We start from the raw sequence: 140,785 nt of genomic DNA, 5'->3' as shown, positions 1-140,785 counted from the left end.
TACTACCCCAAATCCCACCGTGTGTCCTTTGTAAGTCTCTGGTGGATACAGCTGGGGTCTCCTGGTATTGTGGAGGCCCCCCCGGGTTGAACATGCTTGGGATTCTGGGGAAGGGAGAGAAGGGCAGCTCAGGGTGGGTGTGGCTGCACCCTCCCTCATCTAGACCTAGCCTGGTCACGAGAACCGGGATCCTGGGCCAAGAGCTGGGGTGGCCCTTCCAAGGAAAGATTACTTCAGACTTGTCCTGCTTGGACTGTTTGGCCTTAGAGTCTCTGTCCGGCAGTGCCATCATCTGATGACGATGACTGGTTTTGGCACCCCCAGCATCTCCTCTCCCCTGACCCATCTCTACAACTGCAGCTCCAGCTCCAGGACCTGCTTGGGGTCTGAGAGGGGTTGCAGAAGGCCTCATTCTCCTTCTGGATGGTGGGGTTGGGAGGAGGAAGACTAAGTAGAGATTCCAGGCCCTAGATGAGGGTGAACGCTAAATGTGAGTTTGGGGAGAGTCAGAAATGGACCCCTGAACTATGGGCCAAGGGTGAGGATAGGGAAATTCTCAGCCCTCTGCCCAATGAGAAGTGTTGGTGGGCCAACCAGAGAGAGAGCTGATGGCTTCTGGTAGCCTTAAGTCTCAGTGGGCAACCAAGGGGTGGAGCTTCCACTGGGTGGGGTAGGGGAGGTGATGTGGATACCGATCTGAGGTAGAACAGAGGTAACCTTGCCCTCTTGCCTCTGCTCCCGGCATCCCTTCCCTTTCTCTCCCCCATGCCACACTTCCTTGGTATTCCCAGCCCCATAAGAATGAACCTGATGGGTGGATTGACTATACATTGACCTTAACATCAACTCTGAGAAAAAGGCAGGCTCAGGCTTCCTTTCTCTGACCTCCCAGGAAGAAAATAGCATCCTCTCCAGTAAGTCATGTCCAGGTCCAGAAAATCCAATATCGGTGGAGGCAGTCATTCTTCTGCTTGTCCCTAAATCACCTGATCCTCCTCCAGGCCTCTTTTGGTGTGGAGGGGTTGCCCCCTCCAGAAATTCCTAAGATATGCCCAACTTCCACCTTTTTAATTGTTTTCCCCAGCAGCATGGTGGGACTTGGAGCTGAGGGATACAGGTCCTGGTTTGGTAGGGATATTCCCAATAAATTCTTCTTCTCACCTACTCCTTCATTCTACCAAGGTTCCTGAACATGTTTAGGGCTTGTGTTCAGGGTGGGATAACGGAACCTTGGGCATCATCAAAGTGAGATGGAAGGAAAAGTGTCTGCAGCGTGTTTCTTGGAGAGGGCCAGTGTGGTGCCATCCTTCAGGTGGCTAGAGCAGCTGCTTTGCAACCTGATTGACTCAGGTTCTGAGCAGGAGCTAAACTAATAGGTGGAATCATGGGCCTGAGCACCCTGTCCAGAAGGAGTGATAGAGCCTGGGGCAGTGCCAGGGCTTCAAACCTTATGCTGCTTTTCTATAGAGGAGAGGCTCTCCAGTGATATGGCAGGGTGGGCTTTCCTTGAGCTCGGGCAAGGCAGCCACCTGCCCTTGCTCTCCCTCCCTGTTCTCTGGCCTCCTTGTCCATCAGGCTGCTGGAAATGGAAATGGAGGAGTTACTGAGCAGATCAGAAAATGAGCTGGATGGAGAGAAAGGCCCCTTTTGGCTGCTAAGATTATGGACGGATCCCAAATTCCTAAGGTTGGTAGAGTTGTGCACTGTAGGCCATCAGAATCCTTCAGGGAACTCTTGATGGGCAAGGTATGTGAGAGATTCAGCCCCAGCTGCTCCTGTATACAGTTCAACCCTATCATGGTTGGCCATGTCATAAAGCAGCAGCTGGGAGGCAGAGCTGCGTCCATTCAGGGCACCTTGGGAAGTGCTGCAGGGAGGTGACATAGGAGAGAAATTTGTGCATACAGTGATGAAAGGCTGTTGTCTTGGTGTATCCCTTGCCTCATAGTCAATATATTTTTTTTGTTGGAGAGTCACCAGTGACCCAAGCCCTCCACACCAGCCTCCTGTATCTTATCAGGTCCCTTCTCAGTACTGTATTGGCTCAGTGCATCAGGATTGGGTGTGTGGGTGTGTGTGGATGTGAGTGTGGGTGTGTACGTACCAATAAACAACCTGGTTTTAAGACAATGTACAAATGGCCTCTGGTCTTGTTTTGTTTTGTTTTTTTAAACTTTGAGCTCGCCTGACATTTCCAGCTTTTTTCAGTCCTAAAGGCTGCTGCCTTCTGGGAAGGAATTAGCCCAGTTTTGAGAACTTATAGTCAGTAACTGTCTGTTTACTTATATGACTGCAAGAATGATAGAGAGGTTAACATTCAGGTTACTTTCGCCAAGGGAGTAGAGAAAAAGGTGGAGGGAGGAGCCTGTGGGGCTAGATTGATGTCTGTGTCCATCTGTTCATCTCTGTTCACCTGGCCAGGCTCATGCCCTTTCATACTGCTCTGAGTTCCTTCTCCTAAAGGCCCTCTGGTCACATTACTCCACTGTTCACACTAGAGCAGCTCCCTGGTATCTCTACATCAGAGATTCAACTCCTCCGAGTGACCTAGGAAGCCATTTATGACTTGACTTCTTCACTCTGTCCTCCTCCCACCAGCCTACCTAACTCAGAAACATAATGCCCATCTAGCCCCATCACCAGAAGGCAGCACGACTACTTCTTTCCTTACCTTTGCAGCTTTGAATCCTCAAGACCCACTGCAAGCGTCACCTGGGAGGCATTACCTGCTCCTCCCCAGCAGCATTAGATAGCCAGTGTGCCCTATATGCTGTGCAGCGATCATCTCCTTGTCTGTCTCTCACACTTGGCTGCAGAAAGCTCCCTTAGATCGGTCTTGATTTCTGCATCCCTAGACACATACTTGAATGAATAAATGGACCAACCTTCTCTCAGAGTGTTGTTATCAAAATTAATATTTATAACATAGCTAAAAATTATTGAGTACTACTGCATGCCAGACACTGTTGTAAGCATTGTAAATGTATTAACTCATTTAGTCTTCACCACCCTGTGATGTATTCTTTCCATTTTATACAACAGGAAATTTTAAGGCTAAGACTACACAGCTGGTAAGAGACAGATGTAGGTCTCAAACCTAGGTCTTCCTGATTCCAGCACCTTGTCCTTAAATACAATATGTGTTAAAACTTCTGACCCTGTGCCAAGAGCTTGCTGCTCTTTTAAGTGAACTCAGGCCTCTGCCCCTCAGCAAGCCTTCCCCAGCTACCCAGCTCCCTTTCCCCAACACCTTTGTCTGCACCACTCATATGTCATTGGGTCCTGTGAGTCTTCATGGGGCCATATTTCTACTCGCCTACGTGGGACACAATGCATCATGCATCCTTGTGTCCCCTCCAAGCCTGGCAGTACCCCAGACATTGATGGGAAGGATGACAGAGTCCACGGGCACAGATGGCAGGAGGGGGGCAATACAAAGCAACCTGGATATAGCCCAGGGAGGGCAAACAGGCAAGGGGAGGTGCTGGCCTAGAACCTTTCAGTCTCTGGGATTTCCTCCTACCCTCTTCTACTGGCCATGAGAATGAGCTTTTCCCCAAAGCGGTCCAGAAAACTATGACTTCACTGTGTTACCATCCACTGGGATGGGGAGTAGAGAAGGAGCAGGCTTATGTGGAAATGTGGGTTTGATTTTGAGCTTGAGGTGAGACCCCAATATCATGTGTCCATCAGCATTTGTAGGAAAGAAGAATTTAGGTTCCTTTCCTAGAACCCTTTCCTTTGTCCCCTCTAGGAATGCTCCAAGCAGTGAGAAGCAGGGAGTCTGGGTCTAACTGGGGGCCTGTGACTGAGGGAGATGGGGTGAGGCCCAGTTAGAATCTCAGAGGAGTCTTGATTGGAGTTCCTATCCAGGTCTGGCTGTGCTTCCTCAGGCAAGACCCCAGCTCAATCTGGAGTTTTCAGGCTTCTCTGCCCCTGCCTGGAGCCCAGAAACCAGGAGTTTATAGAAATCCAAGAGACCTGATATGTTGGGTGATTTTTTTTAATCTGTGAAACAGATACCAGAGCTGAGGGGACTCCTTTCCTCTTACCCTCCCCTGTCCCTCCTCCGCCTCCCTCTCCATTTGATCCAGCCACCTACTATACCTGCAGCACTTGAAAAGATTTTCCAGTTTGCCAAATAAATTACTTTGAGAGGTTAGATACCTAAGAATGTTTATTGAAGTGCCACAAATAGTACTTTAGGCATTCTTTAATTCCCACTAATGATCTAAACATTCTAAGAAGTTCCTGCTTACACACTAACAATTGTTATGTCAGTTTCAAGTAATATCTTTTCATTCTAGTGGATTCCCTAAAGTCCATTATTAGGCAATGCTAGATTAACCCAGTTGGATTTATTGTAGGTACTTCCACTAAAGTACAAATTTAGGCTAATTTCCCTAAAGAACTCTAATTCATTATTCATTAATTGGAATCTTATCTGTAATTCTATTGTGAAGATTAAACATTTGCTAATTTAAGGAAGTCCCTTTGCTTTGATGACAATTGTTTATTTTTTGAAAATAATGAGTGAGGCTAGGCTTTGCCTGGCAGAGTTTGCTACTCATGCCTGTGGAATTCCAGCAAACTGCTTGTCCCTTAAAGACTGCACAAAAGCAAGTAGACAGTGACCCCACCTGAGAATGGTAGGGCTTTGTTGACTTTGGTAACCATTGCTGAAGACTGTTCAATCTTACCAGGATATGAATATGAACCTCAGTTTCCAACTGACAGGATAACTGAAGAGAAATATACTTAAAAGAATACAACCAGCAACCCCAGAGCCTTTATCAGCTCCTTAGTAGAATCGAGTGCCCTCCTTAGCCAGCCCTGGCCTCCAGCAAGAAGGAGGGTAAGGGGACAGGCAGGTCACACTGAAGGCAGCGGGGTTGTGTCTGCCCTGGGTGCTTGGGAAGTACCGGGGGTAGAAAATGAACCTGAGGGAAGAAGATCTCCTCTTGAATGTGTAGTTGGCATTTTCGGCAGGTACTAAGGGAGTGAATGTAGATTCTAGGACCAAGGCGTTGCAGCCAGCCCTGTTGCCCTCCTCATTCCCAAGGGCAGTGTCAGGGCTAAGAGTCATGGAAATGACCTTAGGTTTTCCTCTTCAGCCCCTCCAAGGGGGAGGGACTATAAGTTCAGTGATACAAACTCCAGAAAAATAAGATTCCACAAATGGGAGCAGATGTGGCCAATTTATGATTTCTAATAAGCCCAGCCCTGACTAGTTGCTGGGGACAAGCAGGCCCTGGTGAGACCCTTCCTTCTGCATCCTTACCCAAGTTCTGTGAGCCTCTTCTGAGGCTTCCTTCCTATTCTGTTCCTTAGGCAGAAACTCCAGAGGCAGAGTGTTAACCCCCTCTACAGGAGTAAGGTCAGGGAGGAGGTGTGGGGGGATGGCCCAGCTGAGCCCAGAGTCAGTGTGGGTGGTCACCAGTGCTTCATTAGCAATATTGGGTTAAGTTCGTTGTCAAGGACCCCAAAGAATTGAAGGTGGAGGGGGCGGAATGTACCATGCTCTGAATCCCCAGACTTCTGTAATGATTCTGAAACTTATAACTTTCAATAAATCAGACAAATCTAGCCCAAAGGAGTTGGAATTAATAACGTTTTTGGTAGATGTTCATGGTCCATTTGAATTCTAGCTCCTGTTCACTCCCCTGTTAATCCTTATATAATCTCAATTCCAAACCTCTGTTCTCAATTTCCCACCCACCTTCTCCCCCTCAGGAAGCCAGTCTTTGAAAAACAGCATCCCAAATGAAGAGAATCCCAGTTTCTCTTCCTTCAGTTGTTGTGAAGCCTTCCACCCTCCCCCACCAGAATCCTCTTCATGCTCTGGACTGTAGGCAGGACCAGAATCCCTTTCCACCTGGAGGGAATAGAAGAGCGTGGCGAGGGGGTATGCTGTCTGGCTTGCAAGGATGCAGCAGTGTCTGACCCCACTCTCTCCCTCATCTCCTACTTCTCTACAGGCTCCTGGGACTGTGGCACCAGGAAAGAGGTAGGGATTGGGGAGGAGAAACCCACAAATTCCAGATGTGCACCTCTGGCCATGGGCTAAGCACTGGGCATAAGAGCATGCTCATTTAACTGAGGCCAGTGGACTTACTGGAATTTGAGATGGGGCGCAGCCACCTGCAAGCCATATCTATGAATTAGAGTGCAACGGAGGAGCGCTCAGGTGGTTGTCCTCGATATCCCACCAGCATGTTTGTGGAATGTGGTCTTCACCCAGCCTCTGGTATAGACCCACCTGACTTCTGTCTTCAGGGGAAAAAAAGCCAGGTCCCCAGTGCTTAGTGACCCCTTCCCAAGATGAGGCCTGCAGTACTGTGGAGTCCCTCCCACTCCAACCGTGGAAGCCCTGCCCCTAGGGCATGTCTGGTCTGCTGAGTGGGAAGGTCAAGGGCTTGCAGTCATTTCCCTCCCTCTATATTACCACTGACACTCTTCTAGCAACCAGTCTTTATTCATTTTTTAAAAAAGGAAATCCAAATAAGTTAGCAAAAAAATACAAAACAATGGCAAAACCACACGATGCTTAGTTAACAAAATAAATCACCCCAAGAGCCCGTCCCACTTCCCTGCCTGTCTCTGGCAACTTTAGCACAGGAGACCTTGGTCAGATGGCAGCTTTACAAATGACACACAAAACAAAACAAAACATAAAACCACTGGAAGGTTCCCAATATTCACTGCAAAAGCTTGGCCCCCCAGGGACTTGGGAACAGAGGATTGTTCCTCTCACTTTCTTCTCTCGCAGTTCAGGGCAGGCCCAGCCCAGCCACTGACATCAGAAAGAGACCAGAACTGGAGACATGCACAGCTTGTCCAGGTCAGGACACTGTCTTTGTCTCTTGAACTGTTGCATTTGGGGGTGGAATTAGAGACTGCGTTGTAATAAAAAGGAAGCTCCTGAGTTGCCCCCTGAGCCGGGGGCATACATGAGGGAACATTCTGGTCCCCTGCTTTATCTCCTTAGAAGGGGGATGCCCTCTGCTCTAAGGAGTCAGCTAAATGAGGGCATCCATTCCCTTACGGGGTGGCGGGTTAACCTTATATGAACGAGGAAGGGGACAGTCTGGTCTGCGGCAGCCCAGGACCAGCTTCCTGGCATCAGGACAGCCTGGCTTAGGAGGCCCCTGCTTCAGAAGCAGTGACATCTGTGGCCAGCTTGGGGGCCTCACACGGATGCCCAGCCTGGCAGACAATCTCAGTTGGGCATGGCTTCATCTGGGAAGGCCACAGATACATCCTCCACTGTGATGCTGTCCACGATGGAGGTGAGGGAGTGCAGGTTGTGGGCATCTGTAGGATCGGCCGCAAGCAGATGATCTGTAGGGAGAGGGTGGGAGGTGTTACCTGGGAGATGAAGGAGGTCTTGAAGTCCAGTGGGAGAATGGGACCACTGGGGTGACAGGTTTTCCAGGACAGATGGGTAAACAAAAATCAGGAGTCCTACTCCCTGGCCCCTGCCTTTCCTGTTGCTCTCTGTGTGTGTTTGTGTGTTTGTGTTTGTGTGTGTGTGCTTGTGTTTGTGTGTGTGTGTGTGTGTGTGTGTGTGTGTGTGTGTGTGTTTGTCTGAATTTCTCTAATGGGGTTAGGATACGGAAGCAGTCACTGCAAGGCAGTGTATTCTTGGAGCCTGGGACTGCCCTTTGCTGGGCCCAGTTTTGCAGCACTGACTCAGCAGTTCCCAGGGACCCCTGGGGCAGAGACATTCTCCTCTCAGTGGAGAAGGTCAGCCACCAGGCACTGGCTGGGGAGCTGCAGGAGGCCACCGTCACTTCTTAGCTGGTCAAGGTTGTGAGGAGGCATAGGGCTGCCTGACCCACCATTTGGGGACTGGGAATCAGCAGGTCCCTGGAGAGGCCAAAGCAAGAGGACTGGAGCAAGGAATAAGGTAAGAGGGGAGAACCTGGCCTAGAGAGGGGACTGAGGGATTTGAGCCAAGGTCAGGCCTCACTTACCTCCCGGGTTGGGGCCGAACTCCAGTGCGCTGCCCCACTCTGGACTGCAGGAGGCACTGTGGGAGCTGCATTCGCTGGGCACCTGCAAGATAGGGCGAAAGCCCAAGGTCAGGGCACAGCCTTTCTTTGATATGTCCGTCTGCCTAGTCCCAGTGGGCAGAAGCACCTGTGGTGGGGTTGGAATGTGGGCCACAGGTTGCAGCTCTCCAGCCCTGGCCATCCCTAACCTTCACAACCAGCTCTTTCACGCCACAGAGGCCCTGCTTCCAGGGCTTTCATGGCTTCCATCCTGGGTGGTGCTTCTGCCCTCACAGGACACCAGCTTCAAGGGGTCTCTAGTTTTCCTGACCCTGGGGATAAGGGTGAGGGAGGCAGAATGTCAGGCCCACTGAAGATCACTCTGGGTAGGCCTGCTGGATTTCCATGAGACTGAGTGGGCTTTCTCTCTGCTTCGCCACACCCAAGACTGGTATAGGGTAGGGGGCAAAGCAGTCTTCTCTGGCGTACTTGGGCTGGCCTTTTAGGCTCTGACTCAGGCATGGTGATTCATCCTCACCCTCACCCAGGCTGACTGTGGACCTGATCCTGGTTCCCTTGTTCAGCCCCATGCCACCCAGCTACCCACCCCCCTACCTTCTGCACTTCCTCCCCACTGTCTTTATCCTGTCTGGGAAGAACACGGGACACAGGAGACCAGTCAGACAGTCCAGCTCTGACAAAGGAAGGGCTCCTGTAGCCCCCCCAGATCCTGACCGAGGCCTCTTCGGGTCTTGAGGCTGTCCAGGTGCCTCGCTCTGGCCCTCCTACCCCTGGGGCAGGTGGATGGCATGGCCACTTACCCCTGGTTGGGGCCCGCCCCCGCCCCTGTAGCGGAGGTCGCGCTCCTCCTGGTTGAGGGAGCTGAGCAGTGCCTGCAGGCGCTCTATGTACTGGATGGCACTGCGCAGTATCTCCACCTTGGGCAGTCGCTGGTTGGGGTTGAGCAGGGTGCTCCTCTTCAGGGCCTCAAAGGCCTCGTTCACCTTCTTGAGCCTGCGCTTCTCCCTCAGCGTGGCCGCCCGCCGCCGGTCCACAGACACCGACTTCCTCTTACACACCTTACATGCCCATGGCAGACACTGGCCCGGACAGTGCTCGGGAGTCCCCAGACCCTTGTCCTCGAGGGGACCTCGGGCCTCAGGGCTCAAGCTGAGCTCAGTCCGCTCATAGCCTGGTGGCTCGAAGCCCTGGAGGTGGACGGGTAGGTAGTTTTCCCCGTCATAGAAGCGGGGTTCCTGGTAGAAGTAGGGGGATGTCTCATACAGCTCCATGGGGTCGGAAGAGACTTGTTCCTGCCACCAGCCCCCAAGCTCCTGCAGCCCCTCACGCCAACTGCTGGGTGCCATTTAAACCCTCCCCGCTGGCATGGAACCAGAGATAAATATAGCCAACGCCACAGAAACCTGAGCCCCCCTCTAAGCTGTTGCTGCACATCAAGACGTTTACAGTGGATTAGATGTGATTCCCCTTCCCTCTCCCCCATGGCCCCCACCCCACCCAGCCAGCCTGCCCCTGGCCCAGGCTGGCTTCTGTGCACAGGTCGGGAGGCCGTCGGGTGTAATTTGATTAGTTTTCATTTCTCGGCAGCCCCTGTGGGGTAGGGGAGGTGGGGGAGGACACATTCTCCTCTCATCTGCTCCTTTCAATAACTCCTAGCTGGGCAGCCTGCCTGCTACCTCCTGGCTAGTCCCAAAGAAGCTGGGGGGTGTAGAGGGAGGAAGAAATGAGGAAGGGGTAAGCTTAGGCTGGAAGGGGCCTTAAGAGTCCACTTACCCATCTCCCTGCTTCCTGACAGCACCTTGACCACACTATGTCAGGCAGAGGAGACTCTCTCAAAGACCTCCCTCCCTTCAAATTCTGGGCATTCATGGGTACTCCATGTCCAGGGATAAGGAGGATTGAGATTCAGAGGGGCAAATGGATTCAGCTTCCGGGCTTTCAAAACTGTGTTGATGTCATATATTCTCTAAGGTCTCATGTGACTGGGGATAAACTAAGGCAAGGGAAACTTTTTAGTTTTTTAGCAGAGGTCAGGAGAAAGTTTTATGTAATATAGCAGTCATGATCAGAGCAGGGATTAGAACTTCCAGCTTATATGTGGCCACCTTCCCCATAGTGACAAGGTCAAGATCTACTAAGCTCTCTGTCTCCCTCTCTTACTCTGTTCTTCAATGTTGCCTCCTCAACTCTGTTTCTAACACCAGAATTTTCCTGACTCCTTCCTGTGGATGAGGGTGGGAAAGGAGAGAAGACAGAATCCTTCAAACTCTGTTTGTTTGTTTTGAGTCAGGGTCTTACTCTGTTGCCCAGGCTGGAGTGCAGTGGCATGATCACAGTTTACCGCAGCCTCAATCTCCTGGGCTCAGGTGGTCCTTCTGTCTCAGCCTACTGAGTAGCTGGGACCACAGGGTTGTACCACTGCACCCAGCTAACTTTTTTGATTTTTTTTGTAGAGACAGGGTCTCACTATGTTGCTCAGGCTGGGTGATCAAGTGATCCTTCCACCTTGGTCTCCCAAAGTGCTGGGATTTACAGATGTGAGCCACTGCACCCGGCTGCAAACCCAGCTTAGATATCTTCTTTCCTGGACCACCTGGCTTGGTTGTTTTGCTTCTTCCTGTCTGAGTCATCACTTTTACATGTATCACGCAGGGCTCAAATGTCAGGTGGAGCAGGGACTATTTAATCTTTGAACCTCTCAGCTCACGGTCACCTCTCAGTAGAGGCCTGGGGGCCTTAGAGGACCACTTCCTTTCAGGGCAGTGGGTAGGCCTCCACCACCAGCAGTGAACAAGGCTTAGTGTTAGGGCTGGGATTATAGGGACACCCGATGCAGGGACCCTACTTTTGACCTTACCATCTAGTAGACCACGATGATCACCTCATTCTACCCAACTCCTGATGCCCGAATCTCCTTCCCAGGTGACCATTGTTCAGCTTTTGCTGACATCACAAGACAGTCTGTTCCATGGATACATGACTTCTGGAGTCCTTCTGGGCTCTGAGCTGCCAGCTGCTTCCTATATCTTTTTTCCCTAGGACCCTGTGGACTAAGTCTGATCTGTCCTGCTATCCCTCCTCCTATGACAGATCAAACTGATAGTCTAACCAGTGGCAAGAACAATAAGAGGAAGGGGAGCCATGCTGGGGACTCAGGGATGACTTCACAAGTGTGGGGACGGGGGGGAGGTGAGGGAGTGAGATCTGCACAACCTTTGAAGGACCAGCTTTCCTTCCTCCTATGATCCATGCCAAGGGGCCAGGAAATGTATGGTGTCCTTTGGGATAAAAAAACAGAGGTGAGGTGGGGACATAGCTGGAGAGTGAGAATCTCAAGCATGTTGAGGGAGAGCAGTAAGGTCTTAATTCAGTTCTTGACCTTCCCAGCATAATGGAAAGTGACAGCAAGAATACTGTGAGTTCTAGACTTTGCTTTGACCATGTCAAGGGTGGGCTGAGGAAGAATCTCCATTTCCAACATGTCCTTTGTCAAACAGGAAAAAAAAATAAATAAAACATGCCTCAGTTTACAGGTCAATCCTATGAGCCCTGAGAAAAGCAATGATGTTGACTTTTCAAAAACCCAGATACTGCCTCTTTCGTCCTTCAGGATTCAATCTTTCTCCCAATGTGTCTTCTTTCTCTAAAATGGAAGCAGAACTAGCTCTTTCTGTGATGGTTTCTAGACCTTACTACTGAGTTGGCTAGTGTGGATTGACACGTGAAGATGAAATCACAAGGCAAGAGAGAGTTAACTCCTCAGTAAACATGGGAGCTTTGATCAAATGCAAATGAGTGGGTTCCTCAAAAGAGGGTTTCAGGAATTTATGGGAAGGCAAAACCACCACAGGCTGGGAGTCCTGTGGAAGGCTTGGGGAAGAGGTGCATGCTGGACTGGATCTTGGGGTAGGATTTGGATGAGGAGAGGGAGGAGGGAAAGGGAGCACTGGGTAGACAGGCTTGTATGGAGTTCCAGGCTCAGGTAAGGGGATGCTTGGAGTCAAGCCTGCCTACATAGGAGGAAGCCACATAGTAGAGCATGACAGTCATCCAAGAGTGAGATGATAAAGGTCCTAATCATCCAGCCAAAGGCAGGAGGATGGATTTGGCTGGGAGAGGATGCATGATTCAGGCTGGCAAAGGATGATGTGTGCGCAGGTGACAGGGGAGTGATTGTATTAAATGAAAGGGCACTTACATGGGAATGTCCAATAAATGTTTATCCCTTTTCTTGCTTTGTTCTCTTGTCTGCTTCTGCCCCTGCTAAGCCCCATAGTCCTCCCCGTAGGTTGTCCTCATTGTCTCCAGGGGACCACAACAGCAGGAGTGAAGGGGGGAAACCTGACTCTACCCCAGAGGTTTCCGGGTGCTGGGGTCACAAACATGAATAAGACATAACCTCTCTGCCTTGAGTGTACTGACCGTTGAGTAAGGAACATGAGCACACAGAGTCATTTACCAAGGTAGGTAATAAAAGAGTAGGCTAGAGAAAGTGCCAGTATAATCTAGAGAAGGAATTTATCCATTCACTCCATCTGCTCAACACATATTTACTGAGAATGTACTTTGTCCTAGTCCCCTGGCTGGGACCAGACCTGGAGCAAGAACAGTGAATAGACTTGGCTGTTGTCTGCAGGCAGCTCTGTTGGGTGTGTTTGGTCTTGTGTCGTATGATGCTTGCCTCTGACCAAGCATGCAGTTAGGGTGACCTTGTGTGTCTGAGTTTCTGTGAATCCTGTCTGTACGTGTGTTTGTGTATGTCTGAGTAAGTGGTACAGGGACCATGTCAGGGCCCAGCTCTGGGGTACAGACCCTCTCAGCACTGAGCAGATAGAGCAACCCAGGTGTCTTTGACCTCTCAAAACCCTGGTGGGGGTGGGGAATTGGCCCTTGACCACCTTGTTCTTCTCTCAGAGCTGAGCTGTGGAGAGGCCTTCTCTAGAGGCTTGGTCTTCCTCCCCCTGCACGTTCCTCCACCCCCGCAACTGCCCTCTGATGGATGGGAACACATTGGTGCCAAGCACAGAACAGCCTTTGTGCTCCGCCACCAGCGGCGATCCATCAGTCCTAACCTGACAGCAGGGCGTCCGGCCCTAATCCCTACCCCTGCTGGTTTGGGCACACAGGGGCCCCCTGCCCCGACTGTAGCCTCCTTGTCCAGCAGTCCTGCTCCCTCCAGAAGAGTCCATTATCCCCCACTGGGGCTTCAGGGCCACACTCTTGGCTTTCCCACTCTGACTGTCTCAACTTGATTCTATTTGCCTGCTGGTCTGATATCATTTGCATGGCAGCGGCAGAATTTCAGGATACTCAGAAATTCCCTTCTCCAAACAGGTCCCACCATTTGTTTTCCCAGGCTGGGTCTCTGAGTATTATTAATGAAGACTAGATGGGGGTTGGGTGGCAAATTCATGTGCATTTCAACAGGACATAAATGCATAAACATGACATGCAAATCAGCATTCATTATTTGTAGGGCAGTAGCTTTGCAGCAGGGTGAGAACAGATCACAGAATCATAGAATATCAGAGCTGCAAGGCAATCTAGAATACACTCTTCTACTTTCTTTCTCTACACATGGGGAAACGGAGGACCAGAGGCGGGAGGTGACTTGCCCAAGAGTACACAGAGGATGCACGTCAGAAGTGTGAAGGCTGTCTGCTTTTGGTCATCTGAACTTAGGCCTTGGGGCTAAATCTGGGTGCCTCCTCTCCCTCCCTGAGGAAGGGTGAAGTAAGTGAGTGTGTGTTTTCCAGTTGGGCCTGGGGCCACAGGCAGGCAGACAGTGAGGGGGCTGGAGAGTGCAAATGGAAAGACATCAGAAGGAGTGATGGAGAGGTGAAAAGAAGATGCAGGAGAGGTGTGAGAGACAGTGGGTTAGTAACGCCAGGCGGAGGCCCATAGGATTGAGACAGGAGAGCTGTGGGGGCAGATGGCTGAGAGGTGAAGAGTAGGGGAAGGCCCCGGGGCTCCGGAGCCACCCATTGTTTCCACCACTGGGAAATCCTGCCCCTGCCTGGAATCTGAATCTCAGAGCCAGGATCTTTCTTCAAGAATCTCTGGCTTTGGGGTGTGGGAAGGTGCAGACCAGGAGGTGGAAGAGGTTGGGTCCAAGGAGAGGGTGGGTCTCAAGGGGAGGTGATTGGTGGGGACAAAGCAGAGAGTTGGTTTTAAAAATAACCAGGGCCAGACTCGGTGGCTCAGCCTGTAATCCCAGCACTTTGGGAGGCTGAGGCGAGGGGATTGCCTGAGCCCACAGGTTTGAGACCAGCCCAGGCAACTTGGCGAGACCTCATCTCTACGATTAAAAAAAAAAAATTCACCGGCGTGGTAGCGGGTGCCTATAGTTCGGCTACTTGGAAGACTGGGGCTGAAGGATCGCCAGAACCCAGCAGGTCGACACGGAGGTTTCCGTGAGCCTGCCACTGCACTCCAGCCTGGGCAACAGAGTGAGAATCCAACTCAAAAAATAAAAATAAAAATAACCAAAATGGGGCGCAGCAGGGGGTGGCAACGTGAACCTGGGGGCCTGGCGCTGGAGGGGCCTTTAGAAGTATGAGTGGGGATTTCTTATAAGTATCCCATGTTCCGATGAGAACATGGCCTTTAGCTCCTGGTTGGGCCAAATACTGTCAGAAAATAAAGAGAAAGTTGAAGGAACCCTAGGTGAGGAGTCAGGACTTGTTCTCAATTTACCCAGCTGTAAACCAAAATGCTGGACTGAATAATCTAAAGGACCCCTTTTTTTTTCTGGCTCGGCATCTGGTTCTGGAGGAAGTACTCACAGGGTCAAGGTAGGAGGACTGTTTTGAGTGTTGTCTGAACCTGGTCTAGCCCTAAAGAGTCGACTAATAGGATCAGAGAGAGCAGGTTTCCTCGAGATATTTTGTTCCTTTCCCATCTCCACTCCTGATCAACCTCACTGGAAGGTAACCCAATGGTTCTATGAACCCATTTCAGTTTACCTAGAACTGCCTGGCATGTATTTGTCATACTCACCTCTGGACTTAGCCTGCTAGCCTGTCACCTTCCCTACTACCTTCCCCCCACCACTCTGCCCTCTCTGTGGGTTCAGAAGCTCCAGCATGCCCCCCTCCCCTTCCACTCCCTGGACTGCTTCTATTTCTGCCTCTTTGACAAGTTGTAACATATTTGCCAGCAGCTGCTGCCTGGGTGGAGATGCCTTTGCTTTCTTCCCATCTCTGTCCTCTCTTTCCCAATCCCTCTCCCCACAGCCACTCCTTCCCAGAATGTGCCCTAAGACCCTTCCTGCATTCCCCTCTCTGGGATTCAGACATCCAGCTTTCCCTAGGTTTCTACAGGAGTGGCCAAAGCTCTAGACTGATACAGAAGGATTCTTCTGGGATAGAAAGTCAGGTGGCCAAGGGTTAGGGGTGGGATCTCATCTGCCAAGTCCCAAGCTGTGTTGGTTGAGGCAAGTTTCTTCCCCCGTGGGCTTCATTTTTCTGCCTTTAAAATGGTGATAAGGGATAATGTCTTTCCCACTAACTATAAGTAACTTTGCCACCTGTTAACTGTAGCTACTCTGGGAACTCTCCCAGTGCTATTGATCCCATAATTTCCATTACATTGATCCGTTACTTATCTCCTCTGAGGACTTTATTCTCTTGTCTCTATCCACTGGCCTTTCCTATGAGTCAACAAACATAACGAAGTCTCTCTCATAAAGTAAATAAATAAAAATCCATCCTTTTTCCATGTAACCCCATCAGCATTGGCTCTATCACTAACCTTCCCTTTTTCATCAAGTTTCTAGAAAGAGGAGTCTTTCTAGAAACTTTCTCTGCTTTCTCACTTGTCTGCTTGTTGGTGTTCACCCTCTCTGGTCATTAAAACTGCTCTTCCCAAGGTCACCAAAGACCCTCACCAGGTGCCAACTCCAGGAGATATTTCTCAGTTTTAATCTCACTTGATCGGCCTGTGTCATTTGACAATGCTGACCATGCCCCCTTGAAACTCTCTGATCTCTTAGCTTCCATGACCCCTCCTTCTCCTGGTTCTTTTCTGATTTTTCTTACTGTTTCTCCTCCTGTCTCTCCTCTCCTTTCTGTTCATGAGTTCAACCTCTGCCCACCCTTTAAGAGGGATTTTTAAATGTTTAGTCCTCTTTTTTATACTCTCCCTTTCTAACCTTTTTCTTTCACCTAATTTCAACTACCATGTGCATAAAGGCTTGGTAAATGTTAGCTGCTCTTAACTTTTATGTAGTGATTACTCCCAAGTCTATACTCCAACCACTATCTCTTCTCCAAGCTGCAGATCACATATCCAAGGTTCTAGTCAACATTTCCACTTACATGTCTTGTAGGCTCCTAAAATTAAATATATCTGATATAGAATCTATTCATTCTCTCCCCTATTCCAATGTTCCCCTTATTGGTGACTGGTGCTACCATCCACCCAGTCAATTGCTCTTCATTTCGTATCCTTCCACATCCAGTCATTCAACAAGCCCCGCAATCCCTACTCTCTCCCACATCTCAAAAATTCCTAGGCTCACATAAGGCAAGGAATTTTTTCAGTTCCACTGACCAGAGTGAGAGGATTCATTGAAGACTTGGGGCATTTAACTGAGATTACAAAACGGTCACACTTTAGTAATAAAGTAAAGGCTACTGTAGATCTGCCTTCAAAATGTTTAAAAACAAACTTCAAAGCATCAAATTAATGTAACTGCCTGCCAAAATAAGTCCAATGCTTTTTAAAGATTAGAATAAAATCTAACAGTTCTGTTAAAATCACAGTGACTGCCAGGCATGGTGGCTCATGCCTGTAATCCCAGCACTCTGGGAGACTGAATTGGGTGGATTGCTTTGGGAGCTCAAGACCAGTCTAGGCAACATAGTGAGACCTCATCTCTACAAAATATCAAAAAATTAGCTGGGCATGTCGGTGCATGCCTGTAGTCCTAGCTACTTGAGAGGCTGAGGTGAGAGGATCACTTGAGTTCAGGAGTTTGAGGCTGTAGTGAATCTTGATTATGCCACTAAACTCTAACCTGGGTGACAGAATGAGACCCTGATTCAAAAAAAAAAATCACCATGTCAGTTAATCCAATAAAAAATTAGTAGACAGCAAAGAAGCGGGGAAAAATATAACCCATAATCAGAAGAAAAATCAAGTCATTGAAATAGACCCAGAAATAATAGAACGTGTGAAATCATCAAATTGGGCCATTAAAATGCCTATTATAAATATGCTCACTATGCTCAAAGATTTAAAGAAAAACATAAGCACAACTTAGAAAGAATTGGAAGATATAAAAAGTAATCCAAATTTTGCTGAATAGTATTATGTATTAGTCTGCTTGGGCTGCCATAACACAATGCCAAAGACTGGGTGGCTTAAACAATAGACATTTATTTCCTTATAGATCTGGAGGCTGGAAGTCTGAGATCAGGGTACCAACATGGTTGGATATGGGTGAGGGCTCTCTTCCTGATGCAGGTGGCCCTTGGTGTGTGGATGTGGGAGAAAATGAGAATGTGTGTGTGTGTGTGTGTGTGTGTGTGTGTGTGTGTGTGTGTGTGTGTGAGAGAGAGAGAGAGAGAGACAGAGAGACAGAGAGACAGAGAGAGAGAGAGAGAGAGAGAGGGAGAGAGGTGAAGGCCTATGATATCTCTTCTTATAAGGGCACTAATCTCATCAGACCAGAACCCCCTCCTCATGATCTAATTACCTTCCAAGGGCTCCATCTCCAAATACCATCATCTTGGGGGTTAGGGCTTTAAATTCATATGAATTTGGGGGGGTGATATAAACACTCAGTCAATCATAGGTTAATAGCAGATTAGACGTTGCCGAAAAGAAAGCATATTGTTATGATTACAAAGCAATAGAAACTGTCCAAAATGAAACATAGATTAAAACAATACCAAAAATACAAGACAAAGATCTTCAGTGACCTGTGAGATAATATCATATCAAGTGGACTAACATACATATAACTGAAGTCCCAGAAAGAGGCAGAAAATATTAGAAGAAATAACAGCCACAAATTTTCCAAATTTGATAATAACTGAAAACTCACAGATCTAAATCTTTTAATAAACCCCCAAAAGGATAAACACAAAGAAAACCACACCAAGGAACATCATAATCACATTGCTTAAAACCAGTGGTAAAGAGAAAAATTCAAAAACAGCCAGAGAAAAAGAGGCATATTATGTATAGAGGAACAAAGATAAGAAAACTGCCAATTTCTCAGCAGATACTATGAAGGCCAGAAGACAATAAAACAGCATCTTTAAAGTGCTGAAAGGAAAGAAAACCTATCAATCAAGAATTCTATAGCCAATTAAAATATATTTCAAGAATGAAGGTGAAATTAAGATTTTCCAGACAAAGAGATACGGGTATAATTCATCACTATCAGATCTTCACTACTAGACATGTTAAAGGAAGTTTTTTTTAGGCAGAAGGAAATGACATAAGATGAGAATTTATCTGTACATAAAGGAATGAAGAGCGCCAAAAGTGGTAAATATGTGGGTGAATATAAAAAGACTGTTCCCCCTTATTTAAAATTTCTTTCAAAGATAATTGCCTACGTAAAGCAAAAATAATAATGTGTTGTGGGGTTTATAACATAGAAATAAAATGTATGATAATAATAGCATGAAGAAAAAGGGGGGGTGGGAGGGAGGGAGGGAAAGAAAAAAACAATAGCATGAAGAATAGAAGTTGGGGAATAGAAATATACTGTTGTAAGTTTCTCACATTCTATGTGAAGTGGTATAATATTTGAGGGTAAACCATGATAAGTTAAAGATACATATTGTTGACACTAGAGCAACTACTATTAAAGTAAAGAGGTATAGCTAATAAGTCAATACTGGCGATAAATCGGTATATTTTAAAATAATTAATCTAGAAGACAAAAAAATGAAGCAAAAAGGAGCAAAGAAAAGATGGGACAAATTGAAAACAATTAGCAAGAGGGTAGATTTCAACCTAACCATGTTTATTACTGTACTAAATACAAATAGCCTGGATTTAAAAAGCAAGATTCAGCTATAGTCAGTCTACAGGAAACTAATATGACATAAGCAGACACAGATAGTCAAGAGTAAAAAGATGGAAAAATATATACCATGCAAATATTAATCATAAAAAAATCTTGAGTGGCTATATTAATATCAGAAAAAGTAGATTTCAGAATAAGAGATATTGCCAGGGTTAAAGAGGCACACTACATAATGAAAAAGGGGTCAACTTATTGATAAAGCATATCAATCCTTCATTTATATGCACCTAACAATAGACCTTCAAAATTCATGAAGCAAAAACTGAAATGAGAAATAGACAAATTCAAAAGTTTAGAGATTTTAATACTCCTCTCCCAGTAATTCGTAGTACAAGTAGATGAAGTCAATGTCAAAATATAAAAACAACTCTATCAATCGATTTTCCACAATGACCTTTGTAAAATATGCATATGTCATGCAACAATAACAGAATACTAATTTTTTTCAAGTACACATAAAACATTCAGTGTGGTCATATGCTGATCTATAAAACAAGTCTTGGTATATTTTTAAATATTGATAATAAAGAGCATGTACTCTGATCACAGTGGAATTAAATTGCACATCAATAACATAGCTCTGTAGAAAATTTCCAAATATTTGGAAATTAGAATTCTATGTAACCCCTGAATCATTACTTACTGAGCAAAGTAAAAAGAAGGTCCTGTGCTAAGTGCTACATAAACTGTCTCAATTAGTCCTCACAATAATGCCATAAAATAATTACAATGATCACTGTTTTGCAGATGAGTCCCCAGAGGTCATAGAGACAGCTGGTAGCCTGTAAAGCTAGGAGCAGAAACTCAGATCTGTCTCATGCCAAAGTCCAGCTCACGATCTGTATGTTATTCTACAGTCAACCAGTGAGAGCATTCAAGACAAGCAGCCCACAGAGAGCTGTGTTGAGTGCCCTGCTGGGTGTGAGGGCTAAGGGGAGTGTGCTATTGACATGCTGCTTGCCTCCTCTCCAATTCCCCATCCATGATATCATGCCCAGGTTGGTGCCTAAGAGCCTCCCCAACAGAAACTCTCCCATCAGATGTTCCCTGTGTTCTTTTGCACCCACATTCCTCTGTGGAGGTTCCTCTCTTCCCAGTGAGCTCTCTTCTTGGCAGGCTCATTGGCTTTTCCTAGAGACTCAATCTAAACTCCTCATAAGCCCTCCTGCCCTTCTTCCTTGGAGTCTCCTCCTCACTGCCCCTCACTTCTGGCTTCCCCATCCTGATCTCAGCAAGCCTGATTCCTGATCCAGGGCTTTCTGGACCCTTATCCCTGTACCCTGAGCCTTAAGAAAGACCTGCAACACTGTTTTCCTCAGGCAGCCTTCTTAGACCAAACCAACTGTTGGCTGTCACCTGACATCCACCAGCAGCCAGAGTATCCCCAGAGTTTCCGGCACTGCCCAGAGCTTGGCTTGCTTTATCTTTCTTTTCTACCTGAGAGATCCTTGAGCCAGTCTGCTTGGATTTGAAATCCTGAATTTATCACTTTCTAACTATGTAACCTTATATGAGGGACTCTACTTTTTGATGCCCCTGTCCTAGTCCATTTTGTGCTGCTATAACAGAATACCATAGACTGAGTAGTTTATAATGAACAGAAATATATTTGGCTCATGGTTCTGGAGACTGGGAAGTCCAAGAGCATGGCACCTTTGTGCAGCATCACCCTACGGCAGAAGGTGGAAGGGCAAGAACAAGCGTGAGCAAGAGCAAGAGGAGACCAAACTCACTTTTGTAACAACCTGCTCTTGTGATAACTGACCCACTCCTGCAATAACAGCATTAATTTATTCATAAGACCAGAGACACCCCCCCAACACTGCTGCACTGGAGATTAAGTTTCCAACACATAAACTTTGGTGGATACATTTAAACCATGGCAACTTCAATTGCTTCATCTGTTTAATAAGAATAATAAATAGAACTTATCTCACAGAGTTGTTGTGTAGATTAAATGAGTTCATATTTATAAAGTACCTGGCATTCAATAAGCATTTACTTCATTGTTGTTATTATTATTTTTATTTTTTTGAGTTGAATTCTCACTCTGTTGTCCAGGCTGGAGTGCAGTAGCACGCTCATGGCCACCCCAACGTCACCCTGCTGGGCTCCGGCGATCTTTCCACCTCAGCCTTCCAAGTAGCAGGAACTATAGGCGCACGTTACTGTGCCCAGCTAATTTTTTTGATTTATTGTGGAGACGAGGTCTCTCCAAATTGCCCGTGCTGGTCTCAAACTCACGGGCTTAGGCAATCCACTCTATTTGGCCTCCCAAAGTGCTGGGATTACAGGCTGAGCCACCGAGCCCACTCTCATTGTTGTTATTGAATCTACATTCTTCTGTCCGTATCTCCCCCATCAGACTGGGAACTTTCTGAGAAGTAGAATGGGGACTCACTGAGGACAGGCAATGTGTCTCCATCATTAGACAGGGACAGTGTCTGCCCTCAGGTTCTGAATTTCCCTGTTTGCCTGCCTCTCAGTGCCCAGAGCAGGACTGTGAATGTGGGAGGACTAGTGGAGCTCTGGGCAGTGAGAATGTTGTGGGGAGAGGCCCTGGAGGCTTTGCTCTGTGGCAAGCTCTGGCCCTGGTGAGGGAGCCATGGTCTCCCAGAGAGAAATTCCTTCCTAGGCAGGGTGACCCCAGAGAGAGCTGGCAGTTCCAGGAATAGGGTCCCAAAGCAGCCTCCAGGGATATCTCTACCGCTAGAACAGAGCAAGCTGGGGAGTTCTCCTAAGACCCTTCTGTCCCTGTACAACACTCTTCTGAAGAAGTTCAGCCTCTGCAGTCTTACTCCTTTCTCTGTCAGAAGACAGGAGATACAATAGGGCACTGAGCAAAAGGCAGAGTGAAATGGCATTGAATTCTGGCTCTGTCACTGCTAGCTGCATGGAACCTTCACTTAATATCTTGGAACCTTCATTTCCTCATAGGCAAAATAATAATAAGCACAGCCAGGTGTGGTGGCTCACGCCTATAATCCCAGCACTTGGAGACTGGGGCTGGAGACTCACTTGAGTTTGAGACAAGCCTGGGCAACATAATGAAACCCAATTCTACAAAAGTTTTAAAAATTAGCCAGGTGTGGTGATGTGTACCTGTAGTCTCAGCTACTGCGGAGGCTGAAGTGGGAGGATCACTTGAGGTCAGGCGTTTGAGACCACCCTGGGCAACATAGCGAGGCTCTGTCTCTACCAAAAACAAGAAGAAAAAAAAAAATAAACAAACCTATTTCTCTAGGCATAATATCTGCTAAATAAATGTTGAGTGAAAGAATGTATATTTATTTTTTCTCTTCTGGGGAGTTTGGGGAGTGGCATGACCAACCCCGCCTCTGGTAAATTGAATTCTAGTATCTGTGGGCTGAACAGGTCATCGAGATGACATTTAGTTCATTCCCAGCCTTTAATCCATCCCAGGCACACACTTAAATAAGCTCCCAAAATGGAACCCTCGGTAATGCATTCCCGTGCTTTGGTCATGAGAAAATCCCTTGTAACATCACATCAGCCCCTCCCTAATCCACCCCCAATTGCACATCACAGGCATGTCTTTTCCTTGACTCTTTTTGTCACGGGAATGAGGAATGTGGTATAACTCATTGGGTCAAGAGTTGGGACATCTGGATTCTAGTTCTAGTTCTGCTGTTAACCCCTGTGTGACCTTGAGAATTTGAAGCTAATATTTATTGAGCCTCTGCTATGTGCAGTCACTGTGCTAAGTGTCTCACTTAGTCTGTAGAGTAGATGACAGGGTTCCCATTTTACAAAGCAGAAACCAGAGAAGTGAAGAAACTTGCACCAAATCACAGCTATGAAGTGGAGTGCACATCTCCCTGACTTCTCGTCTTTTTCCACTGGATGGTGCTCACTTCTCTAGAGGCCTTGGTATCTTGATCTGTAAAATAAAGAACCGGATTCGGTGTTCTAGAAAGTTCCTTCCAGCATTTTGTCATCACCTGCTCAGGGCCGATGGGTAGATCTTAGACATTTTCTGCTCAGCTTCCTGGTTTGGCTTCCTTGCCCTTCCCGAATTTTTCTTTGGTTGTCTATCCCCAGGCCCTTCTTTTACCCTCCTCTCCACTGAGTTGGTGTGAGATAAGGAACCAACTGTTTCCCTGGAGTCGGGGCAGTTCCATCTGCTGCGTTCCCTGCATAGCAGGCTGTGGGAACACTGTGTTCCGCCCTCCAGACCCTAGTGTCTGAAGTGTTTTCCCTGAACCACATTGCCTGTCTGCATTTCCCTTTCTGTGGGGGCTTTAGGCCATGAGACAGGACCCATTTGCTTTCTCGCCTCTGAAAGCAGAGGCCTCCCCGTAATGGAGGCAGAGTTGGGTGGATGTGCTTCACAGGCCCAGTGATTTTTCCTCAGCAGGCTGTTTCCATTTCTAAAGTGCCAAGTCTCGTATTGCTAGACCACTGGAGGAGTTCACGCAGCCAGACGTTCAGTGATTCACATCCTCCACATCCTTACCCCAGCTTGGCTCCCCCACAGTGGGGACAGAACCCTGACTTCAGATTTCTAGCTGTGGCTCATCTCACTTATGATTTGCTCTTCTGGGCTTATAATAGATGGGGAAGTTGAGGCATTGAGAGGTGGATCAGGGAACTGACTTGGGATAGGAACTTAGGATCCTGTCCATCCCTGACTCCAGGTCCTCCCACCCTGGTCTTTTATAGGACTGCTGCCACAACACTGTGTCTGGCTTTCTGAGTCCTAGTTCCTCATCTTTCTTGGCTGTAACCAGATTTCCAAAAGCCACTGTTTGTTTTTTGGCTAGTGAGTTTTCACATTTCCTGGTCCAAGGGCAAAATTGTTTGTTTTCCACCCAGAGCCAGCTGTACTCTCCATGTAGTGTCATCTAGCAGAGGTTGGATGGTCAGGGAAGTACCCTGGGCACAGAGTAGGATCACCTCAGCAGGACAATGTAACCATCATCACCATGTCATCAACAGCTGCATCATCATTTAGGATCTTCCTGTTTACTGAGAACTGTGATAAATGCTTTAGACACATTAACTATTTAGTTCCTACAATGATTCTATGAGCTAGGTATTATCGCTAATTTTCAGACTGGGAGTCATGGTTAAGTAATCTGGTAATGGCGCTAATGGATTAAGAAATCTGCTAATGGTACTAATAGAGGCAGGATTAGAACCCAGCCCAGCTCACTCCAAAGTCAATGGACAGTCTTCCTTATTAAGGTCTGTAGCCATTAAGGTTGACCTTGGACAACCTTGGTGACCAATTCCTCTTCAGAGTGTGTGTACAATAGATACTCAGAAGGTGCACATTGTGGATATTCACTACATATTTATTGATTAGCTGAGCCAAACAATGGAGCTCATATCATCAAAGAAGTGCTATCTATGGCACAGAGTGAGTGTTCAGGGCTGCTTCTTGTCTGGGTAGACTTGAACATCATAACCTTGTGCTCTGTGACCTGAGGCGAATTACTGGCCCTTTGGACCTTGGTGGCATCCAGTGGGAAAAAATGAGGATATTATTCAGTGGGGTATAGAATTGTAGACTGTATCAGGTGACTGGATGCCTTGACTTCCAAAAGGGTTGTTGCAGCCTGAGGAGTAGGTGAGCTACATCAAGTTGTCTGGGGCTTTGTTTATTCCAAGACAGACAGCCTCACTCCTGGAGTCGTGAATTTCTGAGCATTCTATCCACCCGTTGGTGGGGATGGCTGGCACCAGTGCCAGTAGCCCCAGGAGTGGGTGTTGGCATGATCCGTTATGCTCGTGGCGCCTCACTCCCTGCACATGCTGCTCCTTGGCTCAAGCTGGGGAGCAGATGGAGCCTCCCAACTCAGTTCTTTGCTTTGCTCTTGCTGGCTGTCCTTGGCAGGGCTTAGCTTGTGGCCTTGGAGGATGGTAGCCAACCTCTGACCTTTGACATCTCCAACCATCCCCCACCCTCATAGTTACTAACCACAGTGAAATCATAGATGCATATATCACCAGAGCCGGGAAGTATCTTAGACAAACTGTTTCATTTTAAAGAGGAGAAAGTAGGAACTAGGAGGAGGAAGTGCTTGCCTGAGGTGACAGATGGTCAAATGGAGTAAGCCATATTGGACTTCAGCAGCCTGTCTCCTTTGTCCTCAAGAGCCAGGAAATATTCATTTAATAAGCATTTAATGTCTTCTACATATGATCACATCACCTTTACCTGGATGATCACCTAGGTATACATACAGCACACACACACATTGTCCAGAACCTCTTTATACCAAGCCCTAGACACTGTCCCCTTCCCTTTCTCCAGTTTTCTACCCCTAGTGATCTTGCCTCTGTTGGGTGGCAAAGGACTAATGAGACATAGTGGGAGAGGTCTAGACCTTTGGCCTCTCTTCCCTCCCACACAGAGCAGACAGAGTCTTACCACTTATAGATATGAGACCTTAGGTTTTCTCCTTATTCTCACTAAGCCCCAGTTTTATTATTTTGCAAGTGGGAATAATAATGCACTTAGTTGTGCCTGGCACCCAGCTAATGAAATGTTAGCTATTATTTATTATTATTAATGGGGCTATGATCATTTTTGAAAAAGGTGGTTCTCTGGAGGACTTCTCATCTATCCTAGAGGATAGGGCCTGGGCTCCATAACTTCCCATGATGCCTCTGCCCCCAGCCCCACAACAAAATCCTGCATTCTAGGAGTCCTTGTGGAGGTCTCAGTCTGTACCCTGGCCCCAACCATTGTCAGCCAAGCCTCTTGCATTTCACGGATCTCAACTCTGCCTGTTGCGAGTTATAAATAACCGCAGCCATCTGTTCTATGAAACCCCAATACTGAGACCAAAGCAGAAACTTCTTAGATCCCTGCCTCCGTCCTTCCCCATCTTCCACTGCTTCTGGCAGGACTTTTGTTTTCTCTGCTTTAGAATTTAAAGCTCTTTCCTTTTGTGCTGCCTCCCCCCATCCCCAAGCTTGTGTGTGGACTCTCCATCATCGCAGATGTCGAGGAAATCTCTAGGGAACAGTTCTCGTGGAAGGAAGTGCCCATTTAAAGAAATTGCACAGAAGCTCCTTCCTCAGCCCTTGACTGGGCAGGGCCAGCAGCTGCCAGGCGGATGGAATGTGCATGGAAAACATGAGGGGACTGGGAGGCAGACACCATTCATGGCAAAGGGGTTCAGAAACTAACTTTCCAAGTCCAAAAACCAAGCAAATTCTCAACTGTGTTGAGGGATGAGGTGAGAATCCTTGAGTTCTTTCTTCACTGTCATTCCCACCCATTAAGAAAACACATTCTTCAAAAGTCTCGTATGTTTCAGCTCCTCTCAACCTGCCAAAATGATAATGAGCTAATCTGGGTGACTACATGTTAAGGATGGGAATGCTTGTGTCCCCCCAAATTTCTGTGTTGAAGCCTAACCCCCAATGTGATGGTATTTGGAGACGTGGCCTTTGGAAAGTAATTAGGCTTACATGAGGTCTTAAGTATGGGGCCTTCATGATGGGGATTAGCGACCTTGCAAGAACAGACACCAGAGGGCTTGTGTCCCCTCCACCCCATGCATGTACATACTGAGGAAGGCCAAGTAAATGCACAAGGAGAAGGCAGCCATCTGCAAGCCAGGAAGAGAGCTCTCACCACAACTGGACCATGCTGGCACATTGAACTCAGATTCCAGGCTCCAGAATGGCGAGAAATTAAATTTTTGTTGTTTAAGCCATCAAGTCTATGGTATTTTGTTATGGCAATTCAAACTGACTAATAAAACCATGTAAGCAGAATGGCTAGGACATTTTCTCTTCTCAGGAGGAGGCTTCCATCAGAGGCTTCCTGGAGACAGTGCAACAGATTTGTGATCTCCCCATTAGTGAATCCTACTGTTGAGGTAGCCATGTTTTTTCCATCTTCAGCCAGATGAGCAGACATCCTTATGTATGTGAAACACATGAAGTTTTAATTGTTGTAGCAACTTTTACTAAATGGAAAGAAACTGCTGTAAATTATGTTTTATGTCTGGAAATAACAATTCAACAACTCATATCCTTGCTATCCAGTTTAAGAAAGAGAACAAGGCATTGCCTTTGAATGTTTTTAATCCCATTCCTTCCTTGAGCTGGGCTAAATCTCATCATTAATTTTAAAGAAGTTGCACAGGAGCTCCCTCTTCAACTCTTTTGTGTTTTTGATTTCCTTGCTTTTCTTTATAAATTTATCACATTTATATCCCTAAATGTCATGTTGCTTGACTTTATATATTTTTTAAAATTTTATTAATGAGGTTAAAGTGCATATCTTCTTTTGTGATTAACTTGTGTTGTGTGTGTTACAATTCATTTTCTTTTAATTATAGTGCAGAATTATATTGTGTGAATATACCACAATTATTCCTCAATTCTATTGCTGCTGAAAAGTTCCCCCCCCCCGCCCCAGTTTTAGAGTACTGGTTACTATCTGCAATGAGTATTCTACTTCATGTCTCTTGATTTCCTATATGAAAGAGCTGCTCCTGGAGACATATAAGGGGGAGGGGATCCCAGAAAGAACCAAAATTAACTTTTGGAGGGCAGACCCCTTGTAACACAGGCTTTCTCTGTTAGGTAAGCATTACTAGAACCCATCAGCATCAGTGTACCAGCTAGCGTAGTTGTGAGAGGCTGTATTTGGCTTCAGTGAATTTGTTTTTGGAGATTCTTTCAGGGTGTTTGCCCATTTCATGATGGATAGTTTACAAGTGCCTGCCCACACTGTGCTGAATGTTCAGCAGTTTTTGACCCCAAACGGCATGGCTCCCATGGCCTACTCTCCCTATATACCTGATCTCTCCCTCAGCAACTTTTTTTGTTTGTTTCCCTGGATGAAAAATGTCCTCAGATGGAAACGTTTTGCTGATGTGGAAGTGGTGAAACAAAAAACAGCAGAAGTACTAAAGTCATTAAAATTGACCAATGAGAAAACTGTTTTGAGCAATGGAAAAAGTGTTTCAATAGGTGTGTTGCATCAGACAGAGAGTACTTTAAAGGTGACTGAAGTTTAAACATGTAAGAATGAATATACACTTTTTTCTAAATAAATTCTGGGTTTTTTTGGGTCCCCCCTGGTACATAGAAGTGAAATTGCTGAGTCACAGAGTAGATGCATTTTAAACATTGCTAGGTAATATAAAAATTGTTTTCTGAGGTGACTGCTCTGATTTACACCCCCACGAATAGTGATATTGTCAGACTTAAACTTTTTTATTTTTAGGGAATAAAATGGTATCTAATGTTAAAATTTGAATATTCCTGATGATGAATAAAGTTAATTTTTTAAAATTAACTTTATTGGTCATTCAGATTTTTTCACTTGTGAAATTCCTGTTCAAGTTTTTGCTTATTTTTCATTGGAATGTTTGCCATTTTCCTATTGATTGTAGGAGTTCCTTGGATATTCTTAATAGTAGTCTTTTGGCATATATCTGTGTGTGTGTTCATGTATACACACGTACACATTTATCTACACATATGTATAGTTACAACTGCCCTCTCCCACTCTAGTTTGCCTTTCCACTCTCTTGGGGATGTCTTTTGGTGAACAGAAATTTTTTATTTTAATGAAATCTAGTTTGTCAATATTTTCACTTAGGATTAATATTTGTTGCTCCTGTTTAAGAAATCTTTGCTTATTCCAAGGTCACAAAGATGCTTTTTTTCTGTTTTCTTCCAGAAGTCTTATGTTTTATCTCTCACATATAGGTCTCTGTATGTCTGGAACTGTGTTTTGTATGTGGTGTGAGGTTGAGAGTGAAGGTTTATTTTTTCCCTCCACATGGATATCCAATTAATACTATGTAATTCATTGAAAATACTGTTGCTTTTCCACTGCAGTGCAGTGCTATTTTTGTTGTAAAGTGGTACTTCTGTTATAAATCAGATTACTATATGCATATGCATTTCTAGACTATACTACTATACTGTCTTCTATCTATACATGCATCAACTGTTTTGTTCTTCTTCAACATTGTCTCCTCCATTTAGAATCAGCTTGTTAATTTCCACCAAAAAACCAACCAACCAAACGAAAAATCTTCCTAGAATTTCGGGAACAGCTAACATTTCCACAAGATTGAGTCTTTGTTGTTGGAGCCTCACTCTGTTGCCCAGGTTGGAGTGCAGTGGCATGCTCACAGCCACCGCAGCATTGAACTGCTAGGCTCCAGCGATCCTTCTGCCTCAGCCTTCCAAGTAGCCAGAACTACAGGCATATGCTACCATGCCCAGCTAATTTTGGATTTATTGTAGAGACGAGGTCTTGCCAAGTTGCCCGGGCTGGTCTCTAGCCCACGGGCTCAATCAATCCACTCGCCTTGGCCTCCCAAAGTGCTGGGATTACAGTCTGAGCCACTGAGCCCAGCCAATTTTTTTTTTTTGAAACAGAGTTTCGCTCTGTCACCCAGGCCAGAGTATAGTGGCCCAGTTCACTGCAACTTTGACCTTCTGGGCTCAAGCAATCCTCCAACCTCACCTCTCAAGTACTGGGACTGTAGGTGTGCACCACCACACTGATTTTTTTTTTTCTTTTGTAGAGATGAGGTCTCACTATGTTACCCAAGCTGACAATTACTTTTTTTGTGTGTGTTGGAATCTCACTCTGTTACCCAGGCTGGAGTGCAGTGGCATGCTCACGGCTACCGCAGCCTCGACCTGCTGGGTTTAGGCAATCCTTCTGCCTCAGCCTTCCAAGTAGCTAGAACTACAAATGCACGACGCCACACTGGGCTAGACAATGACTTTTTAATATTAATCTTATATCTATTGACCTTGGTTAATACACTTATACGTTTTAATAGTTTATATGTAAGTCCTTTTAAAAATTTTGTGTTCACAATCTTGCTATTGACTAATAATGACAGGGTTTTCTCTTTACATTTCTTGTTCCTTATTCTTTTTAATTGTATTTAATTTGTTTTGCCTTATTGCACCGGCTATGACTCTAGCATAATGTTGAAATGAAATCATAATAGCAGACATCCTTATCTTATTCCTGATTTCAAAGGGGGAAATCTTTGTATATATTACCACAAAGCATGATATTTTAGGTTTTTAAAAAAATTTCAGTAGCTTTAAGGGATACAGATAATTTTTGGTTACATGGTTGCATTGTCTAGTGGCGAAGAAGTCTGGGTCTTTAGTGTCCCCACCTCTCCCACCTGTGCACATTGTACCTGATAGGTGATTCTTCATCCCTCGCTCCCCCTTCCGAATCTCCAGTGTCCATTATATCATTCTCTATGCCTTTGCAGATCCTTCATTTAGCTCCCACTTATAAGTGAGAACATACAGTGTTTCGCTTTCTGTTCCTGTGTGAATTCACTTAGGAGGATGTTCTCCAATTCAGCACACACTTTTAAAAGTCAGGTTAATGGATTTCCTTTCCATTCTTAGTTTTTGAAGTGATTTTACTAAAAAAAAAATGAGTATTGACTATTGTCAAATGTCTTTTCTGCACCGATTGAGATCATGTGTTCTTTTCCTTTTGTTTTTTCTTTGTTCTGTAAATATGGATTACATTGATTTATTTGTAAATGCTATGTCTTTATATATATGATTTTTATATACCATTGCATTTGATTAGCTAATATTATGTTTAGATTTCCAACTAAGTTTATGAAGGAGATTGACATAATTTTCCTTTCTTACAAAGTTTCGTCAGGTTTTGGTACCATAATTGTTTTACCCTCATAAAACAAATTAAGAAGTGGTTTTTTTCTCTATTATCTTGAAGAGTTTGCATAAGATTTATGCTCAATTCTTCATTAAATACATAGAAGAGTTCACTTGGGAATCCATGTTGTCCTAGAATTTGCTTTATGGGAAATTTTAAAATTGCAGATTTAATTTATTCATTAAAAATAGGAAAACCATAATTTCTATTTATCTTAGTGTTAATTTTAGTAACTTGTATATTTAAAGAAGGTTTTCATTTAGTAAAAAAAAATTCAAATGTATTCACAGGTGTTCATGATGTCCTCTTATATTTTTAACATATGTAGGTTCTGATTTGTAGTGATGTCCCTTTTTTATTCCTGATGTTGGAATATATGTTTTCTCTGTTTTGTCTTTTTTTTTTTAGTTGGAGTGTCAGCCTCAACCTGCTGGGCTCAGGTGATCCTTTCACCTCAGCCTTCCAAGTAGCTGGAACTACAGGCACGTGTCACCATCCCCGGCTAATTTTTTGATTTATTGTACAGATGAGGTCTCACCAAGTTGCTCAGGCTTGTCTCAAACCCATGGGCTCAGGCAGTTCTCTCACCTTGGCCTTCCAAAGTGCTGGGATTATAGACATGAGCCACTGAGCCTGGTCTGTTTTGTCTTTGATCAGTTTTGCAATGTGTTTATTTGATTAGTCTTTACAAAGAGTTAACTTTTGACTTTGTTGATTTTCTCTGTTCTATTGTTTATTCCTCACCAATTTCACTGATTTATGCTCTTGTCTTTATTCCACTCTCTCTTGCATTTTCTTTGGTTTAACTTGCTCTTCTTTAATATATTCTTGAGATGGATGCTTGGATCGTTGATTTTTCAGGTTTTATTTATCTCTAATGTATGTACTAAGGCTTTATTTCTAACATATGAATACAAATTTCCTTCTAAGTGCTGCTCTAGTTGTGTCTCACATGTCTCATCTTTGGTTTTTTTAACCATTTAGCTCACAATATTTTCTATTTCCATTGTGAATTCTTCTGTCATCAATGTGTGATTTAGAAGTATGTTGTTTAATTTCCAAACATTTGGTGATGTTCTAGTTATCTTCTTGTTACTGCTATTTTGCTTAATTTCTCTGTGGTCAAAAGTCATACTGTATGATTTCAGTTCTTTGAGAAACTTGTCTGTCTCATTTATCACTGCATCCCAGATTCCAACAGTGACTGGAACATACTACATGCTTAATAAAAGAGCAGTTCTGTTCTTGGCTTCAACGTGAGTCATGGCGGTGATTTGATTTTTTCTCTGTGCTGTACATGAACCTCAAAATCTGGAAGGGTGCTGTGCCTGAACCTATACACTTCCTAGGATTTTATTGGAACTGCATTAAAATTACAGATTAATTTTGGGAGAATTGACAGTGTATAATTTAATGTATTCCAAACCATAAATAGAATGTCTCTTTCCATTTATTAAACTCATTAGGAGAGGCGACATAATACAAGGTTAAGAGCATGGATTTTGTAGCCAAACTACCTGGGGTTAAAGTTCCAGCTCTGTCACTCAGTAAATTTGTAACTATGAGATAACCTTGTTTCCTCATCTATAAATGGGATTATTATAGTAATAGTGGCTTTCTCATAGCAGTGGTTAAGAGGATTTAATCAGTTACTAATTACAAAGCATTAGAGCTGCTTAACATGTAGTGGGTTCTGCACAAGTGTTTGTTACATGAAATAATAATTCGCTTTTAATACTTTTAAATAGTTCTACACATTTCTCCATAAAAATCTTGAACATCTTTTGTTAGATCTATTTTGGCTACTTTGCATTATGATGTTATTTTGAATAATTAGAGTTTTAAAAGTTACATTTCTATCTGTTTTTGGGAGTTTATGGAAGTGAAATTAATGTAGTGAAATTGATGGGTGTATACTGATTTTATGTCCAAAAGTTTGGACAAATGTTTTTATTTACTTTATTCATTTATTTGTGAATGATTTAAGATTTGCCACATAGATAGTCTCATGAAAAATAACAATTTTGGTTTCTTCTTATCAATTTTTATGACTTTCCTCCCTTCCTCCCTCTCTTTTCTCCCTTTCCTTCTTGCTTACAACATCCAGGGCAATGTAGTGATCATGAACATTCTCTTCTTATTCCTGATCTTATAGGGAAGATTTTCGAGGAGTCATCATTAAGTACAATGTTTGCTGTGAGTTTTTAAAAGCTATCCTTTATCAAGATACTTTTGTTTCTAGTTTTCTAAGAGTTTTTGTCATGAATGGATTTTAATCAAATACTTTTTTCAGCAGCAAGTGGGATGATTTTTCTCCTTCAATCCATTAATGTGATGAATTACATTAATTGATTTTTTTAAAGAAATGATAAAGCCACTTTCATTCCCAGAAAAAAACCCATCTTTTTCAGGATGAAGTAAAATTTTATATGTTGCTATATCTGGTTTGCTAATATTTTGCATCTATATTCATGAGTAGCATGACCTATCAAATTCTTACATTTCTTTCTTTTTTTTTTGAATTGGAGTCTCATTCTGTCACCCAGGTTAGAGTGCAGTGGCACATTTATGGCTGCCGCAGCCTCGACCTGCTGAGCTCAGGTGATTCTTCTATCTCAGCCTTCCAAGTAGCTGGAATTATAAGCGCATGCCACCATGGCTGGCTAATTTTTTTCTTTTTTTTAAATTGTAGGGATGAGGTCTTGCAAAATTTCCCAGGCTGGTCTCAAACCCCTGGGCTCAGGCAATCATCTCTCCTCCACCTCCCAAAGTATTGGGATTACAGGTGTGAACCACTGTGCCCAGCCTGTTCTCATATATTTCTTGATCTGGTTTTGGTATTAAATTTATGCCAGGTTCATAATATGAGTTGACTTTAAATTTTTTATATTTCTGGAGGAGTTTTTGTAAGATTGGAATTGTTTGCTTCTTGAATTTTTGGCAGAGCTACTGATTTAATTTATTGTTTGTGAGACTATGCAGGGTTTTTCTTCATGAGTTAATTTTGGTAGGTTGCATGTTTCTAGGGATTTTTCCATTTAAATTTTCAATTTTTTTGGTCCAAAGTATTTCTTAATATCATCTTTTTATCTTATCTTTTTAAAAATCCTTGTATAATTTTATCCTTTCTTCTCATTCTTTTTTTTTTTTTTTGAGTTGAAGTCTCACTCTGTCACCCAGACTGGAGTGCAGTGGCACACTCACAGCCACTCCAGCATTGACTTGCTGGGCTCCATCATCCTTCTGTCTCAGCCCTCCAGGTAGCTGGAACTATAGGTGTGTGCCACCACGCCCAGCTAATTTTTTTTTTTTTTAAGTGTAGAGACGAGGTCTCACCAAGTTGCCCAGGCTGATCTTGAACCCACAGTCTCAGTCACTCCATTTGCCTCGGCTTCCCAAAGTGCTGGGATTATAGGCTGAACCACTGAACCCAGCTTCTCCCCATTCTTAATATTTTGAAGTTGTGTCTTCTGTTTTTTAGATCACTGTCACCAGAGTTTTATCAGACTTTTCAAAAAACTAACTTTCGGCAGTCTTGAGCCTCACTATTGTTTCTGTCTTTTAATCTGGTTATTATTTTCTTTTATTTTAATCTGTTGTTTTTCTTGAACTTCTTGTTTTTTGTTTTTTTGAGTTGGAGTCTCACTCTGTCGCCCAGACTGGAGTGCAGTGGCCGCTCCCAGCCACCGCAGCCTTGACTTGCTGGGCTCCGGCGATCCTTGCGCCTCAGCCTTCCAAGTAGCCGGAACTACAGGCAGGCGCTACTTCGCCTGGCTCATTTTTTGATTTTATTGTAGAGATGAGGTCTCGCCTGCCCAGGCGGGTCTCGAGCCTGCGGGCTCAGGCAATCCACTCACCTCAGCCTCCCAAAGGCGCGGGATTGCAGGCTGAGCCACCGAGCCGGCTTCCCTTGAATTTCTTAAATTGAATGTTTAAATATGTTAATCTCCAGTCTGTTTTATCTTCTAAACATTTAAGACTATGATGTTCCTCTAAAGTATGACTTTAACTGTATTTCACATATTTGACATATAACATTTTTGTTTATAAGCTTTTCTAAATATTTTACATTTCCATTATAATTTGCTCTTAATTCATGAGTTATTGAATATTTTTATATCTCCTGATTTCCTGATATTCTCACTAGATATAACAATTCTGGGATGAGAATTTGTCTGTCTTTAGCTCAATAATGATATTATTCTACTGACCCCTGGCTTTCACAATTTGTTGAAAAAAGTTATCAGTCTCATTGTCATTTACATGAAGTTTTTCTATCTTTTTTCTCGGACTGCTTTTAATAATTTTTTTAAAAATTAAAAAAAAATTGTAGACAGTTTCACTGTGACATGTTCTGGGAATAGATTACTTTTTATTTATCCTGCTTGTGATTAGCTGGGCTTCCCAATTGAGTGGACTGCTATCAGTTATTTATTCTTCAGTTTTCAGCCATTAATTCTTCAAATATTGTCTCTGTCCCTTCTCTCTCTTCTGTCTCCTAGAATTCCAATGTAATATTTATTTCATACTTTCCATCTTTTTTTCTCTCTGAACTGCATTCTGGATAATTTCTTTAGATTTGTCTTCCAGTACAATAATTCTTACTGCAGTTTTGTCTAATCTGCTATTAAATATGTCACTTCATTTTTAAAACTTTTGTAAAATTTGGAAAATGTAACACAATTCAGAAAAGTGCAAAAATATAAATGTACAACTCAATAATTAATTATAAAAACAAATGCTCAAGTAACTACCTTAGAAATAGAACGTTTCCGTTAGCCAAGAAACCCTGTGTGTCCTTCCCTGATTCCTAACCCCTTCCTTCACCAGAGGTAATCAACACCCTGACGTTGACGCAATCGTCTTTGCTTTTCTTTATAGTTTTACCAGCTATGTCCAGTTTGGTGTGCTTGTTTTCTTTTAACTTAAACCTGTATGCATATTTTGGACCTGCTTCTTTAATTCAACATTATGTTTGAAGGTTAACGCATGTTTGCACTTGTGGTTCATTTATTTTCACTGCTGTGAGGTATTCTTTTATCATATTATAATTTTGTATTCTATTTTTGATGGATATTTGGATTAGTTCTTTCCCTTTTTTGAAGGGGCACTATTTTCAACAATGTTGCCATGAACATCATTGTATATGCATATTGAAACACACGTGCAAGAATTTCTTAGATTATATACTAGGAATGGAATTGTTGGATTACACATTATGTTTATCTTCAGTTTCACTAGATAATACCAAACTATTTCCCACAATGACTATTCCACTGAATTTTTAATTTCAGTTGCTTTCCTTAATCTATTTTTAGAAATTTTATTTGGCTCTTCAAATCCATTTGGTAATATATTCCTCTTTATTTCATATTTTGAATTTCTTCAAGTTTATACTTAACCGTTTTTACTGATAGTTCCAATACAGAAACTTTGCAGGCATAATTATTCTGTCTTGGGGTTTCTCAGTCTTGACACTGTTGGTATCATGGACAAGATAAATCTCTGTTATGGGTGGAGGGGAGGTGTCCTGTGCATTGTAGGATGCTAACAGCATCCCTGGCTTCTACCCACTAGATGCCAGTAGCACCACTCTCTTCTTCTCCCTTAGTTGTGACAACAAAAATGTCCCCTGGAGGGCAAAATTGCCCTATTTAGTGAAACACAGTACTTTCTGGTTTTTCCATTGTGGGCTCTCACTCACAATGTCTTATATCTTTGTGTTTTGTGATTTTTTTTTTTTTTTTTTTAGTTGGGATCTCAGTCACCTAGGCTGGAGTGCAGTGGCATGATCACGACTCACTACAGGCTTTACTTCTTGGGCTCCAACAATCCTCAGCCTCTCAAGTAGCTGGGACTACAAGAACTCGTCTTGGTCTGATCTTGTTCTGTTGCCCAGGCTTGTCTCAAACTCCTGTACATAAGACGTCCTCTCACCTCAGCCTCCCAAAGTGCTGGGATTACAGAATAAGCCCCTATGCCCAGTCTGTTTTGTAATTTTTAAACAAACTGTAATCTCATGTTTTCCAGAACTTTATCCGTGGGAATTCTCTGATGTCTGGGTGAAGATATTCTCCTTTCCTCCAGGAATGTGTTGTTTGCTTCTGGAAGGCACCTCAGGGCACTATTAGCCCAGGATCACAAGAAAGTAGATTCTTGGCTTCAGGTTTTCTGAATCACCAAGATAGTATGAATTTGGGCACCAAACATACACAAGGGATAGCTGGTAGTTATTCATTCTCAAGGGAGATGTAGGTAGGGCACTGATTTATTTTGCACTCACCCGTGTACTGAATTGTAGCCTTTGGGATCCTGGTGTATGGGTTTGTGCTGGGGGTGTGGTTTCCCATTAGACCCCCCCCACCATTGACAAGCCCTCTGTGCTTTTTGAGGGTTCTAAAACCTGAAGTTCAACGTAAATGCTGACATTGTTGTAGAACCCCAAAATTTAGGTGCATGTACCCGATACGCAGTAAACCACACACTGACACATCAGTGCTTAGGAGCAGAGAAAAGTTTATTCTAACTGGTCAAAGTGCAAAAGCCGGAGAAATAAACTCTCAAATCTGATCTGCCTTTGAACACTGGAAGCTTTTATGAGTAAAGTGGGTGTGTGAGAGGGTGCGATTCTCTAGTGATCAAAGCTGTTTGTATCCTTCTGCCAGATCAACCTTCAGGATGCCATCAAGGAGGTATGTAAGATCTAAGGATCATCGTTCTTTAAGAGAAAAACAAGTTCATTAATCTTTTAGGCAGCCCCCGGGGGTTAGGATGTGAAGTTAATCAATTACCAGTGACTACCCTCTACGGAAATGACAAGCGGTCATGTGTGGAGGAAGAAAAAGGAAAATAGGTAAAATAAACATCTTATGATTTTTATAGTATAGGCTCGGTTATAGCATGAGTACATGGCTTACCTCTCTGGGTGCCTGCTTTCTCATGATTTTAGGCACCTGGATTTATCTTTCAATCTTCTCCAGTTGATCGATAAATTTACAAAAAGGTTTTAAATATTTTGTCCAGTATTTGCTGTTGTCTTTACTGAGAGGATTAATCCGTAAACTACTCTGCTACATCCTAGGACTGAAGTCTATAATGTTTAAAAATTAATAACAATAGTGAAGCTAGCTAGACAAATTTATGTTTTGTGAATAGCAGTACAAAAGCAGTTGAATTAGCACACTTTATGCAAAAGTGTACTTTTATCAGCCTGTGCTAGATGTGGGTCGATTTTGAGAACATCAGTGAAGTCCACAAGGACAAATATGTAACAAATGGAGCCGTGGAGTATGCTTAGCCAGGGCACATCTCACTACAGGTTCCAGATTTACAGCCCTGTGATGGTTCTCAGGTTGGTCTCAAGTCATTTCATGAAAAGAAGAAAGTGGACCCAAGCATTTCCCTCTGTTAGACCCACAAGAAGACATTTCAGGCTCTGGGACTTCTCCAGTGCTTTCTAAACTTCTAGGAAAATTGAGTCTTCTTGGTGAGCATAATTCACTTTCAGCATAATAAGTTCCCTGGAAATGAAGCCCCACTGACAGGGCTGATACCTGATAATTTAGATACATTCTCAAGTTTGTACACAAAGTGGTTAAGAACACTGAAGCCAGACTGCCGGGCTTGGAGTACAGGCTCCTCCACTGAAGAGTGAAGAGTTTGTCTGTTAACTTCACTGGGTCTCAGTATTATTATTTGTGAAATGGGAATAATACTAGAAACTACCCTGCAGGTTTGTTGTGATGCTTGAACAAACTAGTACATGTGAAACCCCAGTAATATGCCCAGAACATAGACGCACTCATATAAGAGCACTTCAGAAAGGCAAAAGATACAGAAATGTAAAGCAAGAGTCTTGTTTACATTTAATTGCTTAATTTAAGTTGCTTGATTTAAGTTTAATCCTTAAAACCTGAGAATTTTTCCTAAAATATGACTTGATGTCTATCAAATAGCACTGCATTTCTTTTTTTGTTTCGTTTTGTTTTTAGAGACAGTGTTTTGCTCTGTCACCCAGGCTGGAGTGCAGTGGCACAATCATGGCTCACTGTAGCATCCAACTCCTGGGCTCAAGGGATCCTCCTGCCTCAGCTTCCTAAGTAGCTGGGACTACAGGCATGCACCTCTGTACTCAACTAATTTTTTTAATGTTTTGTAGAGATGAGGTCTCACTGAGGTCTCGAACTCCTGGCCTTAAGCAATCCCCCACCTCGTACTCCCAAAGCACTGGGATTATAGACGTGAGCCACCACGCCTGGCCTGCATTTCTCTACTCTTGGTGATTTCACTGTGGTTGAGATAGTCAAATGACAAGAAACGAAAGCAGGTTTCAGTGGTCAGTCACCTAGTCTACGTGTCCAGCTTAAGTTCAACATGGGCATCAGCAGTGTTTCAAACAAGATTAGAATGTTTACAAGTCTTGTCACATCAGTAAGACCTGAGGTCTGATGAGTTGGGTCTATTAAAGCCTTTTAATTCCCCATGGCCCTTCATCTGGGGAAGCAATTCAGTAAATCTTTCCAAGTTTCCATGACTTCACCACACAGCAGCATCAATATAAACAATGTCTCCACACTCTACTTCATCTTCTCCCCAAATCTGAGTAAACTCACAATAGTTAAAGCATGAGAACAAAAAAACTTCACAATTTTGGTGACTTCTCCCATGGTGTCATGCAACAAATGTGATTTGCAAAGTGACAAATAATGCAACACAAACTCCTTTTGCTAGGTCTCCTCTGCCCTCTTCTTCTCACCTTCATTGCAAGAGCCTCTGCCAGCTGTGAGCTGTTTCTGTATCTTTATAGCCATATTCTCTTTTTAACAACCAAGCTTCTTGGGAGGTTGAGTTCTAATTTTGTCAAGTCTCCAGTGGGTGTTATATCAGGGCATGTGGGGTATAGTTGCTCTGTGGGTTCTTGACCTCAACACAAGAAAGAATTCAGGAGCAGGTCACAGAAAGTATAATTTATTGTAGAGTGGAAAACACGTTCAAGGGAGATATGGGTGTAGAGAAAGACACACGCTTGCCTTTAACAAGAAGCTTTATATAAGTCCACAACAATGATTAAGTGAACTATTCCACTGACTGCCTTTCAGGCCAGGAGGCCACACGTTCCTCCCTGATCTCATGGAAGGAAGGAGAGAGGTACTCTGATTAGTATGAATCTTGTTTTACATTTCTGCACTTTTCACTGTTTTCTTTAACTTAACATTTATTGGGCACTCACTCTTCTAGGTGTTTTTCTTGTCATTCATTTGATTGGGAAGGTAACAGACCCCTTAAGCTACATTTGGCTTTTTGGAAGGGGTCAGGGGCAAAGGAAGAGTGAGAGGCCCAAATGAAAATTATCATCTGCCTCCAGTCATGCCCCAGACATGCCCTTACCATGTGCTCCATGCCTCAGTTGATGGCTCCACTCTCCACTCCTGATGTGAGGCAGAAACCTAGAAGTCATGCTAGACCCCTCTTTCTCCCTTTCCACAGTCCATCAATTCCTGGTCTCTCATGGCCTCTCCCTCACTGGCTTATCCCTTATCATAGCATCTTTCACACGGATCTATAATATGTCTTCCTGCCCATTTTCCCCTCTTAGGATGCAGACTGTCTTTGATCTCCGAATACCCAATGTCATAGCAGGCCCTTGAAAGACATTTGTGGAATGAGTGAAGTTCTATCATTTCTACATAAATATTTCTTGAATTAATCTTTCTATTCCCACCTCATTGCCTACCCAAGCTTAGGGTCTTACTCTTTTTCACCAGAACTCTTACAATAACCTCTTGGTATCCCTGGCTCCTTGGAAGGCTTCAAAGAATACTGGAGGAAAGAGGGAGGGAGGTTCCGAAGGTCTGGAAGCAGAGCCTATGTGGGCATCATGGCTGACACAACTGCTGAAGATGGCTCAAGCCGCAAACACAGGCTGGTCTCCAATCTCCCTTTTCTCATTTTCCTCCCCTTCCTCCTCCCTTCTCATTGTGCCCTTCTTTTCCTTTCTCTTTCATTCACTTTCCTTTCCTTCTTTCTTCCCATTGCCGTTTCACATTAACATTAATCATATATTGCACAAATAATATTACAGCAATACTCACGGAAGTAAGCAACAATAATAGTGCACCCACAATTCTGCTACTCCAACAAATCAGATTGGTTTCATTTGTCTATATTTCCTTCCCATCTCTGTACGCTCACATCATTCTGCATAGTTGTAATCATAATGCAGTTTTAATTTTGTAGTCTACTTTTTAACTTAATATTAGAAACATTTTCCATGCTCTTACATAGTCTTCATAATTACCATTTTAATGGCTGCATAATATTCCATAGAATAGATATGCGAAGTTGTACTTAAATATTTTCTTTCTGCTGGACAGCTCCAGTGTTTCCCTGTTGCAGAGAGGGCTGTAATAAACTAGCATGCTCTTTTACTTCTTTCTTTTTCTGTTCACTTTCTTCTCCCCTCACTTAAAAAAAAAGTCTCCTTCTGCTTCCTTGGCTGCAGCTCTTTTTCCTAGAGCAGTAATTTTTCCTAAGTGGATACAGAAATCATATTAGTGAGATCCAGGGTTTTGAAAAACTATTACTAAAATTTTGTAATAAAATGCTCCTAAGGACACTTTTGCTATTTTTGTATCCTAAAAACAATTAAATGATAACTCCTTTTGTTCACAAGAAGTAGGAACACAAAACTAGGTAGGACTAGGCTGCAGAAGGGACGATGTTACAGGGACACACTGTTTGCAATGAGAAAAAATGAGTAATAAATGTCTATCCCTAGGGAAATGGCTAAACAAACCATAATGTATCCATGCTAGTAGTATAATGTAGTATTTACAGAGATTGTAGAGTTATATGTACTCACTAGACAGTTAAGATTTTTTTTAGTGAGTTTAGTTGCAGAATATTTGTAGTTTACAGTTCATGTAAAAAAAATTAACAAAACCCAAAGCTATGGTAGCACTATATTTTTTTCTATGGATATATATAGTTGCTTAATATAAATGTATATATTTACACAACCTTTATATATATAATGCACACACACATTTCTATTATGTACATAAAAGTATATATACACACACATTTATATTGTACAAATATATAGAAAGATGTCTACAAATATACATATCAGACTGGTAACAATGGTCACCTCTGTGTTTAGTGGAAACGGTCTAGACTGAAGAGCTGGTCAAAGGGAATTTGAGCCTGAACTGCAGTCATTTACTTTTCTATTAAGGAAAGTGTATTCACACACTACTTGTATAATAAAGAATTAATTCAAAACTTTTGCCACAGTTGTGTCCTGTTTACCATCATACACTGATAACACTGACTTAGCGGACGGCCATGTGTAAATGAAATGTAATAAGATAGTGCTACTAGATATGCAAATATCCTTTTGGGAAGAGTGGATTTTGGCTTTTTTCCCACACTGTGATGTTTTTGCTTTCTTCACACTGTCATTGTGACAGTGCTGGTGGACCTGGGACATGGGAGAACAAGGCCTCTCTTCCAGGAGATGAGGAGCCCCCCAAATCAGACATGCCTCTCAGCCAGTCCTCCCCATGCCACCCTCAAAGGAGGAAGTTGGGGTTTTGAAGTGTGGTCTCCTACACTGAGTCCTGGATGGAGGACAACAGATGGGCCACACAGCCCTGCCGCTCAGACCGAGAGGAACAGGTGGAGGTTCTGGGGTCAGAGTGTGAATGCTGGCGATTCATGAGTGGTGCAGGCAGGCGGAGTGCCCAGCTCAGGGGCAGTGACAGCTGGGCAGCACGTGGGTGGAGAGGGAGCAGGGATGGGGGGGTGGGAAACTGAGTGGGTCCAGTCATGAAGGGAGGGGGCACTAGAGGGTAGAGGATGAGGGAAGAAAAGAGGGGGAGCCCCCTCCCCCATCAATGGGGAGGAGTGAGGTCAGAGGTCCCGGCTGCCCCGAAAGTCATAGGAAGCTGCAGGGTGAGTGGACATACTGAAAGAGAAGGTGCCCCCGTTCTGCCCCTTCACCCTTCCCTTCCATCCCCAGCTGTCCCCTACCTAGTCCTAAACCTGAGGCATTTGGGCCATTCCAGCAGCTGTGCCAATCCTTGGCTGGGTCAGGGCATGGGCAGGGGAAGGAAGCAGCTGCAACACTCCCCTTGCATACAGGAGGGAGGAGCACGAGGAGGTGACCAGATTGGAGGAGTCTCAAGCACGTGACAGGGCCACACCACATTTTTCTGACCAGAACTGCTACCTGCCTAGGTCCCTGCCACCCCAAATTCTCTTTAGGTAAGTGTTATGGTAGGAAAGGTAAAACAACTATGACAAGAGTAATAATATTAATATTTACCAGACACTCACTGTATGCGGAGCACAGTGCCACTGCTTTTATAATATTATATCACTGAATTCTCCCAACAGCCCATTAGGAGACTATTATAATCTCCATTTTACAGATGGGAAAACTGAAGCTTCTTAGTTAACTAATGTGCACAAGGCCATGCACTAAAAAGGACAGAATTGAAATTTGGGGCCAGATTTGGCACTAGGAACCAAACACATAACCTTTGAGGACAATTGAATGAACAGAGGGTCCTATGCCCAGCAGAAAGCCAGCAGTCTCCCAACAAGAGATTACTTCTGGAAATGGTGGATGGGTCTAAGTTAGCCTTCCACACAGTTAGAATTGAGAGTAGCTAGATGGGTAGGGAGGAAAGTAAAGGAAATTGGAGCATCCTTTCTCCGGCTGTTTCTCTAGGACGGATCCCTTCTTTTTGGGCTGGTTTAGGAGAGTGCCTGGAAAGAGAAGAAAAGGCAATGCTGTGGGAACAAAGCACTTTGGGCTGGGCATCAGAAGACCATGTCTGTCCCTTCCCTCCAGGTGGACGGGTCTGCTGGGCATTCCTAGGCACTGGCCCCCTTGGCCTTCCAGCTCTGCAAGCAAGTACAGGAGAGACTCGGAGGGTGGGGGAGCCCAGGCCTGTGTCTTCCTCTGCTCCAGTCGTTACGCCAGGTGAAGCGTCTCACCTAAAGCCTTGCGCGGCTCAGTCAATCGCTCTGACTCTGAGCCCAGAGCTGCCCCCTCCTCCCCGCCGCGAGAACCCATCACTGAGCAGGGCGGAGCAGGGAGCTCGACTGTAGGAGTGGGGTCTGGCCCTCCCCAGCTCCTTGCCCACGCCCAGGCTTCCGTCCGGCCAGCAGGGGGACCCCGAGACCCAGGCAAGGGCCCTGAGCTGGGTGATTTCTTATGACTCTCTACATCCTGTTGTCCAGTAGATCCATCCTCGCCCCCAGCCTCTGTTTCCTCCTCTGTGGAATGGAAAGATACTTTTACTTCACCAGCAATGCCATGAAAGTGAAATGAGTTCTAAATAATAAAGCATCGTCGGACTTTCTTGTTGTACTCTTGAAGTATATACATTGAAAATTCAATAAATGTTTCTTGAGCTCTCTGCACCAGAAGCTATTTTAAGCCCTGGGTGAAGTCTGTCCAACTTTCAGGCCAGGACAAGTGGTTGAAATAGAAAAGCCTAGTAACTAAAGGGCTCTGCTGTATCTCCCACCCCACCTGACCAGCCAGATTGAGTGGGTTTTAAGTATCAGGTGGACACCTTATCAAGCTGCTGTTTGCTTTTCTAGCCTGGGATTTAGGACTTGGGGTGGGCTCACAAAGGGGGCAGGGAACCCAGGCTACCAAGTACCTCTCCACCTCAGGAAAATAGACTTTGTGCACTTCCTTTCCCATGCCCCATGCTCTGGTGACAGGGCCGGGGGTTCAGGGCAGAGGAAGCAAGGGAGAGCTGAAGGCGAAGACTCTAGCATTCAGAGTTCTGCTTAAGATCAGGGAGTTAGGGCCAGAATCCGACAGGAGCTGTGGGAATGGGCTGAAGCCAGAATCTGTGGCCAAGCCTGTGTGATCAGCTTAGATTCCTCAGTGTCATAGGTGAATGCCTAGCATGCCACACCTGGCTTCCGCCCTGCTGGGAGGGGCTTCAGTCAGAGAAATCACTACAAAAATGTGCATGGTGGGCTCTGCAACAGACTCATGGGGGTCCCCGGGGTACTGGCGGAGGAGAAGGGCCATCCCACCCTAGTTAGCTTTCTACCAGAGGAGTGAAAACTCATTTCTTCTAAGAAGCCTCTGGCATCCATCTGAGCCCTCTTATCCCAGACACGGTCCACAAAGCACCCAATAAGGGCTTCAGAGGGACAAGGCGACTGCTCACATTAATTGTGCTGCTCTTTGACTCCTTCTGTTCCAGTCTCTCGGGTGGACTGCAAACTCTCTGAGAGGGGCACATCGTAATGCGCTGGAAGGAACCCCAGGCTGGGCACTGGGCAGCCTGAGCTCACATTTCAGTTCTAGCACTCAGTGGCTCCAGGTTTCCCTGAACCTCAGTGTTTTTTGGGGTTTTTTTGAGTTGGAGTCTCACTCGGTCACCCAGACAGGAGTGCAGTGGCATGCCCACGGCCACCTCAGTGTCGACCAGCTGGGCTCAGGCAATCCTTCCACCTCAGCCTTCCAAGTAGTCTGACCTACAGGTGTGTGCTACTACGCCCGGCTAATTTTTTAGTTTATTGTAGAGATGAGGTCTCACCAAGTTGTTCAGGCTGTTCTCGCACCTGTGGGCTCAGGCAATTCCTTTACCTCGGTCTCCCAAAGTGCTGGGATTACAGATTTGAGCCACCACTCCTGGCCGAACCTCAGTGTTTTAAGCAGTTGAAGGAGCTCATAACAGCTTCTGCACCAGGCAGGGTGAGGATCCGGGAGAAGAATATGAGAAAGCCGCAGGCATGTTCTCCACCTTTCTTCTGTCTGCATCTGCCCAAGAAAAATGACAATATAGATGAATATTTGTAGCAGCATTATTCACAATAGTCTAAAAGTGGAAGCAATCCAAATGTCCATCAACTAAGAAATGGATCAACAAAATATGGTATGTCCATACGAAGGAATATTATTCAGCCATAAAAGGGAATGAAGTACTGATACAAACAACAGCTTGGATAAACCTTGAAAACATTATGCTAAGTAAAAGAAGCCAGTTGCAGAGGGCCATATATTGTGTAATTCCATGCATATGAAATGTCCTGAATAGGCAAATCCATGGAGACAGAAAGTAGATTAGTGGTTGCCTAGGGATGGGTGAGGGGAGGGTTGGGAAGTGACTGCTAATTGGCGCAAAGTCTTTTTGGGGGGAGAGGTGATGAAAATGTTCTAAAATTAAATTATGGTGATAGTTGCATTATTCTGAAAAGAACCCCAAACCACTGGACCCTTTAAATGGGTGAACTTTATAATATGTAAATTATATCTCAATAAAGCTGTTAAAAATTTTTAACTGGGTATCCTGAATTTAATGTGGCAACTCTTCTGTTCTTCCTTCTTCCCCCAGCCTTGATGGTCTTCTTTCCCCTCTTGGACGTGCAGAAGGTAGAGTGGTGTTTCTCTTTCTTGAGGGCAAGAACACCTCATAATGGCTGGGGAGGAGTAAGGGAGGCATTAGGAAGCCAGATGCCAGCTTCCCTCACCTCCAGTAGATATCACATAATGTCCCCTGCCTCAGTTTCCCCTTCTGCACAGTGAGGGGAGGGGAAGTAGAGGATCACTTGGCCTTGCACCTTTGGAAGTGGTGTCTGAGGAGTCCAGGAGTATGGTCTGCATGTGCTGACTGGGATGGAGTGAGCTTCACAGGGTGGCGTGAGAGCTTATGCCTCTGTCACATGGTGGGTCTTCCAAATGGTGGTGAGGTAGAAGATGGATTGTCCAGAGACACCTCTTTGGATGCAGAGAGTGCTGAGAAACCAAGAAATCTATGACTGGTGCCCCGTAGGCTAGGGTGAAGGGTGGGGGCCAGGCTACGGCCACCACATGAAGAGGAGTTGGTGTCGGGAGAAGGCTGAGTCTTTAACTGACGTGCAGCATGGCTGGCAAACTGCCGCTGGGGTATCAGGTGGGGGAGTGGAGGCTTCAGGGGAGAGATGGGGTTGGGGACAAGGCCTGGAGGCCTCCCTTCAGGACTCAGTGGGCATAGGGAAGGGACCTGGGGATGGCAGAGAGCCAGATAATTCCAGGTCTGTGGGCATCCAGAGCCCTGTGCCTGTCAGCTGTCATTGACTTTTTAGGCCCCTGTCAGGTGGGGTCTGTTCTCAGCCTCGTTCTCCTCTGATTCATCTCTGGGTTGCCACTGCTTCCCTCCCTCGGGCTGTGAGCATGCTCACGTCTCCTCATCTGAAACCAACCTCTTTTTGACCCCCTCCTGCAGCTAACTATCCATCTTTTGCTCTCTTCCCTGCCAAGCTTTCAAACGAGACTCGTCTGCACCCACAGCCTCCACCCTTCCTGCCTGCTCCTGCACTAACCCTGGGAGGCGCTCCTACCCCCGCCCCTCCCGAGGGTTCTTTGACGTCTCCGTGCGCCTGTCATCACCAAATTCAACCACATCCCCCTCAGTTGCCCTTCAGTCCTGAGCCACTCAGCCCCACTCCTTCCTGAAACGCTGGGAAGGCTGCTCCTCCCCTCTGGCTGGGCTCCTTCTCGTTCAGAGCCCTGCTTCTCCCCAGCTTCTCCTCCACATCCTCTCCCTGAGTGATCACATCTCTCCCAGGTCTGGACTGCCGCCTCCATTGCGCTGACCCAGCTCCAGTTCCAGTCGCCCCCTTGGCCATTTCCAGAAGTCTGCTGGGCCCCTCCCATGGCCACATACCACCCTACAGTCCAGGAGTGGACGTCATATCCCACCCTGTCCCTCAACTTGCTTCTCCTTCATCTTATCTCCCTTACACCATCAGCATTTCCTCAGGAGCCCAGCTTGAAGTCCTAGAGTCATCTTTGCTCTCTTGGCTCCTGTCTGCTGTGCTTGGCTAGCCACGAAGCCCAGAGTCCTCCCACGTGGCATCTCTCTTGTTCATCTTCTTCTCTGTTCCCCCTGCTTCCTCTCAGCTTTAGCTTTTCAGCATTTTGACCAAGACCGTGGCTGCCTCCGTCAGGTCTCCCTGCTTTCACTCTTTCCTCCTCTGATCTACCCTGCACAGTGTCACAGAAGAGCTTCCTACAGCGGCTTTCAGATCCTTCAGAAAATCTTCAGAAATCCTCGAAGGCTTCTCTTTACCAATAGAATAGACTCTGATATTTGTTTAGCGATTTACAACCTAGAAAGCACTTTCAAATAAGTAAAAGAGGTAACATTATCGTTGCTTTTATAGATAAGAGAACTAAAGTCCAGGGAGCTGTGGTGAGTGGCCAGGCTTCACCCAGTGCTAAGGGGAGCCAGGCTGGGGGCTGAGGTTTTCTGTCCTTCACTGGGCACACCACTCACTACAGTCTTCTAAATATACCCTGGGGGACCTCCAGCCATATGGCCCCTAGCTGTCACACTGCTGCCAAGCCTGCAGCCAGTGCCCCAGCTGAGCCCCTGGTCTTGCCCAGACATGCCGAGCAGTTTCCCACGTCCCTTGCTCAGGCCACTTGTTCTTTTGTCTGCCACAAAGTCCTCCTCCATGCCACCAACCTATCTCCACAAGAACAGAGCATCTTACATCTCCTCTAGGGCCCAGGCTGAGTGTTACTTTCTTCAGAATCCTTCCCAGTCTGCGCCAGCCAGCGTGCTCTCCCTCTTGCTAGGGTCACCTCAGCTGATTCTGAGCAGGGCTTGACCCTAGCCCTCTAACCCCCACGCTTGGAACTCTTGGAGGACATCTCACAAAAGTGCCATCTTCATAGTAGGTCCTCAATAAACACCAGATAAGTAAACACATGAACGGATGGGGCTGCTGGAGGTTTTCCTCCTCCAGGAAGCCCTTTCAGACCAACTGGCCCAGTAATTCCAACCACCTCCTGAGCCTCACACACCTTCACAAGCACAATACATTGCACTGGAGTCAGGCCCACAAGACCAAGGTTCCAGTCTCAGTTCTGCCACATGGCCTCCCTTGAACCTGTCTCATCCTTGGCTTCCTCATCTGTGATTGGGACTAACGACACCTGCTTTGCTACCTCCCAGGTGTGATGAGCATTCGGTGGGATGCTGTGTGTGGGAATTTCTTTATAAAAACTAAATGGCTGTGCACCTGGGAGAATCCTTTATGCTTCTATACATGTATGTCCCCTGAGCTTGGCTCCCTCCCACGGGAGATGGGGAGGGTGGGAAAGTCAAGAACCCCCACTTCATCAAGATCTGATTTTATTTATATTTTTTTGGTGTGGGCATAGATTTTTATTCAAGTAGTGAAATAATTAATGAAAGGGTAAAAGCGAGGGAGACATATAATAAAATTTTGTTTACATTCAAACAAGGACAGAATCATAAGTGAAGAATAAAGGGTGACCCCAGAACAAAGACTTTCCTTCCCATCTGGAGGTTTCCCCTGGGAGGGCAACAGGACTCTAGGGGGAAGGAGCTTCGGCTAAGAATGAGGAGCAAAATCTGTCATATGTGTGACCTTCGATTCTTTTGCAGATTTCTTGCCGAATACAGCATTTTAGACAAGGAGCATCTGGTTTTGAATACCTGACAAACATATTGTGTAGCATAGTGGCCTTACAAGTTGAGGGGCAAAAATCACATTAAGAATTTAGCAGAAAACTACTGATTCCTCTCCCATACATATATCCCCGTGCACATAAAATGCACCATCCGGGGTGTTCAGATACCGCTCTGATGCTCTACTAAGACATCTGAACCCATGAGCCCTAATTTAATAATCCCCAATGTAGAAAAGTTCTGATTTCAAAGGACCGGTACTTGAGGGATTCCTGGGACAAGTAGGACCGGAGCCCAGAGTGTGGCTCACCTCTGGTATCCTCCCTGGGCACCAGACTTTGCCCCCAAATCCCGGGTTGGTTTGGACAAGTTTATTCTTTCTCGGTGTCTCTGTTTCTTCATCTGAAAGGGTTTGGTTGAAGCTCAGATTTTTTAAAGGTACACAGCTAATAAAATCTTCAAAGAAAGCCTTATACCAGGAACCCGTTTATGAAATAAGCAGGGTTGCATTGGCTAAAGCAAGGAGGTTCCCAGAGCCCCCAAGACCTGGCCCTCCTTTCCAGTCTTGGCGGCCCTGAGGCTCCTCTGCAGAGCCCGTAGGGGTCCTGTATCAAGAGCCCCAGGGTAAGGGCTGCCAGCTGTCCTTCCGGCGCTGACATTAGCTCTTCCCATCCCTGCTGACGTTCACTTAGAAGAACACATGATGGTAGAAGCAGGAACAACTGAGGTTAGACAACAGAGGCATGTCCTGATGCTCACAGGAGGGACTGTGTATGTTCTTACCTGATGGCAAACTCTTTCTGGAGACTGCAGGAGGAGGTATGGCTTTCCCATGTCTATCTCCCTAGTGTTCAACCCACTGTCTGATACACAGAAGGGCCTCAGTAAATGCTTGCTGAATAGAATAAATGAACGAGTCATTGAAGGAAGGACGATAAGGTTAAGAAAGTAACGAAAGCGACAGCCTTGCTTCAGAATTTAGGCACAGTTCTGTGCTGTCTGGAGGAACGTGAACTACATGGCCCAGAGTTATCTCAGGCCTTCCCTCCCGCTCACAAACACATAGGGGAATGTGCAGCAGCCTGTGTTCTTCCCATAGGAGGCCTGACCTAAGAAAAGAGCCAGAAGGAAGGAAGGAGGGAGGGAGGGAGGGAGAGAGGGAGGGTGGGAGAGAGAAGGTGGCAGAGAGACCTAGACAGCAAATCCGAGGAGGAGGAGGGTGGTGGAAAAGGGGAGGGAGGAAACTTCTAGGAAGTCACAGCAGGGGCAGACTGGGCATGGTGATGGGCCCCTTGGGGGAAGGGCCAGGGTCTTCCCTGCCATCCAGAAATTCTTTTGTCCCAACTACCTGTTCTTACTCAACAATCCTCCTTGCACACACACGGCCCAGAACAACCCCGAAAAAACAAGACAGGGACCAAAATATCCTCCTGCCTGCTGGAAAGAGATAGAGGAAAATTCTAAAACCTCATCTACTTCCCCAAGCCTTGACACCACCTACCCCTTGCTGGGCTCCTGAGGGATGGGCAGGGATGACTTCAGCCTCTTTGGGTGGCCCTTCCTGGCCTGGGGACGGGGGTGGCAACTAGTCCCATTTGGAGAGTGCAGGGGAGAAAGTGCAGGGCTGTTCAGCAGGGTGTCCCCAGGGGTGCTTCCATTTCAGCTCTCCCTCTTCCCCACTCACCCTGCCCACAGTGGGGAGGCTGCACCCCTTTCTTTGTCTTCTGAGATCCCAGTGGGGGCCAGTGGAGAAACCCACAACAGGGGCTTTGGAAGGACAGAAGTAGGACCAAGAGATAGAGGGGCAGTGGAGGTGAGGACCAGGACCTGGGGGTCTTTCTACTTGCTGTGACATTATCTTGCCCCCAGAGTGACATGTAAAATAGAAGCTTTGCCCTGGGCACCCTTGAGGGTGCCTAAACCTGGCACCTGTGGGATTTGGTACTGACATTGGCCCTGCTGGTTGTACAGAGCAGATTTTGTAATTTCACCTACTCCCTCCCTGCCCACCCCCCACTCCATTGGCCTGGTGCTGCCTGCTTGCCTTGTTGATAAAATACCTGTGCTAGACTCTCCCCATAAATCAGCTAATGATGTTCTCATAACCTTCCTAGGAGGGGGGAATTCCTACACTGATTTTACAGAGGGGAAAGCCAAGGCTTAGCTGCTGGAGGCAGGGTAAATCTTAGAGGGTCTCATGGCTACAGAGCATGAGGGGACCCTGGTGTGGGAAGGTCATCTAGTAGGGCATCCTGGAACACTGAAAGTCAGGGAATTTTGGCTCAGAGTAAATTCTGGACAACTTGGCTCCTCTTACTCTGCCTATACCTCCCACACTGTCTTCCCCTCTTTCTCTTCTCACCTCCACCACAAACCTCCCTTCCTCTCAGTCCTGGTATCTGCCCCGAATCGGGGAACTGGGACTTAAAAGGTTTCAGGAAAGATCCAGCTCTGTGGTCTCCATCTCAGCTTATCTCTCCCAATTTGGAATGGACTTACCGGCTGTTGAAGCAGGAAAGGACGATAGACATCACTTGACAGATGGGTTAGTTGAGGCCAGGAGAGAAAAAGTGACCTGCTAGAGGCTACACAGCCAGTGAGTGACAGATTAGGACCCAGAAGCAAGCTTCCAGCTCTTCTGACTCTCAGTCAAGTGCTCTTTTCACCACACCAAATGGTGCTGCTGCCCAGGAGAACTCGGTACCAACCCTCCCTACCCCATCCTACTCTAACCAGAGGACTCCGAGGAGGCAGTGTGCTTTTCCCAGGGCGGCTCTCTGGAATGGGCCTGGCCTTGGCTAGTTCTATTCTCAAATAGGCCAGTCTAATCCCCTAGGAGGCCTGGCCTGGGGACAGGCAGGGGTGGAAGGAGGGAGGAGAGAAGGGTATGTTTGGACGTATTTTGCCCAGAACTGAGAGACAACCAAATTACCTACAGGTATTATGCAAATGCATCTACTATGTGCCAGCAACCCATGTGGAGAACTGGGTGTGTGTGTGTGTGTGTGTGTGTGTGTGTGTGTGTGGTGTGTGTGTGTGGTGGGTGAGGGTGGGGGGACTCAGGTGCCCTCCAGTGCGGAAGATGCTGCTTAGGAGGTAGAGAAGGCAACCCCAATCACTTACCGCCTGTCCCAAGATGTGCCGCCTGGGGTCTTGTCAGCTTCTCCTGACAGCTAGATAAACGGCAGTTGGGAAGCCGAGTGGACATTGAGAGGGGAAGCCTTGAGCCCCAAATGGCTTAAGCCAGGAAAGAGCTGAGAGGCAGTGGCTGGTTGCAAAGGCAGGCATGTCTGGGTGGTCGGGGAGTGGGCAGAATGTCAGGTGCTGTTGGTATTTTAGCTAAGTCAGTAGGGGAAGTGGAGGGTAAGAGGAGGAAGGAGCGTTTACACTTCCTAATTTCCCCAACTAGCCTCTAGGGAAAGCTTGCACTGTTGCTGTCTGAGGCACAGATTCATTGCTCCCCCTGAAGGCAGACATGGAAGTTATCTTTCTGCGAACTGGGCCTCCTCCTCCCCCTCAGAAGACTCACTGCCCTTACTTTCCTCTTCCCAGTCACTCAGGTATGAGCCCCACCTTGCCCCCCCACTGTGATTTGGCACAGACCCCCAGCAGAAGCAGTCTGCTCACCCTCCTGTGGGCAGAACCCCTTTCTTTGTCTTCTGAGATCCCAGGAGAGGGCAGCTCCCCAGAGGCCAGGTCTTAGCTAGGTGGCACTGGGGTCCCCAAGCCTGGCTCTCTGTCCTCCCAAGACCCTTTCCCAATGCCCACAATGAGGATTTCTCAGGTTGGAATCTCTGCAAGGCATCTGTCTTTGCAAGGGTCTATCAGGGCTGGTCATTGGTCAATACCAGTGGGCTGCCTAAACTGAGACTGGCAGCAGGCAGCCAAGAGAGGGGTCTGGGCATGGTGGAGAGAGCCATGAGCCTGGGTTTCTTACTCTGGTCCTGTTAAGATTTGCCCTGTGACCTTTCGGAAGTCCCTTCCCTCCCCAAGTCTGCTTCTTTATAACATGAGGGCATGAGATACTTTATGACTGAGGGCTGAGCTGTGAAGAAGGAGAAGGAAGAAAGAAAGAGTGCAGAGCTGGTGACACTAACAGAAGTGATCTTGGAAAGCTGGGTCACTTCCCTGGGCCTCAGCATCCTCATCTGCAAAATGGAAATTGCTAATAGACTAAAAGGCAGTTCTGAAAGATGGATGAGAAAGGAATGTAATGACTCAGGATAGCGCCTGCAAAGTAACGTGCGCTTATAATATGCAGGGATTGGTTTCATGGATAGAGCAGGGTTGTAGGATTGGAGGAGGGTGCCAGGGCTACCAAATCACCACCCCAGGGAGGTCAGAGAGGGGACATTCTGGACCCTGCAGGGGAGATGCTGTGCTGGGAGGGGGAGGGGGCGCTAGAAGCCAGACCTGGGCTCCTGGGCATCCCCCATTTTTCGGGGAGACGTGGACACAGGGAGGCTGGCCCCTGTCCAGTCCCGAGGCGGGGTCCAGACCCTTCGGGGAGCTCACATTTTTCCAGCTTTTCTCACCCGGTATCACTTCCTTTGTTTAGAGGAGGGGGTGGGGGAGGAGACGGAGAACGAGGAGGGGGGGGCCCGCGGGTGCCGCCGCCGCCCCCGCCCCCTCCCGGTGTTCGGAGCCCGATTGTCACTCGGCTCCCGCGCCGGGGGCGACGGAGGCGCCGGCACCCGAGTCGAGTCCCACCCTGGACCTCCTTACAGGCCGGCCTCGGATTCTCCAGGCGTCCCCGCAGCGAGCGGCTGCTGGAGGCGTCGAGGCGTGGGGGCACTTGGGTAGCACAGCTCAGTGGCCAGGCGCTCTGCCAGCTTTGGTGACCTTGGGTAAGTCTGAGCCTCGGCTCCCGGCTGGGGCTCCCCGGTGGGGCGCAAGAGAGGGTTGAAAGAAGCTCCCGGAATGCCCCCTTGGGGCAGGCGATGGGCAAGGGTCCCTGACAGAGCTGGAGCTGGGCCAGGGGACTGCTCAGAGCCGGGCACCAGCAACGTTTCAAGTGGGTGGGCGCAGGGCAGGTGTGCGCGCACGCTGAGGAGTGGGGAGACCGCGCCCCGGCCTGGATCTGGGCTCAGCCTCCGCGCCCCCCCGCGTGCCACTCCCGTCCCAGGTGCGAATCAGGGGCGCTACCTCTTTAAAAGCGTCCGGGGCTGAGCCTCTGCCGCACCATGTGATTGCTTGAAAGGCCGGGCTGGGAGCGCTGCGGCGGGAGCCGAGGACTATGAGCGGCGCGCGGTGCCCGGAGCCCAGCCCAGCCCTGCCCTGCGCGGTGCCCAGACCTCGGCGCGGCACCAGGTGCTGGGAACTTTGGGCACTGCCTCTGGGACCCCCTGCCGGCCAGCGGGCAGGATGGTGAGCTCCCTGCAGCCTGTTCTGTGGGCAGGGGTGGGCAGAGCCAGGCATGGGGGACCCCCGTGTGGTGTGTGTGTGCTGGAAGCTGCCTCACACCTGATAAAAAAAGCCAGTGGAGGAGCCAGCGCTGCTATTTTAAGTTGCTGAATGGAACCTCTGGGGATGTCAAGGGGAGGGGACAAAGATTAGCAGAGAGAGGGCCTGCCGCCCCACCGGCCTGGGCAGATGCTGCATGTGCCAAGTGGGGCACATCTCCACAGGCAGCTGGAGCTCCAGGCCGCCTGGGCTCCCCGCCCCCTCCCAAGCGGGCCTCCCCACCCCAGGCTTCCCTGACCACAGGTGCCCGCCTCGTGCCCCTTGGTGCCTGTCTGCTGATGTGTCCAGTCTGTGCCCGCCATGCCGCCCTCCGTCTCGGCCTTCCAGGCCGCCTACATCGGCATCGAGGTGCTCATCGCCCTGGTCTCCGTGCCCGGGAACGTGCTGGTGATCTGGGCGGTGAAGGTGAACCAGGCTCTGCGGGATGCCACCTTCTGCTTCATCGTGTCACTGGCGGTGGCTGATGTGGCGGTGGGCGCCCTGGTCATCCCCCTGGCCATCCTCATCAACATTGGGCCACAGACCTACTTCCACACCTGCCTCATGGTGGCCTGTCCAGTCCTCATCCTCACCCAGAGCTCCATCCTGGCCCTGCTGGCCATCGCCGTGGACCGCTACCTCCGTGTGAAGATCCCACTCCGGTGAGTCCACAGCCACTGAAAGTACTTGCAGTAGCCTACGCTGGCTGGCTGGCTGGCTTGAGGGTTGTCTAGACAGGATGGAAAGGTAGCCCGTAAGACCTCAGGTGAGCCTGGTGTTCTCTGGGCCACTGGGCCCAGAGTCCTTCCTGTGTCCTGTGCTCTGCTTTGTCGTGCCGGTGAGCAGGAGGGGCCTCGGTGACCGGAGGAAGGTGAACCTGGCTGTGCCCAGGACCCCAGGGCTGAAGCCACTTCAGCCAGGAAACCCAAGGCTGCCTGTTGGGCCTGGGCAGAGGTGGGGGATATGGAGGGACCACCAAGACAGGGTCGCAGTGGGCGCTGGATGTGAATGAGCTGAGCTCCACCAGTCCCAGGGAAGAGGAAGGGGCAGAGCCAGGGCGAGGGTGGCACACCAGGGCCGGGAGCGTGCTTCTCTACCCAGATGCAGGCAGGCTTTCTGAATGTACTCTTAACTTTCTTGTTCTCCGTGTATCTCTACACCAGCCAGCTGCCCCCTCCGGGGCTGTCCTGCTGAACCCAGCAGTCTGATTACCTCTGCCCAACTCCCACTTAAGGAATCTCTGTGACAGGCAGAGGAGGGAAAACGCTGGTGCCTGCTCTTAATGTTCCCGTTCTGCTGCAAAACTGTGTTTGTCTTTGCTGGTCACAGCAGAGGTGCTGGTGCTGCTACCAGGCAGTGCTGGGCTGGTAGTCTGTCCCCAGTGTGGGTGTCTGGTCTACACTGGGGCTCTCTTCCTGGACCTACCAGGCCATAATCTCGTCACCAGGCAGTGCCTGGGCCACCAAGTGCCAGTGAGAGCCTGGGCATACTGCCAGGGACCAGCTCTGCTGGGACACTGCTGTGAGGCATGCTTGCCCCCTCTTTCAGTTCTTGTCACCAGTAGATTCCTTTTCTCCCAGGGAGCTCTGGCCAGCCCGGGCACCTGCCAGCCCCAGCGTAGCTTCCGTGTCTGGGATGTGGGGCCTCCGCCTCACTTGGCCCCTTGCCTAGGCAGGCCTGGGCACTCATGTTTTCCCCCTTGTGTTACATTTGTGCGCATTTAACTTTCCAAAGCCTTTCTTCACGCATGATTTTTTCCTGTTGTCTTCGTGATTCCGTAAGGGAGGTGGAGCAGGAGCTGTAAGGGGGAAACTAAGACTCGGAGAAACTAAGACCCTGAAGCTGCTGCCTTCCTTCCTGATTCCCCCATGCCCAGCACCTCGATGCCAGTCTCTCTGCCCTGTCTACCTCCCTCCAACCTCCAGGTTTCCCCAGGAAGGTGAGGCGAAGAAGGGAGCGCAGCCAGAAGCTCAGCCACTGAGGGGCCCTTGTGCTGCCATTAGTCCCAGGTTGTTGCTGGGCTGCACAGATAAAGCAGGTCTCAACCCATTAGAAGGGCTGGTACTCTGAGCCCGACCATTACAACAAAGTGTTGCCGCTTTTGGAAATTCACGCGGACACAGGGAGACTGCTGGAGAAAGTCTGTCTGCTAAGGGGGTGCCAAGGCGAGCCAAAGGCCCCGTCCTGCTATGACAGAGGTCACGGCCGTAGAACATGCCCTACTTGCCCTGTGGAGCTGGAGCTGGTGTCCTGCTGTGACAAAGGTGTGCCCTATTGCCCTGTGGGGCTGGAAGGGCGTCCTGCTGTGACAAAGGTCAGGGCCACAGAACTTGCCCTACTTGCCCAGTGGGGCTGGGCTGGGGATGCCTGCACTGGGGGGAACCACAGGCCCAATCCTCCAGGAGGCAGCTGCTGTAGCTTCAGAGCTGGGGTCTTGAGGAACTGTCCCCTGAGGCAGGGGCTGCATGGGGGCTGCCACAGGTCTGACTCCAAATCCTTGCTAGGACCTTCTAGCTGTGTGGCCTTGGGAGAGTCACCTATTTGCCCTCTTTAAGCTTTAATGTCCTCATCTATAAGAGGATGTTAATAATAGGGCCTACTTCCTAGGGCTATTGGAAGAATAGGATGAACTCATACATACAAAGCACTTAGTGGTAGACCTAACATTTATATGCAAGCCATAAATGGTATGTCTATGTTTGTTGTTTTATTATCATTATTAACAGCATATGGCTACAGTAGGGCTGGATAGGCACTCCTCCCCCTTGCACTTTTATGTGGCAACACACACACACACACACACACACACACACACACACACCCCACATTTCCAAGAAGGTGTCAAAGTGCTGTTGGGTTGTATCTATACATGCTTCTTCTCCTCTGGTGGATTATTGGTGCCCCAAGAGCAGTGACCCTGCCGACGACCACATCTTGTCTGTTTCTGCAAATTCTCCAGAATGCCCAGCTCAGTCTCTGGCGCATCGCAGACACTCAATAGATGCTGACTGAATTGGCATTTCCAGAGCACCCAGTGGAACCTCAAACAGGCCTCCCAGATGTCTAAACCTCTGACTTTCTTGCTGTGGACTCGCTCCTTTCTTGTCCCTTCCACCTCAGGGCCCTGAACACAGCTCCCCACCAGCTCAGCATGACTCCTTCATAGCAGCACACCTGCTGTGCCTGGGAGAGGAGCCTTTCTCCTGAATTAGAGAGAGGCTGCTGGAACCTTGATCCTCACGCAGGGAATTTGTCTGAAGTGTTGGACCCCTTTAGGCCCTTGCCTGTCACTTCCCAGGTCCCCTGTGGGAGGAATAGCATGCTCTGTTCCCCTCTGGACAGCTGGAGTCACTGGGCTGCTGGGTCTGTGAGACCCCTCGCAACCAGAGGTCCCCAGGTGTTTGGTTTGCTGCTCTGACAAGGCAGTCAAAGGTAGATGCAGCCCTGGGCACCAGGGAGTCATACTGACCAAGCATTGGCAAAACATATCTGGGGCACCTGGGTACAGGAGTTACCTCGTCCCTCACCGAGCAAGGCATGGTTTGGTCAGTAAACAACAAATTTTATTTCCTTCCACTTGGCAGAAAGCCAAGAGAGAAAGATTCACATCATATAGTGCGATCCAGTTATACATTTTTTGAAAACCTCAAATTGTTGATTCATCAATAACCCGTGGACATTTACATGTGGTTTGAAGGTTATTTGTATAGCACCTCCACATGCTTGGTAGCTGATACCCTAATTCTGCTTAGCTTAGCTCCTTGATCTAGGAAATGTCTCTCATTTGTCCCCTTACTTCCTTGCCCAGGGTTTTCTTGGTGGCATTCTGTGGCAATTCGGTGCCTACTCCAGGAAGCTAGTTGTAGGAAGGAGTGCTAACAAGGGCTCCCTGACCAAAACCCTCTCTGTGGGAAGAAAACTCTGGCAGGGGGGCGGGGGTGGCAGTCCATAACCAGATGGGTTAGAGTGCAGGGAAGAGGCGGATGTTTGGGAGTCAGGCAGACCTGAGTTTGAACCTTACTCTGTTACTAACTAGCTGTGCAACCTTGGACAAGTTATTCAACCTCTCTGAGCTTTTCCTACCACTTTCTGTTAAAAAAATGTAGGAATTGGATTTGAGCTCTCTAAGGTGTCTTTTGACTCCCTCTGTGGTTCTTCCTTATCCTGACTCCTACCAAATACTGTGTTGGGAGGGTTTTGTTGTATGGGTTGTTTTTGTTTGTTTTGTTTTTTGCTTCTAGTGAGTGTGTGCTAGGTGCATGCTTTGTTGTTTGTATACTTTATCTCATCTAATGTTCATAGCCTCTCACTAGTAAAGGTTATTGTTATCCCTGTTCTGTAGACAGTATCTTTACATAAACTGAGATCTGAGGCTTGGGAAGTTTCAGTAACTTGCCGAAACAGCTTGTTAGGAGCAGAGGCAGAACTTGAATCTAGGCCTGCCAAAAGATCCTTTAACCAGTAAGCCCATGTATGTCTTGCATCAGCCCAAGAAACTGTAGGATTTATGGAGGAGTTTCCACAAAGCTGTCAGTGGGGTGATTTTTCTCCTCTGATCTTTGCCAATAGCCTCTGCACTCTGCTCAGCCCACACTCAGCATCCCCTTCCCTCCCCACCTTCACTCCAGTGGGCAGTTGTGCCCCTGGCAGCCCTGCCTCTGTCCACAGCTGGAAGCCTGCCCGACCGGGCTGCTGATCCAGAGAAGCACAGCAAGCAATGGGGGAGGCCTGGCATGCTGGGCTAGAGCTTGGGCGGAGAAAGAAATCTGGTAGATGAAGGCATGTTAACCTTTAAGCATCCCCATCCCCATCCCAGCCAGTCTGGAGGTTTCTTGACAACTCAAGTGCCTTGTGTGCTGTGTCGTGCCCCAGCAGGTGACCATCTATGGCCCCTGGGTCCCAGAACATGTGCTCTCAGATCATGCCATCTGCTTTCAGGAGAGGTAGGTTGTCTCCAGATCCTCTGTCTAAGGATGGATTAGTCATAGGCCTAGAGTGTCTGAGAGGGAAGAAGAGTCAGAGGAAACCTTGAAGCCCTGTGTCTCACGCTTACGAACTGACAAGGAAACTGAGTCCAGGGAGGGGGCTACTTGCACAAGATCATTCAGATGGGAGTTCTTTCCTCCTCCTAGTCCCACTGACTTAAAGGCTGGAGCAGAAGAGTTTGTAGTGATCTCCTGCTCCTCAAGGAACAGAAAAAAAAATAAAGCCACCTCCATGGGTTAAGTCAACAAATCAGTGGCAGGCTCAGAGAGGAATGTGACAGGGGGCAAGTTGCTTTGAGGGTGGAAAGGTAATTTCTCTGAATTAGGGGTAGCCTTCGGGTGGGTTATGCCAAGGAGCGTGTCATGCTGGGGGAGCTGAATTTGTTTCAAGTGTGAAGACCTTCCCCAGCTGGCCTTGGGATGGTTTCTGGAAGTGTCTGAGTGCTTGAGAAGCAACCTGCCAGCGCTGTTCGGAAGCAGGGGGATGGCCATGATGCCTCTGAGAACCCCTTCTGCCCTGGTGTCATGGGGTGGAGCTGCAGGGGCCGCACCCTGGCATGTGATGCTTATTTCTGAACATAATAGCAATCCATGTTGATTGTGAAAAACATAAGAAAGGATAAAGATGACAAAATCACCGGTAATTCTACCACCTACAGACAACTACTGTTAACATTTTGGTGTTCCGGAAAAATTTTCCACGCACACACACACATATAGATATGTTATTTTTACATATTGAGAACATCTATATATACATGGTTTTATATCCAGTTTTATTCACTTAACATTATAAGCATTTCCCGTGTCAACTAAAATTGTTTTGTAAGGATTTTTATGGTGGTAGGATATTGGATTGTATTACTACTCATCTTTTAGCTCTCGGCTAAAATGGCCTCTCTTTACAGAGACCTTCCCTGACCCCCTCCCCACCTGAACCAGGTTAGTTTCCTCGGTTAGGGACTCTGGTTGGCATCTCCTTCAATGTCTATCACTCATCACCTGGTAGTTTTCTTTCTTTTCTTTTTTTTTTTTTGAGTTGTAGTCTCACTCCATTGCCCAGGCTGGGGTGCATTAGCATGCATTAGGTGATCCTTCTGCCTCAGCCTTCCAAGTAGCTGGAACTACAGGCATGTGCCACCACACTTGGCTAATTTTTTAATTTACTGTAGAGATGAGGTTCTGCCAAGTTGCCCAGGCTGTTCTCGAACCCATGGGTTCAGGTAGTCTCCTCACCTCGGCCTCCCAAAGTACTGGGAATACAGGCTTGAGCCACCGCGCCCGGCCCACCTGATAGTTTTCTATTTGATGTCTCTCTTTCTGGGCTTGGTAAGCGTCCAAGGTCAGGACCATGACTCCTCATATACCCACGTATCCCCCTGTGCCTGGAGCAGGGCAGGCATTCTGTCAATGTTTTTGAGTAAATGAATATTTGAATATCATATTTTATTTATTTATTTTATATTGTTGGCTACTTAGATTTTTTTTTTTATTATTATTACCAGAACACTTGAGTGATTCACATTGTCAGTAGAGTCAGAGTTAAATCTAGAACCCTGGATTGTGCCTCCTAGTAAATAGCATAGCCTCTGCCTGTAAGGATTTTCTTGTGAGGCTGAATATGTCCCCATTCTCTTTACTCTGACCCTCTCTTCCTGCTCTCCCATTTTACCCATATCACAAGTCCCCAAGGGCCTTTGACGCTCCTCAGCCCATTGCCCTTCTGGGCTCGGTAGCCCAGGACCGTGTGGGCCCCAGGTCTAGTCCTCATCACCTAGTCTTATCCCCTGGAGCCTGGACATCCTGTTTCTTTGCCTCTTGGTGAGGAGAACAGTCTGAAGAGTCGAGGGCTTGGAGTGTGGTACCTCATTTGGTAGGTGGGTGCAGACACACGGAGCAGAAAGGAAGGCGGCTGAGAGACACACAGCTCCTTGGGCTGCATGAGTCACTCCTTTAACCTCAGCCTTCTTAGTTCAAGCCTAGAGGAAGCTACCAGCCACTATAGTACAAAGAAAAGGCTGGCAGGTGGCTGTGGGGATGGAGAGAGGAAGGGGAGGCAAACGGGTGGGCCTTGGTATTCACATCCCCTTGGAGGCACTTGCTTGAAGATGGGCAGGAGATGAGGCAGCGGGCAGGGGTTTTCTTGACCCCAAAGAAGAGGAGATGGGGGTACCTTCTCCTGGCTTGCTCCTTACCCTGGCAGTTTATTCCCTAGCAGGACTGCAGAGAGGTCTGGGGCTGGGGGCCTGTGATATCCATTTATGTATTTCATAAGCATACTTTGAGCACCTCCTGCGTGCCAGGCACGTTGCCAGGCTAGGGATGCAGGGACAGGCAGGCTGGTCAGGTTTCTACTTCTTTGTGGAGGCTCTTAGACACTGTTGAGATTATGGGTTCCCACAGACCGAGGGATTCAAGGAGGGACTTCCAGTCTGCCTCTGGTGGGAGTGGGGATGGCAGGAGACTCACGCCTGACACCTTGCAGTGCTTGGCTGGGCAGCCGGATCCTGTTCCACATACTCTCTGCAACCCAGGTCATGTGGGAGAGACCCACTGGGTCTGTCTTCCTGCCATCTGCTTTTATAACTTCTCTGCCCTTTGGGAGAGGAGGGCAACTAGTTACCAGGCTGGCTACCAGGGCCCTAATAGAGGTAGATCGACTCATTTGTTTATTCATTCAACAGATACTTATTGATTGCCTCATAGGAGCTGGGCTCTGCTGGGATACATTCATTAACAAAGCAGAGATCCTCATGCAGCCTGAATTCTAATGAATTGAAGGGCAGAGACTCAGTAATAAACATAATACCTAAATTACGTGGAGTGTTCGAAGGTAAAAATGTGCTTTTTTTTTTTTTTCGAGTTGTGATCTCAGTCTGTCACCCAGTATGGAGTGCAGTGGCACAATCACAGCTACTATAGCCGCGACCTCCTGAGCTCACGTGATTCTTCCACCTCAGCCTTCCAAGTAGCTGGGACTATGAGTAAGTGTCACCACGTCCTAATTTTTTTTATTTTTTATTTTGTAAAGATGAGATCTTGCTATATTGCTCAGACTGGTCTTGAACTCCTGGGTTTAAGTAATCCTCCTGTCTTGACCTCTCAGAGTGCTGGGATTACAGGCGTGAGTCACCACACCTAGCCAAAATGTGCTGTTTAAAAAAGAAAAAAGGAGCCAGGTAAATGGGATTGGGAATTCCAGGATGGGGTTAGGGAGAAAGGGTTGCAACTTTTTTTTTTTTTTTTGAGTAGGGTCTCACTCTGTCACCCAGGCTGGAGTGCAGTGGCAGGATCATGGCTCTCCACAGCCCAGACCTCCTGGATTCAAGTGATCCTTCCACTTCAGCTTCCTGAGTAGCTGGGATTATTATAGGTGTGTGCCACCATGCCTGGCTAATTCTTGTATTTTTTTTGTAGAGACAGGGCCTGGCTATGTTGCCTAGGCTGGGCTCAAACTCCTGAGCCCAAGCAATCCTCCCACCTTGGCCTCTCAAAGTACTGGGATTACAGGTTTGAGCCTGTGCACCTGGCCAAGGGTTGCAACTTTAAATAGGGTGGTTTGCGAGGCTTCATTGAGAAGGCACCATTTGAGTAAAACCCTGGAGGTAAGGGATTGGGCCGTGAAGATATGGGGAGAGCATACCATACAGAGGAAAGATCTAGAGTGAAGGCCCTAGGTAAGTCTGTACTTGAAGAGTTTAGGGACTAGCATGCAGGCCCATGGGCTGGGATGGAGGGACATCAGGGGAGAGTGGCTGGAGACAATAGGCCACTGGCCCACCTATGGCTTGGAGGCTACTTGTGGGACAACGGCCTTTACTCTGAAGGAACTGGGGAGCCATGGCAGGGTGTAGAGCAGACATGGTATGACTTAGGCTTTACAGGATCACCCTGGCTGCTGTGTTGAGAATTTGCTTTAGGGGCAAGGGTACAAGCAGGAATTCAGGTGAGAGAAGATGGAGGTGGCTTGAATCTGAACAATAGTGGAGGAGGTGGTGAGACATGGTTAACTCTGGATGTGTATTTTTAAATTTTAACTTTTTGTTTAGCTTTTATTGAAGCAAAATTTTCATACAAACAAGTGCATAAATCCCAAATATATAACTCAATACACTTTTACATATGTGTATAACTGTATACCACCACCTAGACAATATTTAGAAGCTTTTCAACATCCCACAAGGCTCCCTTCTAGTCAGTACCCTCCAAAAGGTAACCACCATTTTGACCTTTATCTCTGTAGATTGCTTTTGCTTGTTCTTGAACTTTGATAAATGGAATCAAGCAATCTGTACCCTTTTGTGTCTAGGTTTCTGAACCTAATAATTATGACCGAGATTAATTCTTGTTACTGAGTAAGGAGGGTTTTTTTTCTCATTGCTGTTAGAATTCGATCATATGAATGTACCATGATTTGTTTCAGCTCATGATATATGTATTGAGCATTTTCCTGTAGATTGGATGTAAAAAAGAAGAGTCGATATGGCCAGACTTTTAGTCCTAAACAGCTGGGAGACTGGAGTTGGCATCATCCAAGGTGGGAAAGGCTGCAGGAGTTCAGATTTAGATATGCTGACTTTGGAGTGTCTAACGGATGTCTCCATGGACTGTTGAACAGGCGGTTGGGTAGACAAGGGTGGAGTGTGGGAGTGAGGCCTGGGCTGGGGATGTGAATGTAGGCGCCATGGCATATAGATGGCTTTAAATCCTTAAGGCTGGATGAGATTCCCAGGAGAGAAAGTACAGATACAGAAGAGAAGAGGACCAAGGACTGAGCACTGAGAAGATGAGTAAAGAGAGGCACCGGTAAAGGAGACTAAAGGAGAACCCCAGACAGAGGAAGAAAACCTAGAGGGGTGTGTGTGTGTCTTGGAAGCCAAGTGCAGAAAGCCCATCAAGGAGAGTTGACAGATCAGCTGCATCAGGTGCTGCCAATGCGTGAAGTGAGGCAAGGACTGAGACGTACCATTGGGTTTAGCAAGGCCGTGGGTGACCTTGACAAGGGCAACGTCCATGGTGTGGTGGGGGCAGAAAGTCTGAAGGGAGAAAGCTCAGGAGAGACAAGGAGTGGGACTGAAGGCAGATGGTCTGGAGAACTCTTTCGAGGGATTTTGTTGCAAAGAGAGCAAAGGAACGGGGCAGCAGCTGTCAGGAGAGGTGGGAGCAAGGCGTTTTGCTTAGGGTTGTTTTTTAGCACAGGAGGGAGGTGAGTGTGTGTTTGTATGCTGACTGAGATGTCCCACGAAAGAGTGAAATGCTCTAGGGGGCACCAGGAGAGGACTTCTGGAGTGATGCCCTTGTGTAGACAGGCAGGGCATGAATGGAGAGACTGACTCTAGACTGGGTCCTGGAGGTCCTTCTGTGGTAACACGCGGAGCCTGCGGGGGCAGATGTGGCAGATGACGTTCTCTTCTGGGCGTTTCTATTTTCTTAGTGGACTGGGCAGTAAGGTCGTCAGCTGAGAGTGTGAATGCTGTAGGAGGTGTTGGAGAGAGAGCAAGTGTGAAAGAATTCTCAAAGAAGTGGAAGAATGACTCGACTCGGAGAGTCTAGTCCAATTGGGGGCAGCGTGAAAGCCCCACCTGAAGCTCATGGTGACGAATATAAGTGCAACTCGGCAGCATGGTTGTGTGTTTATCACCAGCCATGTGAACCACACACACTTTGGAGGTGGCAGTGAGTTCATTCCTTCATGAATTCAGAAGTGCTAGATTCATGATGAGATGAAGTATCTTATCCTGGGCAAGAAGATGACCCTGGTGCTTCCCCTTATGAAACCTGGAGACTGGCAGGGAGAGAGAGCCAATAGACGTGTAAACAGGCAGGTAGCCACAACTACAATTTGAGAAGAATTCAAGGAAGGGAGCCATCTCAGTGTTCTCTGTGGCAGGCCCTGGCTGGCTTCTCCCAAACCCTGGGTTGACAGCCAGAGAGATAAGGGCCTGAGGACTTAGAGAAGGCCTCAGAGAAGGCCTGGTGGTTCATGGTTAAGAGTTTGGATTTAATCTAACAATCCTCTGAGTCCTTTAAGTAGGGAATGACATAATTCAAATTACATTTTAAGAACGTCAAAAGTCCTTAACAAAATATTAGCAAATCAAATCCAGCAATATAAAGAGGATAATATATTACCACCAAAAAGAGTTTATTCCATGTATGCAAGGGTGGTTTAGCATTTGAAAAAAATCAATCAGTGTAGCTTACCACATTAGCATAAGAAGGTCACTCTGCCTGCTGTGTGGAGGATGGATTGGAGTGGGGTCAGAGAGGACATGGGGAGCCCAGATAGGCTGGGGAGCAGTAGTGGGGGTGGGGCATGCAGGACGTGGAGAAGGCTGCAGAGATGAACAGAGCAAGCTGAAATGGGTTGGGCCAACAAGGTGGGAGAAGGAGTCATGCGGCTCTCCAGGTTTATGGCTTAGGCCACGGGGTAGCTGGGAGTGCCATTTCTGGAGATGGGGAAGGGCGGGGAAGGAAGAAGAAATCAGAGGAAGATTCAGATCCCTTGAAGTATTCCAGTGGAGGCAATGGAGGCTGTTGGTGTTCTCTCGCGCCCACTCCCAGCTCTCATCCTCTTCTTTCCTCACACAACCTCCCATTAGGGGTCCCTCGAACCTCCAGCAATCCACACACATCCCCAGGCACCCCAGTGGCTGCGTCTGCTGTGTCCCCACTTTATTCCTCGGGTGGTTCTTGGCTTTCTCAGACTGAAACCACAACAGTAAGGATAGGTGGCTTCAGGCTCCCTAAGACTTGCAGAAGGAGACAGCAGAACTGGGGCCCTTCCCTCTGGCCAGACTCCATTCAGAACGGGACATGGTGGCTTCTTGGGACAGTGAAGCTCCCCCACCTCCCACTGCTACCCCAAGTCTTTGCCCATCTTCAGTAACCCTTGGGAGGTTTCTTGCCGCTGTGCTCTGTGTCTCCAGAGTCTCATTCCCCACCCCATCACTGGAACCCACCCAGTGGTCTGTATTGTGGGTTGTATTAACCTCTGCACAGTGATCGTCCCCTCTCCAGAAATCGGGGTGCTGTCACAGCTGCTGGAGAGCACTGACTGGCCCGTTTCCAGCTAATGCAGCAGGAGGACTGTCTGTCAATAAGCAGGCATCATCAAGCCTGGATGGCAGAGCAGACAGGATGGGGTGCCCCAAAGGACTGCATGGGGCCCCTCTGTGTCCCTGTCACCCTGGCCTGCTCATGGCAGTCCCGGCAGCTCTTCCATGCAGAGACCGTCTCCCTTAGCCTCATGTAGCAGAGAACACTTTGTATCATGCCGAATGGTGTTGGCGTGGGTGCCGAGAGCCAGACTCAGAGGCCTTCGCCTGCAGCCTGTTCTCAGAGGCTACTGGTTTCCAATTCTCAGCTCCCCGCCCTGGGAGAGCAGGGGCTGAGACTGCAGTGTAGTGTGGTGGGTGCTGGTTCTCAGTTCTTTTTTGTCTCCCCCAACAGAAGCAAGGGCTCTGATGCACACCCTCCCCTGCTGGACTGGCGACTCACCAGTGATTCTCTTAGGGGCAGGAGAGGGGAAGATCTGTGTTAAAAAAAACTCCTCTAACCTGGATGTTTGTAATGATTCCCTTTCCAAGAGGCTTTACAGAGATACACTAGTGAAATGAAGGGTAAGAGCAGTCTCTTCAGGCAGACAGACTTGCATACAAATGCTCATTCAGGCACTTAGAGCTGTGTTGTCTTGGATAAGTTGCTTAACCTTTCTGAGCTTCCATTTCCTCTTCTGTAAAGCAGGCTTTTTTTTTTTTTTTTTGAGTCGGAGTCTCACTCCATCGCCCAGGCTGGAGTGCAGTGACACTTTCACTGCCACACCAGCGTCGACCTGCTGGGCTCAGGCAGTCCTTCTACTTCAGCCTTACAAGTAGCTAGAACTACAGGCATGCGTTACCATGCTCGGCTAATTTTCTGATTTATTGTTGAGATGAGGTCTTGCCAAGTTGTCCAGGCTGTTCTCGAACCTGTGGGCTCAGGCAGTCCTCTCACCTCGACCTCCCAACGTGCTAGGACTACAGTCTTGAGCCACAGTGCCCAGACAAGCAGGCTTCTTAATGTCTCCTTCCTAGGATTGTTATGAGGCTTAGTGATAATGCAGGTTAAGAACTGGCACATAGTAGACCCTCAGTAGATGGGGGCTATTACTAACATTAAATAATACAAAGCTTGTTTTTCATTTACCTCTTGGTGTTATGTGACTGCTGGGATCCCCATGGGTCAAGTCAGTGTCAAAATGAGTTGCAAGTACTATGAGGGCAGAGTGAGTATTTTTTGTTTGTTTTTTGAGTCAGTGTCTCACTCTGGTGCCCATACTGGAGGGCAGTGGCATGATCACAGCTCACCACAGCCCTCACCTTCTGGCTCAGGTAATCTTTCTGCCTCAGCCTCCTGAGTAGCTGGGACAGGCACATGCTACCATACCCAGCTATTTTTGTTTTTGGTAGAGATGAGGTCTCACTATGTTGCCCAGGGTGGTCTCGAACTCTTGGGCTCAAGCAATCCTCCTGCCTCAGCCTCCCAAAGTGCTAGGATTGCAGGTATGAACCACTGTACCTGGCCCAGAATGTGGTTTTGTCTGACTTTCCTGCTCATTGTAGCCAGCACCTAACACGTGTCAGGCTGGCACTTAGTTGGTGGCCTAATCACTGTGGAGTGAAGGAATGAGGGAATGTGCAAATGGAAACCTTAGTGGGAAAGATTGAGTAGCCAGGCTGGGAAGAAGTCATTCAGATATTTCATATTCACCTGCAGAGTGCAAAGGCAGGGAATAGAGAATGAAGGGTTATTTAATTAAGACACCCCCAAGAGTTTCGAAGAGGGGATACAGAGAAATGAAGAGGCTCACCCAAGCTTGCCCAGCATGTTAGGGGGTGAGTATCCTGGTCTCCTGACTCTCAGCTCAACTCCTGCTGTCCCTGTGCTGCCTGCTTGTATAAGGGGAAGGTGTTGATGGTGCCTCGCTTCCAGGGTATGAATAGTTTCTCCTGATCCCTGGTCAGCTGCACAGGACCTTGTCCTGTGCGGCTCCTGGTGGACAGCCAGCATCTGAGGGAGCTGAAGCAAAGGCTTCCTTGGGGGCTGGCAGCTCCATAAATTGTCTCTAGGGAGGAAATCATTCAGTGTGTTTGGAGACAGCAGACACACCTGCAGTGGTGCCCTGTCCTCTGTAGAGTAAACACAACACCCCCACCCCCACATTATGGTCTCTTGGGTCCATTACTGGGAAAGCTGATAGAGTGGCCTTGATGACAACAATGGAAACAACATTCAGAGCAGCTGTGTCAGGCCCCAGGGGCTGATGGCAGACTAGAATGAGGGGTGTTGTCTTAGTCCGTTTTCTGTTGCTGTAACAGAATAGCGCAGACTGGGTAATTTATAAAGAAAAGAGGTATATTTTGCTCAAGGTTTTGGAGGCTGGGAAGTTCCAGAATATGGTGCTGGCATCTGGCGAGGGCCTTCTTGCTGTGTCATAACAGGGTGGAGGGCATCACATGACAACAGGGCAAGAGTGTGTTCGCTCAGGTTTCTTTTCTGCTTTTTAAAAAGCCCCCAGTCCCATCAGGAGGGCCTCATCTTGATGACCTTATCTAACCCTAATTGCCTCCCAGATGCAGCACCTCCTAAATACCATCAACACATGAATTTGGGGATTAAGTTTCCAACACAAGAAACCTAGGGGACACATTCAAACTGGAAGAGGTATGAAAGCATGAACTCCCCCTTCATCACTACCACCTTCAATTGTGAAGGAGGCCACTGTGGCTTCAGCTACCTAGGGTGTGTGCATTCGCATGTACACACCTGTGTGTGTGGTGGGGTGGGTGTGGCTGTGAGTGTGTGTGGAGGGGGTTATAGCTTTTTAGTTTTATTTATAAGTCAAAAAATAACACTATGGGCTTGTAGATGTTTCATTCAACTCTACTTGCCCTCCCCCAGCCACACCATACCTCTCTGGGCTCCCCCCCACACCTCAGTGCCTCATACTCCACAGTCTGGTTCAGATAAGATTCCCAGCTAAGCTTATCTTTTCCTATTTGTCCGCCCCGCACCTTCATTCTCATTGAGGTAGAATCCAGTTTCCATGTTCAAGTCAGCAAGTGTTTCCTGACGGCACAAGTCTGCCCTCAAGGGCACAAACCCACAGAGTGGTAGGGAGACCAACACGTTCACCGCTGCTGCACTGGCAGGAGGCCTGAGGAGGCCTGGCGCACACCCAGCCACACAGGGCAAGGCTCCTCCCTCAGCCTGGAGGCTCAGCTCACACCTTCTTCCACCCAGACTCAAGTCTCACTTTCCTTGTCTACCACCCAGTCACTTCTTAATCTATTAGGCCTTGGAGTTGTGGAGAATGATAAAAGAAGGGGATTTGACATCAGGACCGCCTCTTACACACACACACACACACACACACACACACACACACACACACACACACACCCAGCAAGCTGTTCCCTTCTCTTGTCTCATTCGTACTCATTCTCCAACACTCAGATGACACCTCCTCCAGGAAGCCTTCCTTGTTTTGCCTGCATGTTCCCACTGCTCTCTGTGCTCCTTTTCAACATAGCCTTTGTCAAATTGGACTGGCCTATGAGCAGTTTGAGGGGGGCACAAGCCTGTTCATCTCATATCCAGAGTAGTGGATAATTTCTGCCCCCTTTTGGTATGCAATGAATCACTGAATGAATGGTAACAGTAGTGACTCTCAGCCGGGCTCAGTGGCTCAGCCTGTAATCCCACGCTTTGGGAGGCTGAGGTGAGTGGATTACCTGAGCCCGTGGGTTCGAGACCCGCCTGGGAAACTTAGCGAGACCTCTTCTCTACAAAAAATCAAAAAAAAAAAAAAAAAAATTAGCCGGGCGTAGTGCACGCCTGTAGTTCCAGCTACTTGGAAAGTTGTGGTGGAAGGATTGCCAGAGCCCAGCAGGTTGAGGCTACAGTGACTGGGAGCAGCCACTGTACTCCAGTTTGGGTGACAGAGACTCCAACTCAAAAACAAAAACAAAAAGAAACCCCCCCCAAAACCAGTAGTGACTCTCAAGCACCTAGGATTGCTAGGCCCTGTGCTAAGTACTTGGTGTGGATTATTTTATTTAAATCCTTGCACAATTTTGTACAGTGGCACCAATAGTATTTTATATTATTATATTTAATTTATATATGAATTTATATATAATTATTTATATACTATTTATATTATATTATTTTATAAAATACCAATAGCATTTTCTATTACTAGTATAATACATACCGATTTTCCACATGAGGAAGCTGAGGCTCAGAGAGATGAAATAACTCACTGTCACTCAGCAGCTAAGTATAACCAGAATGGTTGGATGAATAATTGAATAAGTGATGAAAAGACCTGTATTTGAGCCTGGACTCCAAGACTTACTGCTGGATGATCTTGAGTAAATCACTTAGCTCTTTGGGTCTCAATTTCCACATTTGTAGAATGGGCACAATTCCAGTCTCTACTGCAGAGCTGTGTGTGAGCCAGTGCTCTCAGAGTGGGAAGGGAGAATGGCTTCATTATTCAGGGATGAGTTGGCTCTGGGTGTGCATGTGGGAGGGGAGCCCTGAAAGGAAGACTGGGGCCTGGAGAACGTCCCCTTCCTGCCTGTGCGGACTTCAGTGGTGGGAGGAGACTCCTCAGCTCCTATACGAGGCGCTGGAGCTGCTCTGTCCCTGAGGGGGTAAGCCCAACCCCCTCCTGCCCATCCAACCGCTGTGGGTTCCCTCCCATAGTCCCCAAGGCACAGCTCCCTACCTCATGCGTGCGGTCAGGAGTTGAGACTCACTCCACAGTCAAGACATGAAGGAAAATGTTCAGGGGCCACACCTGTGAGGAGACCCAAGGATGGGGAGCCCCCCCAGCTAGCACAGCGGGAGAGGGAGGCTGTGGAGCAGGAGGCCCGAACTGTGGGCCTGGGCTACCCTTGTGCCCGCTCGGACAAGCCACCACCCGCTCCGACCTGCATCCTCATCAGTAACTGGGACTCAGTCCCTCCTGATTTCTCAGGGTTGCTGCCTGCCAGGATGCACGAGTGGGTGCAGGGTCTGGTAGGAAGGCAGGGATGCTGAGAGGCACAGAATCCCCAGTGCATCCTGGGAGGCCGAGGGTGGACCCAGCCTGGGCTTTGGAGTCAGGCTGGCCGAGCTGGTCTCCCACACCCGGCTCTGCTACTTACTTGCTCTGTGCCCTTGGTCATTCTCCCTGAGCCTTAGCTTCTACATCTGTGAAATGGAGCTAGTAGTATCTCCCTTATGGGGTTGTTGAGAGAATGATACATGGACACTGATGTGTGACCCAATATCTGTCTCCAGCATCATGGGCTCCCTTCTCTTTTTCTGCTGTCTGGCGGGAGGGAGGAGGATGGATGGAGAGTGTCTCTGTTGCAGTTGGGGTGGACAATGTGGCTTGAGGAGTTCTTTCACAAGCATGCTGAGACCTGAAGCTGGCAGGCTTGGCCTCGGGGAAGGCTGTGGCAGGGCTGGGAGGCACATCAAGCCCTCTGCACAGGTCAGGGTGTGCTGTGTCCCTGCTCTGTACAGTGCCTAGGGCACCTGTGTCTGAAATGTCGGGTGGGCACTTCCCTTCCTGCTTCCAGCTCCTCTGGGAGCCCAGGGGGCTGCCTCACACCAGAAAGTCCTGAGGAAGGAAGACTTGCAGCATGGCGGGGGGAGGGGCTAGCTACGTGTTGAGTTTCTCCTCCATGAAAGGTGAGGCACTGGGCGACTTCTTTGGTGGCATATTTAATTGTATGGAGGCCTGCAAGGTGGGTATCGATACCACCTTTCAAGTAAATAAATAGAGAACTAGGGAGATAGGTAACTTGACAAGTGTGGTCTAGCTAGTAAGTAGCAGCACTGGTATTTGAATGTGTGCCTGCCAGATACCAACGTGAAGGCTGCTTGTGACACATCCCATTCCCCTCACCACCATCCTCAGGGATTTCCAGACTGTGGGGGAGTCATAGCCCCAGTCCTCAGGGAGCTTCTGGGCTGAGGGGGAGACAGATTACAAGAGCTTGTGGATAAGAGGGAAATCAACACCAGTCAAGCTAAGATTAGGGCGGGGATTGCTGAGATGGGGACTACTGGTGGGCACCAGCTTGGCCTTGCTCGTCCTGCTGCCTGGGTTCCTCTAGGCCCTGCCTGCCTTCTCTCCAGCCTGGATGTGCATGCGCTCATTTACGTGAGAGCAGGGAAGCTAAATCAGGAGGTGTTGCTAGCATCACGGCAGCAGAAATAATCCCACGAGGTCCGTGGAGGTGAGATGGTGGAGATGGGCTGGAGGGGTAAGGCCCTGGGTAGGGTGCTGTGAGGGGCCCAAGGACACCCTCTCTGCTGCCATTCCTACAGGTAGAGCCCTTTCTGCAAAGGCAGAGGAGACTGAGCTCAGCCCAGCCCCCAAACTCACCAGCCAAGCTTGGGCACAAACTGAATCTCCCACGGTCGTGATTTTCCTACCTGTAAAGTGGGATAAGAGAACCTTGACTCACAAGCTGCTGTGAGCATCAGGTAGGCTCATTGGTTTGGAGGTGCTCTGCATGGTGTGTGATGCACCACTGTCGTTTTACTGGGGGGTGGGGAGCCTCTTATTCCCCTCTGCCCTCCCATCGTGGCTTCTGACCTTTTCTCTCTCCGTGTGGGGAGGTGGCTATCCATGAAGAGAAACTGGTCACCCTGGGTGAATCTGTGAGGGACCCTGCAGGGATCTGTGTTCTTATTTCCTGCGAGATTCAAGACAATGCCTGTCTTTTTCTGGCTTCCTTAGTCACCCTCTTCCCCAAACAAGGGTGGGGAGAGCTACTTTTGTGCCAGATATTGGGCTGAGTACCACGGGTCCTTGCCACTCCGAGTGTGGTCAGGGGCCAGCAGCCTTGGCAGGCCCTGGGAGCTCGTTAGAAATGCAGAATCTCAGGCCCCATCCAGACGTGCTGACTCATACTCTGCATTTTGAAAGGGAACCAGGTGATTCATGCGCACATCATAATTGGAGAAGCTCAGACAATAAGGGCTGCTGGAGAGGGTGAAGCCACAGTCCCGTCCTCAAATTCCTCACAGTCTCATGGGAATGTTAAGACATGAAATACAACATACCGCCTTCAAAATTCATTCTTTCAGCGATTTTGAGAGCCAGATTTGCTCATTCTACAATGTATACACGTATCAAAGAATCACCTTGTACTCCATAAATATTCACATACAATTATTATTTGTCAATAAAAATAAAATAAGATATTTTTAAAATATTCCGTGAAACAAACCAAAAAAACCATAGCACCGGCTTTGGAGGTAGCCAGCCTGGGTTACAATCCCAATTCTGACCACTAGCTGTATGCCCTTGGGCAAATCCCCTAGTCTCTTCGGTGGAGATGGATACCTTGCTCCTAGCATGGTGGTGAACAGAGCAAAGGGGAGGTAGATGTGAAGTTCAATGCCAGGTGGTAACTCCGGAATCCCTGGAAGGTAGCCTGGGCAGATATCAGCTTTGTCTTACAGATGAGGAGACTAAGGGTCTGAAAAGTGATCCGATTCGCTCACACATTTGAGTCTGACTCAAATCCAGGCCCTCTAATGTCTGTCAGAAGCCTGTCGAGGTGTCTCCCTATCCCAAGCCTCATCTCCCTGCCCACCCAGTGTGCTCTACTGGAGATAGTAGGCACCGGCTGTGGAGGTCCGGAGGGGAAGGAGTGGTATGGGGGGGTCAGGCCTCTGTGGGACACGAAAGTTGGAGACCCTGGAGTTGGAGCTTCCAAATGGCCTAGACTGTCAGTGTTTATATCAGCTGGGGTAGGAAAGCCACTTGGTGCCCGTGTCCCTCATGCCCACCCCCCCACTGCCACTGCTCCTGCATCTGCCCCCTCCCCTGGCTGCAGTGCACATCCTGCCTGATTCTTGCCTGGTTCCCTGAGGCTCATGACTGCCGGCTCTCTGTATTTTCTTTTTCCAGCTCAGAGCATAGCACTTTGAAGTTTTCGTGAATGGTGGATGGAAAAAAAAAGGCTTTGATTTAATAAGCTTCCTCTTCCCCCACACATCATAATGTGAGTTTCCCTCATCCAGGGTCATGGCAGATGGGAGTGATTTATAGGACTTTGCAGAAGTGGGAGAAGTGACTGAAAATGAGTTTATCGATCAAGCCTAGGAGAAGCTGCCTGCCAGGGGCCTCCCTGCCCTGGGACACTGCCAGCAGTGATGTGCTGCTCCACCTTCCCGGGCAAATGATGGCTGTCCCCCACCTCCATCCACCTCCATGGCTGTCTCCCACCTCCATCCAGGCCTGGCAATGAGGAGAGGGGCTGGTCTTGCAGCAGGAGGAAGTGTAGTTAGCCTCCTGCTGGAATCACCTAATTAAGTGGCTTGAGATATTGGGGCTAGGTGGTTGAGGTAGGACCTGCGAATGGAAACCTGGAGAATTCTGTAGAAGCTCTCTCAGCTGTGGCGGCTGGGCTCAGGGCTCTTCTGTCCACCAGGGGGGATATTGTTGTTAAGAGAAGAGAGAGGCCCTCTGCCTGGCATCCTTTGACCATACCCCACCTTTTAACATCTCAGGTGATTATTGATCTGGTTGGCTCCGTATCTGCCGTGTTTGTAGCTGTTTCCTAATCATTGTATTTGTTCTTGGTTTCTTTTTTTCCTCTTTGTCTGCCTCTCTGGGTTTTCCTTTTTTTTTTTTTGTTTTGAGTTGGAGTCTCACTCTGTCGCCCAGGCTAGAGTGCAATGGCATGCTCACAGCCACCCCCATGTCAACTTGCTGGGCTCCGGCGATCTTTCCACTTCAGCCTTCCAAGGAGCCAGAACTACAGGCATGTGCTACCACACCTGGCTAATTTTTAAAAATTTATTGTAGAGACGAGGTCTCGCCAGGTTGCCTGGGCTGGTCTTGAACCCACAGGCTCAGGCAATTCACCCACATCGGCCTCCCAAAGTGCTGGGATTACAGGTTAAGCCACTGAGCCCGGCCCCTCTCTGGTTTTAATTGAACATTTTGTGTCAACCTATTTCCTTCCCCAAATATTACTGAGTGCTTACTGTGTGCCAGGTTCTGGGTAGGTGCTGGGAAGACAATACTGAGCCCAGACTTGGTCCCTGCCATCGGGGTATTTGCAGTTCTGTGCTCAGGGGGAAATAAAGACTGTTTGTGATCGTCTCCCATGGGGAGGAGGAAGTCGGCCCCCAGCTTTAGGAGATCTGACTTCCTAACTCCTGCGGCATGTCGTTCTGGGAAGGCAGATCTGCGTCCTACCTGCATCCCTGTGAGCCTGGGCACCTCCCACTTTCTGCTCCATCCGTGTGTCTGGGCCTCTTCCTCGTCCCTAGAGTGAGGTCAGAAAAGCGGGGGGACCTTGAGTAAATGCAGGGGGCTGGAGAGGCAGGCTCAGGGCCACAGCTGCTGCTGAACTCTTCCGTGTGCTGCAGCCTTGACCTGGGTGGCTGCTGACTGGGAGTGGCGGTTTCTGGATGGGCCTGGTCTGTGACTTCATGTAAATGCCTCTGCACCCTGTGGGGCTTGGTGGGACACAAGGCAAAGAAAGCATGAGGAGGCACCAAGGAGAGGTAACAGAAAACTGCAGGGCACTGAGGTTCTAACTGCTGTTATTTGGGTCCCAAACTCCACTGCCCTGGATATGAGGTGAGGAGAAAGGCCAGCCCTGGGAAAATATGACTGCACTTCTTCCAGGTCCCAAGAGCAGTGTCTCCTTGAGTTCTGACGCAGCAGTAGGGACTGAAGTTAGACACTGGGAGGGACTTGTTAATATAGAAGTACAAGCTATGGATTGGAGATCTAAGGGTGGAGGTGCACTCTTCCTCTAGAAAGATTTCCAAGGTGGAGAGTTCTCCCTGTCCTCTCTGTCCTCCTCCCACATCCTGCCATCTGTTGAATCTTTTCCAGAGCAGGGGCTAGATGCTGTGAGCTTTAGGGAGTCCTGACAGCCCAGGCAGTGAGAACAGAGAAAGAACCAAGCCCCGTGAGAGCGGTTGCCTCCTCAGGGCAAAGCATCCCTATCTCCCAGGCCTGGGAAGGTTTGGGAGGGCAGCTCCCCTTGTTACTCCAGGCTCTCGGCAGGCTTCTGACCCGCCTCCTGGGTCTCAAGCCCTGCTGCTGCCTTTGGGCTGATCTGGAGTCTGCGCTGCCCGTGTCTCTCCAGCAGGGGTCAGATTACAGTTCCTTGGTGGAAACAAGCCTTCAGACGATGCTGGTACCCCATGGTTCCAGACAGGCCAAGAGCTGCTTGGAAGGGAAGTGGGAGAGAGGGTGTGTACTCCCCCTGATTCGCCTCCCCCATCTTCAGTGTCCTGGCCGGCCACTTCCCCAAGAGAGCTTTACTGGGGGTGTCTTGGAGTGTGTGCCTTCTCCAGGACCCCGTGCAGGGTTTGGTGCTGGGCTGAGTGAGTTCTCAAACACCCGCCCACTCCCCACTCCAGACTCAGACACTTGAGTCAGACACAGCCGGGAGCACAGACTCATTCCAAGGCTGAGTTAGGTGGGAGAGCTGGTGGGGAAATAGAAGCCAAGGCCATGTGGCTGGCCTCCCAAAGTGAAACACAAGTAACTGTTTGCTTATCTATGTCCCTGCAACTTGCTTTGTATCTCTTCAATGACTGACTGTATTTTCCAATATAATCGGGGTGTCTTCCTGATGGTGGTAACAACGGACACCCGTTGCTACTATTTCCTGAGTGCCCAGATGAGTTAATGCACCAGTCGCATCTCACAGGGAGCCTGCCCAGCCAGCCTGCTCATCCCACTGTGCCCAGGACAAAACCCAAGCTCAAGGAATCCTCAAAGAACCATTATTTGCTCAAGGCCACAAGCTGTTAACAGGTGGAGCCACAGTTTGAACTTGGCTCTTACTTCACAGCCCACTTCATTCATTCATTCATTCGTTTGTTCACTCTACAAATATTTATTTCTCTTTATATTACATCTTCCTCTCTGTGGGGCACAGAGCTAGATCATGAGACCCCTGTAGGAGTGGCTGCTTCCAGGGAGCTAGGTGTGCCTCTCAACCACTGCCCAGGGCTCCTCCTCCCCAAACTGATGAGAGGACTTGGGTGCTTAGTGCTCCTCCCTCCCTCTAGGGCTGAGCTCAGCTCCCCATAGAAGATGATCTGACACATTCCAGAAGAGGGGGTCTGTGACCCACCAGAGCTTGGAAAATATCTCATGCAATCTCATCCGAGCAGGACACAGATGTCTGCAAAGGAGAAGGGGATCACCTGAGGCCAGCTTACTTCTGGTAGAGCCTGGACCAGATGGGGTCTTCCTGATTCTACCGGAGGGAGGACTGCCCTCCTTTGGGGGTCCAGCATGGGCCCTCTGTGCTCTCCTGAGACTGGGAAATTCTGCAGCCTTTCAGCTCCCTCCTGCCCTGGCCCTCCTCATGTGCCTGCTGGGCTGGGGAATTCTCTGCTGCCTCTCATAAGGGACCAGAGTCTGCTAAGGCCAGAGAGGCCCATGGGAAGCTGGATGTGCCCATCACTCCCCTCCCCCACTACAGCAGGCCTTTCCACTTCGCTGGAGAAGGAATTTTGCCCCTTTAACCACTATGGCCGTCCCAGTGAGGCCTCACTGCACCGGCTACTCACAGGTCATTAAGTCTGGATGCGGATGGGATGGGTTTTTTTTCCTTCCCACCGGATGAATCAGAAACAGTCACCCACAGCAGGTGGGGCCAATTGGCCTTGGTCCTTTTACTGTCCCGGCCTTGGAGCTGAAGAGAAGCAAATCTCAGAGCAGAAAGTAGCCAGGAATGCTGAGGCCTGAGTCCAATTTCCTGAGTTTACTGTCACGTCACACACCCTCCTCCTCACTGACATGTGGAGGCCATACCTGACCTTGGGGGTGGGGAGAAGGTGACTGCATCTCCAAATTGCTTAGGGCTCTGTTTTGTAGTGTGATACCTAGGACATCTTGACCTCTGTTTGTACGTGAACATGCTGGTTTGCCCTGGACTGGGGCAAGGGGATAGGGACTGTGGGCAAACACGCTTTGAAAACGTGCCTCCTCCAAATCTGAGAACCTCCCTCCCTGCCCTCCGCCCCTTGCAGCCTCCTCTGGATCAGAACCACTGAGCAAACCAGACCTCCCTGTAGGGATGTGAGTGCACAGCCAGAGAGAGAAGAGGCTCGCACTAGGCACATGGTGCTGAGTGGAGAGTGTGTGCTGTCAGTTGTCCAGGGCTTGCAGAGGGCTTGGCCTTGTGTGTTATGGCATATGCTTTCATCTGATGGGGGGCTCCATCTGCTCAGGGACTGTGCCTCTCCTGTCAGGCCGAGAGTTTCTTTAAGGCAGTAGCTGTGTTTCTTCTGCTCACACTCAACGCCCAGATAGGGGCTCTGAATCTGAAGAAAGCAACAGTGAGATGGTTGCTCAGAATAGGGGGCGTTCCCAAGTCACACACATGCGTGACTTTCTTTCCTACCAGCCTGTGGAGTTATTTGTCCTCAGCAAGTGGCCAGGAGATATTTCCAAGGCCCATTACACTAATGACCTAATCAATTTAACCAGCTCTTTCCTTTCAAGGCACACAGAACGTCTGCCTCTCCTCTTCTGTAGTCCTGCAGGCTGGGTCTGGGGTTGTCAGTCTGACCCTCTCTCTGGTGTTCCTGATGGTGGATCATGCCACAGAGCCCTCAGCAAGCAGGATTCAAGACAGGATTCTTGGGCTCCAGACATCCCACCCCCTCCCCAGGGACGCCCGAAGCAGACTCCCCTGGGTAATGTTACTGTTAAATATTTGGCCCCTGGAGTGTGCCCAGCGCCTTTGATTGTATCTGGTTTCCTGTTCTCCTTTGGGAGGAAGAATTTCTCTGCAGGAAGTAGTTTAATAGTCTGAAAGCCTTACTTCCCTGGTCTTGAGATCCAAGTTTCCAGTTACAAGTGGCTGAGATCTTTGATAAGAGAGGAGGCGGAAAGGAGGGGGACCAGCACTCTGAAATGTCACTTGTTCTCAGCCAAGGGCGAGGAAAGGGAAGATGGAGGATTCAATCCCTGCCTGTCCAAGCTGCAGGAGAAAGACACTGACCCTCCAGGCCTCCACCTCCCTGCCCCACGTCAGGTGCCTTAGTGAGGAGCAGAGGATGGGAGACAGGGATGACCAGGCCTGAGGTTTCTGTTCTGGTCTCAGCAGTCGACAGGACATGTGTCACTCTGCCCTTAAACACAGCCATACTCAACATTTTCCAAATCCACCACACAGGTTCTCTCTCTCTTTTCCTGAGTCAACACATACTTAAGAGTCTGACCAGCTCGCGCCTGCCTCTGGCAGGGAGATCTTGGGGATGACCGTACCCCGCTCTGCCTGCCGCAGCTTCACTCCTGAACTGTCTGGGTCTAACCTGGAACACTGAAATCGTTTTAGGTGTTTACAGCAGAGGGCCTTTCATGCCAGGAATTGGTGATGAGGCAGCGGAGATGGCACATGGGGCAGAGTGAGGTAACCCAGAGATTAGTGACAACAGGAAGCCATCCCAAGGCTGGAGGACAAAGGAAGGAGGCCTCAATCCTGGAGCCCAGAGGTTGCAGCTGAATGGTAGAAGCTGGAACTGTGAGGGGCCTGTCTGGTGGAAGGGGGAAACCAGGGGGAGGCGTTACCACTGCCTGAGACCCATAGGGGACAGAGACATGGACGGCTCTCTCCCTCTCTCCCCATCCCTCCAACTCTTCAATATTTTCCATGGACCCAGTTCAGCCAGGGGCTTGGGAAATGCAGGTATCAGCCCCATGGTGATGCAGAGCAGGGAAGAACCGACAGCTTCAGGACTGGTGTGCTCCAGTCTTGTTTGTGCAGTGACTCACAGCTCCTCTGCACCTTTCTCTGGCTGTTCTCAGCTCACCAGAGAGAATTCCTTAGAGCCTCATGCCCACCCACCCCCTCTTCTTTTTCCTCTGTCAAATGTGTCTTTGCTGCCTAGGTCCCATGGTATGCTCATCATGAGGGCATTCTGAGCATTTTCTGTTCTAAGGAGGCTTGTTGTTTATAGTCTCAGAGTCAGCCTCAAAATCAGTCCCCAGTGGCATCCAGGAAGCATCCTCCTCTGAGGTTGTAGGCAGGGAGAGGCACCCCTCTGTGCACAATCGGGCCTCCAACTGGAAGTGACCTCATTCATGAAAGGGGACCATTCTTGAGGCAAAGCACCAATGAGGGGCTCAGGCACTCTCTTGAGTCTTGCTGGGATTTAGTACCAGATGGAGATGTTGCTTCTTTGGGCTGCAGGCTGGGAGACTGGGGAGGCTGGCTCTAGCCTGGACCTTTGGCTGTTCTCACAGTGTGCGGAGCTCAGAGCTCCCGTGGACGTGTTGGTGGCACTTGCTCATACCTCTCCTAAGAGGCCCTTATCATAACGGCCTTACGTCACAGGACCTAGGCAGGGGACTAGCAGTTGTGTGACTCAGCATCGGGTTCCCTAGAGCTACCAGCACAGTGGGGAAAGACCCAGAGACAGATGTTCCTTGTCCAGAGCCAGGGCCATGCCTTTCTAATCTGCCTGTCTCTAACTGAACACCTACTGTTTAATTTTCATCTCTGGTTCTCTGAGATAGTCTCATATGATAGAGCCTCGGTCAATCATTTCTGAATAAATAGATGTATGGATTAGGTAATGCATTTTAATGTGTATTCATTCATTAAACAAGTACTTCCTGAGCTCTGGTGTAGGTGCAGGGGATGTAGTGGTAAGCCTGCAGAATAAAGGCTCTGTCCTGCTGGAGCTTGCATTCTACAGAAACAGACAATAAATGCAAAACATGTGTGTGTGTGTGTGTATGTATATGTATATATATATATATACACACATACACATACACACACATATATATACATTTATAGATAGAGAGAGAGGGAGGGAAAGAAAGAGTGAGAGAGAGAACAGTCAGGAAGTGATAAGCTCTACCAAGAAAATGAAACATGGCAAGAGAATACAGAGTGACAGAGACTGTTTTTTGCAGGATGGGCAGGAATCTTCTCTGAGGAGGTCATGTATGAGCTGAGACCTGAATGAGGGAATGAACCTTCCCTGACACTTCAGGAGATGAGGTGGAGAGTGTCCCAGATAGGCACACAAAGGAGTATCCAGTAGCATGGTGTGGAATTCACGGGGGAGTGATAAGGGAACGGGTCCCTCAGGGAGAGAGGGGTCAGGGAGACTCAGAATGACACCACCCTCTCCTCCATGGCCAGGATAAAAACTTGAGTCATTGTAACAATTCTTTCTCTCACCTGGACATCTGGCTTATTTTGTTTTCTGCTGCTATAACAGAAGATCATGGATGAGGTGATTTATAACGAATAGAGATTTGTTTGGCTTGCAGTTCCGGTGGCTGCACATCTGGGGAGGGCCGTCTTGTTCAAACGTGGCAGACGGCATCACTTGGGCAAGAGAGAGAAGGGAAGGGGGCTGAACTCATTCTTCACAAGGACCCCACTCCTGCGATAACGAACCCACTTCTGAAATAGTGGCATGAATTCACTTGTGAGGACAGAGCTTCGTAACCTAACCACCTCTTCAAGGTCCCGCCTCTCAACCCTGTTGCGTTGGGGACTAAGTTTCCAACATATGAGCTTTGGGGGACACACTCAAATCACAGCAACATCTGAACTCAGCAGCAAGGCCCATTGGCCTTGCTCCCAAATACATCTCCAAGCCATACGCTTCTCCTCACTTCCACCACCACCAGCTAGAGCACCCGCCCTCGTCTCCCGCCTGGAGGGCTAAAATAGCCTCCTGCTGGCTTTCTTGCCTTCTCTCATTCCCTGCTACAACACGTTCTCCACACAGCAGCTGGAGTTATCTTTTAAAAAAAGAAATGGGACTATATTATTCCTTTGCTTAAAATGGCTTCCTCTTGCACATAGACCAGACCCCAGAATGTGGGCTGTGACCCTCTCAGCCCTAGGTCTCCCAGCTGGCCTCTCTCTCGCCCTCCTCTATACCAGCCCTCTCTCTGCTCCTTAAATCCAGTCTGGCCTCCGTGCCTTTACCTGCTGCCTGGAATGTTCCGCCCCAGATCTTTGTCTGCCTGGTTCGTTGGTGATCTTTTCGCTCTCGGCTCATCCTCTCCATCTCAGAGAGGCCGCCCTGCCCACCCACCCCAGTCAGCGGCACGCCCTACCCACTCGCTCCCATGACATTCTGCTCCTTTCACATGAAGGTCTTTTCGGTCTCTGAAACGATCTGTTTATTTGCTTGCCTGTCTCCCTGCCTGTAGCAAGATACTTTCATGAAAACGCGTTCCCATCTATATTCCTGAACCCTAGCACCTAGTCCTTGGCGCCTGATAGGTGCCCACTGAATATCCGTTTAATAAAGGAAAGGGAGAGTCTCAACTGCCCAGTTGCTCCCAGTGGGAACAAGACAGCCCACTAAACAGCCAGGCAGCGCATGCACACGACAGACCATGCTGATGGCTCACAGAGGCCAGACTGGGAGTGAGGCTCCCAGGCGGCTTGTGATGGGGTCCTCAGAGCCGCTCAGCTCAGGGAGGTCTGCCTGGAGCAGGTGGAGCTTGCCTTCCAGGCCCTCAGCTCTGGGCTCCCACTTCTGGGTCCAGCATGGGCTTTGCCTTAGACATATTGCAGTCCTTGAAATTCTGTTCCTGCTTTTTCCTGGCTGAGAGGCCTTGGGCATGTTTCCTAATCTCTCTGAGTCTCAGTTACTGCAGTTAGGAAATGGGCGAATATCCCTTATCCCAAATGCTTGGGACCAGAAATGTTACAGATTTCAGGTCTTTCATATTTTGGAATTTTTGCACTATACTCACCAATTGAGCATTCTTAATCAGAAAATTTGAAATCTGAAATGCGCTATGGAGCATTTTCTTTGAGCATCGTGCTGGCACCCAAAAAGTTTCCGATTTAGGGTTTTGGGATTAAGGATGATCAACTTGTAGTACCTAGCTCATACGGTTGTGCTGAAGTATCAGTGAAATCGTGTCTATAAAGTTAGTGCCCAGTACACAGAAATAACTGTTCGTTCTTATTAACATTGGTATTATTATTATTATTTTGTTACTGATCAGTCGACTAGTATGTTTGACCTTCCACCTCACTGAACCTCCAGAATTCCCCTTCCTCATATTGCAGCCACCCCAGGTGTACTGGGAGGAACCAATAGCTTCCTCTGCCCCGCCCTACTCGGACACAGGATTTGTAGACCTCCTTCCCTCCTTTCCACCTGCAAACCACCCTGCCATACGCTCACAGCAACTGTGGTATGGAATCCTCTTCTGTTCAGCAGTGCCAGCTCTTGGCAACCCTGAGAGGCTCAGCGCGAACCATCTCCCGCTTGCCGCCTCAAGCGACCCCTTTCCCTCTCATGGTCTCTGCCACCCCATTGCTCCAGGCACCCTGTCTTTTCATGTCATCATCCAGAAGAAGATCCCGACTAATAAACTAATTCATACTATGGACTTCGGGTTATCTTGGCTTTTAAAAATAACACGCAGAGGACATCTCTGAGCCCACAGGAACATCTCACCCGTGGTGGGATTTTATGCACCGTGAGGAAGATACTGGAAGTTGTGGGGCTCTCCTTGGTTCCTTCGACTGCATCATTATGGAGCCGTGTGCCCTGCTTGCCTGTGGACAGGGCCCCATGTGGTGTTTTAACACCTCCATCTGGTGCTCTCCTTCCGGGTCTGTCTGAGGCAGCCCCTTCCTGAGAGCAGCCATCTTTCTGGCCAGCTTCTAGCACAGCCTCTGGGGATGGCCAGTCTTTGGGGCCCCGATGTGGAGGGGCGTTCCCAAGCATCAGAGGCACCTTCCACACGCCGCCACGCCCTGTGTGCCCCAGACCTTGCACCCTCTGCTTCCCTTTCCCACGTGTAAGAAGAGGTGAGGTTCTCCCCTGACCCCAGGAGGCAGCCCTTCCTGTGAGAGCCTGCCCCACCTCAGCCAAGGTCCTGGGTCCAGCCCTTTCCCACCAAGGAGAAAATAGCAAGAAAAACAGATGAGAACTGATACCCTAAGCAGCGGGGTCTTCTGGGACCAGGTCCTGGAGGAGCCCCAGGAAAGCTTTAACCCTGGGAGCTCCAGGCAGTCTGAGGCGTGACGGGTATGGGAGGGAGGGAGGCCTTTTCCTCTCTCCTACCTGGGCCTGTCACTGTTGACCTCTCTTCTCTCGATAGGTCATCAGTGCCCAGCTTTGGTCCCAGGCGAGATCCCCCCAACTCTCAGGCTGGACGGCAGCACCAGAGGTCATCTGGTCTACCCTCCTGACTCTGGGTGGTGACCCTTCTTGAACAGTGTCAAGACATTGCTATTTTATTTTATTTGTTTGTTTATTTGAGTAGGGGTCTCATTCTGTTGCACACACTGAAGTGCATTGTCGTGCTCACGGCTTACTGTAACCTTGAACTCCCGGGCTGATCTTCCTCTGTCAGTCTCCTGAGTAGCTGGGACTACAGGTGCCAACACGTCCAGCTAATTAAAAAAAATTTTTTTTTTTTAGTAGAGATAGGGTCTTGCTATGTTGCCCAGGCTGATCTCGAACTCCTGGGCACAAGCGATTCTCCTGCCTCAGCCTCCCAAAGTGTTAGGATTACAGGCATGAGCCACTGTGCGCAGCCTACACATTCTCATTTTAAAGCTCTTAGGCAAGGGATATTCTCAGTCTGCCAGTCATTTGTACCTAAACCACCCACAGGCAGCTTTGAAGAAGAGCTGAGCTTGGCAGCGGGATACCTGGGCTAGTGGAGTTCTTAAGGTGTGAGATGGGGATTCCATTATCCACTGGACTCACTGCAGAGGTGATTGCGGGAATGACCTGAGATATGACTGAGAAAGGACTTTGCGACAGAAACGATAGACGTGACTGGCAGGGTGGTGGCAGGGGCGGTGTGCGCATCCTGCCTCATGCAGCTCCCTTGGGCCCGGCCGAGGCTCATCCTGAGGGCCTGGCCTCACCCTCCACCTTGTGACCTCCTTCTCTCGTGATGGAATGGCCCATGTTCCCTTGGTCTTTCCCCGTGGACTCATGTCCAGAACTTCTTTCACTGTACTAAGAGGACCTATGAGGAGCACTTTGAGATCCCTGGGCACAAGACCCGAGAAAGATGTTTTAGTAGCCCTTAGGCTATGGTTGCTGAGCGATTGCTGAGCATTTAGCAACACTGGAGTTTGCTTGGAGGGGTCAGAGCTCAGACAGAGGAATATTGGTAGGGTGTTTAGAGCACGGACACATTTATTATCTCATTTAATCCTCACCCTCTGAAGTAGGTCTCATTTTACAGAGGAGGAATTGACCTAGCAGTTTGTAGACAGGAAGCCCAAATTTGGGTCTTCTGACTTCAGCACAGGCACCAGGCCTGGCAGTTCTGCTTAGGATACGAGAGGAGGGAATGAGTGTCAGTTACAACCAGAGAGGAAGGATTAAATGTAAAAAAAACTTCAGTGAAGCACAAGGGAACAGGCCAGCTTTCGAGGCTCCTGGGTGAATTGGAGCTCAGGGATCTTACAATCACAGAGTGGGGGGCGGACTGCTCTGAAGGTGTTGGGGTCATCTAGCGCCCTCAGTTTCTCTGTTGGAATGATGCAGAGATAGGAAATGAGGTTCCAAAGGTCCCTGCTAGTGCTTCTCTTCTAGCTGGGGTAGGAAGGGGGCATCTGGTTTCTCCCGCCCTCCAGTGTGTCCCCCTTCTTGTCCCCAGAGCCTTCACAGAGCAGGTGGGCTTTGATGGACAGTAAGAGATCTCGGAGAAGTATTGTTCAGGGTGAGAGAGACTTGACGCATCATCACAGGCAGGAGAGACTGGGAGAGAAGAAAGGCGTGGGCGCCTCCCCCTGCATGCTCCTGGGTCTCAGGAGCTGTTTACATGCTCAGGAGGCCTCTGCCCCCATCTAAGCTGCATTGGAAAATAACAACTGGGCAAGCTGCTTCCGCTTGCTGGCTCCCCAGCACAGAGCTGGGTGGAACCCAGCCCTTGGCACCCACTGCAAGGCCAGTGTGTGGGCTGAGGACACGATGGCTGCTGGGTAGATTGGTTTAAAGGGAAGTGAGGGAGCCCAGGAGATATTCAAACCCTCAGCCCCTTAGGGGGGTGAGGGGGTCGTCACTTGCGGCCCACGGGCAGCCTTGTCATCCAGATGTTTTCATCTTCTCTGTGTCGTGACACGGGAAAGGTTAGCAAGCTCTGTCCCTTGACAGCATCCTGTTTGTTTCCTTTGAAAAACATGTCACGATCTGTAGTTGTCTTATTGATTTTTTCACTTTTGTGTTACCTGTCTCTTCACCCAAAATGTGAGCTGCATAGAGGCAGAATCTTTATCCTATTCTCAGCATGGAGAGCAATGTGTAGCATAGAAAGCACTCGACACATATTTGCTGAATGAATGAATCCAGGCTCGCATGCAGGAATGAATGAGTGAAAGTATCTAGCACGTAGGTGATGTCCAGTGAACATCAGTTTTCTCTCCTGAGATTCATTCCCAGTAAGCTTGGGGGTGCAGAGCTGCTTCTTGAGATCATCTCCTTGGGCGTAAAGCACGGCACAGAGATTGTGAGGGAAAGATGGAGGTGGGAGACGGGGGCGTTGGCAGGGGAGCATGGGATGGGGCCAAAGGAAGGGGGGTGTGAGAAGGTTTTTTAATGACGGCTGTGTCAGCTGGCTGAAGGGCGGGGTGATTTGTTAATCACCTGGCTGTTTTGGTCAGTGTAGACGTGTGTTGGGGAGCACAGGACAGCATTTCCCCTTCCATGTGGCCTTGGGCAGATCCCATGCTGCTTTGAACCTCACTTTCTTCATCTGTCAAATGAGCTGTGCTCCTTCTGCCAGTGCTTCCCTATCCCACGGGGGCTGTCTTGAAGCAGTGGTGAGATAACCCATGGGGGTGTGCTGAGCACATGTGAGCAATTGTTACTGTGGTCATTTTCTCGAAACTCCTAGAGGAGGTCTTTTGTTATGTTCTTTTGTTATTTTATCACTAATCAGGATTTTCTCCCTCCGCAGGTGCAGTGCGTTGTGAGCCTTGCCCTAAATCTTAGATCCTGAAGACTCGGCCCTCAGGCAAAAGACACGCACCTCCCCACTCACGGGCCCTGAAGGGGAAGGGGGTCTCCTTTTAGGACCCCTAGGGCCTGGGCGAGCCTCAGAGGGGCCTTTGTGGTGGCTGGGAGACAACTCCTCACACTCTGCCCTCCCCTTCCTCAGGTACAAGATGGTGGTGACCCCCCGGCGGGCAGCCGTGGCTATCGCCGGCTGCTGGATCTTGTCCTTCGTGGTGGGCCTGACGCCTATGTTTGGCTGGAACAATCTAAGTGAGGTGGAGCAGGCCTGGGCGGCCAACGGCAGCGTGGGGGAGCCCGTGATCAAGTGCGAGTTCGAGAAGGTCATCAGCATGGAGTACATGGTCTACTTCAACTTCTTCGTGTGGGTGCTGCCCCCGCTGCTCCTCATGGTCCTCATCTACCTGGAGGTCTTCTACCTGATCCGCAAGCAGCTCAACAAGAAGGTGTCGGCCTCCTCGGGCGACCCGCAGAAGTACTACGGGAAGGAGCTGAAGATCGCCAAGTCGCTGGCCCTCATCCTCTTCCTCTTCGCGCTCAGCTGGCTGCCCCTGCACATCCTCAACTGCATCACCCTCTTCTGCCCCTCCTGCCACAAGCCCAGCATCCTCACCTACATTGCGATCTTCCTCACGCACGGCAACTCGGCCATGAACCCCATCGTCTATGCCTTCCGCATCCAGAAGTTCCGGGTCACCTTCCTTAAGATCTGGAATGACCACTTCCGCTGCCAGCCTGCACCCCCCGCCGATGACGATCTCCCCGAAGAGAGGCCTGATGACTAGACTTCTGCTCCCTCTCGCCCTCGTCCTGCGGGGTCTCAGCCCAATCCTCACCTCCCTGCCGTCCCACGGGTCTCCCTGAGCCTGCCCCGGCTGGGCTGTGGGTTGTGGGCACGGGGCAGGCTCTGAAGAGATGCCAACGGGGCAGGGGCCCCTCCACAAGGAGTTAACTGCCCTGCACACCTGGGTCCTGCAGAAGGCCTAGGGGGGCAGTCCACGGGGAAGGAACCGGGTGCCCTGAGGCAAAAGAGAGTGTTTTGAGCCCCCACCTGCTGACCATCCCCCTGAGCTGTCCAGTGCTTCAGGGCTGGGCAGGTCCTGGGAGGCTGGGACTGCGGAGGGGCCACCTCCCTCAGGCCCTGCATTCAGGTCTGAGCTGTACCCACCTGGGGCGGGAGAAGGTGCTCAGGCTTCTGCAGTGAGGCAGGGAGTCTGCTTGTCTTAGGTATTGGTGAGGCAGCCCTGGGACCAAGCTTAAGGAGAGAACATCACCCCCAAGATGGAGGGAAGAAAGGAATGGGGGATGTCTTGGCCTTCTCTCCTGTTCAGTATGAGAAGGCAGCCAGAAGCAGCTAAGGGACAGGAAGCAAGGAGCCTCTGTCCCCTACCTCTGAGGACTCTGGGCCCTCGGCCATATCGGGTGCCAGGCTCCCTGCTCTTCTTGCCCTGGGCAGCCAGGATTGGGCTTGGGAGAGGCTGAAAGAGTAGGTCCAGAAGTCATTCTGACATTTTATTCTCCACCAGCCCTTGGACCCCAGACTGGGGGCTCTGAGCCCTGGGGAATGAGTTTTGCACGGTAGCGCTGCTTTCAAATAGCCACTAGGCGGCAGCACTGAGCCTTCGTGCCCTGTGCTTTCAGAAGAGGAGCCGGGAGTGTAATTACCCTCAAGATGGTCCTGAACTTTCCTAGGCAACATCATCTCTGCTGCATCTGGGCCTGATGGAGAGGAGAATCCCAGACACACCAACTTCTGGGAGCATTCTGTCTGCCTGGGAGGGGTGGACAAGGGTCCTCAAAGGACCGGTGCTGACTGTGGACACTCCTGGGGTGGGCCGTGGCAGGCTGAAGCTGGCCAGGGGAGACCCTAAGACTGTGGGGGAGGTCTTGTTGGCTTAAATACCCTAAATGCCCCTGGTATTTAGCTCAGTTTCCAGAGCTTCTGTTACAGAGGGGGTCTAGGCCTTCAGGGAACTGGCAAAGGACCAACCCACCCCCTGCCAAGCCTGGAGCCTCTCTGTAGAGAGGCAGGGTGGGGGAGGGGAGGTGGTCATCAAGTTGACAGGTTCTGAGAGTGAAAGCGACTCCGGGCTTTCATTCCAGGCCCCTCCCTCTGTTGGCGATGGGAGTGTCCCCTGGCTCCCAGGGGAGGCCCACTTGACTAATAAAAGATTAAACCCTTGTGGAGAGCATGCCTCTGGGCACCCACCCCCATCACTGCCGAGGGCAACAAGACAGCCTCAGCAAAGAAGCAACACTGGGGGGGTGGGAGGAGCTGGGGGAGGGATGTGGAGGCGTTCCAGCAAGGAGGGCTTCAGAGAGGGTGTGTCTATTTCCATAGTTACGCGCTTGGGGTAGCAACCCCAACTCAGAATGTAAAATCCTGGAAACTCACATGTCCAGAACACCCCCCATGACATCTTGAAACCCTTCCCACTGACACCTTCCTGACATCTCTGGAGACCCCTCTCATAGTGACACATTCAAATGCACCCTCCTGTGGTGACACGCTTCCCCCTACACAATGACGCTTACCCCTACACAATGACGCTTGCTGTCAAGAGGCCCGGCGCTGTAACAGCACACACCTTTATTTGACTGCGTCTCACCCAGGCACACTCTGCAGGATGCTCCAATCTCCGCACCTTCCAAGCCCCCTTGAGCCCAGGAAGCCTGGCCAGGGCCTGCAGGCCCACTCCTGAGTTCTGGACACCGGCCTCGGGGCGTGGGAGCCCAGCAGGCACTACGGGCAGCTCACCAGTCATCGGGAAAGGGGGATCTTGGGTATCTGTGGAGTTTGATTCCGGGCCTGGGGGACCTGAGCCCTCAAGCCTGCAGCACCTGGCAGAGGACATGCTTCCTGAGCCCCTGGTGAGGCAGAGAGAGCAGTGGAGGGGGTGGGGAAGCAGGCTCTTCCCCCTTCCTGGGCCTCCCTCCCTCAGGCCCTACATGCAGGTCTGAGCTCTGCCCACCACAGTTCTAAACCCTTCCTTCCTGATCCAGAGCGTCAAAACCACAGGGTAGGAGGGGGACTGCAGGGCCGAGGTTGTTGTCCCCACTTTTCTGTTGAGGAAACATGTCCCAAGAGACCACCTCTGCTCCAGGTCACTCAGAGCCAGGCCCAGACTCCTGTCCTGGGACCATCTGCTGGGACCATCACTCCCTTGCAGGCCTCCCATCATCGCCCCATCAGGCAGCATCACTGCATGTATGTGGACACGTGTGTTGGTTGTCTGTGGCTGCAGATTTGTCCCCAGGGCTGAGTGCTTCCTTCTCTTCTCACCCCCAACCCCTGCTCCCGGCCTCCTCTCAGCTTCTGGGTCACCCCAAGGTGGCAGAGGGAGTGAGTGCAGCCTTTTACCTGTCTCCTCGCCATAGCCTCTTCTTTCGGCTCTTCAGTGTGTGGCTGAGGCTGGAAGAGACTCTGCAGTCAGAAGGGGAAAGGTGCCCTCCCCCCCACCGGGCCACCCTCCCGTTTGGAAAGTCATTGACACAGCCTAACCCCAGTCTTACTACCCCTTCTCTCCTGCCTTGATTTTCAGCTCTATCCCAGCTCCAGAGAGATGTCTTACACTCGCCCACTCACGGGAGGGTCCCTAAGGAGCAGCCCTCCTCAAACCCTCACCTTTGACCTCTAATCGGCAGTCCACAGATGCCTCCCCCAGCACGTTGATGGCCTTGCAGGTGTAGACCCCAGAATCAAAGGGGCTGGATTTCCGGATCTCCAGGGTGCAGATGCCTTGCTCAGAGAGGGTGCGGTACCTGGGGTTGCCCTGGATTTCTGTCTTGTTCTTCATCCAGATGATCTTGGGCTGGGAGGCATGGTCACATGGGAGGGGTGCAGCCCCCGATGCGGCTCTCCAAGACCGGCATCAGGCGGAGGCAGATTTCTCAGCCCCACTGCCCCCAGGAGCCCAGGATGGGGAGGGGCTAACCCCTCACCTTGGGTGATGCTCGGACACTGCAGAACAGCTGCGTGCTGTAGCCAGGGGTGGAGGTGTGGTCAGCCAGGGGCTGGGTGAACGAGGGAGCCTCTGAGAAATCTCGCCCGACAAACCCTTTGAGTTTGGCAGTCATATCTGGGTGCAGGAGAGAGAGTGGGGGTGAATTTGAGGTGACAAGTATGAAGGCGACCTCTTTAGGACCCACCTCGTCTGGGATCTGTGGGAAACCAGTCACGGCCTATTTGTGGGAACTTAGAGAAGCTGAGACCACACCTAGGTGGGCAGACCAGGGCAGTCAGCAGAGAGAATCAGGGGCAGAAAAAACAGAGTCGAGATGACCTTGGTGGAAGGGGGAGGCCGGCAACACACAGACATCCCAGTTCATTTTTGTTTGTCTTTTGGAGACCTGACGGGCTTTCCTTTTTAAAGAAAAAATTCTTGCTAATTCTGGGCAGCTCGGGCAGGTGTTAAGAAGAGTGTGCCTTCTGGAGGCCACACAGACTCAGGGTTGGGGGCCTTGGAGCACACCGGGGGCAGGGAGAAGGGCTTGGCATTTGCCATTTGACGCAAGAGGGTCAGGTGCCCGTGTGGAGACAGTAAACACCCTTATCTCTGTTGTCCATCTGTGTGATGTGGGTTGGGGTTGGGAGGCTTGTTCTTGCAGACTCACCAGAGACCACCTAAATGTCCATGTTGCCCTTCAGGTTGCCGCCGTGGGATGCTGCGAGGCTGTGATGCTAGCAGCCACACGTGGCTTTAGAAAAAGTACATTGCCTCCCAGGGGGGCACCTTTCATTGGCGTGGGTTTGCTCTGATGTGTTTGTTAAAATCAATCAACCACAACCCCTACTTTGCAGTCACTCTGCCTGTGTGTGTGTGTGTGTGTGTCTGTGTGTGTGTGTGTGTGTGTGTGTGTGTAGCTGTGGAGTGAGAGGGCAGCAAATGCTTGGGGGCAGGCACCCAGAAGTCAAGAGAGAGGTGTGGAGACACCAAGGAAGAGTCAGAGACAGGGCCAGAGTCAGCATGGCCGGCCCCGGGCCCAAACCCACCTGTCTTCTTGATGTGAGCAAGCTGCTTGGTGACTGCGGCAGAGGCACTGAGCCCACACAGGTTTTCTGAGAAGACTCGGAAGGAGTACGAGTTGCCGATGATGAGGTCGGAGATGGTGCAGGTGGTTGGGTGGTAGCGCTCCAGTACCGTAAACCATTGCTGCAGGGACCCCAGCCCTGTCACCCTCACCTCTCACCCCTGTCCTCACCCTCCCTGCTTATCCTGCAGCCCTTCCTCAGAGGGGCTCATTCCATGCCCCCAACCCTGGGAGCTGGACCATCCAGTTCTGGGCCCTGGGGACTTTGAATCGGGAGAAGGGACCACTGGGTCACTCAGGTGACCCCTGTGGGGTTCTCAGAGAATTCCAGAGCTTTACTGCTCAAAGTGTGGCCTGCAGATATGCAACCTCAGCATCACGTGGAAACTTAGAGATGTGGGATCTTAGCGCCCACTCTGGACCTACAGAGTCAGAATCTACAGCTTAGCAAGATCCTCACGTGAATCATATGCACATTAAAATTCAGAAGCATGGCTTTGGGGGCTTGAAAGGCTTCAGAGAGCTCAATCCGGCTCTCCTTGCTGTCTTCAGGGGGAAACTGAGGCCCAGAGAGGGAAAGAGTCTTGCCAAGGGCCACGTGGGGGGTCAGGTTAGCGGGAGTTAGATCAGAACTTGGTCCCTAAGACTCTTAGGGGGTTGGGTCTTCCCACCCACCTTAACCACTTCCTATCCTGACCCGCTCTGCCCCCGTCGGCCTCACCCCTGTCTTTTTGTCTGCCTTCTGTACTGTGTAGCCCAGGAGCTCTGTGTTGCCTGTGTCCTGGGGTGGTGTCCACTCAAGGGCGACATTGCAGCCCCAGACATCCAGTAGTCTGATGCTGCTGGGGGGTCCAGGATTCTCTGCAGGACCAAAGTGTGAAGAAAGGTAAGTGGGCCTGTCACAAGTATGAAGAAAGGCTGGGCTTGCCACAAAGTCCCCACACCCAAGATTTGCCTCCTGCCACGTTCCCTTGGCCTGCTCCCATCAGCCACTGACTCTAGGCTAGGATACGGGTCCCTGGGTCCCCAGTGAGGCAATCCTGTCTCCCCTGGCCCCCGTACCAATCACCAGGATGTCAACGCCTGCCTTGGCCTCCAAGTCTTCCAACCGCACAGTGAGCTCGTAGTGGCCTGAGTCTGAGCGTTGGGCCGAGCGAATGAAAAGGATGGAGTCCTTGTCCCCAGCACGTACGCTCACCCGCTGACTGTCCAGGGCGTGGCCATTGTGAGTCCATGTGGCCTGAGGCTTCGGCTTCCCCTGACAGGGAGAAACCCTCAGGTTGAGTGCAGGGGGTTGCCGGCACCCCTACACCCACCCAACTCCAGGGGTTTCTGGAGCTATGCCCTGGGGGAGCCTGTCTCATTGGCCCTTCTCATGAGGGTAGCAGAGACTGGAGCCCCAGGTGCTGCCCAGAGCCGCCTCCTCCAGGTGTCCAGCCTGCCCTGGAGTCCAGCCTGCTCTGGGGCCCTCCTGCCTGTCCTCCTGTAGGCTGGAGAATCACAGCTGAGTCATGTGCACGATTGAGGGACGATGAAGCCATCTTGATGGGTCCCAGCCAGAACTCCATGGGGATCCTGACATTTCTAAGCTTCCCTGACAACCCTGAGAATTTGGGACCCTGGTTTCCACCCAGGCTCCTGCCTTTGGTGAGGCATACCCACCTGGAAGGGGATTTGCAGATTGACAGCCTCTCCCACCTGGCAGATGTAGGTCTGACGAAGGTGGCGGGGAACACGGATCTTGGGGGCCTCTGCATCAAAGCAAGAGTCTAGGCTTAGCGCTGTAGTGGGGTAGCCAGTCGGGGACCTCTGAGGCAAGGGTGAGGACAGCTGGCAAGGGTTGCTGGCCAGGCAGAAGGGCTTCTGGGTATGTTCTGGCCGCCATGGGCTGCCTCCTTGTGGGCAGGGAGAAGCTCTCTCCCTCAAGGTCTAGGGGCCCGAATTCCTTAAGGGAGTTGGGAGGTTTCAGAGAGGTCAGGGCCTCCATGGTGTGAACTGGTAAGCATCTCGGGCACTCCCTTGGCGCCCTGACTCTGCCAGGCCGGGATTTGCCCTGCAGCTCAGGAATTCCCAAGTACCAGATGGGCCCCAGCTGGCTCTCTGTCTCCCCCTGCTGGGGAGCAGGTGCTGCACCTGTCGAACTGTACTTCTAGGAAGGGAGGCGAGGCTGTCTTCTGGACAATCAGCACCCACACCCTCCACCAGTCTTTCAGGGGAGCCCTTATGAACCCCGTTATCCCATTCCTCTGTATCCAGGCCCTATTGGGATGATTTAAGAACTTCCTCTTCCCAAATGGGGCCAGGACAGGTAAACCCCCTTCTCCCTCTGTCCCCCTCCCGCAACCCATTAATCCCACGGTTGGGAAGTCCTTCCTCAAGTTCTGTCTCAGCCCCTGGCTGGGCTAGGGAACCACCTTCTGACTATCACCTAGTCAGCAGCAACCACTGAAGCCACCAGGCATGTCATGAAAAGCTGCAGTGGCCACTGCCCCTGTCCCCCGAGTAGGAGCTGGGGACAGGACTGAGGCTCCTCAGCAGCACACAGGTGGCAGCAGTTGGTTGGTGGCACGCAGGGCGGAGGAGGACGAGACAGTGAGAAGGAACACGGTGTCTCTGAGGATTAGCTGAGCAGGCACTTGGCTCTGGGAGCATCGGGTGTGGAATGCTCTGGGGACAGCTGCAGGGGGCCAGGAATGCTTGGCAGCTCCAGGTGGCCGAGAAGGGACAGCTGAGCAGCCAAGGATCCCGGAGGCAACCCCCCTCCCTGCCCTGCCCACAGCAAGCCTGGCTGTTCCCCACTTGCTCACAGCCTCCTCCCCTCTTCTCTCCAGGAAATCCCCTTCTCTCCTGCCAGAGGCATTTCAATGGAGAAGTGGGTGCTGATTCTGGCTGGCTCCTTCAACGCTGGGCCTCAGGGAGCCTCTCAGAGTCTGGGCTTCCTGGGGCCATGGGGGAAGTTCCATGACCCACCCAACCGGGAGGGCTTCTTGGCACCTGCAAGCTAGAGTCAACATGTCCATACTGCAGCTGCCAGGTAGGACCGTATCTCCCCCAGACCCAGAGACTGGAGAGGTCCTTGGGTTTTGAATGCTACCCGAAGAGATGCCCTGCAGTGTGGTGGGACTTGAACAATCTCGTGTGGACATCAGCCTCTGGGACTGCCACTAAAAAGCCAGGTGACCTTGAGGGAGTCCCACGCTCCTTGAGCTCTGCTTGGCTGGGATGGAACAGCTGAGACAGTCTGCGAGTCTCAGCTCCCTAACCCCATGGTTCCCATGTCTCGTGGGTCTTGAAGTTGAGTATTTCCTCGAATCCAGATCCAGCCCCTCTTGGGGATAACCTCTACTCCTGGAGGCCTTGTCCAGAACTTGTCCAGGCCTTGTCCAGAGGTTCTGCCCCAGCCTCTGCCAGAATTCGTGAGTCCCTCTGGTGGAGGAACAAGAGGAAGGTGGAGAAGGCCTTGGGCCACCTGCTGGCCCGTATCTCTCCTCACCTTGGGGCACTGCGCTGCCCCCAGAGGCCTCAGACCAGACCAAATGACTCACTGCCATTAACAGACTGAAACCCAATCGGCCCTGGGAGGGGAGTGAGGGAAGGACTGAGGCTGATGCACCCTGCAAATAGAAATATTAGCAATGGGACAGCAGCTGGCTCCACGTCCCCAGCAAGGCACTGCCCTTTGGGATGAAGAAGTCTTCATGGGTCTTTTCAGACCCGCTTTTTCTTCCCACAAGGGCCGTGGTGGGTCAAGGGGCACACAGAATCTTCCTGTCCCAGAGCATTTGGGAGGATCTGGAGCCAGGGCATAGGCAATGGGCAGAAAAGGAGCCACTGGAGGGGTTAAGACCAGATAGGAGGAAGCAGATGGACTCGTAGCATTGGGACCCTGAGGCAGGTGACCCAGGGCACTTGAGCTTTCATTTCTGGGGATCAAGAAGCCCTACCCTGATGCTTGGGGGCTGGAACACTCAGGGAAATGGCTTCTTAGACCTCCAGAGGCCCCTTGCTGCGGACAAAACTGGAACTTTCTTAAGGCAAGATGGTGATTAGCGTGTGGCTTGTGCATGTGAGTGGGGGACGGGGGAAATGACTGCCTAGCTCCTGCCCATTGGCCTCAGTTTCTCTATTAGGTAAGATACCTGGGAAGGGCTGGGGAGCAGAAGGACAGGAAGGGCTTTACCGATCTTCTCTCGGATATGGACAGGCTGGTCCAGCACGACGGGTGGGCCGGCCCCTGCAGGGCTCACTGCAGACACTCGCAGGAAGAACTTGTCTCCCAGAGTCAGGTTCCGCACAGTCTGCTGGGTCACCATCATGGGTTGGGCGTTCACAGGCACCCACTCGGAGGCTGAGAGGAATGGAGAGAGTGTGAGGGCTTGGCCATGTGACCATGGGCACCCTCTCCACGGGGCTTTCCTTTCTGCTGCTGATCTGGGAAAGTCAATATCCCTCTCTGGGCCTTATTTCCTCCTTGTTTCCCTTCCCTGACAGCTTATCAAATGGCATCAAAGACACCTGATGTTAGAACCCAGAAATGGTGGCCAGAGAGGGGGTTGCTGAAGCCCAGAGAAGGTTAGATACGTTTGCAAATTCACACAGCAAGGTAGGGACAGAGGCAGAGGCCTGACTGAACTTGGGCTATGGAGGAGGACAGTAGCAGCAGGGATATAGCCAGAACAACCCCTGGCCTTGTTCCCTCTCCCCTCTCACTGCCTCTGAATCCCTCTACATTCCCCCTTTCCGGTTTTTCTGCTCCCCATACCCTGTGTTGACCCCCAGCACCCTCTGAGACTCAGCACCTCCTTCCCTTCTCATCAGAGCAGTCTCCCACCCTTCTGTTGCTCAGAGGCTCCTTGGAGCTGAAGATAAGGGGGCTTCTGAGGTCCTCTGGACATCCCCCTGCCTGAAGACAGTCCCTGGTGGGGCCAGAAGTGGTGGGTTGGGTGGCTCACTTAGCCCAGCACTCACCTCCCTCTCGGCAGAGTTCCAGCACATAGCCCTGGAGGCCTGGCCTCCCCAGCTTCTCTGGGGGCTCCCAGCTCACGGTCACGGAGCTGCTGCTCACGTCCTCCAGGGTCAGCAGCTGTGGGGCACTGGGGACATCTGGGAGAAGCCAGGGTGGGATGAAGAGGTTCGTGGCCAGGAGCCCCCTTGGACACCCCGCACGCCTGCCTCCCTCCTCCACCTGCCTCCACTCTGGTCACCTTCACTTGAGGGTGTAGGCTTAGTGTCTGCAGGGGCCGTGGGGGCAGCGGCAGGGGCTGCGGGCTCAGCAGGGGCAGGGGTCTGGGAGGCAGCCTCCTGCGGTTCAGGAGCCCGCCCTTCCCCAGCGGCCTCAGATGCTGCGGCTTCTCCGGGAGGCTCTGTGGTGGGCACCTGGGCAGACTCAGACGTGGCCTCCTCTGGGCCAGGGGCCTCGGAAGGGGCTTTTTCCATCATTGCTGGACTGGCTGGGGGTCAGGCTGTGGTGTTCAGGGGTCAGCGGTGGGGGGTCTGGGCCTCCACGGTGCCTGGGATACTTAGGACCAGGCTTATATAGTCAGGGGCTGCCCCGCCCCCAGCAAGCGATTCCCAGCTGTGGGGTCAGGTCAAGCAGGGGGACTGAGAGGTGGGGAGGCGCCCAGGCCAGGAATAGCTCCGGGGGAGGAACCACACGGGCCCCCTGAGGAGCACGCCACCTCGTCTATCACCCTGACTGGCCCTCCGCAGCCAGGGTGCTGGTGCCCAGATGGGGGAGGGTGCTGATGGGTAAGATGGGACATCGACGGGGGCCTGTGCCAGGCGTCAGGGCAACGGGAGAAAGAGCTTCTAACTGGAGAATGAGCTCTGCTCAGACTGTGTGTCTGGCCTCTGTGGGGCTGCTTGTGTCCTCTCGGACTGGGTGCTGGGGCCCAGACAGCCTGGAACAGCCTGCCCTGTGAGCACCGCCAGCTTTGCCCCTGGGGTCAGCATGCCCCTGGTCCCCCACAGTGTCTGGGGACCCTCCCCCGTGCTGTATGAGGTTGAGGATCCTAGAGAGGGAGGGAACTGAGATGCCCAAGGTGGGGGTGGTTGGAGGAGGTCCTCCAACAATGGGACCCCTGGAAGGAGGACTGAGCCTCCTAGTCCCTGTCTCCACAGGCGAGCCTGGTGAAGATGGGGAATCGGGGCCTCCGTTTTCTATCTATTGCAGAGAACCTTTAGCCTGTGGGAGTGGGTTGCAGTCATAGACAGGTCTTGAAGAGACTGTGCTGGAGGACAGCTCATGGAAACTTCTAGACTCTTTGAAGCAGGCCGTGGGCACGGACATTCCCAGTGTGGAAAATGAGGCAGGTATGGCCAAATTTCTAATTTCTAGTCATTGATGTGCTCATTCAGTGAAATGTTAAGACTGATAATCATTTGAAAGCCAGAAAATACCCTGTGTCAGGAAGGAGGGGATGGTATGAGGACTTTCATTGCTGGGGGGATTGTGGATTGGGGTAGCCACTCTGGAAAAGTGAGACAGCTCCTGGTACAAGGGATGAGGTGCCCACTCTGTGACCCGTCAGTCCACTCCTAGGAGCGCCCACATGCGCCCAGGAGGCAGAGAGGAGAATGTTCGCAGGAGCGTTTGTAATTACTGACATCCGGGGGGAAATGACTGTTCCTCAAGAGTGAGATAGATAAATAACTATGAGGCGTTTGTGCAGCTATGAAGCAAAATATGGAATAAAATGAGTGAACTTCATCTACGCCCAACAGCACGGGAGATCCGAGCAAAGAAGAGGGAATGCAGGAGTGGTGTGACATCATCCATCTCTTCTTCAAGGTGTGCTCGTAGGCGGAAAGGCCATAAAGGAAGGGGCAAGGCCAGGGTGAGCACAAACGCCTGCGAAGCAGTTGCTTGTAAGTGGAGGGACAGGCGTGTATGAGACTGCAGAGGCTTCAGGGGTGCTAATGAGGTTTCATTTCCTGTCCTGGGTGGTGGTTACACAAGTTTTTAAATTACACAAATACGTTGTATGCACCTTTTAGCATGTAGAAATGTATTTCACAGCTTAAAAATAAACATACAGTTTATTCAAGACCCTCAGCCAGGTGCACGCTCTCCCCCTTCCCGGGGACAGGGAACACAGGAGTGTGGCCGCCTCTCAACCCCGGCTGTCTTTGTGGAGGAGTGGATGTGGAGAGCCTGGGAGCCTCTAGGCCTGGCCCTGCCTGGGTGCCTTGTCCTCTGCTGGGTGACTCAGTGTCTTGCCAGTCAGGGAGCGGGTCCTGGAGACCCGATCTCCATCCTTGGCCTCTGACTCTGCAGCTATAAGCGAATGTGACTAACCCAGCAGGACCCTGAGTCAGCCTTGGAGAGCCTGTCCCAGGCTGGGGGAAGGGTGGCCCCAGGGGAAGGAGATTGGCTGTCCAGGATGGCTTGCAGTCCTGGGGTTTCAAAGACCCTCATGTGGTAGGGTGGGCTGTGACAGGGATTAAGGAATCCTTGGCCCCTCTTGGCCAGCAGGGAAGTGGCCAGGTACCCCCCTTACCAGGCTCTGGCCAAGTCCTCACTTGCTTTGCCTTTAGCAGGGCTGTGACCTTGGGATCAGTAGCATCTGCCTAGCTCCAGCTGGTTCAGATTTCAGATATTTCCTTCCCTCCATCTCAAATCAGAATCACAAACCATCAGGCCAACCGGTGATTATCCCAAGTCCCAGATAATCCAAACACCAGAGAATCCACAAATAAATTATCTTTAGTTTGGAGGGTGTATCTGGACCCTCTTTGGGTAAAGGCATGCCTAGGGCCCTGGGAACGCAATAGAACCTGGTGAGAGCATCTCCATCTCATAAAGGTTAGAAAACTGGCTGTTTTTCCAAGTCATCCCATCCCATCCTCCCCCAAACCTCGTGCCTCAGGCCCGCTTAAACAGAGGTGCTCTGATCTCCATATGGGTCGAGGAATGGGTATGAGGGGAGGTGAACAGGACAGAGGGCTAAGCCCAGCACTAGGATGGCTGACAGACTTCAGTCCAGCAATGGGATGGGCTTGCCTCCAGGGTTATGAACTGCCCCTTGATGGGAGGATGGGGGAGGCTGGAGGGTCATCTCTCAAGATACTCCAGCCCCAGGAGGCAGGAGGGAGGCATGAGATGGTCTGTGTTTCCTTCTGGTCCCGAGGGTCCAGAGTTTAGGGCTGCCACCACCTTCCTGTAGGTCAGAAGAGATTAAATTAAGGGCTTCTTTCCCAGTGCCTGCTAGCCTTCAGGAAAGAGAAGAGGTATCTTTCAACAAGGAACTTAATTTAGAAGTCTGGATGACAATGACTTTAATATCTGGAAGGCCAACAGCCATGCTTGGGTTGAGTCCAAGGTACCTGAATCTGAGGATGGGGGCCTACCATTCAGGCTCCCTGGGGTCTGGCAGAGGACATGGTGGTTTCACCTTGGCAAGCTCAGGGCTCCCAAGCCTCAGAGAAAGGAATCCAAAAGAGATGGGGCTGGTAAGTCCAATGGTGGGTCCACAAAGATAGACTCCAACAAGTGCCAACACACTGTTAAGCTCTTAGACTTTATTGAGCAGCTGGGGAATTAGGAAAGGGAAGTAGGATAGGAGACATGATTACATTCCTAAGTGAAGGTTTCAAGTTGGGCTTTGCAGATGGTATAATTAGTATGGTCACTATGTCTTGTAGGATGTTTGGCCACTTGGTGGTAGAGCTTGCCAAAATGGTATCCTTTGATGAGGAGGGGTGTGGGTAAGGAAGGGACTTGAAGAAATTCCCTCGTGCCAGGCTTGGGGTCTGTGAGCATCTCCATTAATCAACAGGTGTGTACTGATCCTATGTCTTATAGTGTGCTCCTCCCCGGGCCCTCACTGTCCCTAGAGCCTCAACCCTACCTCTCTGCCGACCAGAGCTGAGCTCAAATTTCGGTGTTCTGGCTCTCAGCACAAGTTCCAAGGGAGGGGACTGAGGCTTAGCTGGGGACTCAGTGTGGTGCATGACCAGGCTTCTGGCCAGCTGAAGCCAGAGGGTGGGGGAGGGGGCTTCCTTGGTCCCTACTGTGTGCTGAAGGACAGAGGGCTAAGTCGAAGTGAGTGCATCCTTGATGGCACTGGTGAGAGGGAAGCGCAGATTCTGGCTGCAGAAGGAGCCCTGGAAGTCATCCAGGTCCAGGGTCCACACCATGGCGCCCGCCAGCTGCCTGTTCTTCAGGTACTGCACCTGGCAGGGGAGGCCCAGAGGGGCAAGGTTGGGTTCCCTGGGCTGGGGTGTGTATGGGGAAAACGTGCCCTGTGGGTAACTGAAACCCACTCAGCCCAGTCCCCAGCGCAGGAACTGGACCCTGCCTGCTTGGAGCAGGCCTCCCTCTTCCTCTTTATCCTGAGATGTGGCCTTGGGGAAACCTACCTTGCGTTTGATGCTCTCCTGGTCATCATATCCCACCCACTGGTTGCCCTTGGTGGCATAGGGGACCTGCTGGCCCAGGAGTCTATGGACTGTGGCCTCGTGGAGGAAGTCACAGATCTGAGCAGAAAACAGAACAGAGATTGTGTTGGGGTTGTGCCGAGACTTTGCAGGTCACCAGGAGATGTCACTTCCCAAATCTCTTTCAGCCCCTGCTTCATCATGTAGCCTTACTCTCTCCAGGGCTTGTAGGCTGCAGACCTCATGCAAATTTATGTAAAGCAGATGCAAATGTCCCAGAATGTGTGGCAGTCTTAGCTTGAGGGCTCTGGGGGGGTTCTGATTCTTTCTCTATTTAAACTGAGATGTGAGAAATGAGGACAGGCCCAAGGCCAAAAGCAGCAGAGGCTAGAATGAAGCAGTCTGCCTCTTGGCCACTGCTCTTTCCTGGGCTGGAAGGAAGACCTAGGCTCTGCAGCCAGGGAGGTATCCCGGGAACTGGGTGATGTAGACCCAGTGCCTGCACCCGCTGGACTTTTAGTAGCAAAAGGCCTAACCACCCCCCTCTTCCTCAGGCAAGCTGGGTCACCTGAACAAAAGCAAGGGTGGGGAGGGGCATCACCTTCCCCAGGGTGCTGGTGATGTCAGGGTAAATCGTACCTTCTCCCCCAACTCTATTACCTCATAGTAGGCGAGAGTCCCCGCCTCCTTGGTGAACCGGCCTGGTGTTCCTGGCCCCAAGATTGGGGCTCCGACACCCGTCTCAGAAGAGGCCAGAGTGAAGCTCTTCCCGAAGGTGGGGATGCCCATCACCAGCTTGTTGGCAGGAGCCCCCAGTCTCAACATGTACCCCACAGCATAGTCCTGGGCAGGGTAAGGCAGAGACAGTGCGAGCAGTTAGCTGGGCCAGTGGTGTGGGATGCGAAAGGCTACGCTGTTAATACTGCTGCCTCGGACAGGGGTAATAGGTACGTGGCGTATCTGAGATTCTGCATCCCTCTGGGAACTGATAATGTCAGTTTAAAATGAATTTTATGGCTTCATTCTCAAACAAATCATTTTAGGCAGAGCAAGGGATTATTACTATTTGACAGGTGCAGAAACCAGGCGATTGGCTCTGGCTACACTGCAAGCGAAGGGCAGGGTGAGGCTAGACTCCCACCTCCTCTTCCCCCAGCCTCTCTCCATGCTGTCTCCTGCCTTCACTCAGTGCCCCCTGCAGGCCACTCTTCTGGAGCCATGGAGAATGCACAGACTTTGGGTTTCAGTTTCCTCATCTGTGAACTAGGCCCGGTAATCCTGCCTTTTCAGGATTGTGCTGAGAAGTAGAGGGGTTGGTGTGTGAGCACTGGCTGGTGGCAGGTCTTTGCGGCCTCCTCCTAGCCTTCCCTCCTTCCGGTTACTCACAACATTGCTGAATCTGTCAGGACTTGTATCCGACTGGCCGCGAAACAGGGGACTGTGATGACCTGTAGTCTGGCGCCAGACTCCGTGAAAATCGTAGGTCATGATGCTCATAAAATCCAGGTGTCTGAGGAGGAAGGGGTGGAGGGAGAGGCAGGAAATGAGAAAAGTTAAGGCTGAGGCAGGATGTGAACAGGGGAAGCAGGCAGCTGCCGGACAGGCTGCCAGCCTGAACCCCAGCAATTCCCAGTGGCTGTTATCCTGGCTGCTGCTCCACCTTCCCGTGCCATGCCAGGAAGCAGGCTCAGGGCCCCACACGGGCACTTCAGGCAAGAGTGGGGTCTTCTGCTCCACTCAGCACACCTTTGGGAACCAGCTTCCATCTCACCTTACCTCTCTACTCCTGCCATGCTCATCTTGGTGAAAGCAAATTAATAGTAGCCTCAGCAGACAGCCTAGTGGGGGGACGGCAGGACCAAAGTCCGGCCTGAGCCTAAGCTGCACTGAGGTGGAAGAAGGTTTTGTACACCTGCCCTACGGTGTAGCCTGCGGGTGGACTGCATGAATATGAGCTTCAGGTATTTGGGGCAAGTGGCTGAGAGCCACCTCTTCCCGCCCTCCGCAAGGATCAATTTAATGAAACACTGAATTTACACCTCCCTAAAACCCTAAAGAAGATTCCAAATCTCATTTCAAAGATACTAAAGTCATGGTGAAGTCTTGCTCTCTTGCCCCTGGGTTTCCCAAGGTCTGTGCCTTTGCTTCAGGGAGAGATGAGGTGTTTGGCTGTCAGCTCCTGCTCACATGCAGGGTGTGGGCTGAGTAAGACCTGCCACCCGCCAGAAGGTGCGAAGCCAACAGGAAAGGAGGTTGCCTGTGTGTGAGAGAGCACCTTGAGGACCTCCCTGCATTCTAGAAGGTGTTCACGCTGCCGTGTTGCCCTTCCTGGGACAAGCACTCTGCCCAGCCTCCATGGAGAAAGTATCCCGTGGTGGCCGGTGGGTTTGTATAGCTTTTTCTACTTCCTTTTTCAAAATATGTTCATAGCAGCCTTCTCAATTGGTTAACAGCACTCCAAGTAAAAAAGGGCAAGGATTATGATGCTCCATTTGACAGATGGAGAAACTGAGGCACGGGGTGGAGAAGTGTTTTGCTCAAGGTCACACATCTAGGTTTTGGAAAAGTGGGACTAGGATCCCTGTCTCCTAAGTCTACACCCAATGCTGGCCTGGAAAAGGAGGAGTGTTGGCAGAAGCTTCTGTGGAGGCTGACTCACTGGGATATCTGGGCGACGTCATAGCCCCTGTCAATGGTGACCTTCCCCGCAGACACTGCGGCACTGAGCAGGAGCTGCTCTTTTCCTGACTGGGCTTCCTTCGCAAATTCAGTCTTCATTTCCTAGATGGAAGACAGGGAAGTGAGTGAAAGGGATCCGGTGGTGTGCGAAGGAAAGTCGTCGAGGGAGACGGAGGTCTCTGAGCACCTCACTGACCTTCCCCATCTGCTATGATCCCCGCCCTGCCTGGGGCTCTGTGGAAATAATAAAGGAGCTCATCAGTGGTCCCACCCTCAGGACCACCCATCCTTTCCCCAGAAAACTGTTTGGACCATCTCGATTCCAAGCCCCATACATACTCATCAGCACTTAATTATGCCCAGTCCTGGATGGACCGTCAGAGCAGTGGGTGATCACAATGGTCACACCAAGGATGTTGAGACATTTGCCTCTCTGGGTTTTGTCCTAGCTGGCTCATGAAACCACGAAACTAAAGTGATTTATATCGATATTGTGGACAATTTGTATAGACCATCACTCTGCCCCTGGTAACTGGAGATGCTTGGTTTGCCCCCAGATGGAGCTGAGTGTCCCTGGACACAGTGCATGCTGGGTAGTGAGTGCATCAGTATGGGACTGAAGAGTGGACAATGACATTGCACTAAGTCAGTAGTGATGAGTGGGTCCTCTGCCCAGTCATGACCTTCTACCACTTAGGAACCCATCCCCACCTTCACCATGGTCGCAAGATGTCTCCCTTACTGTGGAAGATCTCCAGGGCCCAGGGTCCTAGGACCCTGCAGTGAGGAGGCTGAAGTCCCTCTGTCTGTCCCCAGGGAGACATTAGCTGAAGACAGCTTGTAATCCACTCCCTGATGGCTGCCCACCTCCCTTCCTTTTTCTTGACCAGCACCTTGATTAGAGTGGTGAAATGCTGCTTGTCTCTCCGTTCTGGGTAGAGCCAGGCTAGGTCCAGCCCATCAAAGCCATGGGTCCGTAGAAATGGTGGCACTGACTCGATGAAAGTCCTGCGACTCTGGGCATTGGAGGCTATTTTGGAAAATCTAGGACCAAAATCACCCGCATAGTGTGCTCAGCATTGCTATGCTAGGTGCCATGGCCCTCTGGTGGGGTTTCTGGGGCCTGGAGCTCCACAGCTCTAGGAGGACATGGTTGGCACAGGACCCACCTCCAGGAATCTTAGAAACCATAGTAGGTTTCTAGTAGAAATCCATATGCTCTGGAGCCAGACAGTCCTGGTTTCCAAGCCTGGCTCTATCATAAGCTAGCCAGCCACTTTGAGCAGGTTATAGCCTAAGTCTAAGTCTCAGTTTCTTCCTCTATAAAGTGGGGATAATTATAACAGCTCACAGTGCTGTTATGAGGATGACATGCAATACTGGTGGGAAAGGATGACAGACACACAATGAGCACTGAATAAGTGGGAACATTTATGGCCATCCCACCCCTTTTCCAAGGCTGAATTCAACTCTACCTACTCTAAAGCATCCTCCCAGCGTCTCTACACCCCTGATTTTCCTACTGATTTCCATGCCTCTCCTTCTGGCCTTCAGGCAGTAGCCCCAGAAGTCTTATGTTTTCAGGCCTGAGTGGTAGTAAACAGAGCATGGGCAAGGAATCAGGTGATCTGCTGTCAACTTGCTGTGTGACTCTTGGCAGGCTCCTCTCCCTCTCTGGGCTCTGGTTTCTTGACTATACATGAGGCAGGCCCCAGACAACAAGATAGACTTCTGTGTCTAGCCAGTCTGGAGCCCCTAGAGCTGGGGGAGATCCAAGCCTCCTCACTCATATTCCACTATCCTCTGTAGTCCTGCCCCGGAGAATGGGTCTTACCTCTGAGATCCAAAGTTCCATCCTCCGACAGACAGGAGGGTCTTCAGGTTGGGATTCCTGCGGGCACAGAGAGGTAGGGAGGGCAGGGGTGGAATGAAGTTGTTGTGATACTGGGTAGGCCCATTTCTGGGAGGCCATAGTAGGTTTTTAGCTTTAGGTGAGAGGCTGGATTAGGCCTCTGATGTTCTCATTCAGGGTTCTGAGAGGTCACAGGCATCATGGCAGTTCCTCTGGGATATGCTGCCCATTTTTGTTCCCTTAGTGGGCAAGCCAGAGCACAGCAAAGCAGAGTCCTGAGCATTTGGCATGCTCCCGGGAAGGACACCCCTAGGGGAAGAAGAGGGCTTCCCTTGCCTGAGGAGCTCAGCCATACCTCCTGCAGCCCGCCTCTGTCATCACCCCAAATACTGCCCAGCACCCACCTCCATCACCGCCTCCCACTTAAGCCAAAGCCCCATTCTCCACCCAGAGGTGGGGACTGTGGGCCCTCTGCCATTCTCCTGGGTGGGGTTGCCCTGCCCTGGGACCAGCCCAGCAAACCCTCTGTCTTCCTCCTGTCCTGGCCGGCCCGTGGCCCAACCTGTTCTTGAGTGTGTTCAGCGTGTCATAGAGCGTCACATCATTCCACTCCCAGGTGTCAATCTGGTTGTTGCTTATGTTGGCAAAGCTGTAGATGATGTGAGTGCAGAGGGAGTGGTCAATGGCATCAGGGAAGCAGCTTCCATCGCCCTCTCGGTACTGGGACCAGCTGGTATAGTAGCAGACCAGTTTGTATGCAGAGCCTGGAGGAGAAGTCTGGGCTGAGGCCTGGCCAGGATTCAGCAAGAGACCGGATGAGCCCAGAGCTGAGCATTCATGGGGTGGGGAGAGGGGTGGGGCAGAGTAGTGTGCAGAACCCAAATTCTTAAGTGAAAGGAGCAGGCCCCTGCCTCTGGGGAGTTCTCAGATGAAAATAAGGCCTATTCTGAAAATGCTTAGAAAAGAGCAAACACAGTGGATGAATATCCTGCAAACTAAAAATAGGACATCATGTGGGGTGAGGGTAGGAGTTGATGAATAAAGGTAAATGGGACTCCGTGGCAAGTACAAAAGTCTTCCTGGAGGCAGTGCCTTTGTGGAAGAGGAAGAACCCAGCCCAAGACAGGCAGTGTCAGACATGGCTGCCACCTTCAAGGCTGGAGCTTTTCAGGACCTGCATTGGGGTCCCTGATCCAAAAGGGGCTGTTGCCCCCCTCTTCTTTGCCGCCTGATGGAAGTGCCGCTAGTTTGTAACCCACCCAGAAGGCAGTCCTGGGCTCCTTTGGCAGGTCTCCCAAGCTGGGGCACAATATCACAAGGGACCAGGAAGTCCTTCCTCTCCTCTAATTCTAACTTCTCCTATTGCAAATTCAGTCTTTTCTGGCCTCTTGGTTGGGGAGGCAGAACAGTGGACATCATTTATGCGGCTACTGAGCTTGTATTAGTGGTTCCCAGGGGCTGCTAGTCTAAGCCTTTGCTGAACCTGAACCTTTTTAAGTGTGCTATTTTGAGAATTTTCTAGTATACAGAAGAGCATAATATGAAACGCCCATACACTCATCACCACAGTTTAACAAGTGTGAATGTTGCCAAGCCACTTGGATCACAGAAGAAACTGGAAAAGTATTCCCTGGTGCCCAGGCCTCCTCCACACCCACCCTGGGCCCTCACCACGCCTCCTCCCAGGACTTCAAGTGTGGGGTGGGGGTTACTTACAGCACTGGAGCAGCACCAGGACCGCAAAGCCTGAAGGGAAATCCAGGGTCAGATCCCAGCAAGTGCTGCCTCCCCCAGGCAGTTGGAGCCTCCCCCCTCCTCCCTCCCCTGCTCTGTCTCTCCCTCCCTCTCTCCTAGCTGTAGCCTCAGTCCCTCCCCAACCTCTGCCCCTCCCCAACCTCTGCCCCTCCCCAACTGCCTTTCTCCCCACCGCCAGCAGGTGGGTGACCAGGCCCACTGAGCAGGGGCTCTGTAGGCTGTCTGAACACTTTGACCTGAAAATCCACAACAGTCCCCACAGCCCAGAGACCTGTCTGAGCTGCCCTCAGTCCCATGCTGGCTGCAGCAGAGCAGGGCATGTAAGGCCCCTTTCCGTGCCCCACGGGCTCCTGGTACCCAGCTACCTAGACAAGGACTCTTCTCCAGGCCCACAGTTCCTTTTTATTACTGTGCCTCCCCACTCCTCCACGCCCCAAACCATCCCTTTTATGGGAAATGAGCTGTGAGAGAACCATGAAGCTGGCACGTGGAGGCGGGGGAGTGCTGTGGTCCGCTAGCAAGATTGAGAAACCTCCTGGGTGTTGAAAACCCTGGGCCAGGTCTTCAAGAGGCAGCACCTGCCAGCAGAAGAGCTCCCAGGCTGATGATGGGGGTTTCTGGGAGTGTGACTCAGCGGCATTTCCAAAGACCTTCCTCCCATTCCTTCTGTACCCCACCACAACTCCCCTGGCCAGCAATTTCCCAGTTTTTCTGGCAGCCTCTATCTCTGCATCTCCAGCCCTCATTTTAGGCTGGGTTGAAGCTGGGCACAGTTGAGTTACATAAGCTGAAGTGCCCCCAAACAAGGCTGCTATTTTCTCCCGGGCCTCAGCCCTGCCCTGCCTGACCTACCCTCCCTCTCAGACTTTCTCTCTGCCTCCAGGCTAGGTAAGGGCCAGACAGCCTTGGGAGAAGAAAAGCCAAGAGCCGTGAGCCAGCTCTCCCTTTTGGGTCCGTGCCCTCTCTTTTGAGCAATTTATGAGCTGATTATTTGGAGGGAAAGCCGGGAGAGGATGGGGAAATTCCCAAGGATGCTTTGAGCCCTGTTGCTGTTTTGCTTCCTTTGTGAAATGCCAGGAAAGATAAGTGAGAAGGATCTGTCGCAAGCCCAATGTGGGCCACTCAGCTGCACAGCTCATCTCAGATCAATAACCTCCACCCCCCTCTCTGTGAGACTTTGGGACCCAAGCCCAGCGATATGTCTCCTCCCTGAAATCCTTCGTTGGCTTCTCATCACCCCTAGGATAAAAACAAAACTTCCTAATGAGACTCTGCCTGGTTTGGCCCCTGCTTGTGTACACTTTTTTTTTTTTTTTTGGCCAAAGATCAAGGACAACTCCATCCTTTCCAGGCTATAAAGTAATTAATAGGCAGTGAGTGAAAAGTTCAGAATTCTAAGAGCCAGCATGGGTCAGAGGGCTTTTCAACAAATTCTCTTTCATTTCAGTAACGTTAGGTAATTGGGGCTGGTTTGGCAGCCTTTGCTTGGAAAGTTCTCTCTCTTCTCTCCCTCTTCTTTCCCTCTCTCCCTTTCTCTTACTCTAAACTCAGATAGCCATGGGTCACGGTGGCCATGGGTCATGGTGGCCCATGTCTGTAGTCCCAGCTACTCTGGAGGCTAAGCTGGGAGAATTGCTTGAGCCCAGGATTTTGAGGGTATAGTGAGCTGTGATCACTATACTCCAGCCTGGGTGACAGAGACCCCAACTCAGATAGATAGATAGATAGAGAGAGAGAGAGAGAGAGAGAGAGAGAGAGAGAGAGGTCTTAAACAATCTCATGTCTTCATTGCAAGAGGAGTGGACCAAAAGTGGTTTATCTAGAATCATACTCTGTGAATACTAAAGGGTCACCACTTCTCTCTTTTAAGGTGACTGACTCCTTTTCTGCCCAAGATGATCAACAGCAGTGACGGTCAATGATAATTTTATTCTTCTGCTTTTGGGGCACTGAGAGAAAGACTTGCTCTCATTCCTAGTGTAGATATTACAAAGTGGCATACATGTGCAAACATGACCATAGCAGAGCACAGAATGTTAGGAAAACACCTCTTATTTTCACTTTCTTCCTTTGCTAAAAATCATTTCATAGGCCCACAAGCTCAGTTTATTAACTCCACGTGTCCTGCATGGAGGTGGCATTGTCATAACAAATGGCCAAGACAGCCCCAGGCCTGCCTCAGTAGAATCGGTCAAGGGTCCCTCAGCTCACACCTATCAGCCTCATCTCCCTCCATGCTCTCTGGCTTCACTCATATGTATCTTCTTTCAGTTCTTATGCTTGCTATACTGAACGACCACAGGACCTTTGTATAGGCCATCTGCTTGCCTGTCAATAACTATGAAGGGACTGGGCTTTGTGGCTCAGTCTGTAATCCCAGCACTTTGGGAGGCCGAGGTGAGTGGATTGCCTGAATCCACGGGTTCGAGACCCGCCTGGGCAACTTGGTGAGACCTCAACTCTACAATAAATAAAAAATTAGCCGATCATGGTAGCACGCGCCTGTAGTTCCAGCTACTTGGAAGACTGAGGTGGAAGGATTGCGAGAGCCCAGCAGGTTGACGCTGGGGTGGCCTTGAGTGCACCACTGCACTCCAGCCTGGGCCACAGAGTGAGACTCCAGCTCAAAAAAAGAAAAGAAAAGAAAAAGAAAGGCTGAGGTGGAAGGATCGCCGAAGCCCAGCAGGTCGATGGAGTACCACTGCACTCTAGCCTGGGTGACAGAGTAAGACTCCAACTAAAAAAAAAAAAACTATGAAGGGTCTGAGATTTGTATGCTACTTGCAAGTTTCATGGCTGCAGTTTCATGGATGCTGGCAGAAGACACAAGACTCATAGACTCACAGGTCAGAGACAAAGGACTTTTGCTATCCATGGTACAGTAAGTCACATGAATTTCATGTTTGAGTCAGTTCCCCTGGGTCCCCAAGTCCCATGGGGTTGATGTTGGAGGAATCCAGGTAGATGCTGTGCATGCAGTGGTTTAGTTATAACACAGCAGAGGGATCCCTAGCTTAAGGAACCCAAATCTCTTGTAAATGAGCAGTAAGCCTTCCTCATGTTGACCAGCCCAAGGTAAGGGAGACATTATCTTTATTGCTGGATGGTTAAAACCAAACCAAACCGAACCAAACCAAACCAAACAAACAAAAACCCTGCCTTTTGCTTTGGAAGGGAACACCCTTTTCCCCTTTTATTTTCCCATTCTGTCACCCAGACTGGAATGCAGTGGCATCATCATGGCTCACCGTAGCCTCAACCTCCTAGGCTCAGGTGATTCTTCTGCTTTAGACTTCCGAGTAGCTGGGACCACAGGTGTATGCCATCATGCCTGGATAATTAAAAAAAAATTTTTTTTTGTAGATACAAGGTCTCGCTATGTTGCCTAGGCTGGTCTCGAACTCCTGGGCTCAAGCTATCTTCTTGCCTCGGCCTCCCAGAGCGCAAGAATTATAAGTGTGAGCCACCACACCGAGCCGGGGGACACTATTTTTAATCTTCCAAGGCTGCTTACTACACAAACGTCATTGAAAAGATAGGGCTGGAACACATACGGCCAGTGTCTCTGCTCATGAGATATGCAGGAGATGCAGGGGACCGATGGAGAACTGTCGCCCCACACTACCTTTCTTTGGCAGGCTCAATCCTCCGCCTCCTTCAGACTGAAGCTCAGCAGGCACCGAAGCTCTGCAGAAAAGGCATTCTCTGGGTGATGGAAAACCCCCTGCTGGGCCTGCAGAGTGCTTTGTAGCTCTTTTCCTAATACTTGACTCAGTTATAATTTCACATGTTGTGTGTGGGAGTGAATGTTTTATTAATGTCTGCCTCTCTCACTAGACTATGAACTCAGTAAAGGCAAGGAGTAGTTCATTTTCTCCACCTTTGTATCTATCCCTGTGCTTGAGACACAGTAGATGCTTAGCGAAGTGTTCACTGAATGGCTGGATACATGAATAAATGATCTCAAAATGGCATATAACTCCAAACTCATATTCTGAGCTTAAAATGTGATGTTCTCAAAATTCCATCTCACTCAATAGTTGTTGTCACTGTGAAGAAGGGACTCAAAATGTAACCTAAAACCACAAAATGAGTGTCCTTTCCTAATTTCCCTGATCAAATATTTCTAGGCCTGCATATGACATTGATTTTGTTCAGCTAATGCTTATCAAGTGTACATATTTGCTGCTTTGCATTGTGATAAGTGGTAGAGACAGAAAGGAGAGTGAAAACAGGCTGTCCCCGTCCTCATGAAGCACACTGCCTGGTAAAGAAGATGGACATTAAACAAAGACTAACAAGTAATTTATTACAACTGTGAGAACTTCAACAAGGCAATCCCAAGGGTTAGGAGGCTTTATCACAGGGTGTATGTGGTCAGCAAAGGTTCCCTTAGGAAATGATGTATGCTTAAGCTGAAGAGGGAAGGATGAGTAAGTGTTAGCTGGGTCAGAAAAAAAAAAGTGTGTGTAGCCGGGTGACATGCGCCTGGAGTCCTAACTACTTGAGAGGCTGAGGCAGTAGGATTGCTGGACCCCAGTTTGAGGCTGCAGTGACCTATGATCACACCAACCTGGGTAATAGAGCAGGACCCTCATCTTTAAAAATTAAATAATTTTTTAAAAAAGTGTATGAAGCAGGATAAATTGCAGAAACCCGGGGAAGAGGAAGTGGAAGAATTCAAAGCGGTTGAGGCATAGAGCTGGAGGGTGAGAGTGGGAGGGAGGCACAAGAAGAAGCTAGATTAAGAGCCTGAGGGTAGACATTAGCACCCCTCAGAGACCAAGGTAGGCTCAAGGTGGCCTCTTGGGCATGACTGATTTGAAGATTCCTTTTATTTGCATGGGGTGTCCTTGCAAACAGAGATGGTGTTAATGCCCCACCATATATTAATACTTGAAGAAGAATTCTCCTTTTTACAGGCAGGTCTCTTCCTCCAGATGGTGAACTTCTGCTAGGCAGAAGTTCAAAGTCATTTCCAAATCCTCAGCTCGGTAGTGGTGCTGGCACACAACAGATGCTGTCAGTGACGCAAAGGCAGAAACATTTAGAGAAGAGAACAATTACTTGTAAAAAGTGAAAGGGAGTCAGACTTCAGGAAGGCTGGTTTCTCAAATACAAAGCACAGCAAGTATTTGAGGGGGAGAAAAGGATGACCAAGGTCATCACACATAGTGGACAGCAGCTTTCTCATGGGTTCGTCGTTTTCGCAACACATCTCCACTTGTCAGCACAGCATAAGTCAGGGACCAGATTGTCCTTGTCAGGGAGCCCATATTTATAGCAAGTAGTCAAGGTTTATTACGCTAGAGTCCTAAATCAGTCAGGATAACCCGTTATTTTGGGTTTATCTCCAGATACAAATGGTCCCCATGCCTACCCCTCAGTGGGACTGAGTCACAAACGAAGCCAGCAGGGCAAAGGGTCTGACCTGGTTTCTACAGTGTTCCCTTCCTTGTGGGCAAGTTCTTGCCCTTGATCCATGGGTTTGACCACATATGTTGCTTAATAACTTTCTGATTCAGCATCATTGAAATTATATTTTGTTTTATTTGACCAAAATGTATTTCCATTGGCAAAGCAAGAAGTGTTGATCAAGTCATACATTCTTTTTGTATGGCTAGCAAAATTAGAGCCACATGATATTACGGCCTTACAGTAGACGTCTGTCCGGAGGCTTTGTAAAGCTCCTAGGGCTGGGAATGAGTTACTTTGATGTGCAAAGTATTCTATCAGCACTACCTTCTCTTAAGATTTCCATATTTGTTAATATTCTTGTCCTGGCAGGAAATGTAATTCTTAACTACTGGTGAGGCTGGAATTTCATGTTATAAAATCATACCAGTGTTTTTCTGGAGGACTTCATAGGTATCTTTTTCACATGTAAAGTGTTGTCTTTGTTCCTTAATTAGTGGTTTCACATAAGACAAAAACGATTGTGAACCTTCTGAACCTTCTCCTGGGCCCATCTGTACCCTTCCTTGTAAAATCCAGATTTGGCAAAGAGCTCTGCTAAGTCAATTTATCAAGAACCACCCCCCGACCACCCTTGATGCCTGATCACCCTTGAAATCTGATCAGGTTTCTAAGCTTAGGTTAGTTTAGCAAGAATCCCTGCCTGCCCCCCCCACTTGCCCATGTTGTTTCTTTTTAGTAATTTCTACCACAGATTCCACCCTGCTCCTTGGCTATAAATTCCCACTTGCCCATATTGTTTTCAGAGTTGAGCCCAATTTCTCTCCCCGACTGCAAGACCCTGTTGCCTATACCTATCACAATGGTCCTGAATAAAGTCTTCCTCACCATGCTTTAACAAGTATCATTGGAATTTTTTTTCTTTAACACATACCTAATTAAAGGAACTTTTTGGCATAGTCAATATTCAGTTATATTCTGGTAAGAAAAAGGAAAGATTCTTGTTGCACCTATGTAAATAACCTACATATTAATAAACATTAATTCCACCTAGAGGGAGATAAGCTATACTGATTTGTTTGGTTACAATTTCTCCCCTCAAATTTATAAAATAGAATATTTGGTCATAAAAAGTAAAGGAACTTGTAAAGGTATTGATTGGGGGAAAAAACATGAACTGTGTTTTTTCTTGTCTCTTACTCAACCACAGAAGACTTCCGTGACCAAACGTGTGTGAGTTTCTCCCCACCATCAAGCCAGCAGTCAGTTCTGCAGCGAACACCAGCTGAACATCCTCCAGCTCCATTCTTGCACCATCCTCCTTGAGATAGCATCAGATCCCACAGGCTGAGGGCTTAGTACCATGAGACTGCCTTCTCTTCAGAAACTTCTGACTGACTGGCTTTGAAGTTGGGGTTTCCTCTTTGGATTCAATTAACTTGTAAGAGCAGCTCACAGAAACACATTTACCGGGTTTACTGTAAAGGACATTTTAAAGGATACAGTTGAAGGGATGTGTACAGCAAGATAAGGGAGGAGAGGCATGTGCTTCCATGCCCTCTCTAGGCGTACCATTCTCCAGGAACCTCCCCTTGTCCAGCTATTTGGAAGCTCTCCATACCCTGCCCTCTTGGGCCTTTTATGGAGTTGTCAATAGATGGGCATAGTAGACAACTCTGTAGAAACATGATTGGACATAAAGGATGTGCTCAAATTCTAACAGACTGAGTGGGGAAGCCCAGCAAAGTCTGTCTGTTCAGATCTTCTGGTCTCTTTGTGCAGTATTTCCTCCTCCAGGGAATTAGTCAGGATCTCTTTGGAAACAGAGTCTTTATGACCTACAATCAGACAAGGCAGGTTGGAGAATTTCATTATAGCCAGAGGCTCAGGCTAGAGTGCAGTGGCACTCTCACGGCCACCGCAGTCTAAACCTGCTGGACTCAGGCAAACCTTTCACCTCAGCCTTCCAGGTGCTAGAGTATATGTTTAGCTTCTGAGGCCTAATGCACCCCAACATTATAAGAAAAGACAGTGACAAGGGCTATGAGAGTTATGAAAACTGTTTTGTACACAAGGCCAAGAAATATAGGTCTTTATAATCTGCACAATTATTCTTTTTAAATTGTCCTTATGACATATTAGTTTATAATCTATATTAAGTTTCTTCATGGAATTTTTTTCTTTTGAAAGTCCAATTGGTACAAAATGACATTTAAAGGGTACTTGCACGTGCTGTAAGTATAAAAATAAACGTTGGATTTGAAGACATAAAATGAAAAAAAAAAAGGAAAAATCTCAATTACATGTTAAAATGTTAGACTCATTACATGTTAAAATGTTAGTATTGTGGTTATAGTGGGTTAAATTTATATATATATAAAGCAGGATTTATTGAGCAGAAAGACAAGCTCCCACAATGGGAGGGGACCCAAGGGGTTTGCCCTAAATAAAGTATATTATTAAAAAAAAATTTTTTTTTTAGTTGAAGTCTCACTCCATTGCCTAGACTGGAGTGCAGTGGCACACTCACGGCCACCCCAGTATTGACCTGCTGGGCTCTGGCGATCCTTCCACCTCAGCCTTCCAAGCAGCTGGAACTATAGGCGCGTGCTACCACACCTGGCTAATTTTTTATTTATTGTAGAAACAAGGTCTCACCAAGTTGCCCAGGCTGGTCTCGAACCCATGGGCTCAGGCAATCCACTCACCTCGTCTTCCCAAAGTGCTGGGATTACAGGCTGAGCCATTGAGCCTGGCCAAAATTTTTTTTAAGTATGCTTTATTCCAGTTTGTGTAGGTATAATCTGTTAAACTGAGGGTGATATATAAACAGAAATATTTTTTATGTTCACTAAAATAAAATATTAAACATGATGCAATCAGTTCATTAGTCCATTTAGTCCTGAGTAATTTAATTTTGTTTCTTGGGTTAGACAGTCTACTTCTTGGGTTGGTCTTGGGTTAGACAGTCTACTTCTACAAAGTTGTATGTGTTTTGATCAGTTGCTCACTCCAGGTGGCTACTCATTGAAAGCAGGAAATCAACCAGAGAGAATAGTGACCCAATGAGCATGACTGTGTTCCAATAAAACTTTAAAAAACTGACAACTAATTTGCTGAGCTCTGTTCTAGAAACTAGACCAGAGCCCCTCCAGAGATTCTGAGTCAGTCATGCTGTGGTTCAGTCTAAGAGGCCCAATGTCAGTTTATACAGAGAAGCCTGTGTCTAAGGGTGTATTTGCTGTGGTATCAATAGTCAGGATTACCAGGTTCAGTTTTTATCAATGTTTTTATTAGTTTTTTCCAGAAGCCTGAGTTACTGACCTTAGCAGAGACCCTTAGTAGCTACAAAGAAAAAGGAAATATCATCCGTGTATCATAAAATTAAATGGTTTGGGTAATCAAAAGGAATGAAGGAGAATGAAGTATTTTACTAAAGCATAATATGCCATCGATTTGTGTGAAAGACTGAGGCCGTTAACAAATCTCCAGGGTCTTAATTTTATCCCATAAAATAAGAATGCCATCAATTGACAATCATATTTAAAACCAGAAACAAAATTTAAATGAAACAAATGTGTTGACAATTATTGTGTCAGTCTTTGTATATGAACATCAGAATTTTTCTTTACAAAGTGAAATATAGGTACGCTTGTTTCTTTTCTTTCTTTCTTTTTTTTTTTTTTTTTGAGTTGGAGTCTCACTCTGTCGCCCAGACTGGAGTGCAGTGGCCACTCCCGGCCACCACAGCCTCGACCTGCTGGGCTCCGGCGATCCTTCCGCCTCAGCCTTCCAAGTAGCTGGAATTACAGGCATGTGCTACCACGCCCGGCTGATGTTTTGATTTATTGTAGAGATGAGGTCTCACTGCCCAGGCGGGTCTTGAACCCGCGGGCTCAGGCAATCCACTCACCTCAGCCTCCCAAAGGTGCGGGATTACAGGCTGAGCCACTGAGCCCGGCTTCTTTTCTTTCTTTTTTTTTTTTTGAGTCGGAGTCTCTCTCTGTCGCCCAGGCTAGAGTGCAGTGGCACTCTCACAGCCACCACAGCCTAAACCTACTGGGCTCAGGCAATCCTTCCACCTCAGCCTTCCAGGTGCATGCAGCCACGCCCAGCTAATTTTTTGATTTATTGTAGAGATGAGGTCTCACCAAGTTGCCCAGGTTGGTCTTGAACCCATGGACTCAGGCAATCCTCTCACCTCGGTCTCCCAAAGTGCTGGGATTACAGACGTGAGTTACCATGTCTAGTCAGTATGCTTGTTTTCAGTATAATCATAGAAATATTTAAATTAATACATTTTACTTATAAATACTGAACCTAACAAAGCTGAACATTTTTTGATAAGCAGGAATATATAGGATGGCTTTTATAATTGTATTGAGCTATTCAATTATCTGAATAGTATCAAAGTAACTTTTAAAATATCTCCTCTTTTATAAGGTAAAATAATAAATCTTTATGTAAGCCATGGGCTTCGAAAATATCTATAGATAGTTTGCTCTAAAGGACATCTTAAAGGTTTTACTCTTCTAAATATGAAGCCTGAATTTGGGAAAGATAAAATTTGAGTTATCAGAGGATACAAGATATGAACATACATTATAAGTATTTAAAGGTAAAAAACAGTAACAAATAATATTTTAAAAATACACAGTAATAAATATCAGTGATTATTAGAAATATTGTCTTTCAAAAAGAAGAATTTTTAAAGGTAAAAATTTGCCAAAAGTTTGGAGAATTAACAGAATATGTTGATAAAAAGGAACTTCTGTTGTTTGGGAAGAGATTAACTTGGTTATATAAACAGACAGAATTCTAGTTTGACTCTGTGTGTTTCATTTGTGCAAAAATTTGCAGTAAATAATACAAGATTAATGAATAAATTCACTAATATCGAGTCAACTTTATTAAAGCAATTTAACACATGTCATTGCTCTTTTCAAACTCATTATTTACAGCTATTTTAAACACAAGAAAATAAAGTTTACTTCCTCTCAGACCATCTGAATTATGGCACAGCCTCAAATTTGTCTTGTATTATCTCCTTTTGTATTTTTGCATACTAAGAACATTTTTAGTTTGAGATAAAATTGTTCTTTTTTTCCCCTGGATAAACAAAACACTTATTATCTTTCATAAATATTCCTCTATTGTCACTTGGATACTTTTTTTGTTTTTCTTTAAAAAATCGTAACGTATACTACTAAACCCAAAGGTTTTGGTCAAGTTCTTCAACCCATTATGGGTGGCTATGCAATATTTACTTATTGATTTATTTTAAAGCAGGATTTATTAAGAGGACAGAAAAGCTCCCACAGTGGGAGGGGACCCAAGGGGGTTGCCCGAAATATTTTATTAAATAACAGCAGTGGTATTTTTAAATGATGCTGCCCAAGTATCTGAAGATTATTTGTTACATACCCAAATTAATAAAACTTTAAGGTCTTAAAGTTAACTAAGAATCTTGAAATTACAATTTAAGTTGGCATATTAAGTCTGTGTGATTTTTAGTATTATAAAATGTAATCTCTTTTTATAAAGATGTTATCATTAATTTAGTTAAACACTTTATTTTGCAATTTTATAGTCTCAAATAAATTGTTCTTTATCTAATTAACAAAAATAGTAGAAGAAATTTAAGCAATTCAAAATAATTGGACTTTTCATGAAAAAATAAACCCTAGAGTTGTATAAACTAGAATACTGTGCTCACATTATATTTACAATAGTAGTAAAATCAGGAATAAACTATAGAGCCATTTTTAAATCAAAATAATTAGATCAGTTTTTTTCCAAAGAAACATCTTGATTAGAATGGTATATAAACTTTCCTTTTTATACAATTATTTATTTGATATTAAAGCTTGTAAGTTGTAAGCAGTAATGTTTGCCTATTATATAACCCGGTAACCAAGATCATTAATTAAACCCAAAGTCAAAAGCTGTTTTTTCTTTTTTCTCTTGAATTACATGTTCAGCAAAAACAAAAAAACAACAAAAAAACAACTTTTATTTCACACTTATGTAAGGACTTAAGTAGTATTATTACTTTTAGAAAAAAAGCCCTTTGGAACAGGGGCTTCTATTAGGTTTCTAGAATTTTAAAATCTGGTGTATTAATTTCCTATAGAATTGGATAAATTATATTAATTTGTTTTCTAAAAAATATTTCATATTTATAAAATAGGTTATTTTATCACCTTTTGTACAAGTTACAAGAGTCAACTGTGATGGAGTTACAAAATCTAAGGTAGAAACAGGCAGGGCAACACTTTTGGGTCCCCTCACACTGTGGAAGCATTTCTGTCCTCTCAATAAATCTTGCTTTCTAACAAAAAGAAAGAAAAAGAGACAGACACTACCAATGTTTCAAAGTTGACCAGTTAAGACATAGATTTAAGCATCATCAGATCTTTTGGGAGGGGAACATCACTGATGAAAATCTGAGTAATTTGGGGATTTCCTTCTAAATATAGCAGGACAATCTCTCTCTTTCTTTTATGTTTCTATCCTTAAAATAATGAATAAAGATTATTTAAAATAATCCTTTTTAGCCTTATATAAAAAATTCTCAAGACATTATTTTTTGCATCATTTAATTATTTAAGAGAAATTAGTGGAAGTTGATTTGCTTCCTTTTATCTTTGCTATAGGAATTTTATCTTTGTAGCTATCAATAGCTATTGGGACCATGATGATTGTAAGAGCTAGAACTTTGGGATGAGGAAGAAACCTCTGAGCTTAGAATTAAAAGAACCCCTATTGGCACCAACACAAAACACATAGCACACAGAGAAATCTACCAATAGTGACAGAGACACTAAAAAAATACTTTCCCAACCCCGTATTCTCAAATGCCAGAAAGATTAGAAACCTTGGACAAACACATTCACTCAAAAAAGACTCCCAGGGGAATCAGATTCCAGAAACCCCTCTGCTGCCCCCGACAGAAACCACTTCGTGGTCAGGCCATAGTTTCAAACCCAGATTCCACTCCTGCTGCTATCAGTGTGGGCACAAGTGGCTATGCACGATCAGAACCAGAACTGGACACAGACTTGGCAAGAATTAGATTTAGCTTTGTCGTAGCAGAGGAGATTTCTGAGAGCAACCAGGGGAAGGTGGACCCAAGGGACAAGGCACACTGTAAGCTTCACGTGTCTGTTGGCTTCCGTGGTGGGAACCAGGTGGCCAATAGCTTTGTGGAATCTCCAGGAATAAGCTGTCAAAGGAGCACCGGAGACCAACGCATTTAGAGAAGGGAAGAAGACAAATGTTCACTTGCAAAGTGTGTAAGGGAGTCAGCTTTCAGACAGAATGGGTCCATTGAACACAAAGCACACGTATTTAAAGGGAAAAAAAATCCCAGATGGCCAAGACTACCACGTTTACATTAGTAACATTTCTCTGTGGTGGAAAACAGCAACTTTCTCACATGATCATCATATTCTCAAATGCCAGAAATATCAGAATCCTTGGACAAACACATTCGCCCAAAAAAGACTATTCTCAGACTTCAGCAGAGCAAAACTCAGGGATCAAATTGTTTTTGTTAGCGAGTCCAAATTTCTGGGAAATATTCAAGGCTTATTTTGGGGACCAGAACCAGTCAGGATGATCCTGTTGGATTGTTTTTTTTTTTTTGTCCTTTTTTTCTACTGTGGTATGTGAAGTGTTTAGTCATTGGAAGCAGGGCAAAGTATCAGCATACTCAGCACATGTTTGTTAAAACTGAACTGAAGTCGACAGTCACTCAAGGGATCATGAAAACCTGGTCTCTCCAGAGAAGCCACGCGAAGATAATGGACCCCTTAGCTGACCTGAAATCAGTTTCTTGGTAAACAGAAAATGTGGAACCTAGTCTTAGGCATCAATACTTCCTGGATGGGTGGGAAGGTAGTGCCCAGGTGGCCTCTCTGGTAAGGGAGTCTGTGTTTTCTGGGCACATGGCACCACCCATGGGTAGTGGACTGGGTAGAGAAAGCTGGGTAAGGAACTGCTTGAGAAGTTGGGGCCAGCAGTCTTTACCCATCTGAGGGTGAGTGTATTTATTATTCTACAGGACCCCTGGCCTTGGCCCATCTTGTTAACGAAGTGATGACTACTCCAGCAGAACCAGGTGCCCCCCAATCTGATAGCTCAGCTGGCTTGTTCCTACCTCTCTCATCTTCACATACTCTCCCCACCCTATGCTGATGCCAACTCTCCACCTAAGTTATTCCTCTCTCTGCTTCCAGACTCATCTCTTTCTGGAAGCTTCCCACTTTCACTAAACTTGTATCGAGTTGCTTTGTCCTCTGACTCTGGTTTTACAATCACTGAGTCTGTGGGGACTTGGGAATGCCTATGTTTATGGTGGTATATTTAGTGCTCGTGTGTCTTATCATTCCTCTCAGACTGGAGCTCCCTAAAGGCAGGAGCTCTCTCCACCTTCCCTTCCCTTCCCTTCTCTTCTCTTTTCTTGAGGGTAGGGGTTGTATCTTTTTCCACTGAACTTCTTCATCACCATGTTTGTACAAGATCCTGACTCTCTCAATAGATCACTTCTGCCCAAGGACCAAGGTCTCTGACAAATCACTTTGGATGATGATGACTGACTTCAAACCACTGTTTTTAAGAATACCTAGCACTAATCCACAGTTAATACAAACAGTGGTTATAATGACCCTTTGTTGACAATCTTAAACTCCAATCTACTAGACAGTATCCCCCTCCTCTCCTCCATTTGGTACTCAAAGTTAAGTAGGAATTCACACACACACACACACACACACACACACACACACACACACACACACACACACACACACACACACTACTTCTCTGTGTGCTTTAAGTTTCATCTACGAATGCATAGCTCTAACCTTCTAAACAGCCCTGTTCACTGTAAATAATGGTCCTTTCCCTGGAATTGTTTTTAATGCCAGGAGAAAAGAAACACTGGCCATATACAAAACCAGGGCCGGTGACTCCAGCCCCATGCTGTGCTGTGATAGAATCAGAGAAAGCCTCCCACCCGCAATGGGCTCTGCCACTTGCTGAGCTTGGGAGCATTACTCAGCCTCTGTGAGCCTCAGGTCCTCCCAGGATTGTGGTGAGAATTAAATGAGGTACTGCATGTAAGTGTCTGGCCCAGAGCAGGTGCTCAGGGGAGGCCGGTTCCCATCCTCTGACCCCACCTCCCTTTCTGGCTCTTCCATGGAATTCCACCTTCTGCATTGAGTGATTCCGTGGCTCCCCACTAAGAACTGAATTTGGAAAGTGCATCTAGCAGAACTACACAGATTCCTTCTGCCATAGCCAACAGTCATAGTCAGCTAACAGTAAGAGCTCCCTTTAAGGACCTTCTAAACCTGGCAACTAAAGGTATCAACAGACCTTAAGAATCCTTAACACCAGGCCAGATTGGCAGTAGTGGGAAACTGCCTAGGGAGGGGGATACCTCATCAACAAGGGTACCTGCATAATGAACATTTGCACACCTAACCCTGAATTGTACCCCATATAGTTAAAATTAAAAATTAAAAAAAAAGATCAGGTCCTCTGGCCTGAGATAAAATGAGAAGGTTCTTCCTGGAGCCCGGGAGACGAATGAGGTCAGAGAACAGCAAGGAGGTTGTGGTGTAGAGAATAATGCCTTCCCAAAGATGTCCAGGTCCCAATCCCCAGAACCCATGGGCATGTTACCCTTTATGGCAAAGGAGACCCTGGAGCAATGTCCAAGTGAAGGATCTTAGGTGGGGAGGTTATTTTGGATTAGCTGGGTGGGCCCATTGTAGTCACAAAGATCCTTATGAGAGGACAATGGAGAGTCAGACACTGACAAGCGGATGTGACAATGGACGTAGAGGTAGGAGTGATGAGTTCTGAAATGGAGAAGGGGTCCCCAAGCTAAGGAACGTGAGTGACTTCTAGAAGGTTAAAAAGGCAAGGAAAAGGATTCTATTCTGGAGACTCCAGAAGGAATGCCGTCCTAAGGATCTTGGCCTCATCAAACTTATTTTGGACTTGATCTCCAGAACTGTTAAGATATTAAATATCAAAGTTTTGAATGGTACAGTACAGTTTTAAGCTACTAAAGTTTGTGGTAATTAGCAGCATCAGGAAACTAATACAAAGATTGTTTCCTCCATTGACAATGAAGAAACAGTGACCTTTCTGGGTCACTCAGGTGCTAATCACAGAGCCTGCCTTAGAGACCAATCTCCAGACTTCATTTGACCAGACTCATCCCACAGCAAGCCTGAGTGCAGGGAGTATGAGGACATCCCCCAAAGTGACTCTTTTCTGCTGCTCAGTAAGGGCCTTGAGGAAGTGAAGCCTGCATGGTCTGAAATGCTACATTAATTTTTTTTTAAGAGACAGGATCTTACTCTGTCACCCAGGCTGGAGTATGGTGGAATGATCATAGCTTAACTGATCCTCTTGCCTCAGTCTCCTGAGAGTTGGAACCACAGGCATGTACTATCGTGCCTGGATAATTTTTTAAATTTTGTGAAAGAACAGGGTCTTGTGATGATACCCAGGCTGGTCTCAAGCTCCTGGACTCAGTGGTCCTCCTGCCTCAGCCTTCCAAGGTGCTGGGATTACAGGTGTGAACCAATGCACCTGGCCATCTGATATTTGAGAGAAAGTGCCAGCTCCCTTAATAGAAGCACCCTTGAGGCAGGCCTATCCAGGCTGGCACTGGATAAAGACTTCCCATGTGGGAAGGGAGGGGCAGCAGGATTGCATGATCCCTGCTCTGTCCCTTGGATTCTTCAAGATGCATCTTCTCCTTGAAATGCTATCACCAAGGTGGCCCACGAGGTGGCATAGCCCTTCCTCTGCTGAGCCTGAGCCAAAGCATCCAAATAAAACTTGAGGCGGGCCTCAGGGGTGATGCAGGGAAATTGTACACTGTAAAGTGGACACTGGGTAGTCAGATCTCAAAGCTACCCTCTATCCCCAATTGCACATGGAGGGTGCCACCTGTTCAGGGACTCCCTCCCATTCAAGGATGCAATCCCCTCCCAAGTTGGGACCCAAGAGTGAGAGGTCTCTCCCATCTTCCTAAGGCCAGTCTTCTAAGCTCTAATTTTCAATAAAAATGCGACCTTTCTTCGGAGACTAGAGTTGACCCTTCCTCTTTATGGAGACAGAACTCCAACCAGCAGACATGGCCTGGCTCATGCTCAGGCCATGGTGGAGCCGATAGAATATAACAGTTGCCCTTTGTCCAAATCACTTCCCCACTTCTGCTCTTGGGTAAAGTATGGCATGATTCACTTGAGTCTAAGAGTTCTTGGGCTGAGAAACTACTTCACACCATTTAGCTACACTGAGGGGAAGGGAAACTTTTTTATGGGTGCCAAGTGCTGGACACATATTATTCCAACTATGCCCCTGCCAGATCCTGGGATGGAGTTATTGACCTTCACCCTATCATACAGGTGAACAAGCTGAAGCTTGGAGAGGATAAGTGGTTTGCCCAAAGTCATGCAGATTTTATGTGGTTGAGCAAGACTTGAACCAGATTCAGCTCTTTCAACACTGAGTGCGGGAGTTGTTTCAGAAAGGCTGCCCTCGTGGGATAAAAGGAGAGTGGGAAGAAAAGGAGAGAGTGCCATATTGTACGAAAACTCATGATACACAGTTGGACAATAGGACAGAACAGTTGAAACCAGGACTGTCCTAGATAACGGGGACAGATCTTGCCAAGAAAGGAAGTCAGAAGCTAACTATAGACTGAGGACCATGACAGTTAGAACTCGGCCAGTCTCTGGATTCTGCCACTTCTCCCTGTTGGTAATTTTCCGTTCTCCCTGCTATTCCCCTGCAGTGACCAGTGTCTAAACCGTGAAACTGAAAAGGACTGTTAGGAAGCAGGTAGCCAAAGAATCTTTGTCCAGTTCTGCAGCTATTTTGGGAAAAGACAGAAACGCCACAATATGACGTTTTGTTTGAGCAGTTTTGAGAAGACTTAAAAATAAGGGGAAAGGGGAATGAATCCTTGGTGGCTTAGAAGGAGGACAAAAGAGCTTACAGGAGTCAGCCTGGGACTTAGGGCAGGAGCCACCCATTCCTTCAAGAAAGAGTTACTTAGCCCCTATTAGGTGCAGAGTCCTGGGCTAAGCCAGGTGGTGTGAGGGGGGTGGGTGGGGGGTGGGAAAACTTTTAGTTGGATGGTCAGGGAGGCTTCTGAGGAAGCAGTCTTATGCTGGAATCTGAAAGATGAGAGGGAGTTAGCCACATCCAGGAGGGGAAAATGATCGAGGCATAGAACACTGCATGCAAAGTCCCCTAGGGGAGTGAGAGCTCTGGGTATTAAAAAAGGAAAACAGCAAGCAAGCAGGAGAGCTGGCTAGAGGAGATTGAGGGTAGAGGGTGGGAGAAGGCAAGAAGCCCAAGGGAGAGAGGCACGTCTGGGTTCTGGCACTCTTGGAAACCATAGTTTTGTCCTCCGTGCAATCGAACGCCACTGGGTGTTTAAGCAGGAGGTCCAGGGTGAAGCCTATGTTTCAGAAAGTCACTCTCTCAGCTCTGCAGAATATAGATTTGGAGTAGGGAAAGTGTGGGAGCGGTGTGAGTTTAAGCAGCTGTTAGTGAGGTCCAGGCGAGAGATGTGGCAGCCTGGCCAGGTGGAGGGAGTCGGGGTAGAGAGAAGGGGCAGGCTGTGGACATTCATTGGAGGGAAAACCAACACATGAATGCATGAGATAGATGGAAAGGGAGGAGGAAACAGGAGGAACAAGGAGTTACCTTGGGGTTCTACCTTTAGCAAGGTGGATGGTGTTGGTGAATGCGGTTGCTAATTTTCTAACATGAGGAACACTTGAGGTGGGGATAGGTTTTAGAGTGAAGGGTCTGTCTTGGCATATTGAAGATGAGCTGTTTATGCTTCATTCGAGCAAGCAAGTAGACAAGCCTCAGGACTAGTGGGCCAGTGGATATATGCACCTGGAGCTCAGAGGGGAGGTCTAAGCTGAGACCCATAAACGTGGGAGTTGTTACTGATGTCAAGGGAACAGACTAGTTCATTTAGAGAGAGAGGGCAGAAGGCCCAGGCGTAAGCCTTGAGGCATCCTGACATTTATAGACCAGGTGGAGAAGGAGAAGACCCAGAAGGTGCAGCTGTAACTAAGTCATTCAATCCAACATCTATAGGACCTACAGGCCTATCCCCACATGTTCCAGGTGTTGGGGATGGCAGGGAAGCAGGACAAGGCCCTTGAAGTCAAGGGGCTTACAGTCTCTGTAGGAGGCAGTTGTACGAGCCAAGAATTAAGCAACAATGCAGTAAAGTATTTATAGAGATGAGCTGGGAGAAGGAACTAGAAGAAATGTGTGTGGTCCCAGGTCTCAGAAGAAGGGAGTATGTCTGAGTCTATAGAAGGGCCATGGGCCTCAGAAAGATGGAGAGAAAAGAGGTTGAGAACTAATGCAGATCTGGCATCCCTCCCTGAGACCCACAGGTCCCCTTGAACCCAGTGGTATGTCTTTTCCCTCCTCCCCTCAGCAGCCCAGTCAGCCACGCCCCTGGTCTTCTTCCAGCAGAACCTCCACCACCCACGGCCAGCAACATGGAGCCCTGCTCCTTCTTCATTTCCATTCCTACTCCCAGGCCCAGGTTTCCACCCCTTTCCCAACAGACTGGCCTCCTTAGGAGAACTGTTTTCTAAAACCAGGATGAACTTGACAGGAAAATGACCACAGTCTGAAGCCTTGCCCTCCATCAAGGCGGGATGTTGTCTCAAAAACAATTGCTTCATTTCCTGCTGTTGAGAAATCCTGCTTGCTGACCAGCTTCTATTTCACATTACTAAGAAAAGAGATAAATCAGCCCCATTGAGCTTCTCGGAAAGAAACAAGGTTAACCCCCTCATGTCTGCAGGTGAGGGTGGCCCACTAACCACCCTCCCTCCTCCTGTCAGCTGCCTGGGTCATGATGCCCATGTAGCTCACTCTTGCCCATGGCTGCGTTCAGTCCATAAGCCTGCACAATCCGGCCCCAGCCCTTTTCTCCGTCCTTATCTCTTGCTGCCTCTCTCCTCTGCCTGTGCCTGGTCCAGTCTGGCCAGGCCCTGGGGATCCTGGTCCTCCATTTTCGGTCACAGCTCTGAGCCTCACCAATGACAACCTGAGACTACAGTAAGGTCTGGACTCTCATTCAAGGCTGAAGCCTGTGTTAAGGCTCACACTCAACTCTCATTCAAGAGGTGCTGAGGTCTATGTTAGGGCCCCCACTGATCATCCAAACAGAAACTTTCTCCTTCCTTTGGACATATTTAGTGTGTTCTTTTTTTTCATTGCTTATGACTCATTTCATCTTGAATTATCATACCTGGTGGGCATGCTTTCTCTCTCCCCGCTTCTAGACTCTATAAACCCCAGAAGATCAAGTCTTGAGTCTGGAGTCAGATCTCATTTATCTGGTCCCCAGCCTCAGCCAAGAGCTTGGACTTGTTTGTGAAATGGATGAGTTTTGATTCGAGTTGTAGAGGGGGCACTTAAGCTGTTGCGGAAAATGTAACCCAGGGCTTAATTTATTGGCTCTCTGTAAAAATGTTCCTCCACTGCTCCACTAAGAGCAGAGTCTGTAAAGGGATAGAGAGCATTTTGCTCATTCATTCATTCAACAAACACTTATTAAGCACCTATTGTGTGCCAGAAATAGTGTTAGATGCTGGAGACATAGTAATAAACAAGACTGGTGAAGTCCTGCTCACACGAAGATTCTCTCCTAGCCCAGGGAAACAGATAATCAACCACCAGGAAGATGCCACACAGCGGGAAGGGCCATGACCAAAATAATTCAGGGTAATGGGAAACAGTGATTGGGAAGTGGTTGAAAGGACCCTCTGAAGAAGTGATGCTTAAGGGGAGACCTGAGGGGTGAGCTGGACAGCTGTGGGAAGATCTGGGTGTGAGTGGTCCAGAAAGAGGAAACAGATCAGACCAAACTCTGAACCTGGGGAAGGTGGAGAGTAGAGATGGGATGAGTTTAATGGATTCAAGGAACAGAAGAAAGCAATGAGTCACTGAATCATGATGAACCAGGGGGCAATGAACAAAGATGATCAACAGTTCAACAGGGAGATGATGGCGAGAGAGCCACCAAGAGATGGTATAATATAAAGAGCAAAAGTTTTGATCTAGGGATGAATTTGAGTCCTAATTGTTAGGGGTGTGTGGACTTGGGCAACTTTCCTGGGTCTTACTTTTCCCATCTGTAAAATACCTATTTTTAGAGTTCTTGTGAGGATGAGAAGATATGGTAGATATAAGTCCCTACCATGTTGACTCTGTATACATGGTAGCCTGTGATCCAGGAAATAATCTGAAAACCAGCATTACAAGGTCTGGGAGTCCCAGAAGCCTGGAGCCAAGGGAGGAGTGAGCTAGCAGTTGGCCTAAGGAGGCTTCCTTGCCCTCTCTGACCCTCATCTCTGTCTTTCTCCCTCTTTCCACTACCCTTCCCTTTTCCTATTTTCCTGTCTTTCTCTCTTTCCTGCCAGGATTTCTCACTCTCTCTTTCCTTCACATTCTTCTAAGTCTTGTCATCTTAACTGCCTCAAATTTGGAAGACATATTTTAACATAGCAGTCATGTTTATTTTGTGTGGTTTTTGTCTTCCTTTAAAAAATCAGGTGCTCTTCATATTTTAGACATCATTCTTAATTTTTTTTTTAAAGCAAAAGCTACAACTAAATTAAGTAATTTTATACAGTGATTTGGCCCTCGTGTGATTATGTTTTTCCACTGAGGTCACAGTCCCTTAATAGAAAATGGCTCCCACCACTGGATTAAAGGATTAGAAAGAGATTGTCTCAAGGCATTTGGGGTCTGGTGTGCCGGGAGAAGATCTCTCCACCGGCAGGGAGGGGGAATCTGGATGCTTCCAAAGGTCGAGCTGAGTCATCCCAGGGATGCTCCTGAGCCCAGCCTGGGTGCCAAGTTCTGTGGCTGCCACTGCAGATGTGAAAACGGGCAAGCAGGAGGGCAAGAAAGGCCTGCAGGAGCAGCTGGAGCAGACTAAGGGCCTGAGGAAACTGTAAAGACAGGCTCTGGTGTAATGAGTGGTGTAGGACACCCTTTCTCCCGTTGTTCAGACCCCTGTGCTTGGCCAAGAAAGGACAGGTTTCCTCTGTGTCCACACGTGTGTGTGAGTGTGGTGTGTGCGTGTGTGTGTGTGTCTCGGGGGAAGAAGAACCCATGGAGCAAAGGCCCCACATTCAGCTCAAGGCTTATCTTGAAAGGGACCTTTTGGTTGGGAGAGTAGGGTGAGGCGCAATGCTTTATGCCAGGTGGAGGCTCTGGCCCTTCCTGGCTTTCCTGAGAAGGGGCACCCCATGGTTGGGGGTGGCCAGCTGTGGCCAGTAGGTCATCTAGTCCAACTTGCCCACTATACAAGGGAACAATGAGGTCTCGGGATAAGAAGTGACTTGCCCAAGGTCACACAAGAAGAAAGAAGTAAAGGCCTGGTGACCTTTTTTTTTCCATGTTAAGTTGCCTTTGAATCCAGATGATGGTGGGAGAAATATGGTGGGGTGTGACGTTCTTTCTATACTCTGACCATTGGGGTCCCAGATGTTTAGTGTAAAGCCCTGGCTCATGTTATGGAGCTGAGTACCCTCATATGCCAACTCTGCCTTTCAGTGGGGCAGGTTGAGTGATGGAGCCTGGGTTGTACACCAGCGGGCAGCCCAGGACTTAACGGCGGGCATAAATAAGCCAAGTGTGGCGAACTGAGAACTAACTTTAAACATGGGCCAGGTGAAGATTTCCACCCCAGGGAAGCCCAAATAAGGCCCTGTGAACTATTACTGAAGCTTGACGATTTCAAATTAGATGTCAGCAAGGAGCTTAGGGAAGCAAGACCAGCAGCCTTGGTCTGGGCTGGTTTGGGGGGACCTGGCTCCTCAGAACCCCAGCTACTCTGCTTCAGGTGAAGACCAAGGCCAAGTAGTGGCAGTGGTTATGGGTCCTGGGTCCTATCCCTTTCCTCTAGATACTCCTTTCTCAGGTGGCCCCCTTGAAAGACCCTCCTGTGGTCTCCATGGATGGAGGGGCTGAGTGGATGGGAGGGCTGGGAGGGGCCTCTGTTAAATCCAGGCTCCTGGCTGCCTGGCCTCATCAGTTTATTATTGGCCTGGGTGACAGCTGGGAATGGCAAGGACTCCCTGGAGAAGGGTGTGGGGTGGCGCTTGGGCCATTCTGAGCTCCTAAGATCCCACATGCCTGTGGTGGGGGCCAAGGAGGGCAGAAGAACGATAGGAATGCCCGCATGCTCTCCCCTCCCCACTCCCACCCGAACAAATGAGGCCAGGCCCAAGGCAAATGTTAACAGTGGGCCTTTGCAGAGATGTTTCTCTCCTGGAGATGTTTGAAAGCTATTTGTTGTCCAAATGCCTGAATTAATTAAGAGGGATTTGGCTATTTTCTCTTGGCACCAAGCTCTGAATGTGGGGAAATGAGCTTTACTTACAGGAAGAGGTTGTATGAGCATAAAAGTCACTTGTTAGTAGTAACTCCCCCCTGAACTGGGTGGTGGTAAAAGGAATGGTGCTGAGAAAAAGCACCATGTAGCCAGGCTCGGTGGCTCAGCCTGTAATCCTGCGCCTTTGGGAGGCTGAGGTGAGTGGATTGCCTGAGCCCGCGGGTTCGAGACCCGCCTGGGTAGTGAGACCTCATCTCTACAATAAATCAAAAAATCAGCCAGGCGTGGTAGCGCGTGCCTGTAATTCCGGCTACTTGGAAGGCTGAGGCGGAAGGATCGCCAGAACCCAGCAGGTCGAGGCTGTGGTGGCCGGGAGCGGCCTCTGTACTCCAGTCTGGGCGACAGAGTGAGACTCCAACTCAAAAAAAAACTAAAACAAAAATCACCATGTAGAAGACTCATTGCTGGGGGACCCTGCCACCACATCCCACTCCTGCTAAAATGCGCTCCACTGACCCTTCAGAGACGCCGGCTCTACAATGCCTTGTCCTTTTCCCATTCTGCCTCTCTGATGGTGCTGCCCCTTCAGCCAGGAGTCCTCCTGGTTCCCCCAAACTCAGCACAGTAGCCCCTGGAGTCAAGGGACAAATGGCGGCAGATAGCATCCTGTTCACATGGAGATACTCTTGTAGCCCAGAGAGATAGATAACCAACAATAAAGAACATACCATGTAGCATTTACAGTGTAGGGAATGGCTGCCAGGGCAGAAGGAAGGAGGGAGGAATGGAGGAACGGTTTACTGAGCATGGATTCTGTGGACTTCTTCTGTCAGAAGAGGTAAAGGCAGCGTCTCAAGATGAACAACTTCCCCAGAAACCTCCTAACTGGCCGTGGGACACTTGACAATCTAGGTTCACTCCAGCAACCTCTGGGAAAACTACAGGCGTCTGACCCAGCTCTCTCCAGGGCCACTTGGGAAGGACAGATGGAAGGGAGAGAGAACCAGCAACCTCCATCTCAAATAAGGACTCTTACACAGGAAACAGAGATACAGAGTTCTGGATGAAATCAGGGCAAGCTTTAATGCCACCTCTTTTTTACCCTCAGTCCCATCTGGGGAGAAAGGGGAGGATCTTGGCCTAGAAGGAACAGTTTCAATTCTCCACCTTCTTAAGGAAACACAGAAAAAGCAAACATCCTATAGCCAACAAAGACATTGAATCTGCAGTTACATATCATCTTCAATAAAGCACCATGCTGAGTTGGCTTTACTGTGCCTGCTGCCAAATGTTTAAGGAACAGATAAGTCCTTTGGACACATTTCTATCAGAAAATGGAAAGAGGGAATCTCCCAGCTTTATACCCCAGAATATTGATATCCAAGAACAGTTTATTATTGGCCTGGGCAACAGCTGGGGTGGCAAGGACTTCTTAGAGTGTAAGAAACAAAATATGTAGGCCCATCTTACTAATATGAGGGGTGACAGAAAAACCCGGAATTTGTTTATAAAAAATGATGTATTTATTCTTACATGTTTAAACTTCAGTCACCTTCAAAGTACTCTCTGTTTGATGTAATACACCTGTTGAGATGCTTTTCCCACTGCTCAAAACAGTTTTGGAACTCATCAATTTTGATGCCTTTTAGTGCTTCTGCTGTTTTTTGTTTCACCTCTTCCATATCAGCAAAACGTTTCCCTTTGAGGACTTTTTTCTTCCAGGGAAGCCAAAAAAAAGTTACTCTGGGAGAGAATGGATGAATAGGAAAGGTGAGGCATGGAGGTCATGCTGGTTTTGGTCACAAACTGCTGAACATTCAGCACTGTGTGGGCAGGTTGTTTGCATAAATCATCCATCATGAAATGGGCAAACACATTGAAAGAATCTTCAAAAAAAATTCACTGAAGCTGAACGCAGTCTCTCACAACAATGCTAGCTGATACACTGAGACCAATGGGTTATTGAAACACTTACCTAGTGAGGAAAGCCTGTACTACAAGCGGCCCACCCTCCAAAAAATAATTCCATTTTCTGGGTCCCCCCCTTGTATATAGATGTGAAATGTGAAAAAAAAAATTAACCCAATCCAACAATGTACACACACACACAAAAATCATGACCAAGTTGGGTTAATCCTAGGAACATAAGATGCATTTAATAGGGAAAAATTAGTATGATTTCATTAACAGAATAAAAGCAAAAATCTATAAATAGAAACCATATGAGAAAATGCACATCTGTTCTTATGAAAACTTGTAGCAAACCAGAGAGAGAAGGAAACTTCTTTCATCTTATTAACGGCATTTACAAAAAACCTGCAATAAATAGTATATTTAATGTTGAATATTGAAAACATCCTCTTTCCAAAAGGAAAGAGAATAAGGCCAAGAAAAAGGCAAAGATGCCCTTTATCATTGCTTCTATTCATCACTGAACTGAATGTCTTGGAAGAGTTGGCAAGATAAACAAAAGGTTTAGAATGGAAGAAACAAAACTTATTAATGCAACTGATATGATTGTTTACATAGAACACTTCGCAGACTTTACAGAAATAAGAGTTGGAAAAGTTGTGGACACAACATCAACCTACAAAAGTGGACTTACCCAACACCAGCAACAGTTAGTTAGAAAATTTAATTTTTACCAGGGTTATAATTTATAACAATAATCAAAAATTTTAAATATCTAGGAATAAGTTTAATAAAGGATGTATGAGATCTTTAAGAAAAAATTCATAAAATTGCATTAAAATATATCTAAGAAGACAACTAAACAAGGAGATATGCCATATTTTTAGATAAGGAGACTTAATATCATAAAGATGTCAATTCTTACCAAATTAACCTATACATTCAATGCAATTCTAATCAAAACCTAGATAGAATTTTTAATGGAATTTGGCAATATAATTCTAAGATGTACATGGAAAAGTAAGGGCTAAGAATAGCTAAAACATTCCTAAAACAAAGAACACAATAGATGGTCTTTTTGTACCAGATGTCAAAATTTAAGATAAAGCTTTAGTACTTAAGATAGTGAGTTGGCTGGGCATGGTGACTGAAGCCTGTATCCCAGCACTTTGGGAGGCCGAGACGAGGATTGCCTGAGCCCAGGGGTTAGAGAATAGCCTGGGTAACTTGGCAAGATCTCGTGTCTACAATAAATCAAAAAATTAGCCAGGCATGGTAGCGCATACCTGTAGTTCTAGCTACCTGGAAGACTGAGGCAGAAGGATCACCTGAGCCCAGCAGGTCGAGGCTACGGTGGCTGTGAGTGTGTCACTGCACTCCAGTCTGGGCAACAGAGTGAGACTCCAACTCAAAAGAAAAAAAAAAAAGGTAATGAGTGATTGGGGAAGCAAATTGACCAGTGGAACCGAAAGATTCCCATGTGTATATAGAAACTTGATGTATTTCAGAAGTGACATTATAGATTAGTATGAAAAGAATAGATTATTTAATAAATGGTGCTGGGACACCCGGTTATCCATATGTGAAAAAAAAATTAAATTAAATTAAATCATGACTGTGGTGAGAGGATTGCCTGAGCCCACAGGTTTGAGACCAGCCTGGGCAACTCGGTGAGACCTCATTTCTACAATAAATCAAGAAAAATTAGCCGGGTGTGATGGTGCATGTCTGTAGTTCCAGCTACTTGGAAGGTTGAGGGGGAAGGATCACCTGAGCCCAACAAGTGGAGGCTGTAGCAGCCATGAGCAAGCCACTGCACTCCAGCCTGGGCAACAGGGTGAGACTTTGACTCAAAAAAAAAAAGTTAAATCTTGCTTCTCAGCATGTTCAGACCATTTCAGAGGATTAAAGATGTAAATGGAAAAAAACTAAAATTTTTAGAAGACAATATAGGAAAATATCTTTTGCCACCTAGAGAAATATTTCTCAAGATGCAGAAAGTAAAAATCATAAAAAATAATATTGGTAAATGTGATTACTTTAAAAGACACCTAAGGAGAATGAAAACTCAAGCCTCAAACCAGAAGATTTAGCTGAACCTATAACCATTAAAGGATTTCTGTACAGAATATGTAAAGAACTTTTGCATTTCAATAAGAAAGGCAAGCAACTCACTAGGAAAATGACAAAAGACACAATGGACTATTCACAAAAGGACAAACATATAGCTTATAGACATTGGAAGAGACGCTGAAACGAATGAGTACTTAGGAAAATATAAATTTAAACCCTAACAAGATACCACTGGACTGCTCTCAGATGTATGGTATGGAGATGGTGAGGATGGGATACATGGGAATTCTGCTGATGGGAGGGAAAATTTGCACAGCCACTTTGGGAAAACACGTTGCCTGCACCTGGTAAAGTTGAACATGCCAGAACCACACATCCCATTAATTTCATTCCTGGACAAATTCTGTACATACACATTAGGAGATACACTCAAAAGTGTTCACAGCAATGTTGTCCACATTGGCCCCAAACTAGAAACAACCCAAATGCCTACAGTTAATGGAATGTATAAACCATGGCAATCTCATGTGATGGAGTACTATACAGCAGCAAAAACAAGTTGTGGCTACGTGAAGCATAAGAAGGAGCTATGAAAGATACCACACAGTATGATTCTATTTATATAATATATAAAATCCTTTGTTTAAAAAAAAAATTGGGGTCTCACTCTGTCACCCTGGCTGGAGTACAGTGGTGGAATCACAGCTCACCATAGCCTCGGCCTGCGTCTCAGCTTTAGCCTCCTGAAAGCTGGGACTTGTGGCATGTGCCACCGTGCCCAGCTAATTTTTCAATTTTTATTTTTTAGGGGTGTGATCTCACTATGTTGCCCAAGTTGGTCTTAAATTCCTAGACTCAAGAATGTTCCTACCTCAGCCTCCCAAAGTGCTAGGAATACAGGTATAAGCCACCACACCCAGCCCAATTATACACATTTCAAAAGCAAGGTCAACTAAACAATATCTTGTTTAAAATTGCACACATAATTAGTAGAAGTACAAGATGAGGAAATAAATAATCAAAATCTAGCTAGAGGGCTGTGGGATTAAGGAGGATATGTCAGTAGCTGTTAATCAGATGCTAACAATGTCCTATTTCCTTACCTGGCTGATGGACTCATGGGAGTTCCTGAACATTCGTATTTTGACCACTCTTTTGCATATGTGATACATTTAACAACTGAAAGAAAATAAAAACAACAAATAGCTGTAGCTCCCACTGCTCCAGGGAGGGTGTGATGGAGAGTTTGGTATCCCAGTTGACTAGCTGGGGGGGGGGGGGGGGTCAGATTTACAGGGAGTTTCAGCAGGTGTGTCAGATGCAATGATGAATGCTATCAGAAAAGGCTACAGGGACCTCTTTATGGCCCAAGAGTGGTCATCACTGCTAGATAGAGTGGCCAGACATTCATGGGTTTGGCCGCTGAAATGTAAAGAGTTCCACATTCCTTTCAAACTATGTTTTGCTCAAAGTCAAGCACATGCTAGCAATTCAAACAGCATCCGTGCCCGTCTTCAAAGGCCATACATGACCTAGTTTATAAGTTGAAGTGTTTCATGGGACAGTCTGACAGGTACAGGGAAAAAGTCTTGTTTTGAAAAGTGATAGGCTAGGAACTGTGGCTCAGATCTGGAGCAGCACTTTGGAAGGCCGAGGTAGGAGGATTGCTTAAGCCCAGAAGTTCATGACCAGCCTGGACAACATAGCAAGACCTCATCTCTCTAAAATATAAATATATATATAGCAGTGGTGACCATTCTTGGGCCATAAATAGGTCCCTGTAGCTTTCTCTGATAGCATTCATCATTGCATCTGAAACACCTGCTGGAACCCCCTGCAAATCTGACCCTCCCCACCTCAAGTTCTGAGTAGCCAGAACTACAGGCGCTCACTATCATGCCCGGCTAATTTTTTTTTCTTTTTTTTTTTTTTATTGTAGAGGTGAGGTCTCGCCAAGTTGCCCAGGCTGGGCTCCGGCAGTCCCCTCACCTCGACCACCCAAAGTGCTGGGATTACAGGCTTCAGCCACCATGCCTGGCCTTCTATGTAGAGAATTAAAAAAAAAAAAAAAACAAAGCAAGAATAAAGCCACACTTGGTCTGCTTCTTATTATCCCGACCAGCCTGCAGCTCCAAATTGTCAGTAAGAAAGTCCTCTTCCACTCCTCCCCCTGGACAGACCTCCTCACCCTTGGTGTGACACTGATTCTGGAGTTCCTCGCCGGCTCCCACAGTCCCACAAACTGCAAACGCTGTGAGGGCAGAATTCATTTCGGCATCCCCCCAGGGCCCTCGCACATCTCCTGGCACATGGCAAAAGCTCAGCCATGCTTATTGATCGCTTACTGTTTTCACTTTTCTCGCCCAGGTAAACTACGAAATCAGATATTGTAGAGGACAAGAGCTGAGGCATGAAGGAGGGTGTGGGAGGGAGACTGAGAACATGAGCAGCAGGCCAGGGTCAGGCCCCAACTCCACCACTGGCTTGACTTTGGACACGTGGCTTCTGCATCTGTGATCCCATGGGATTGACATTGGTGATAAGCGAACATGCACATCGATGTATAGCTGGATACAGCAGAAGTGCCCAGCACTCATGGCCTCTGGGCTCTGCATCCCAATAGGGTGAAGGAGATAAGGGAAATGAATAAGCTCTTAGCTCGGGGAGGAAAAGCCAGTAGTGTCGTAGAGAGCAAACTTGGGCTCTGGGTCTCTTCTAGACCGGCACCTACATCCTAACTTTAGCTGGATGCAATGGCTCACACCTGTAATCCCAGCACTTTGGGAAGCAGAGACAAGAGGATTGTCTGAGCCCGGGGGTTTAAGACCAGCTTGGGCAAGTTGGCAAAACCTCGTCTCTACAATAAATCAAAAAATTAGCCAGGCGTGGTGGCGCATGCTGTAGTTCCAGCTATTCAGGAGGCTGAGGTGGAAGGATTGCCTAAGCCCAGCAGCCTGAGGCTGTGGTAGCTGTGAGCATGTCATTGCACTCCAGCTTGGACAACAGAGTGAGATATGACTCCAAAAAAAAAAAAAAAAATCCCTGCTTTGCCACTTGCTGCCAGTGTAATCCAAGGGAAGTGAATCATGATGCCTATTTTTTAGGAATACGATGAGGATTAAATAACACAGGTTCATCCATTTACTATTCATTCAGGAAATATTTGTTGAGAGCCTAATACATGCCTAGTGTGGTCCCTGGTCACACAACAATTTTTAAATTTATTTTAAAACCTTCGGGGGGTTCAAAGAGTTTTTGTCTGAGCTTGAAGTGTACCCACCACCTCAACCTGTGCACACTGAATCTGATATGGGATTTTTCGAGCCTCTAGCTCTTCCTCCTCTCCCCGTTCTGAGTCTCCTGTGTTCATTATACCACTCTCTATCGCTTTGCATATCTCTAGTTCAGCTCCCACTTATAAGTGAAAACGTGCAGTGTTTGATTTTCTGTTCCTAAGTTAGCTCACTTAGGATGATGGTCTCCAATTCCATCCAAGTACGGAACAAATATTAATTCCCCTGTCCCTCTGAAGGACAGGACCATGGGCTGGACACTCACAGTAAAAGGGCAAATGGTATTTCACAGACAGTTTGGCAGGGGGGTAGTGCTCTTGTCACAAATGGTACTGCAGTTTGGAAATCCTCTCAGCTGGGTGCAGAACTGATTTCTGCACCTGAGGATAAAGGAAGAAAAACTCAGAAATGATAGGGTCTTCCAAATGTGCCACAGGCAGAGAGGATCAACTGAGACATGGTTCTTGCCCTTAGGAGCTCAGAACCTAAGGGAGGAGTCTAATGTCCACACAGACAACCACAGCAGCCTGTGTGAGTGAGGTGGCCAGAGCTCTAGCGTGGCAGGGAAGCAGTCACTGATGCCTGGAGCGCTCGAGGATGTTTCCCATGGGAGATCACCCATGAGCTGATTCTTTCAAGGTGACTAGAAGTAGCCTGGTGGGGAAGGGGGAGGGGCACAGCAATGCCGACACAGCGGCATGGGACGGAAAGGTACTCAAGCGAGGCATGGCCTGCATGGGGACTTTTGATGACCCACTGGGCTTGTGTCACCACATCAGGTACTGAGACACCACCACAGGGTGGTTTTCTGGCAGCAGCCTGGAGCAGATGAGGGGGAGGGCGATGAACTGCACCATGTGGAACACTGGGTACCAGAGCATGGCAGAGGCTGGGGCAGTCACCATGGGTTGACTCTGAAGGTACAGTCGCACAGTTTGGGAGCCCTGACCTCTGCCACTATTACCTAAAAGGCCACCAATCAGGAGGGGACTGAGGCCACAATTGACCTAAGGGACAGGAGAGGAGGCAGTGTTCTGGGGAACCTGTCCATGTAGCCAGGGTCACAACCTCCGGACTGGGGTCCTGGACAAGGCACCTGTGCCAGAGGAGGGATGGGGCCAAGGCAGGGTACCTGGGGACATTTAGAAGAAGGGGCCAAGGCAGAAACTCTGTCCTATAAGCTAGGCTAACAAAAGTGGCCAGGGAATACCTACCCAGGCTCACTCCTGAGGATGTTGAATCTCAGAGTTGTGCGTGGAAGTCTTCCTTTGATTCTAGATTTCCGCTCAGAGGGGACCGTCACCAAGGCACCTTCTCTGACCACGCTGTGCACAGTAGCTCCCTCACCCCCATGAGTTCACTCTCCAGCCCTACATCATTCCCCTTGCAGCACTCATTGGGTGGATGATCCTGTTTGTACATGTGCTCATGGTCTGCCTCTTCCAGTAGAATGTCAGCCCCAGGAAAGTAGAGCCTTGACCTGTGTCCCCACAATAGGCCTGGCCCATTAGATGCTCTGTGTGTACTGAGTGACTGAACAGCAGCAGGAGGGCTTGCATGCTCAGTGGGGTCCAGAGGCCAAGGTGGAGGCAAAAGAGACTGCCTGAACATCCCTGGCTTTCAGGGTGCTCTCATCATTACTGTCTCAGGCAGGATTCCTTCAGAAAATGGATGATAGCAGATATCTGAGGGTCCCATGTAAGAAGCTGGCATGGCTGAGGTCTGTGGTGGAGCTAGGCTACCCAGCGACTGAGCTGGGGTGGGGATGGAAGGAGACGGGGCCCAGAGAAAACAGTAGTGCCCGATCAAGGGTCTCGACACTTGTTGATGAGTAGGGCCTTTATGCTTTGGGCCAACGGAAGCTGTTGGTAGTTCTTAGGCAAGGAAAGTGACAAGGTTAGGTCCCTAATTTAGAAAGGTTAAGCTGGCTGCAGTGGGAGGCCTGTGGGAGGAGGGGTGGGTAGGAAGCAGGAAGACCAGGTAGGAGACGTCCCAGGTGTGAGGTGATGCTGGCCTGACCTGAGACAGGGGCCACGAATGAGCACAGGAGCAGGGGTGGATGTGAAAACCAGAGAGGCCGTGGACACCACTTTCCTGAGGATAAAACTAGCACAGATGCAAGATTAACTCAGGAAGGACTTTGGCTATTTGACACTAGTAGGCAAGCTCATTCTGCTAAAAGGAGACTCTTGCATTTGCTAAATTATCAACTGACCCAGTTCACAAAAGTTTATTGTTGGTTTTTTTTGTTTGTTTGTTTTTTGAGTTGGAGTCTCACTCTGTCACCCAGACTGGAGTGCAGTGGCCGCTCCCGGCCACCACAGCCTCAACC

At 48.4% G+C, this 140,785-nt stretch overlaps 5 protein-coding genes across 9 annotated transcripts in view; 2 read left to right on the top strand and 3 right to left on the bottom strand.

The window, feature by feature from the left end:
* The window catches only part of PPFIA4 (PTPRF interacting protein alpha 4), a 53,294-nt gene extending 51,160 nt beyond the window's left edge, over nt 1-2,134 (top strand). For both annotated transcript variants that reach the window (XM_021713608.1, XM_008060468.2), the window contains one exon: nt 1-2,134. This exon is cut by the window's left edge and continues 207 nt beyond it. The gene's annotated coding sequence lies outside the window, so the exon portion shown is untranslated.
* Nucleotides 2,135-6,456: 4,322 nt separating this feature from the next.
* MYOG (myogenin) lies at nt 6,457-9,357 on the bottom strand. Its single transcript, XM_008060467.1, has 3 exons — nt 8,816-9,357; nt 7,977-8,058; nt 6,457-7,341 (listed from the first exon to the last, which is right to left on the bottom strand). The coding sequence occupies exons 1-3, from the start codon at nt 9,284-9,286 to the stop codon at nt 7,220-7,222; spliced, it is 675 nt and encodes a 224-aa protein (XP_008058658.1). The 5' UTR covers nt 9,287-9,357; the 3' UTR covers nt 6,457-7,219.
* A 44,464-nt stretch (nt 9,358-53,821) lies between these two features.
* On the top strand, nt 53,822-89,826 carry ADORA1 (adenosine A1 receptor). Of its 4 annotated transcripts, XM_021713609.1 has the most exons (4): nt 53,835-54,044; nt 54,398-54,564; nt 54,904-55,301; nt 87,790-89,826. In XM_021713609.1, exons 3-4 carry the CDS (start codon nt 54,961-54,963, stop codon nt 88,427-88,429), a joined length of 981 nt encoding a protein of 326 aa, XP_021569284.1. In that variant the 5' UTR covers nt 53,835-54,044; nt 54,398-54,564; nt 54,904-54,960; the 3' UTR covers nt 88,430-89,826. The 4 variants fall into 4 exon arrangements, with proteins under 4 accessions (XP_008058657.1, XP_021569284.1, XP_008058655.1 ...); XM_008060466.1 differs by lacking the exon at nt 54,398-54,564 and having other exon boundaries at nt 53,822-54,044; XM_008060464.1 differs by lacking the exon at nt 53,835-54,044 and having other exon boundaries at nt 54,369-54,564.
* Nucleotides 89,827-90,225: 399 nt separating this feature from the next.
* MYBPH (myosin binding protein H) lies at nt 90,226-98,114 on the bottom strand. The gene is made up of 11 exons (XM_008060463.1): nt 97,880-98,114; nt 97,644-97,778; nt 96,856-97,023; nt 94,338-94,426; nt 93,738-93,933; nt 93,397-93,536; nt 92,638-92,797; nt 91,587-91,723; nt 91,270-91,456; nt 91,006-91,056; nt 90,226-90,485 (listed from the first exon to the last, which is right to left on the bottom strand). The coding sequence occupies exons 1-10, from the start codon at nt 98,112-98,114 to the stop codon at nt 91,040-91,042; spliced, it is 1,464 nt and encodes a 487-aa protein (XP_008058654.1). The 3' UTR covers nt 90,226-90,485; nt 91,006-91,039.
* Nucleotides 98,115-101,175: 3,061 nt separating this feature from the next.
* CHI3L1 (chitinase 3 like 1) lies at nt 101,176-108,805 on the bottom strand. Its single transcript, XM_008060462.1, has 10 exons — nt 108,611-108,805; nt 108,301-108,330; nt 107,147-107,348; nt 106,567-106,623; nt 105,626-105,776; nt 104,713-104,834; nt 103,440-103,563; nt 102,714-102,896; nt 102,036-102,152; nt 101,176-101,849 (listed from the first exon to the last, which is right to left on the bottom strand). The coding sequence occupies exons 1-10, from the start codon at nt 108,657-108,659 to the stop codon at nt 101,709-101,711; spliced, it is 1,176 nt and encodes a 391-aa protein (XP_008058653.1). The 5' UTR covers nt 108,660-108,805; the 3' UTR covers nt 101,176-101,708.
* Between the last annotated feature and the right edge of the window lie 31,980 nt (nt 108,806-140,785).

This window comes from Carlito syrichta, unplaced genomic scaffold (assembly GCF_000164805.1).
Source record: "Carlito syrichta isolate Samal-C Ts95f unplaced genomic scaffold, Tarsius_syrichta-2.0.1 Scaffold304629, whole genome shotgun sequence".
In the NCBI taxonomy this organism is placed as follows: Eukaryota; Metazoa; Chordata; class Mammalia; order Primates; family Tarsiidae; genus Carlito; species Carlito syrichta.
Note: the sequence above shows the minus strand (reverse complement) of the source record. Positions and strands in the feature narration are given on the sequence as shown.

What these genes read in the sequence shown, in the direction of transcription:
- ADORA1 (XM_008060466.1), top strand. Translation starts at nt 54,961, where the DNA reads ATGCCGCCCTCCGTCTCGGCCTTCCAGGCCGCCTACATCGGCATCGAG. An exon ending in CGTGTGAAGATCCCACTCCG is followed by an intron (nt 55,302 to 87,789) that starts GTGAGTCCACAG and finishes CCCCTTCCTCAG; the next exon opens with GTACAAGATGGTGGTGACCC.
- MYOG (XM_008060467.1), bottom strand. Translation starts at nt 9,286, where the DNA reads ATGGAGCTGTATGAGACATCCCCCTACTTCTACCAGGAACCCCGCTTC. An exon ending in GGGGCGGGCCCCAACCAGGG is followed by an intron (nt 8,059 to 8,815) that starts GTAAGTGGCCAT and finishes CCTATCTTGCAG; the next exon opens with GTGCCCAGCGAATGCAGCTC. An exon ending in GTTCGGCCCCAACCCGGGAG is followed by an intron (nt 7,342 to 7,976) that starts GTAAGTGAGGCC and finishes CTCTCCCTACAG; the next exon opens with ATCATCTGCTTGCGGCCGAT.
- CHI3L1 (XM_008060462.1), bottom strand. Translation starts at nt 108,659, where the DNA reads ATGCCCTGCTCTGCTGCAGCCAGCATGGGACTGAGGGCAGCTCAGACA. An exon ending in GACGTCGCCCAGATATCCCA is followed by an intron (nt 103,564 to 104,712) that starts GTGAGTCAGCCT and finishes CTTCCTCCTCAG; the next exon opens with ACACCTGGATTTTATGAGCA. An exon ending in CTGACAGATTCAGCAATGTT is followed by an intron (nt 102,897 to 103,439) that starts GTGAGTAACCGG and finishes TACCCTGCCCAG; the next exon opens with GACTATGCTGTGGGGTACAT.
- MYBPH (XM_008060463.1), bottom strand. Translation starts at nt 98,114, where the DNA reads ATGATGGAAAAAGCCCCTTCCGAGGCCCCTGGCCCAGAGGAGGCCACG. An exon ending in CCATATCCGAGAGAAGATCG is followed by an intron (nt 94,427 to 96,855) that starts GTAAAGCCCTTC and finishes GCTTTGATGCAG; the next exon opens with AGGCCCCCAAGATCCGTGTT. An exon ending in ATCTGCAAATCCCCTTCCAG is followed by an intron (nt 93,934 to 94,337) that starts GTGGGTATGCCT and finishes TCTCCCTGTCAG; the next exon opens with GGGAAGCCGAAGCCTCAGGC.